Genomic DNA, 125,984 nt, shown 5'->3' with positions numbered 1-125,984 from the left:
CCACTAGTCCCTTCTTAGATTCTGTGAGTCTGCTGCTGTTTTGTTCTTTCAGTTTTTGCTCTGTTGTCATACTCCACAAATGAGGCACTTGTCTTTCTCCGCCTGGTTTATTTTACTGAGCATAATACTGTCTAGCTCCATCCATGTTGTTGCATATGGTATGATTTGTTTCTTTCTTATGGCTGAATAGTATTCCATTGTGCATACGTACCACTTCTTTATTCATTCATCTACTGATGGACACTTAGGTTGCTTTCAAATCTTGACTATTGTAAAAAGTGTTGCAATAAACATAGGGGTGCATATGTCTTTTTGAATCTGAGAGCTTGTATTCTTTGGGTAAATTCCAAGGAGTGGGATTCCTGGGTCAAATGGTATTTCTATTTTTAGTTTTTTGAGGAACCTCCATATTGCTTTCCACAACGGTTGAACTAATTTACATTCCCACCAGCAGTGTAGGAGGGTTCCCTTTTCTCCGCATCCTCACCAGCATTTGTTGTTCTTAGTCTTTTCGATGCTGGCCATCCTAACTGGTGTGAGGTGATACCTCATTGTGGTTTTAATTTGCATTTCCCTGATGATTAGTGATGTGGAGCATCTTTTCATGTGCCTGTTGGCCATCTGAATTTCTTCTTTGGAGAAGTGTCTGTTCATATCCTCTGCTCATTTTTTAATTGGGTTATTTGCTTTTTGGGTGTTGAGTCGTGTGAGTTCTTTATATATTTTGGATGTTAACCCCTTGTCAGATATGTCATTTACAAATATATTCTCCCATACTGTAGTATGCCGTTTTGTTTTGTTGATGGTGTCCTTTGCCGTACAAAAGGTTTTAGTTTGATGGACTTCCATGTGTTCATTTTTGCTTTTGTTTCCCTTGCTCAAGGAGATGCGTTCAGGAAGAAGTTGCTCGTGTTTATTATATTCAGGAGATTTTTGCCTATGTTATCATCTAAGAGTTTTATGGTTTCATGACTTACATTCAGGTCTTTGATCCATTTTGTGTTTACTTTTGTGTATGGGGTTAAACAATAATCCAGTTTCATTCTCTTGCATGTAGCTGCCCAGTTTTGCCAACACCAGTTGTTGAAGAGGCTGTCATTTCCCCATTGTATATCCATGACTCCTTTATCATATATTAATTGAACACATATGGTTGGGTTTATGTCTGGGCTCTCTAGTCTGTTCCATTGGTCTATTGTTCTGTTCTTGTGCCAGTACCAAATTGTTTTGATTACTGTGGCTTTGTAGTAGAGCTTGAAGTGGGGAGTGTAATCCCCCCTGCTTTATTCTTCCTTCTCAGGATTGCTTTGGCTATTCGGGGTCTTTTGTGGTTCCATATGAATTTTAGAATGATTTGCTCTAGTTCATTGAAGAATGCTGTTGGTATTCTAATAGGAATTGTATTGAATCTGTAGATTGCTTTCAGGCAGGATGGCCATTTTAACAATATTAATTCTTCCTATCCATGAGCATGGGATGTGTTTCCATTTACTGGTATCTTCTTTCTTTCACGAGTGTCTTATAGTTTTCAAAGTATAGGTCTTTCACTTCCTTCGTTAGGTTTATTCCTACCCATTTCTATTTTGACAAAGACATACGGTGTTACTTTCAGAGAGTATTTGTAATTTTTAGGTATGAGATATTCTTAAATCTTCAGTTACTTTATTATTTCAAAAAGACTTGCTGCAGACTCACAGACTCCAAGAAGGGACTAGCGGTTACCAAAGGGGAAGGGTGGGTGGGGAGGGAGGGAGAAGGGGATTGAGGGGTATTATGATTAGTACACATGATGTGGTAGGGGTCATGGGGAAGACAGTGTAGCACAGAGAAGACAAGTAGTGACTCTGTGGCATCCTACTACACTGATGGACAGTGACTTCAATGGGGTATGGGCGCAACTTGATAATATGGGTGAATGTAGTAACCACATTGTTTTTCATGTGAAACCTTCATATGAGTGTATATCAATGATACCTTAATAAAAAAAAGACTTCTTGCAGATTTTATAATTTAAATCAGAACTACTACCTGACATGACATGAAAAGGATAGAGTTGGCCAGGTATGTCCCACCCCAACTTAATCAAGGAAAATGAGGAAATTAACTTCATCTTAGTTACATAATTACAGCGGCACAGCTCTCCAGGTCTTGCCGCGATGGCATCTCCGAGGCCCTATTCCCTCCAGGTGGACGCTTTTGACTACAGGTCTGCGGGGGGAACATGAACGTAAGGGGAGCGAGGCCCCTCCCCGCCCCAGCCAGGGTGGGCCTTTGCTGGAGAACCCAAGTAGCCCCAGTTGTGTTCACTAACACCCTAACTCAGGCCCCGACCACCCATAAGCCCCGCCCCTTAACCCGCCCCGGCCAGATAGGCCAATCCTCAGCACCGCTGCCCTCCAGGGCCCTCCTTAGTCCCGCCCCCAGGGTGACGGCAACGGCCTTGCTAGAGGTCTGGCTCTTCTGCGGCCTACCCAGCAGCTGCAACGAAGGCTGCCGCGACTGCCCGGAACCCTACGGGCTGCCCGCTCACCGGCTGGCACGGGCGGGACGCCTGCCTGTCGCACTGGGTCACTCGGCCGTGCAGGTAGAGCGTATCGCTGGTCAAAAAGCCGAACAGGTTGAAGGCCAGAGTCACCGGCAGAGAAGCCCCGTTGGCCCGCAGATCCCCGAGCAGTCGGTCGCTGACTGGGCAGCTGTGGGGAGAGGCAGCGTCACCCACTGTTAGGAGCCCAGGTTTGCAGCCTGTGGTGTGGATGGACAAATATTGATTTCCCCTTTTTGCTTGTTCTGAATGTTGGGTCTCATACTGAGAACTTTACATGCCTTATTTCATTTCATCCTCACATCAGTCCTAGAAGGAAGATGTGATATAATGAATTATAAGAAATACGTATTTGGTCATCCATTTGACCAGATATGTATTTCCCAGGTATATCTGATTTTCATTCACAGTTCCTGAGAACACTGCAGTCTTAAAGGTGAAATGGGTGCTTTGTCATGTTAATGAGAGACTTTTAGACCCCCCACCCAAGGGCAGGGGCTGGAGGCTGAATCAGTCAGTGGCCAATAATTTAGTCAATCAAACTGTGCAATAAAGCACTCAGAAAAACTCCCGAGGAAGGGCTCTTTACTTTCTCTCTGCTCTGCTCAGTTGGATCCTGCTTCTCTGTTGGGGAGAGCTTCTATGCTCGGGGTACCAGAACGCCTTCATATGCCACCGAGTCAGGCCCCCAAGGCTCCACGAGGATAGAAGCTCGTTTATTTGGGACCTTGCCCTATGTCTCTCTTCATCTGGCTGTTAACTTGTATCCTTTAAGGTATCTTTTATTAAACTGGTAAATAGTTTTCCTGAGTTCTGTGAACAGCTCTAGCAAATTAATCAAGGGGGAGGTCGTGGGAACATCCAATCTGTAGCGGGTAGGTCAGAAGCACACGGAACTGCCTGGGGCTTGTGACCGGCGTCTGGGGTTGGGGGTGGAGGGCAGTCTTGTAGGTCGGAGCCCTTAACCTGGGAATCTGGTGCTGTCTCTGGGCAGACAGCATCAGAATTGAGTTGAGTTCTCCAACATCCTGCTGGCCTTGCTTGGTGTAAGTATGTGTAGGAAGACGCCCTCCCACATACTTACACACATTGGAATCAGGTCCGGAACCCGAATGAAGTTATACTACTATTACTGCTATGTGTAATATTGGTACTGTAATACATATATGTAGGGAAAAAGACACCATTGCATTTGGTGTTGGATGAGTGGGAATTACAGAAGACAACACTTTTGCCTCCCTCTCCTTTCTTTCCCTCCCTTTCTTTCTTTTTGCATTTTTTTTTCTCTCCCTCTGCCCTTTGCTTTCTCCTCCTCCTCTTCCTCCTCACTAGTATTACTTTGATGGTGTGATGGTAGTAATTTAGAGCAAGATGACCATTTGTTTTTCTTTAATTTTATCTTTTGGTCTTTCTAAGGCTCCTTTCAGTAAAGTTTGCTTCTTGAGTGGGCATAGTTTATCAGTGATCATTTATTAGCAATAACTGCTTCAGACTGAAGAAGGAAACCTGTTATTGGTGGTGGGCATTGTAGGGATTGGTGGCAAATTCCGAAAGTGAAAATTCTGAGGTAAGGGATTTGGAGATAGTGGTCTGCACTGTCCACTCTACTGTCATGGTGACTTTTTTTGAGTTGACAATAACCTAAATGTAACCCCTTCACTATACCTGGTAATATTTGGATAGGCCTGTGGTGTAGAGTCCATGGACAGAAAGAAATTCTTACTATACATAGGCTCTGTTCTAGGTGCTTGGGAGAATTAGGGAACATAAATGAAGAAAACAGACCCAAACCTCCTATTCTCTTATAGTTGAAGAGAGACAGATAATAAATAATAATCTTACTATGCTGATGGACAGTGACTATAATGGAGTATGTGGTAGGGACTTGAAAAAAAATTATAGCAAATGGTAAGCAGTGAAAGCAAATAAAAATCTTTCCTCTTTTAAAAATAAATAAATAAATAACATAATAAAAAAGGTAAATGATCTTGTGTAAAACCGCATATGGTTAGGAGGTGGTGAGTAGAAGGAAATGGGATCTAGACTGGGTGATTGGAGGGTAGTTGCAATTCCAAATAGCTTGGGCAGGGTAGGCTCCATTGAATGGTGATATTTTAGCAAAGACTTGAAGGAGGTGAGTTTTCCCTGTGGGTATCAGAGAGTTGAGGGTTCGAGTAAGGAAAACCAGCCAATGCAAAAGCCTAGGGACAACAAATTACTTTCCTGCTGAGTTAGCTCTCCAGATAGATGTTACCTCCCGTGGGCATTAGGGTGTCATTGATTTCTGTCTCATACTCCCCAAAGCCTATTTAGTCTTTTTACTCTTGGGCCTTTATTCCAGGGCTCAACTTTACCATCAATAAATCCATTCTAGTTTCCACCTCAACAGACCTTTTCTTTTTTAAAGAAGAGGAAACTGAGGCTCAGAGAGATTAAGTAGGCTGCCCAGGTTTCTTCAGGTAGCAGCCTGGCTGCTGTGCCCGCCCATACCCTTGAGCCCTAGGCTCTATAGCCTGACAAAGGAAGAATCATGCTAGGACAGATTTGGTGATATTGCAGAACCTGAACTCTGGAGCATTAATAGACACAGAGTGTGTTCTTGGTCAAGTCATGTAAACTCTCTGAACTCTCTCTAATCTCTTCATCTGTAAAGTGGGGAAAATAATACTTAATAGGGTTGTTTTCAGGACTAAATGAGGAATGGATGAATCACTGTGCTTTATGAAGACTTACTAATATTCATAAATGCAACCTAGAAGTCAGGAGACCCCGCTCCTTCTCTAGACTGCAAGCTGTTGGGGGTAAGGACTTGGCTTTACTTATCTCTGTATTCTCAGCACTTAGCAAGGTCTGCCACTTACCAACTGTGTGAACTGAGCCTCAGGTTCCCCATCTATAAAATGGGAATGAAGATATAACTATCTCACACAGTATGCTGTGAGGCTTAAATGAGTTAATACAGTAAAGTAACTTGACTTGACTTGAACAGTGCCTGGCATGGGGTAAATGCTATGCCAGTATTAGCTATTCAATAATATGCATGACAAATATATTACATAGTGTACAGTACTCTGAAATGTTAGTTTTGTTTTTGTTTTTTACTTTTATCATTATAGTTCCTCAGTAATTTTTTGAGGAAAGAATAAAAGGAATGAATACATTTATTGGCTATAATCTTAGATATGCCTTAACCTCCCTATGCCTTAATGTACTCATCTGCAAAATAGGAATGATAATAATAACTTATATTCATTCAATGAACATTCACCCAGCACTTACTTTCTCCCACTGTTTCTGTACCAAGGATACAAAGAAGAGTGACAGGATCTGTGCTCATGGGTACAAAAATACCCAGCACAAGCCACAGTCCAAGAGCTAGTCTGGCACTGGCAGGAGGTTACTGGGACCTGACAGACACTTACCTCTCCTTCACAAAGTGGTAGGTGGCCTTAACAGCACTGGTCCTGGAGATGTTGGTGGCCACCAGGGCAAATCTGTCTGGATCACTGCTTGTGGCTCTGAGGACTATGTAGAGAGGCTTGCCAAGGGGAACTAGTTTGTTCTCAAGTGGAGATGAGAGCTGAGAGTCTGTGAAGATGCCCAGAATGATGATGTTGTCTCCAGTGCCCGGAACATGGATAGTAGTAAATCTGGAGAGGGACACTCTTGGACCTCCTAAAAAATGAAGGGCCATCTCATAGATGGGGTCCCCAGACGCAAGACCCTTGAAGCCATCTAAGCCATCCTACCCCAAGGTAATTTACATAAACAACCCATAATGCATTACTTCACAGGAGCATCTTTTTCCTTCCACTAGTGTTTTGAGTGATGTAAACTCTCCGAACTCTCTCTAATCTCTTCATCTGTGAAGTAGGGAAAATAATACTTCATAGGGTTGTTTTCAGGACTACATGAAATCGACTAGTCTCAATCTAAGAGGTACCTATGACTGGTGGGCAGGCAAGGTGGGGCCAACATCCTGAGGGTGTTGACTCCTTTTGCCTAGATTAGAGGTAGCGATGGGCTGGGGAGCCTCAGTAGGGCTCATCCTGAGAGGCAGCTGACAGAAAAAAACTCACGGAAAGGAGACCACAGGGTAGGGGTGAGTTTGGCTGATGTTCGTCATCAGAGGATACGTGTAGCTTAAGCTGAGCATTGTGGAGTCAGTATTGATGAAGTCTAGGTGAACCTGCGGAAGCTGCACCTCCAGAGAATAAAGGGCATGGTTGTAGTTGGTCTAGGAAAAACAGAGAGGTGGCCATTACCCTCAGATCTCCAGGAGGAAGCACCTTCTTCTCTCGTCCTCACTCACTGCAAGCTGTTTAATTAAATAAAAGTAATGGTTAAAGTTTGCTGGGCATGTGCTGTATGCCAGGCTCTGGAGCCTGAACACAGCTTTCTGAGGAGGGTTCTGTTATTAGTCCCATTTTATAGAAGGGCAAACTGAGGCTTAGAAAGTTGAAAGACTTGCCAAAGCAAGCAAGAGAGCCAGAATTCAACATCTGTCTGATTCCAAAGCCCATGCTCTTAACCTCCGTGCCAGTGGTTCTCAAATTTCAGTAAGCATTTTAGAGTCCTTTGGAAAAAAAAAAAATAAATGTCACTGGGGGAACTTGTTAAAATTGCCAAGTTCTGGTCCCTGTCCCAAGATTTGGATATCTTTTTGGCATTTTTTACTTTCCATAGGATCTTTTAAAAGAATCGAAATGATTTGTTTGTTGCTATAAATAAAGCAGTTTATTAAAAAGAATACTGATGGAGAGTTCTAGGCACGTATCTGTGGACTCAGTTCCTGCATGTTGAAATTGCCAACTCTGTTCCATTACCTAAGAGACCCCATAAATCTCTGGGTGGCAGAACTAAAAATAATGGTAGACACTGGGAGGAACTAAATCACCCCGTCAGGACAAACTCTGGTTTTCAAACTGAACTTGGGGAGACCCAGAGCCTCCTTGAGGAGGCATGAAAGCCCACCTTGGTCGTGGGGAGGGGAAGCTGACCCAGCAGGGGACCCTTCTTCCCTCCCCATTCAGTCTGAGCTGGCCTTCTTTTACATATTTATTTTTATATTTGGCTTTTATGTAAGATCCCTTCCAAAGAAAGGTGGTGGCCGCATCATGAGCAGTTAGGAGCACAGACTAGCTCTGCTAATAATTAGCTGTGCAACTTGGGCAAATCCCTTAACTTCTCTGAGCCCTAGATTGCTCAAATGTAAAATGAGAACTTCATAGGATTATTGTGAAGATTTAATGAGATAGTGCATGTAAAAAAGATTTTGACCTCCAGCACATGGCACATTGTAAGAAATTAGTAAATAATGGTTGTGTTATTATTTTAAAGGGTTCAGTGGCTGGGAAGTTTGGAAACCAATATCCCCATCCATCAAACATGGCATCACTGGAGCATGCTGAGAACGCGCCTTCCTTTAGGACCCAGTGGCGAGTCTTCGAGAAGCAGCTGCTCAAGACCACCTTAATTTTCTGTGGCTGGCAGTGCAGGGCCATCAATACCCAGGACAGCTCTGCAGGACAAGAGCCAGGGCAGGGGTCTCCTGAGGCTCCTGGGATGATGCCACGGGAAGGGGGACTAGTTCTAATCTGGGTGGAGGAGACATTGTGGGGATATTAATCCAATCTGCAATGACTTCCTTAAATAACGACTCCCCTCACAGAAAGTGAGACTCCTATGCCATGATCGCACTAATGGACCCTGATCCCTGGCCTTCGCTGATCCACTCAGAATCTTTCCCAGGAACTGAGCCTAAAAGGAGGCGATCAGTATAAAGCTTGGGAGTTTCCAGGCAGCCATTCTCTGTCACGTGCACTGAGAGGCAGGAAAAGCCAGTGTGTGGAGAGAGGAGCAAAGCTGTGCAGATGCAGAATGAGAGAAGCAAGACTGAGGAGAGAGGGAGGCAACTTCCTGGTTCCTGCCACTTTCCCAGTTCCAAGGCCTAGTCCCTGGAGACCCTGGCTGGAGCCTACCCTTGGCCTCCATGAGACTCCATTGTAATAAATTCCCTTGTTTTCCATTAGCCAGTCCCATTGGTGTGTGTTACTTGTCTGGCAAGATTGTTTTTGTTTTTGGAGATATTAATTTGTATTGTTCTTTGATTTCCCTCTCATGCCAACAGGTAGCTTGGACCTTAGCAGTTTCTGAAGGGTCTAAATTGCTTGAAGTCAATGTAAAGAAGCTCTTGTAAAAGCCTAAATTCATGAAGAAATAGCACTGAGGGGAGGGAGGGAGCACCTTTGAGAGCCATGAGGGAGGGAGGGTCTTCAAGTCGTCTTCAGGACTGTTTAGTTTTAGGAGCCAACAAACTTGGTTTTATTTTGTTTCATGATCTCAGTTGTACTTTAAAAATTTATTTTGCTCAAGCCAACTAGAGTTTGTTTTCTGCTATGTACACCACAAGGTGTCCTGACATAGCAAACACCAGTGCTTTTTGGGAGATGAATGAGAAGCTAATACTTAACCCTTTTCTTCTTAATGCGACTGATCTTTTCACACTTGCTATTGAATTTGGGATGAACTGCTCAAAAGTTAGTTGTTAAAAATCAAAATGTAATACAAATACTACTGTAAAACATTTCTGGACTTGTTTTAGTTGTATTTAAAGGTTTTTTTCCTTTCCTTTTTAAGAGCTCACTGTGTGTATCTTGGCAGGCATGTTTAGTCAGAGGTATGGGTTATAATTTAAGAGCAGGTACTTTGTACCAGTGTGTGTTGTTGGGGGGGGCGGTTTAAGTCAGTCACATAACTTTTTGCTATCACAATCAAGAGTATATTGTGATACAGAATCCCAAATAACCATATTAATAATAGCTAATACTCAAACATAATGCTATGAAGTAAATGTGCTCTTCTCCCCAGCAGAAGAAATTGAGGCATAATTCAAACCCAGTCTATCTTGCACAGTCCATGTTCTTATTTATCTGAGAAAAAATTAACACAGAAAGAAAAGCTGTCTCTTTCTCAATGCATGCAAACACAATGATATATTTTACATTTTCTGTGGAGGGACACATGCAGCATTGTAGAATAATGCTTGGTGAGGCACATGCCCTGGCCTCACCTAGAGACTTTGCTGACATGGGGACAACTCTCTAATGAGCCAGCACCTACTCAGGGTTTGACTAAAACACTCCTGGGTTGGACTTGTCACCCCAGTCACTTCTACCTGCCCAGCCCTGCTCAACTGTCATCTGAATTCCCCTCCTCTGCAACAGCGAATATTCCCAGGTGCTGCATAAATGTCCCTCAGAATGAGGATTCTGGGGACAGATACTCTTGGGAAATACATGTCATAATCTGCTTTAAAAATCTTACTTGTAAGGGAGTTACAGTGGACAGTGGAATGTTAAGTGTTCTGTGAAGTACTACAGCCAAGAACAGTTCTGTTTAATCCAGTTTTTCCTACATCTTTTTGACAATAGAAAACACCCCCTGCCCCACCTTTTTTCAGTGTAATGTCTATTGAAATCCCATAGCACTGGTGTCCCACAAAATATATTTTAGAAAACACTGGCCCAGTCTTACTACACTGATGGATAGTGACCACAATGGGGTATGGGTGGGGACTTGATAATATGGGTGAATGTAGTAACCACATTGTTTTTCAAGTGAAACATTCATAAGAGTGTATATCAATAATACCTTAATTTTAAAAAAAAGAAAATACTGGCCCGTAAGTTAAGCACTGCCTAGTTTTGAATGTAATAGAAGCTTCATCCCAAAGCTAGATCATCCAGTAGACCACAGCAGGAATGCCAAAGAAATATTTCCTGAAGGAATTTGATTTTTAAAAAAGCAGAGTAGTTATTTTAGGAAAATCAGAATTTTGTTAAATTGAAATGTTTTGGGGGTTAGAATTATTTCGGCTGTGGAGGACCTATGTCTCAGGGACACCATCTGTTGGTTCCAGGACCCAGCTTCTGCTCTGTCACAGGGTGGGCCTGGGAGTTACTTGCACCGCCTGGGGGAGACCCTGTGAAACTGGCCTTTCTGTAATATCTGCCACAGTGGTCTTGGCCCAACAAGAGTTTTGCCTGTTTCCCTGCCTAGCCCTCCAGGGGCTGCTGGGGCTACAGCCTTTGTCTTTGGTGGTTCATCAGCTCCTCCCCGCAGGAAGATTCAATTTCAGGCCAGTAGTTGGACTCCTGGGAGCTGGAGGTTGGTGAGCCATCCATTCTACCTCTGCTATAGACTGAATTTTCATGTTCCGGCAACATCCAAATGCCCAATATGATTGTACTGGGGCATGTGGGAGGTGACTAGGTTATGAAGACGGAGCCCTCACGAATGGGATAGGATTCTACCATGTGAGGACATGGAGAGAAGATAGCTGTCTATGAACCAGGAGGTGGATCCTTACCTGACACCTAATCTGCCAGTGCCTTGATCTCAAACTTCCAGCCTCCAAAACTGTGAGAAAAAATTATGTTGTTTATAAGCCACCCAGTCTGTGGTAGTTTGTTATGGCAGCCTACACTGAGACAACTTCATATGCCCAGCCACCTGTACCCTCACTGCAAATCACCTCTACCTGGAAAAACTCTTTGGATGCCAAGGTCTGACTAAAACTCACTGGCCCGCCCATACCCTGGGACACACATTTGTCCGGGCCTTCACAGAGTTACAGTGTCCACTCTGGCCCTGACTTCTTCACTGTACTGACATAAACTCTCTCAGATTTACCTGAGTGGGCATAGTAGCTGTCACTGCACAGGCGAAGTACACTGCTGGTTGGGTACTCATCACAGCACAGCTTTCTGCTGCAAGACAACTGCTCCAGGTGTGGCTGGGGGAAGCTTCACTGGTCCTAGCCATGGTAGAGGACATTGTCATCCCTGAGGAGTTGGGGATAAAGGCTGTTGAATGAGTAGCCATTGTGTCTGGTGGCCGCCAGGCCTTTGCATTGCCAGTGCTGGGGGCTGAATCCACGGGACCGGAAGGTGTCTGTGTGGCAGTGCTGTGATCTGTTTCAGACAGCGTGCTTGTGGTGAATGTTGGGGTCAGGGGTGCAACTGTTGTGCCCTCTTCCTGAGCCCCAGACATGGTTGTTCCAGAAACACTTGTCCCCAGGGTTGGGGTTACAGCTGTCATGCCCCCTTCCTGAGCCCCAGACATGGTTGTCCCAGGGACAGTTGTCCCCAGGGTGGTCAGGGGTAGTGCAGAGGTGTGAATCACTGCACCGGTTGTCATGGGTAGAGATTCTTTCACATCAGTGATTTTGTTCAGAGTTGGTGGGAATCTCACTGTAGCTGACTTCGCAGAGAGTGATTGTCATGGACCCTCATGATCTAATGTCATTACTTGGTCTGTTTAATACTGCTGGAGCTGTGATCATGGTTGACTTATGAGAGCTGGTGGCCACTGATGATTCCAGTCCCTTGCCTGTGAAGCCTGCTAGTGGAGTTTCAGTTGGAGCTGTCTGGTTCGGTGTTAGAATCTCAGCTGAAGTGGCTGTCCTTGGGGAGACTGTGCTTTGGGATGTCCCTCCCTGGTCTTTCAGTGCAGAAGTCATTGTGGAATTGGACAGCGTTGGGCCTTTGGAGGTTGTGATGATAGTTGTATTTAACTTCTCCTCCTGAGTCTCATGTGTTGGGTCTGCCTGTTCTGTGTACTCCGCAGAGCTGCTGGCTTGAGGTGATGTTGGAGGGGTAATTGGCGTGGTGCGCTTCTGGGACTCAGATGTTGTGGTCTTCCTGGTTGTTAGTGAATTAGGTGGCACTGCAGAGCCCTGGTCTCTGTGTTTGTTGGACAGAGCTGAAGTTGTGGATGAACCCACTATTGTTCCCAAAGGCACAGAGTCTTTTGTGGAGGCTGTTGCATCTGACTCGACTCCTTGGGTTGTATTAATGTCTGTAACAAACAAACAAAAAGAAACCAATACACCTGTTTACCCCACCAATCCAGAGTTCTTCTCAGTTGTCCTCACTTACCAAGTATCCTTACTGGAAGATACAATAAAAACAAAATCAACACCAACTACGCAATCACTGGCTTGCATTCATTTATGTTCCACTGCTAATCTGTACTGATAGATTTCAGCTGATGCAATCCAGGGACTGTGAATTTAACTAGTGCTGGCAACTGTGCCTCATTTGGCTTAATGACTATTCTAGAGACAGAGTCAACAAAAGGGGGAAATCTGTTATTGCATTTGGTCTTTGGTTTCTTGATGCTGTTTTTAATGTGCATTGAATATGATTCCAGTATTTAGAGAGACACAATTTTTTGTACAACAGGACAATTGCAAGCCATGTGCTTCATTTAGTGCAATAGCAGTCAAGGGTGGCATTGACATAGTTCAGTTTTCACCTTGTCTGAGTAAGGTGCTGCTCCAGTGCGCAAGCATTGGTGCATTGGATCCTCACAACCAACCTGAGGTAAGGACTATTATGTCTACTTATCAGGTGAAGAAACTGAGGCTCAAACAGGTGAAGACCCCTGGGCACAGTCACACATCCGGTGGTGGCACTGCATTTGAAACCAGGTCATCAGACCCCAGGGCTCAATGTGTTCTCCACCACACTGCCCTACCTCACAAAAACATAGCTTCATTCTCATGGCTGAGCCAGCCAGTCTCTAGAGAGAAAGCCCCAATCAGCTATGTTGGGTCCCTTGGAAATCTTCCTCTTTCCCCTGGGCAATGGGCAGAAATAGGTCTATCACCTGACACCCTGCCATTATATGCTTGAGAGTTGTCAAAGGAGTAATTCAGAAAACTGGAGGCGACTCAGCCTAGGTGGCAGGTTTGTCCTTCCCACAATCTAGCTCTGAGGGAAGATGACCCTTTTCCCCATCCCTGCCATGATCAGGCTTCTACTCCTTCCACACCCCACTTTCTTCTAGCCTTATAAGGAACAAAGGGGTCACAATAGGGTAGAGGAGCTGGCCAGGATGTACGGAAAAAATAGGGGTATCTAGGCTCTAGATCTGTCTCTGTTACTGACTTGCTATGCCATCTTGGGAAAAACTCACCCCTCTTGGTGCCTCCAAGTCCCTCTTAGCACAGTGAGGAGCTTGGGCTGAGTATCACAGGAGTCCTCTAAGCTCTAGTGATCTATGGGTCTGCTTGCAACTCAAGTCCAGGCTGAAATGAACAAATGTCTCCCTATAGGGGTCCCAAGTTTGTACTTGCAGAGAGAAATGTTTCCATTTGATCTGATTTTGTGGGGTTTTTTCCCATGTGGTTAACCAGTTGTCCCTGTTCCCTTACGGAAAAATCCATCCTTTCCCTATTGGTTTGTCATGCTACTTGTCATTACGTAGCCAGACTGATTTCCATGCTCTCTTATTCCATTGGTCCACTTGTCTATTGCTGCACCAACTTACTGCTAATTTAATGTAAATCTCAGAATCTGGCAGAGTGAGTCTCCTGTCTTGCTGTTCAAAATCATCTTGGCTATTGGTGGTCTTCGTTTTTCCTCATATATATTAGAATTTTTTATCAAGTCTTACAAAAAAACCCTGCAGGGATTTTGATTGGAAGTGTGCCACAATGACAGATTTGGTAAGAATCGACATCTTTATGATATTTAGGTTTCCTGCCCACAGCAGCTCCTTTGAGAAGCAATGGAGTGTAGCCTGGGCTCTGAAGTCAGATCATAGCTCTGTGATGGGGGACCAATCACCTCATGTCTCTGAGCCTTAGTCTCCTTAACTGTAAAACAGGGATGATAATAGTACTTGTTTCACTGATGGCCATGAGAATTAAATGAGATAATGCATGTGAAGCACTTAACACACTGTTTAGCATATAGTAGGTGCTCAATAAGAAGAACCTGCTATTGGTAATGATTATATCCTTCTCTCACCAAAATTTGTGTCTGCTTCCTGGGTGCTTTGCTAAGGATGCTCCTGTCCCTGGTAAAAAGTCATGGATTCCTGGAATTGATGAGACATGCAATTCCCTGCCACCTCCCAGTATCTTCCCCCATATTATCCTTGTAGCTCAGGACCCAGGGCTGCACTCCTACCTCAGGCTCAGTGAGGCATTGGGGCAGTGGTTGCTCTTGCTGGAGTAGGGCAGGGAAGGGCAGCAGGGGTCCCAGCCCCTAGCCCTTCAGTCCTGGCCTGTCTTGGGAGGGAACTAGCCTGCTCAAACCCCTAGCTATTGGCCTTGCCCAGATGGGAAAGACAGACAGACAGAGAGGGATAGCTGAGAGGACAGACAAAACAGAGGGAGTGAACAGACAAAGACAGCATCCTGGAAGAGTACAGATGAGCAAAGCCAAAGCCAAAAGCCCCTTGGAGGTCACCCCATCATGTTCCTCCCTCCAAACTCACTGGTGCTCCACGCCTTTGAGCGGTGAGTGCAGTGATCAAGAGTGAGGTGGCGGATGGCTGTGCTCACCTTATAAAACTTTTCTGGGGACACTACCTGATCCTCTTCCACCTTCTTGCCCCTTCTGGCTAACCAGAAGGGGGGTTGTGGGAGCCCCCAGAGGAGGCTAGATGACAAGGGTGTGTGCACACACTCACCAGGCTCGTCGAGGGCTCCATCCCTAACAGATAGTAGCAGGAGCAACAAAAGCCACCTGACATCCATAGCTCTGCTGGTTGATGGTCTCGGGGGACACTAGGAAGGAGTCCTGACCTGAAGAAGGGAACAGACAACAGCTCCAAGACAGTGAGACCCTGCTGGCACTGGTGCCACCTCACCTGCCTGCTGACTACACCACCCTGTCCCCAGTAGTCTGACTCCTTCCCAGCAGGCTTCAGGGCTGGAACCAATGCTGATGGGGGGGGAATGGAGGGGGGAGTTTCCCATCAGCTGCAATCAGTGGGTCTCTGGTGACTCCCATTCCAATTGGTGAATGTCCCCAAGCCCCTTAATTGTCAGCCTTTGCTGAACAGCTGGGCAGAACTCTGGGCCTTGCAGCCTTTCTTTCATCCAACACTGAGTATCAGGTATACAGTTGATCTCACTGGCCCCCCAATTCCTGGGCTGAGAGCTGGCCATTTGATTTTAAAGCTGGAGCTCAATCAAATCCTCTTCCCATTGCACAGATGGGAAAAACAAGGCCCAGTGACTTGCCCAAGGACAAGAATCCAGTTTTCCTGTCCTCCCAGGCCGCTCTTCCTATTGGCCAAGATTGCCACAGCTTTCCCAGACTCTTTGCATGGCTCAGGAACTTGTGGTTCTCAATGATCTTTGGTGTGAAAGTCACAAAATGGCCTCACAGGTCCCAAGTTCCCCACCAGAACTCATTCCCTTGACCCATAAACTCCTCCTCTGTGGTCCAGCAAGCCTCAGTGCTCCTCTCCTCTGGAAGGCCTGCCAGGACCATGCTTTGCTCAGTCATTCTCCACTGCACCAGGATGGAGCTGTCTTTACCTTCACGACTTGGTCAGTGGTGACCCCATCAGGCTAGGGCTCCCCAGAATGAGGACTAATCTCCTCTACCTTCAGACAGAGGGTGAAGGTAGGGCTGTCCCCTACATCAGATAGGGACTCCCAACCATGAGGACCAGACTTTCCCCCACAAAATACAGGACCCCAAGGGCAGGGGTTACCTCTCTACTATAAAGTCAAAACTTTTCAGGGTTTGGGTTTTCTCTCCCATTAGACTGGAGACTCTAGTCCCATACATGCTTTGCAGGGACTAGATTTGTCTTGCCCCTCAGAAATGGGGCAAGGTTGCCTGAAGGGGTTGGAGATCCACCAGTTAGACACACTGATCCCAACACAAAACTTTATTGTCAACACACAGATGCCTGGCTCCATCAGCCTCGCCTTTCTCCTCTTGGTTCTTGGGCCTACTTAGACCCCATCTAGCTTTGGCCTAGAGCAGATGGCCTAAGGAATACCCATCCTTAGGACAAATCCTGGCTGCCTCGGCCAGCACCTCCTTCTGTGCTCATCTGTGCTGTAGGGCTCCCACTCTCACCCAGCACCCTTCTCCGTCCTGGCGCCTCTGGACTGGGGGCTAACCCCTTCCCAGTCCCAGGCACCTGCCCAGGCGTCAGGGAGGGGACGGGCTCAGGCCAGGCTATGCCGAGTCACCCTAGGGATGCAGGAAGCGGCAGCGGCTAGGCATGCGTACGTGCAGGCCCCTTGGCTCCTGTCCTGCCTTCTCAGCGGCTGTCCTTGCGCTTGCTAAGGAGTATGCTTACGTTGGATTCCTGAACCTGCAAACAAGAGTTTCCTTGTCAATCCCCCAGTCTCACATGGCAGATGTTCCCTTATTCCCCTCCTCCAGCTTCAACAGCTGCCCCATCCAGGCCTCCCAGGGAATCCCAGAGGATCCCAAGCTCAGGGAACATCCAGGCTGTGAACATTCACAAGGCTGCCGGTCATTCCAGTCTAGTCAGACGGTGTGGGAAGCAGAGAAAGAAACTAAATACATGGGTCTGTGCCGTTTTCTCCCTAGAGGCTTCTTCTCTCAGGAGGGGGCTGCTCTTATACACCCTAGACAGAACCTGTCCCAGTAGGCCTAGGTTCTGCCACTGTGCAGGAACTGAGCTGGCCCAAGCTGCACTAAGAAACGGTAGGTGGGAGGGCTATAGAGATGGAGCGGCTCGATGGGCGGAGCCTGACAGGAGGGGCGGGGCTTCTTGGAGAAGGAAAGGGTGGAACCAACAGGATTGGCAAGACTGCTGGGGAGCCTGACAGTCTAGGGGGCCCGAGCAGATCTTGGAACACACAGAAACCTTGACTAATGGATCAGAGGTGAGGCTGGGCTGGGCTGGAGGGGGTGGCAGGGTGAGCACTGATTGAGTAGGAGAGGGAAGCTGCACCTTTTCCCTGTTGACGAGCGCAGTGATCAAGTCTTGCTGGCAGGTCATGTCACACGGATATCTACGGAGGGCCCACTTGCCACCGACAGGCTTGGTGACAAGTGCCTGTGCATCAGCTCCTCCTCCTGCTCCTGGTTGAAGCGGATGGAGCGTACCTCCTTCACTATCCTGGGGATGGAGCAGTAAGAGCGTTCTGACGGCTGGGGTTTTAGGGGGAAGGAGGAAGCATTCCCATCTAAGCCCAAGCTCCCAGAACCCTCCGCCTTTAACTGGACAGACCCTGTGTGGTGGGAGGAACAGGGAGGTCCGGCTCCTGCAACTGCACCGATAGGCTGGCTGCTTAGGGAACCTGGGCAAGTCACTTAAACCTCTCTGGGCCCCAGGGTCCCCATAATAAAATGGTGAGGGCATTGGAGCCAGAAGGACCTGAGGCTCCCTCGACCCTGACTCAAGGGACTTAGGGGCACCCCCAGTACCCGCCCTACGTGTTGAGCTCGTCTCGGATCTCCTTGTACTGCATCAAGTTCTCCTGTATTGCCTCAAGCACCAAGCAAAAGTTGTCGCATGTTTTTTCCGAGAGGTTCGATGGAGGCTCCCAAACAAGTGGCTTCTCCGGGAGGCCAGATGTCTCCAGATGGGCGACTGCACAATGCACCAGTGGCAGCTGGTTGCTCCCCAGCAACTCCTCCTCGTAGTCCCCTGTCTGGGAAGGAGGTAATGGGGAGAAGACAGACAGCTCGGCTGGCACCCCTCCCCCAGCCGGGACTCCGGGATTCTTTTCATTTCAGCTCCAGTCATTCTTAGCCTCTCTTCCCTGCTGTAGGAGCTCAACTACCAATGCACAAGCCCTTCCCCTACCTCTCTGGAAATTCTCACCCCTTTTCAAAATGTAACTCCGCCCTCCCTCTTCCCAGTTTCACTTCTGATCAATCCTACCCAGCAAACTTCTAAGGCCTTATCTACTGTCCGGTCACAGCCAATGGCTCCCAACACTTGGGGAAGTACTCCACCCCACCCCCAACCTATTGGAAGTTTTACCCTTAAATGAATAATACTGTAGCTAACATTTATTGAGTCCTCAGTCTGTACCAAGCACTGTTCATTTACCTAATTCTCCTAACAGACCGATGAGGTAAGTACTATTATTATCCCATCTTACAGAAGAAGAAATTAAGGCTTAGATTGGTTACTGCCCCTGTGGCCACCCAGCTGCTCAGTTTTGAGTTGCCATAGAAAAAGACATCTAGGAAATCCACACCCCTCAGAAGCCACGATTGGTGAGTTGGCACTTATGGTGGGGGAGCTGCCTCCAGGTCTCAGGCGTGGCTTTCTCCAGCCCCTTGGGTGTGCAAGCACACCCTTACACATATGCTCAAGTTAGCACTCATATGCACAATCCCTTCCCCTCTCTGCTGCCCTTCCAGTCCCACTCACCTCACTGAAGGTTATCTGGTGCAGTTGCCTCTGCTCTCCAGACTTCATCATTTGCTCCAGATTGGTGGTCACCACGACGACCAACAGGTTGATGCCAATGAAGGCACCAATGGTGATGAAGATGGCAAAGTAGATCGCACCCCCGATCTCCATGACATACTCTCTCCTCTCCATCCTGGAGATGGCAGGCAGTGGCCCCGTCACCTCTCTGGCCCTTTGAGCCTCAGTTTCCTCATCTATGAAATGAGGAAATTATCTCTGGGGACTTATTTTATTATTAATTATTACTGGGACTTCTGCTGCCTCCCTGCTGTTATCCAGATCTAATGCTCACTCTTAATTGTCCCAGCAGCTGCTCTTCACTGAGCACCTCCTGTATGTCAGACAGGGGGCCAGCACTGCAAGCTGGGGATTTGCACATCAACATTATCAAGTTTTATCTATTGGCTACACTGTTTATTCATGCTTTTTAAAATTCTAAAACATAACTCAAGCACATTATAGAAAAATCAGAAGAAACATATACAGGAAAAAGTCCTCCTGGTAATACCTCGTGTGTAAATTTCTCATAAAATATTTCCCTAAATAGTAGTCCTCCCTCCCTCCCTCCCTTCCTCCCTCTTTCCCTGTGTGTGTGTGTGTGTGTGTGTATGTACACACATACTCTGTGCCAGGCTCTATGTTAAGATATTTATACAAATTTTCTCTATTGATCCTCACAGCAAACCAGACATAGTTAATACTGTATCGTAACCCCCAATTGACAGGTGAAGAAACTGAGGCTCAGAAAAGAGATGAAATAACTTGCCCAAGGTTGCATTGCTGGTATGGTGGAGCAGAGACTCAGAAGCCCAGTCCACTTTTATTGTGCACTATATGATTTTTCCACTACCTACATCATAATGGATAATGAACCTCTTTACTGTGCTTTTACTCTCACAAGGGGATAAAAAGAAATCAGAAGGACCCCCTCCCTGGAGTGGACTAGAGACAAATAGGGGTTAGATGTAATGGGAAAGAGGTAAAGAACAGAACCCAGCAGCTATCTATGCCAAAAACGACTGTGGGCAGCAGGCCTAAGAATGAATGACGTGAGAACCTAAGTTCCCAGGAGTCCAGGAAGTTTGCAGGGCTCTGTTGTGGGGTGGGGGGCTGCCCTGAAACCTTAGATGCAATCACAGACCTGCTCCCTTGCCCAAAGTTTCACTACCCAGCCTGCTCTGAGAGGAATGGGGAGCTCCGCATCCTTGGGTGTGCGGGGGGCAGATCCAGGTTGTCCCCATGGGCTGGGCCTGACAGACCCCACGGGGTTCATTTCCATGAACAGGCCTGTGGTAGGGCTTTGAATGGGTGGAGTTTCAAAGGGGCAAGTCTTCAAGTAGACCATAAACCCAGAGGCCCCAGACCCAGGGGTCTCCTTCTTCCCAATTTGAAGCCCAGGGCACCCTCTCCTGCTGGGCTATCCTCATCTCAAGCCCTGGAGCCCCATCCCATAGACAGATCCTCCCCCTCCCCAGTTTTACACGCCTGGGAGCCCCAGATCCTGCCTTGCCAGCTGGCAGCCCTCAGGCACTCACTGGAAGTCCCTGTAGATGTCCACCCAGCCATCCTGGGTGATGCAGATGAAGAGAGTGTACAGGGCAACCTGCATGTTCTGGAAATGCACAGGCACGAATGCACCAAAGAGAGTGACCCCAAACACGGAGAACACCTGCCAGAGAGACCAAAGAGCGTCATGGGCCTCACCCGAGAGCCCTGGAGACAGAGGCCATGCAAATGCCACACAGTGAATGCTGCCAAGGGGGTCACAGGGACTCTGGCCAGCCTGGAGGCCTCTCCTCTTCTCCAGACACCCTGGTACCCCCCGTGACCCAGAGGCTCTGTTCAGGAAAGGGGGTGGGGGTGGGGAGGGCACTGACCAGCATGAAGAAGAGGATGAGGACCATGATATTGGCCATGTCAGGCACCGACTGCAGGATGACACGGATGATCTGGGCCAGCGGCTCCACCGCCATGCACATATGCACCAGACGAAGCAGCCTGTGGTAGAGCCTCTCAGCGGTGCCCCTCTGCCCTTCCCAGACCCCTCCTCCTCACTGCCCCCCACCTGCCCAGAGCTGATCTTCACCTGGTAAGCTCACCAGGTGAGCTTACCAGAGAGGTCCCCCTCCTTTCCCCAGAGTTCCCAGCTCACCTGAGGGTATATGTGATTGAGACGGCACTGAGTTCATTAATGAAGAAGCCCAGAAGCAAGATAAAGACGATAATGAAGTTGAGGATATTCCAGCCGTCCTGGGGGGTGAGCCACCCCAGCGGGGTCTGTCAGACCCAGCCCATGGGACCACCCGGGTCTGCCCTCCCCACACCCAAGGATGTGGAGCTCCCCGTTCCTCTCACAGCAGGGCCAGTCGTCTGCCATTCACTCATCCTCCTGCCCCTAAACATGCCACAAACACACGTGCACTCACCACCTCATCCCTGGATCAACAGCCCAGAACAGTCTCAGAGACCCGCAGTGGAGACTCTCACATACATACAGCTAGTCCTGATGCTGAGTGACCCCCTGGCCAATGCCCTGCTGGAAATGGCCTTGCCCTACAGTTAGGTGACTGGAGAATGTCTGGATGTTCCAGCCTCTGGGTGACACACACCACAATCCACAGTACGATGCAACTAAATGTGAGTAACATTAAGGAATTCTGCTTCAGTAGCCAGTTCAGAGGCGAACTAGCTTTCACTGTACAGGAAAGAGAGACAGGAAATTTTTACAAGCCCTTCGTCCAATGAGGCACAAACTCATAGAAGCAGGGATGGAGGAAGGAAGCTCACATGTATGAAAAATTCAGGCACAACCACTACAGAGGGGAATTTGCTCTAACAAAGAATGGATCCATTTACTTTTTAACTAGTGATCCCACATCTAAAATCTGACCCATAAAAACTCTGTTTTGTACAAGTATGAAGTGACATTTGTATAAGGTTGAAAACAACCAAAGTGTCCAGCAATTGGGCACCAGTTAAATAAACTACAGCACATTCATTCAATGGAGTGTTGTGTAGCCATAAAAAGAAAAATGAGAAAAATCTCCACATACTGATACAGAAAGCTTGCCAAGATCCATTAAGGGACAAAAGCAAAGTGCAGAACAGTTTATGGTATGCTGCTGTTAGGAAAGGGAGGACTGAAAATATATAAGCTTATGATTGCAAAACAAGAGACTATAAATATAAAAAGATTACCTAGAGAGGGTGGGGGAAGGGGAAAGGGACGAAGGGAAAGGAGTGAGGGCAAGAATTCTGTGTTCCTTTGCATATAGTTTGACCAATATGTATCTGCATTAAATATCCAAAAAGAAAACTATTTTTAAAGGAAAAAAGGTTTTTTAATATTTTGGGCAGTCCAATCAACACAAGCCCTCCTGATGCCCCACATTCAGAGTGTCTGCACCTACACATACACAAGGATTCACAATTGTACTTGTCTACAGATCCATCTCTCTAGCCATCCAGTGTTAAGCTTCTGCCATATGCCAGACCCTGAACCACATCCAGAGGACATGGGATATCTGCCCTGCAGGGCTCACAGACTATTTTGAAGAAGGTAGATAGAAAGTAAATTTGAACTCCATGTGAGAGAGGTAAGTACATAGTACTGGGGAGACACAGGGCAACACCTCACGGTCTGAGAGAGGCAAGAAGACTTCCTGGAAGAGAAGATGAATCTTTTCTGGATGAATCTTATGCTGTAAGTAGGAGTAAAGCAAGTGAGTAAGCAGCAGGGAGCTTTCATAGACTAGGGGTCAGCGCGGACACAGGCATGGAGGGACAGGCAGCAGCACGTGTGTCTGTGTTGGGGAATGCAACCGCAAGCAGTCGGAGCAGCTGGGAAACCAAAGGTGAAGCCAGAGTGATGAGCTGAACGAGCAAGGGCCTTAAGTACAATGAGCTATTTAGACGGCTCTTATAAACGATAGGAAGCCACTGGAGTATTCTAAGGATACTCTGGCTTATGGCTTGGGAAGATCACTCTGATGTCAGGTGGGGGACAACAAGAAGCCACAGCAACATCCTGGTGAGAGGAGACAAGGCAAGAGCTAGAACGGGGGTAGCAGAGATGCAGAGGGTGCAAGAAATTTGAGAAATATTTAGGTGGTGAGCAAGTGCTTAACAGGTTGTGGGGGTGCAGAGGAGGAAGGTACCCCCTGAGGACAGGTGTAATGGAAAAGCTGGGGACAAAACTTTTGGGACCCTTATATGGCTATGTGATATTTTGAGATGTTCATTTACAAACTTTCCTCCCTTCCCTGCATTTTCCCTTTCCTTCTCCTAGCCTCCCCCTCCACTACACCCCTTCAACAGGGAGCAGGCTTTGTACCCCAGGACCCAGGGGTAGCGATGGGTTGAGGGGGAAGAGGCAGAAGCAACCTCTAACAAACCTGGCTTTTGGCACTGGGAGCCTGGCCTCAGATGAAGGTCGGGGTTGAGGACATCAGTTCTCAGCCAGGGATGATTTTGCCCTCCAGGGGACATTTGCCAATGTCTGGGGACATTCTTGGTGGGTCACAACTAAGAAGGCGCTGGTGGCATTTAGCAGGTAGAAGTGAGGAATGCTGCTGAATATTTTACAGAGCAAAGGCGGTGCCCACAGCAGAGGATCAGCCAGGCCAAAACATCCCAAGTGTCAAAGCTGAGAACCCTGGTTTAGGCGACAAGCAGAGTGGCTAGAAGGAACACGGGATTCTCAGGCTGGTTTTGATTCTCTTGTGCTAACAAAATGCCAAGGCTTAGCTTCAGAAGTAGAGGCCCTCCTAACTGAGGCTGAAAGGAACCTCAGGAAGATAGGAGGAGGAAATGTTCTCAGGGGACAGATGTCCGCCTGCACCCCAGGGCTACTTCCGGTAAAGAGGTGCCCTGGTGTGTTCGCAAAAAGCATGGTACCTCTTGACTGTGGAGACTGTAAAATAGAGACATACTATTCTACTTTCTGTTAATAAACATCCTCACAAGTGTTGTTTACACAAAGCAGTCTTTAAGACATCCAGACTCCAGGAAGGTTCTAGGTTCTACATTCTGTTTTCTATGAAGTGAAACCTCTAGCCCCTAGAGAGCTAATTCTAATTGGTTGTCCTGGTAATGGTATTTAAATGCTTCCTTTTAATGAAAGGGATAAATACTTGATAGGATTTTTTAAGCCTCTTCTCAAACATGCCAAAAGGCAAAATAAATCCCTTGACTCTAGAAGTCCTATTCAAACAAAGAGTTTGAGTCTTTGTCTCATTTAATGTAACTTTAAGACTTTTTCCTACCCAGACTACTCTATGATGCTCTCCCAATGGGGGTCAGCAAGCTACAGCCCAAGGGCCAAATCTGGCCAGCAGCCCTTTTTTTTTTTTTTTAATTAATTTATTTATTTATTTTGGTATGGTTAATGTACAGTCACTTGAAGAACACAATGGTCACTAGACCTCCCCCATTATCAAGTCCCCCCTACATACCCCATTACAGTCACTGTCCATGAGCATAGTAAGATGCTGTAGAATCATTAGTTGTCTTCTCTGTGTTGTACTGCCTTTCCCGTTTCCCCCCCACTATATTATGTGTGCTAATCATAATGCCCCTTTTCCCCCTTATCCCTCCCTTCTCACCCATCCTCCCCAGTTCCTTTCCCTTTGGTAACTGTTAGTCCATTCTTGGGTTCTGTGAGTCTGCTGCCGTTTTGTTCCTTCGTTTTTTCTGTTCTTATGCTGCACAGATGAGGGAAATCATTTGATACTTGTTTTTCTCCACCTGGTTTATTTCACTGAGCATAATACCCTCGAGCTCCATTTGACATTTTTATATAATACAGGATAGTTATTTGATAAAATGTCCTCAATTTGGGTTTTCTAATGTTTCCTCATGATTATGGTTTTTTGTTTTTTTTTTGGTTATGTATTTTTGACTGGATGCATAAATGATACAGTATCTTTCCTAAGGCATCAAATCTGGAGGTTCATGGTATTTGCCCCTTATTGGTGATACTAATTTTGATTACTTGTTTAGGCCATTTTTAAAAATTTCTTCAGTTGAATTACTCTTAAAATTAAATAATTTGGGGAAAGGATACTTTGAGATTTTGTGAAATAGCCTGTTTCTCATAAATTATCACCCTCTGGATTTATCATCAACTGATAATCCTTGCCTGAGTCAGTTTTAATCTTATGGTTGCAAAATGGTGATTTTTTCCTAATTATTTCTTATATTTATTTGTTGGCATTATATTGTAAGGAAGAGTCTTCCTTGAAGAATTTCTGATAAACAGATGGGTGTTAGGAACAGCATAGATCAAGACAGAAAATTGGAAAGCCCAGGGGGCCAGCAGCCCTTTTTTCATAAAAGCCTTAGGCTAAGAATGGTATTTATATTTTTTAAAGGTTAGGGGAAAAAATCAAAAGAAGATTTTGTGATACATGAAAATTATATGTAGTTCAAATTTCAGTGTACACGAATAAAGTACATTTGGAACCCAGCCATGCTCATTCACCTATGTACTGAATATGGCTGCTTTTGTGCTCCCATAGCAGAGGTGAGTGCAACACAGTCTGTATGGCCCACAAAGCTTAAAATATTTATCTGGCCCTTTACAGGTTTGTTAATCCCTGCTCTTGAATCCTGTAAATTTAGGTGGATACTCTCAGTGACATTTCTCAGATAAGGAAATCAAAATTTCCCAAGATCACAGACTGGGGAAGGCTGGAGCAGGGATTGGAACCCAGGGAGGCCGCCTTTCTAGTACAAGTTACTTCCTGCCACATCACAGACATCTCAGAGTAGTTAGTCTCTTTACATGCGCACACATACACACCCGTGCACATACACACACACCCCTCGGTTTTGGGGCCAGGAGTGCAGGGATAGGGACTGGGTGGGGTAGTCCCTAAGGAGTAGGGGTGATGGCAGGGAAGGCCCAGGATCTCACCTTCCAGAAAATCCAGAAGCCATTGAACCAGCCCAGGAGAACCTCACAGATAAGGATGGTCAGCACAATGTCATCTATAATAGAGAACAACTCATAGTGTTCCTACAGAGAAGACACAAAAAAGAGAGGGGCAGAGAGATCAGTGGAGAGAGGCCTGGGCAAGGCCAGGATGAGAGGGCATTTAAGAGCACACTTGCCATGTGCATGCCAGGCACATGTTAAGACCATATGCATATCATTTCATGTTACCATCACCATCATCCTAAGAAGTATGTTTTATTCCCATCTTAGAGGTGAGTAATCAAGAGAGGTGCACAAGGTCAGACAGTTAGCAATAAAGCTCGTTTGCTGACTAAAAACCTTTGCTCTTAACCTATAGAGGAGGGATTCTTGGGAGAGGGAGGTTGGGGGAAGCACAGTAGGCTCCAGGATTGGAAGGACAAGCCCTGGTCTGAGATGGAAGACACCTAGCCCCACCCTTCCTTCTCTGGTTGTTCCGAGCACCCTGCTGCCCCAGTTCCCAAATCCCCTGGCTGGGCCTGACCAAACTCCTGGGTATCCCCCACTCATGGGTCCAGGGCATGTCCCCTGGGTGGACGGTTTGATGGAGAGATGACTTCATGACTTTAAATTCTGTTTAAAATTCATCTTACTTTTATCTAATCACCCACGAAGCTGTGACCCTACTATAGTTTGTGACCCAATTAACAGCTCCCAGCCCCCTGACTCCACCCTGGCTGTTACTAGTCACGTGGTCTCCTCCCTTTCTTTACCTTCATGGCCGACAGACCCGAGTCTCAGGGCTCACTGACACACATGGAGGCTTCCTGCTACCCACACCTTGCCACCACCCCCACCCACTGGTCAATGCAAGTGGGGGCAAAGCTTCTTAAACCCAGATGGGAGGTGAAGGTTTACGGACTCCCTGCTGGTTCCAAATTCCCAAAGGGCATCAGGGGCCAGGGGTGTCTGCTTACAACAAGGGAGAACTTTCTTCCCCTCATCTGTCCCCTCAGCTCCAACCTGCTGGCCACTGGAAGCAATAGGCTCTCCTCATCATTTACTGAAAGAGCTTCCCAAACGGTCCTCCTGCCTTCACTAAGTCATGAGCATTGATGGCTAGGTCAGAGTTGCTTTCTCTATCCACAAGTCTTCTGTGACTCCCTATGGCCTGGAGGGTAAGGTTCAAAGCCAGTCTGGCATTCACAGCCTCTAGGATTTGCCCTTCATAGACATATATCCTCTCCCAGGGCTTTTAGCATTTACTGTGACCCATAGTTCAGATAAACATTTTACATTTTATGCCATAATGTTGTCTCTCTCTCTCTCTCTCTCTCTCTCACACACACACACACACACACACACACACACACACACACACAATTTCTGTTTCTTCTTTTTCATTCTATTTCATTCTATATCAAAATGCTGGTATCTGCACTCTGAACTGATTTCATGATCAATTGATGGGTTTTGGTCTGCCCTCCATTCTACTCATCCTGCAAATCTTGGCAGTCGGGTTTCTGTCTCCACCACATCAGAGGCAGCTCTTGTCAAGGTCACAAGAGCTAAATCCAAGGGATGCTTTGCAGCTCTTCTCTGGCCTCATCTCTTTGCCACATCTGGCCCTGGGCGTAGGTGCTCCCTTGATAGCACACTCCCAGCTTCCTCCCACTCCTCAGCCCACTCCTCAGTCTACTTCTGCACCTCCTCTGCCATTTCTCACCTTTTATGGAGGCTCTCCTCAGAGCTCAGAGCTCTGTCCTGACCTTTACTCTTCTCCCTCAACACTCTCCCCCAGGCAACTCATCTAATCCTTTAGCTTCAGCAACCATCCACCTACATGTTGGCATCTCTCACGTCGCCATCTTCATCCCTGTGCTCTCTGGAGCCTTTCAGCATTGACCTCTAACCCCTCAGTAGACACCTCTGTGTGGACGCTGTATGGGCATCTCAGAACAGTACCCAAACTCTACTCCAAACACTGCACAACTCAAACTGACCTCACATCCTCCCCCAAACTACTCATCCTCCTATATCCCCGTGTCCCACACAGCTACTCAAGGTAGAAATGTAACCTCTTGCTCTCCCTTTCTCTACATGCACGAGATGATGACGTGTGTTACATAAAATAGTATGTAGTAAGTGATCACTAAGCATTTGCTAGGAAGAAAATCAGTCAGGAAGGCCCATGGATTCAGCTGCTAGAGAGCTTCAGATGCATGTGAACTCTTTTCACTCACCACTATTGTCCTGGTCCAAGCCCATCATCTTTCACCTGAATATCTGCAACACGGTCCTGCCTGGTCCATCCTTTGCCATTCTCAGTACCCGTCCACAGCTCACACTGTGGCAGTCAGTGTAAGTTTTCTAAAACACACGTCTACTCATATCACTCCCATGCTTTAAACCCTTTGCTGGCTTCCCAATGGCAAAAGATAAAGGCCATCCTCTGTAACATAACTTAAACACTCTGCGTCATCTGGCCACTGATCACCTATCTGAACTCATCAGCCACCACACTGGACATTTTAAAAATATCGATTCTCCAAAGAATATTAAAGATGGCGGCGTGAGAGGAGAGACAGAGGCTTCCTCCTAAAACTGGATACAATTAGAAAATATAGTTGGCGCAACTAATCCTGAGAGAGCAACAGGAAAGAGGGCGGTGTCAGACCGCATACACCTGGAGAGAAGAGCGGACCTCACCGAACGGGGTAATGTACCAGAGCTGTGGCTCCGCGGGACCAGAGCCCCTCCCCCACCCCAGCTCACCGGTGGAAGGAAGACAAACGGAGCAGGGAGGGAGTGGAAGGCTTGGGACTGCTGAATACCTAGCTCTGGAGATCTGCTCTGGGAGCACAAACCTACATTTCACGGTGCTTTCATGAGACTCGCATGACTACCGGGTTGGAAAGTTAATACAGGCAGAGTTCCTGGGGAGACTGGGATTCCAGCCGCTTGTGGAAAGCAGGGATCCATATCCAGCTGCTCTGGGACAAAAACTTATACCTGTGTGCCCGGCCCACTGGCTCAGGCAGTGGAGACAGACACAGCAGCCAGGAGGCAGGGAACAGCTCTTTCCTCCCCCCAGGCACCAGTACCGCTCCCCTGCGACCCCCAACATTGCTTCAGGGACTGAGCAGCTCCAGAATAGAGCTTCTGGACACTAGAGGGCACCATATGCAAACATGAAACGCCAAAGGAACCTTGCCCAGAGTAAAACTATTAATACAACTCCCGAGAAAGATTTAAATGATATGGACCTCGTGACTCTTCCTGAAAGGGAGTTCAAAATAAAAATCATCAACATTCTAATGGAGGTAGGGAAAGACATCCAAGAACTCAGGAATGAATTCAGGTCGGAGATCCAGTCGTTGAAGAGCACGATGGAGGGTATTAAAAGCAGGTTGGATATGGTGGAGGAGACAATAAATGAAATAGAAACTAGAGAAGAAGAATACAAAGAAGCTGAGGCACAGAGAGAAAAAAGGATTTCTAAGAATGAAAGAATATTGAGAGAACTGTGTGACCAATCCAAGAGGAACAATATTCGCATTATAGGGATACCAGAAGAAGAAGAAGAGAGAGAAAGGGATAGAGAAAGGGATAGAAAGTGTCTTTGAGGAGGTAGTTGCTGAAAACTTCCCCAATCTGGGGAAGGAGATAGTCTGTCAGGCCATGGAGATCCACAGATCCCCCAACACAAGGGACCCAAGGAAGACAACAGCAAGACACATAGTAATTAAAATGGGAAAGATCAAGGATAAGGACAGACTGTTAAAAGCAGCCAGAGACAGAAATAAGATCACATACAAAGGAAAGCCCATCAGGCTAACAGACTTCTCAGCAGAAACCTTACAGGCCAGAAGGGAGTGGCATGATGTATTTAATGCCATGAAGCAGAAGGGCCTGGAACCAAGATTACTTTATCCAGCAAGATTATAATTTAAATTTGAAGGAGGGATTAAACAATTTCCAGATAAGCAAAAGCTGAGAGAATTTACCTCCCACAAACCATCTCTACAGTCTCTTTTGGAGGGACTGCTATAGATGGAAGTGTTCCTAAGGTTGAATAGCTGTCACCAGAGGTACTAAAACCACAGTAAAGAAAGTAGAACAGCTAATTATGAAGCAAATGCAAAATTAAATTAACTATCTTCAAAGTCATCAAGGGATAGACAAAAAGTACAGAATTTGATACCTAATATATAAAGAATGAAGGAGGAAGAAAAAGGAGGAGAAATAGAAAAGAACCTTTAGATTGTGTTTGTAACAGCATACTAAGTGAGTTAAGTTAGACTCTTAGAGAGTAAGGAAAGTAACCTGGAACCTTAGGTAACCAAGAATCTAAAGCCTGAAATGGCAATAAGTACATACCTATCAATAATCACCCTAAATGTAAATGGACTGAACGCACCAATCAAAAGACATGGATAAAAAAAGCAAGACCCATCTGTATGCTGCTTACAAGAGATTTACCTCAAACCCAAAGACATGCACAGACTAAAAGTCAAGCGATGGAAAAAGATATTTCATGCAAACAATAGGGAGAAAAAAGCAGGTGTTGCAGTACTAGCATCAGACAAAATAGACTTCAAAACAAAGAAAGTAACAAGAGATAAAGAAGGACATTACATAATAATAAACCAACTTTTCAGACCACAAAGGTATAAAACTAGAAATAAATTGCACAAAGAAAGCAAAAAGGCTCACAAACACATGGAGGCTTAACAACATGCTCCGAAATAGTCAATGGATTAACGACCAAATTAAAATGGAGATCCAGCATTATATGGAAATAAATGACAACAACAACACAAAGCTCCAACTTCTGTGGGATACAGCAAAAGCAGTCTTAAGAGGAAAGTATATAGCAATCCAGGCATATTTAAAGAAGGAAGAACAATCCCAAAGGAATAGTCTAACATCACAATTATCAAAATTGGAAAAAGAACAAATGAGGCCTAAAGTCAGCAGAAGGAGGGACATAATAAACATCAGAGAAGAACTAAACAAAATGGAGAAGAATAAAACAATGGAAAAAAATCAGTGAAACCAAGAGCTGGTTCTTTGAGAAAACAAACAAAATAGATAAGCCTCTAGCCAGACTTATTAAGAGGAAAAGAGAATCAACACACATCAACAGAATCAGAAACGAGAAAGGAAACATCACGATGGACCCAACAGAAATACAAAGAACTATTAGAGACTACTATGAAAACCTATATGCTAACAAGCTGGAAAACCTAGAAGAAATGGACAACTTCCTAGAAAAATACAACCTTCCAAGACTGACCAAGGAAGAAACCAAAATCCAAACAAACCAATTACCAGCAAAGAAACTGAAGCAGTAATCAAAAAACTACCCAAGAAAAAAAACCCCGGGCCAGATGGATTTACCTTGGAATTTTATCAGACATACAGAGAAGATATAATACCAATTCTCCTTAAAGTTTTCCAAAAAATAGAAGAGGAGGGAATACTCCCAAACTCATTCCATGAAGCCAACATCACCCTAATACCAAAACCAGGCAAAGACCCCACCAAAAAGAAAATTACAGACCAATATCCCTGATGAACGTAGATGTAAAAATACTCAACAAAATATTAGCAAACCGAATTCAAAAATACATCAAAAGGATCATACACCATGACCAAGTGGGATTCATCCCAGGGATGTAAGGATGTAAGGATGGTACAACATCTGAAAATCCATCAACATCATCCACCACATAAACAAAAAGGACAAAAACCACATGATCATCTCCATAGATGCTGAAAAAGCATTCGACAAAATTCAACATCCATTCATGATAAAAACTCTCAACAAAATGGGCATGGAGGGCAAGTACCTCAACATAATAAAGGCCATCATATATGATAAACCCACAGCTAACATCATACTGAACAGCGAGAGGCTGAAAGCTTTTCCTCTGAGATCGGGAACAAGACAGGGATGCCCACTCTCCCCACTGTTATTCATCGTAGTACTGGAGGTCCTAGCCATGGCAATTAGACAAAACAAAGAAATACAAGGAATCCAGATTGGTAAAGAAGAAGTTAAACTGTCACTATTTGCAGATGACATTATATTGTACATAAAAACCCTAAAGACTCCACTGCAAAACTACTAGAACTAATATTGGAATTCAGCAAAGTTGCAGGATACAAAATTAACACACAGAAATCTGTAGCTTTCCTGTACACTAACAATGAACTAATAGAAAGAGAAATCAGGAAAACAATTACATTCACAATAGCATCAAGAAGAATAAAATATCTAGGAATAAACCTAACCAAGGAAGTGAAAGACCTATTCCCCGAAAACTACAAGACACTCTTAAGAGAAATTAAAGAGGACACTAACAAATGGAAACTCATCCCATGCTCCTGGCTAGGAAGAATTAATATCGTCAAAATGGCCATCCTGCCCAAAGCAATATACAGATTTGATGCAATCCCTATCAAATTACCAACAGCATTCTTCAATGAACTGGAACAAATAGTTCAAAAATTCATATGGAACCATCAAAGACCCCGAATAGCCAAAGCAATCCTGAGAAGGAAGAATAAAGTGGGGGGGATCTCGCTCCCGAACTTCAAGCTCTACTACAAAGCCACAGTAATCAAGACAGTTTGGTACTGGCATAAGAACAGAGCCACAGACCAGTGGAACAGAATAGAGACTCCAGACATTAACCCAAACATATATGGCCAATTAATATACGATAAAGGAGCCATGGACATACAATGGGGAAATGACGGTCTCTTTAACAGATGGTGCTGGCAAAACTGGACAGCTACATGTAAGAGAATGAAACTGGATCACTGTCTAACCCCATACACAAAAGTAAACTCCAAATGGATCAAAGACCTGAATGTAAGTCATGAAACCATAAAACTCTTAGAAAAACAAAATAGGCAAAAATCTCATGGACATAAACATGAGTGACTTCTTCATGAACATATCTCCCCGGGTAAGGGAAACAAAAGCAAAAATGAACAAGTGGGACTATATCAAGCTGAAAAGCTTCTGTACAGCAAAGGACACCATCAATAGAACAAAAAGGTATCCTATACTATGGGAGAAGATATTCATAAATGACAGATCCGATAAAGGGTTGACATCCAAAATATATAAAGAGCTCACACACCTCAACAAACAAAAGCAAATAATCCAATTAAAAAATGGGCAGAGGAGCTGAACAGACAGTTCTCCAAAGAAGAAATTCAGATGGCCAACAGACACATGAAAAGATGCTCTACATCGCTTGTCATCAGAGAAATGCAAATTAAAACCACAATGAGATATCACCTCACACCAGTAAGGATGGCCACCATCCAAAAGACAAACAACAACAAATGTTGGCGAGGTTGCGGAGAAAGGGGAACCCTCCTACACTGCTGGTGGGAATGCAAAATAGTTCAACCATTGTGGAAAGCAGTATGGAGGTTCCTCAAAAAGCTCAAAATAGAAATACCATTTGACCCAGGAATTCCACTTCTAGGAATTTACCCTAAGAATGCAGCGCTCCAGTTTGAAAAAGAAAGATGCACCCCTATGTTTATCGCACCACTATGTACAATAGCCAAGATATGGAAGCAACCTAAGTGTCCATCAATAGATGAATGGATAAAGAAGATGTGGTACATATACACAATGGAATATTATTCAGCCATAAGAAGAAAACAAATCCTACCATTTGCAACAACATGGATGGAGCTAGAGGGTATTAATGCTCAGTGAAATAAGCCAGGTGGGGAAAGACAAGTACCAAATGATTTCACTCATATGTGGAGTATAAGAACAAAGAAAAACTGAAGGAACAAAACAGCAGCAGAATCACAGAACCCAAGAATGGACTAACAGTTACCAAAGGGAAAGGGACCGGGCAGGAGGGGTGGGAAGGGAGGGATAAGGGCAGGGAAAAAGAAAGAGGGCATTACGATTAGCATGTATAGTGCATGGGGGGCACGGGGAGGGCTGTGCAACACAGAGAAGATAAGTAGTGATTTTACAGCATCTTACTACACTGATGGACAGTGACTGTAATGGGGTTTGTTGGGGGGCCTTGGTGAAGGGGGGAGTCTAGTAACCATAATGTTCTTCATGTAATTGTAGATTAATGATAATAAAATGAATTTAAAAAATATCAATTCTAAATAGCACAATTCATGTGTGCAATATATTGCTTGTAAGAAATTAGAACAAGCATAAGACCAAAGTCATCCTAGACTTTAAGCTGGACACAGAGAACTCACGTACATGCTGTTTCTTCCACCCAAAACACTCTTCTTCAACTCTGTTTGCCTGGCCAACTCTTTCTCATTCTTTATGCTCAGCTTAAGTATCCCTTTCTCCAGGAAGCTTTCCTTGACCCCTCAGATTAGGTTTGATGTGAGCTCCTGCATACTCTGTGCCTCTCAAGCGTTTGTAATGCCATGCTTGTGTCTGTCCCAGGACTGAACGGGGTCGGTAGTGACCATACCTGGAACCCCGGCACAGTGTCCGGTACAGTGAGGTTCTCTCGTAGAGACTACTCCTCCCTGCAAGGCGCCTGTTTGCTTGCCCCTACTCACATTACTTTTCTCCTGCCTTTTCTCTATAAATCCAACGCATTCCTGAAAGCTGGGCCACCTCCACCATGAAGTCTTCCTTGATCTCTAGGCCCCTGGAAGGTCAGAGCTTGAATAATATCCTATCCAACCATCATGAACAGATGAAGAGCCCAGGGCCCTGAGAGCAAAATGCCCTGTCCAGGCCCCTGTTGGGCCAATGTGGGTAGAGGTTAGGCTGGAGTCCCACCTGGCCAAGGAAGGAGTTGGTGCGGAGAGTGATGGTAATGGTGTTGACTACCAGCAGCACGGCCAGCAGCAGCTGGAAGGCCGGGTGTCGCAGCAGGTTCTTGACATACATGTGAGTGATGAACTCCTGCATCTCCCAGGCATCCTGGGAGAGGGCAGGGGAACTTCCTTCAGGCCAGGTCATGGTAGGAGGCCCCTGCCCGGACACTTGCTCTCAGTGAATGGAGGCCCTTGGAGGGGCCTTTAGGGGGAAAAGTTGCCTGAGGGGAGATCATGGAAGGGAGGCAGAGGTCACTACATGAGTGGCCACCTACAGCGGGTCGCTGCTGTGGGATCTTATGGGGGTACGTGCCAGGAAGATTCTTCTGCGGTCGCTGCTTGTGAGAGACTGTCATTATATAGGGGTTTGCGGAGGGCACTGCCAGGTGGTTGCTAAGGTATCATGGGGAGGTCACTGCTGGGGAGGGCCTCTGGGGGACATTTAGAAGGCAGGAGGGGCAGAGTCACTATGAGGGCCTTTTGCTCCCGGTGCCCAGCTGCAGGAGGGTGACGTGTGGGCGAGGGCCCCTGCAGGGCCCAGCTGCAGGCTGCAGCCCCGTCTTGCCTCACCTTTCTACTGGTAATGTCTCTGCGATTGATGAGCACTTGCTCCTCTGGCCAGACGTGGGGCTCAGGAGAGGCGCTCTGTGAGGGTGACAAGAGGGCCCATCAGTGCAGCCACTGCCCGTCCAGACCCGGTACGGTCCTCCTGGGCCCCACCTCACCTCTGGATACCCAGCTTGGGCTGTGGAGCCAGGCTTGAGCCCCCAGCCAGGACACTCAACAGTTTGATGTTGATGTCGGTCCATTGCTGCCACCAGTCTTTTCCTTGTGGGTCCCAGTGGCTCAGCTTCCTCCCTCTCCTCAAAGAAACTCCCTTCCAAGTGGTCTGGCTCCACCTTGTGGTGACATCACAGAGAACTCTGTGACTTCCAGCTGCCTGCATTCCGCCAAAGAACCCGAATACCATGAGAAGCTCCTCCCACTGCCAGGGGCGCTAAGGGGCTGGGATCAGAAGTCAGACTGATTATTCAGGTCTCCTGTGTGGCCTGCGTGGACACACAGGGATGTGTCCCTGCTCTGGGTCCAGGAGCCGCACGTGAGACTGGTTAGGGGGAGAAAGGTGTTTTGCCACAGGGCCCTCCTAGTAGGCCTCAACCCACACCCCTTCCCAGCAGCTACCCCAACCCACCACCCCAGTCTCTGGGGCTGCCCACCCTGCCCTTCCCCATCAGTAGAATGAAAAGCTGGTCTCTGTTTCCCATTTTGTCCCCCTGGAGAGGAGGCAGAAGAGTCTCCTCTGGTCTCCGAAGGGCTGGGGAGGGCTGGGCGTGAGAAGCCCTCACTAGCGTGGCTCAGCAATCCGTCATCTTGGCAGGCACAGAGCTTCAGGGGCAGAGCACTGGCCAACAGGTGGCACACAGGGCTAGACAAGAGTATTCACTCTGTTTGACAGCTTTCCATCCTGGGGAATGGTACCTGCAATCAGGAATCTCTGGGAAACAGATTCCTCATTCTGATATGGAAGTTAAAGGCACATATAGATTCACTTTAAAGAAACTGACTTTATTTGGTTGAACAGTGTCTTTTGGGTAAAGTGAATGAACACCTGTATAGGCTGGTTTGGGGAAAAAGTGCCAAGGGACTGAGGGGGTCACGTTTGTGCCCCACAGGTCAGAGGACAGGGTGGGAGAGTTTCTTTCAGCCCAGCCTTCTGTTCCTTCATTGGCAAGGGAGGAGAGGGAGGGGAGGCACGGAACTCACTTCGCTTTACCCCACTGCAGGGGAGAGAGGAGCAGAAACGGTGGAGGCTCAGGCAGAAAGGGTCAGCTTGGGGTGAAACCGTGGACTAGCCCTGTTTCCAACTGTGAACAGAACCCAGGGATGCTGTGTCCTAGACATGTCAGAGGCTGGGGGTTGAGGCGGTCCTCAAGGCTGGAGGTCAGAAGCTAGGGTGCTGGGCAGGGTCAGAGGCCAGGAGGTTGGAGGTTGCTCTCTGGGGTTAGGGAGCAGAGATGGGAGTGCTCCTCAGGGTCAGAAGGCAGGGGCTGGGAAGACTGTTCTCTGGAATTAGAGGCTGTGACTTGGGAGGTGCTCTCGGCCCGTACCACCCCCCAGGCCCCCAGGCCCTCTGAATAGAGCTCCTGGTTCTGTTCCTTCCACCGTCGGAACTTCTCTCCGGTCAGCTCAGGGTCTCCTAGCACTTCCTCCAAGGCCTGCAGCTCCTGCAGTTTTGCCTGTGAGGGGAGTAGGGCCTAAGGGGCCATGATCACCCAGGGAGGGGGGCAGAGCCCGAGCCCAGAGCTAATTCTGGGGTCCAGGGCCTAGAACCCAGCACTTGCCAGGGAATCCAGAGCCTGGCTCTGGGAACCTAGAACTTGGCCCAGAGGCTAGAGCCAGGAGCCAGAGCTGAAAGCCCAGAGCCCAGCCTCTCAGCATGCCCAGTGCTGCCCGGCTGACCTTGAGTGTGCTCTGCAGTGCCCGCACACGGTGCACTCGCTCATTGAGCCGGGGGTCTTGGTTGCGGCGCATGAAAGAGCTCCGCCATTGTTCATGGGTGAGAGGCTGCAGCTGGCCCAGGAGGGACACACCACCCTGCTTCAGCCCCCGTACCATGCCTTCCAGGGCCCCTTCACTGTTGTCTGTGGGAGGGGAGAGCAGATGAGCACATGCCCATCCCAGCCCCCACCCGCCTCTCAGCTCCCACCCCCAGCACAACACCTGTTAGAGGGCCAAAGGAGGTCCGTGGGCTGCGCTGGGTGGGGGTGGTTACAGGTGATGTGTCTCCACGGCGTGGACTCCAAGCTCGGGCTGGGCTGGGCTGCAAGGAGAAGAGGGTATCAACCTGAGCTCCACACCCTGCTATTCTCCCCTCACCCATCCCTTACTCACCGAGGCTGAGCGAGAGCCAGCCTCATCATCCGGGTCTTCTGCTTCTGTCTCACTGTAGCAGTCTGGGGTGGACAGGAGCAGTTGGAGAACTCATTAAGCTTCATAGGGTCTTGAAAGGCGAGGGAGTGGGCTAGGGCATTTAAGTCTCCCAGTCCAGCAAAGGCAGAGGCTCAGGTGAGACCCACGCCTGTAAGACACCCACCTTCCTCTCGGGGAGGAGGGGCCCCACCTGGAGACTCGTACTTGGAAATGCAGGTAATGAGATGGCGCACCCACCTGTGGAGGGGCAGATGGGTCTCAGGGGGAGTTTCCATTTACTGTGTGCCAGGGGATTTTCATTTATGTGATCTAATTTAATCCTCAGAGCAACTCTGAGAGGTACAGAAACCATTATTAGCCCATTTTTATAGATGATGAAGCTGAGGCTTAGAGAAGTGAGTGCCTTGACCAACTCCCATCGGCAAAGCAGGGATTTGAATCCAGGCTCAGGAGCCGATGCTCCCAAGCACCATGCGGAATTTGGGGGTGGGGAGGGAAGTACTCACATGCTCAAATCCGCTAGGGTATCAGCAGCGAAGATGAAGGGTTTGTACACATCATGGGTGAGCTGGAACACACTGCCAGGGGGCACAGGGGCTTCGCTCAGCCTGGGTGTGCCCATCTGGAACCCACAAGGCTGGACTGGGAGTCCCAGCTACCTGCTGCCCCACCTGCCCCTCTGTCACGTAACCTCTCCCTTTCTCTCCCCACCCCACAGCCGATCACATTCCAGGACTTAACTATTTTTTCTTCTGATCCTGTCCACTTTCCAAACTGTAGCTGGAGACGTTGATGAGGCCCTCTGCCTTCTCATCCTGGGGGATCACAGCATGAGGGTCAGCGTGAAGTGCCAGCACCCTTGAGGCTGGCCAGGCAGGGGAGCGGAGAGGGCACTTCCTGGACTCTCCAACCACAAACCGCCCAGTGCCCAGACTCAGAGCAGGAATCTGGGGTGGGGGCAGGGGTGACTACGGGGTGCCTTTGAGCCAGGAAAGGGGAGCCAAAGATATCCAGATAATCGGCCACAAAAGAGGAGCCTGCGCACGCGTTGTTCCATCAGTAAACACAGACCAAGCTGCTTGGTACCCCTGAGCTCTGCAAATGCTGTTTTCCCTTCTTGGGTTTTGTTCTCACCTCCACCTGACTCACCCCCTGGACTGCTTTCTCCGGAAACCTTCTCGACTCCTTAAGCCACCCCTGCTGGCCCATTCCACCCATCCTCTGGCCTTTTCCCTCATCACAGCCTGTGTCCCCTGTACTGTGCTGAGTGTGTATTCATTTTGCCCTCTACCAGCCTGGAGTAGCCAGGACCAACTGAGTGCCCCAGTGCCTAGCCCAGGGTTGGGTACACCATAGGCACCTGAATGTATGTTGGGCGAAGAAGCAGTTTGAACAAATGGCCTGTCACTAGGATGGACAGAATAAAAGAAGGAAAGGTGGGTGGAATAAAGGTGATGCTCTCTACACTGCCTGTGACGCCTTTTCCAGACTGTGTTTACACACACTAGCTCATTTCTCTCTGAACAGTGTCCCCGTTTTACAGATGAGTTCACTGGGGCTCAGGAGGCTCTGGGGTCTGACTGTGACCACATATGGGTATGGATGGTGGGATCAGGACGAGAGCCATGGCTCTGACTCACTTGCTTCCCTGCATGTGTGTATGGCTCTCACCTGGGGCTGGTGGTACCAGTAGAGTGTGTGTCCCTTGAGCACAAACCAGCAGCGGCGCCAGCGCGGGCCCATGAAGCCACTGGCCACCTTGCGCAGCAGAAGCCAGCCGTCGCAGTCCGGCTGGCCCAGCTCCCGGCATGACACCCGCCGGCGGCTCAGTCGCGTCGCCACGCCTGTAGCACAGCACAGCCTAGTCGGCGAGGGGCTAGAAAGGCATCCTGTACCACCAGATGTGCTCCCTTGCCCTCCATGAAGGTCCCCAGCTAATATTTCTGAGCTCAGACTCTGTGCTTGTGAGGTGACAAGTGTCTTCCAAGGTAGGGATGACTCTTCCCATTTAGAGATGAGGAAATGGAAGACCTGGGGGCAGCTGTTTGCTCAGTCACAGAGCTGGTGAGAGGCCCAGCCCGGAGCACAGGTCTGTCTGACCCCAGAAACAGAGCTGTTTCCAGGAGAGGTGGTGTGTGAAGTATGTATGTGGGGCATGGTCTTGCCCAGTGCTGTAAAAGACCTCTAAGAGCTCCTCACATCAGGGGACCCCCACCCAGGCAGGCACACCTCCTACCTTTTGATTTCTTCCGACCAGGGACAGGACTCTGAAAGGACCATAAGCCGTTAGAGAAGAGTCCGGGTTCAGAGCCAAACATCCCTCCTTGCTGAGCCCCCGAGCCTACCTCGTCAGGGTGTTCTGGGGGCTTCTGGGTCTCTGCTGCCCCTGCTGGGAGTGTGTCTGGGGATGCAGGGAGGATGGGCAGATGGGCCTCAGGGTCAAGGGAGGTAGAACCTGTCAGGGAGGGAGGAGAAGAGGGTCCATGAGCCCAGCCCCAGGTCCGGTGGTAGGTGAGGGTGTTGAAGTCTGGGGGTCACAGCCAGGCACCCCCCATGCATTGCCAAGGGCACTTGCCACCCGGTGGGGGTTTGAAAATAGCTGTCCAGGCAGAACTGGGTCCAGGACTTGGGTCTGAAGTCAGGTTGAAAGCAAAGATATCTTCAGATGGCGACCTGGGGAGGGCAAGGGGTGATGAGATGGGCCCTTGGCTCCCCCACCGAGATGCACCCAGGCCAGAGCCTGTTACCTGGGAGACTGTGGGGTCAGCGATGGTGTCCTCAGGTGTGGGGAGCTCAGGGCCTGAGGCGGGGTCTGGGGAACAACCAGAAATGGGGTGATGGAGCTGACTACAGGGTCTGCATACAGACTGAGGGCTGTTGGGGGGGAAGGTACCTGTGGGGGGGTCTCTGGCACGGGCACCTTCTTTAGCACTAGGCTGACCCTGGCTGGCTCCCGCAGCAGCTCCCTCACCACGTTCTTATGGGGCCAGCCCACCTGGGGGACAGGGCGAGGGGCAGGGCAGGGCAGGGCCACCGGGCTGGATCGAACCGGGCAGGAGGCTCTGAAATAGCCCAGCAGCCCTTGCCCTTGCCCTTGGAGTCCTCTCCCAGCCTCCTGTTCTCCCTCACCTCCTTCTCCAGGAAGCCTCTGGGAGCCCCTTCACCCGGGCTCTGCTAGGGCCTGTGTGAGCTGTCTCATCTCATGAAGGCAGCTCCCACAACCCTGGCCTCCCCACCAGCCCAGGCGCCCTCCCCACCCACCAGCCCAGGTTCTGCTCAGTACCCCCTTCACCTGCCACCATGTCTCTCTCCTCCTCACTCACCACCACCTGCTCGTTGACCTGGACAATCTCATCTCCAGGCAGGATCTGCAGCCCAGAGTTGGTGGGGACCTGGAGTTGGGGGTGGGGCTCAGAGGGCGTGCTCTCTAGGGGCCTGGAGCTGGCTTGGCTGGCAAGGCAGAGGGCCTTGGAGGCGGGCAAGGGCGTGAGAAGAGTATGAGGCTCTCACCTGGGTGCCCACTTGAGTCACGAAGTGTAGGCAGTTGCTGGTGGTGTGGATTTCTAGGCCCTGTGAGGCGGAGGCTGTAGTCACTGGGGGTGTGGGGACAGCAGGGCCAGGGGAAAGGACCCCTTCTGGACAGCAGGATTCTTGGGTGGGCGAAAGTGGGGAAGGAGCTGGCCCCAGGTTGGCGCTGCCCAGCTTGCTGGTGACTTTGATCTTGCCACTCCTGTCCTGGCCTCTGCCTCCTCCTCTGATTAGGGCCAGAGGGAAGCTAAGGCTGCTGACTTCTGAGGTACGAAATTCTCTGAAAGTCCTCCTGAGGGGATAAGCAGGGCTTGGGGTGCAGGGGAGACAGGGGCAGGGCTGCGGGCTATGGTTTTCCCAACTGATCAAAGATGAAGGCAGAAAAGTTCATGTCCTCTCCCCAACCCCCTAACCCGCTGGGTCTGTGTCCCCAGGCTGAAATGTGTCACCTGAGACCACACCAGCTACAGACCCTCAGGACTGGAGAAGATGTTGAATGGTGGTGAGACCCCAGGAAAATCCTCCAGGCCTGTAACATCTATACAGAAATAGGCTTTCCAGCCTTAACAGTACAGGACTCTGTGGGCTCCCAGAATCATATTTCAGGGCCCAGACAAGGCTGCTTGGGGGTCAGAGGTGAGAGATGAGAGGTCAGGGCTCACCAATGGATCATCCAGCTGAACGCACTCTAGCACGGCCCTCTGCTCCAGCAGCTCATAGGGGCTGTAGCTCAGGATGTGGTGGCAGATCCCAGCTACGTGGCTGCACTAGGGAGACGAGAAGGACATCTAGCCTGAGCCCCATCCCACCCCCAGCCCCGCTCCCCACCCACACTCACAATCCTCAGGACTTTGCTCTCCTTCTCAGCCGCTGGAATGTCCTGGAAAGAGAGAGAGAACAGTGGCTCCCCTGAGTAGGGGGCACTGCTTTCTCCTGAGGGCAGGGTGGGATTCCCTGCCATCCTTCCCAGTGTCCTGCACCCTGGCTACTTTCCCAGAACTTTATAGCCTCAGAGTTTTGGCCCCAAGGTATCATCCCCCAGATGCCAGGCCCCCAGAAGTCACCACACATGCCCTCCCCTGCTCAACCCCCTCCTGATAATCAAACTTCCTGAGCTTCCCTGTCAGCCAGACCCCATGTCCCCATTGCCCCCTACCCAGTGGACAGGCCTTCTTTCTTCCTGCCTTCGCCTCCTCCCAGCCCCCACACCCGATCCTGTGCTGATTCACAGGTTATAAAAAGCTCTTAGCCTGACTTGGTCTCCACAGCCTGGGCCAAGCCTGGCCCTGGTTCTCTTACCTCCTGCAAGGCCTGGCCCAGCTCCCCACACAACTCCCCAATCTCCTGGCAGGCTGAGAAGTCATTTAAGTGGGAGAAGAGGTACCTGTCAGGGGAAGGATAGAGCAGTGGTTAAGAGGCTTAAGGTCAAGTCACAAAACCACTTGGAGCCAACTAGTCATCTAAGCTGTGGGGATACCTGCTCTGAGGGGTTTGCTTTAGGGTAAAGGAGATGATTGATACATCTAAAGAGCAGAGTCCAGGACTTATTTGTTAAGCACTAATACATGCCAGGCCCTATTCTAGGCACTAGGGAGACAGACATCCAGCACATAATTACATCCATGATGATTTAACTTCAGCTGCTTTGAAATGTAAGGAGCTCTGAGAGTGTATATCAGGGAAGGCTTCCCTGAGATGACATTTGAGCTGCAACCTGTGGAACAAGCAGCAGCCAGTGAAGGGGGTGGAGACTCTATGCAATGTCATTGTTACAACTGTTATGATTGCAAGCTGGAGGTGGGGTGGGAACTCAGGCATCCCAGGGCCCCTGCACAGACCAGCTAACCTCTTTGCCCTGCTCTGTCGCATCTGAACAAGAGCTAAGCTCCATTTTTCTCTCCCAGGCCCTGGAGAAGGACAAGGACAAGCAGGGTCCTGTCACCAGTCACCCCACCCTGGGCGCTGGGAGGAGCCCAAGGTACCTGTTGAGCCAGAAGAGGAGGGTATGGGCCGCATGCACCAGCTCCACAGCTTTGCTGAGGACATTGGCTGGGGGCTTGGCACTCCACAGGTGGTCCTGCACTAAACTCTGGAAGGCACGGGTCTTCTCCAGCAGCCTCTCTGTCAGGCTCCGTAGGTTCTGTGTCTGTAGCCCGGAGCTCTGTGCCAGAGAGGGGGCAGGTTACCTTCTGGCAGTGACCAACTCCTACCAGCAACCCCCAGGTGGGTGGTAGTGGCAGCCAGTGTGGCCACCATTTACTCACTAGGGCCCGGAGCTGTTCCACCCCTTGCAGGATGAGCTCCTGGTGGCCCAGAGGCCACACAGTCAGAGCCTCAAGGCTGTGGGGACAGAGCTGGAGCAGGTACTTGCCAGGTAGCTCCCAGCCCTCAAAGGGATAGTCCTGCAGGGAATCATCAAGGCCTGGAGGGAAAGGAGTGGTCAGCAAGGAGGGAGCCAGTGGGTGTCATGGCCTTTTAAGCTAGTTCTACACTCCTGCAAAGCCCTTGTCCCTCCAACCTATTCCTAATGACAATCCTGAGATCTAGACTGTATTCTGCCCATTTTACAGATAAGACTACTGAGTTGAGAAGTAGGATAGTAATAGGGCAGTGGTTGCCAAAGGGTGTTCCCCAGACCAGCAACAGTGGCAACCTCACTGGAGAACTTGTTAGAAATACAAATTCTCAGCCCCATGCCATTCCTACTGAATCAGAACTCAGGGGTAGAGTAGGGACCAGCAGTTTGCATTTTAACAAATCCTCCAGGTGTTCTAATGCTTGTTCAAGTCTGGGAACTACTGACATAGGGGATAAAAGCATGGGGCTTTGGAGTGAGGGAGACCTGAGTGCTAGCACTTGAGCAAGTAACTTAATTGCTCTGTGCCTCAGTTTCCTCACCTGTAACACGGGGATAATAAAAGTACCTACCATCTAATCATACATGTATTAAATGATGTGCTACATGTCAAGTATTTGGCCCACTCCCTGGTTCATGGAAGACAGTTAACAGATACCATATTATGATCACCAGACTCTATCATGATCTAGAAGGCCCTGTAAGATCAGGCTGCCGCCTGCCTCTTCAGTCTCATCTCTTGGAACAGCTCCTCAGACTTCAGAACCAGAGTACTAACTCCCTGCAGCTCCTGGATAAAGCTACCCTTTTGCCTCAGGGTCCTTGCATGTGCTATTCCCTCGGCTTGTACTGCTCTTCCAGCTCCTTCACTCCCCTTTTCATCTAACTCTCAGAGAAAGCCTTTCACAATTCCCCAGGCTGGGTCGGGGCCTCTCCAGCTCCCACTGCCCCGTGCCTTCACAAACCCCTTCACACGAGTATCAGCCTCTTTCACTTGATCATGAGCTCTTCAAGGACTAGGCCTTATGTACCTGTTCATCTCTAACTCCAGCCCATGCCTGGCCAATGTAGACAAGGAAGACCAAAAATAAGTAAAGTATCTACTGAATGCTTCCTATGTGCCAGGCAAAACTTTAAGAGCTCTATGCATATTGCCTTTGATCCTCACTGAATCTATGAGGTAAAGACTATTGTTAACTCCATTTTACTGATGAAAAAACCGATACAAATAGAGGTAAGTAGGCTTGCTCACTCTTTGAAGGAATTCCTTCCATTCCAAGGCAAGCTCCATCACTGGGGAATGTTTGTGTGACATTAAGAGCACTGGACTGGGAGTTCAGGAACTGGTTAGTCCACAGCTACAGACCCTTGAGCAACTCCTTTTCTATGTACAGGGAATGTGCTGTGCTGCCTGCCTCCAAATGGGCCCTGACATTGAGCTACGCATACTAGGCATTTGACATGATTGCCTTGTTTTATGTACTTGAGGAGATCAGAGTTGCCTTCCTCATTTTATGGACAGAGAAACAGACTATGTCACAGAGATGGTGAGTGGAGGGCTGGGCCTGGAACCCCGTCTGGGAGTCTGACTCCAGCCCTGAGTCGCTGCTCTTCAGGGGCTGTCGTGGTCACCCTGACCCTGGCAGCAGCACTCAGAAAGTCCCCCTCTACTCCAGCTCCCCTCTTTAGGAGGGCTGTCCCCACTCACTTTGCCCCTCCCAGCGGCACCCAGAAAGTCCTTACTTCTGAGTCTTTGGGCAGCCTTGGCGGCTGCCCACCCATCTAGGCTCACAGAGTCTGGACAGCACCTCCTCCCCTGGAGGACCCTAGGGTGGGACTGTGCCAACCCCTCGGTCTGGCTGGGGCTTCAGCTTCTCTCCCTGGGAGCCTCAAGGTAGGAAGAAGGGTAAAAGACAAGGAGGGCCGGCCCTATTCCAAAGCGTGGGCAAATAACTTCTGGCTCAGTGCATCAGTTTCCGCTTCTGAAAAATGGGTTTAATAACAGCCCCGGGGAAGAGGGAAGATGAAGGAGATAAAATGGGCGTGGGCCCCACTGGCCGCCCCCTCTTTGTTTTCATTACACAATCACCTCCTCCCCAGCCTGGCAGACTTTAGGGATGATGGGTCGACGGGAGACCCCTTCTGGGTCGTCCGCCCCCGGGGTCATCTCGGCTGTCCTGTCTCTATGAATGTACCAGGCAAACGCTCTAGCTTACTCGTTGGCTGACTAACCACTGTCAAACTCGGCAGGTCCCTTTTCCTTTTCCGCTCACCGTCCCAGTTCCCCTCAAGCCCGACTCTGCCTCGGCCCCACCCACCTCTCAGCCAAGCTGCCACCTTCTCGGGGGTCCAGGTCGCTACTGGCTCCATGGCCGCGGCCAGCCGGCTCGGATCCGCTCCGGTTCCGCCCCGCCCGCGCAGGAATTTCCGCTCCCAGACCCCAGGCCTGGGGAGGAGCCGGGCTGGGCCCTGGGCGGAGCCATCAGCATACCTGGCCCACGAGGCTGGCCAGGTGAGGCGCTACGACAGCCATTGGCCCGCCGTCTGCCCGCCTTCTGCCCCGCCCTGCAGGCGTCCCCGGACGGGCGGTGGCCTGACCCGGGGGCGGTGCCGCTGGTGTGTGACCCAGGCGACCTCAGAGCCGGCTAGGGATCCTGCCCCGAACCGGCCTCAGATCTTAGGGAGGGACTGTGACCTTTATGCTCCTCAAAAAGACGCCGAAGGGAGGGCAGTGAGCACAGCAACAAAGCAAAGAGGTTAGGGTGCCAGAGCCCTGGGTGCAAATCCCAACTCCGCAGCTTGTTTTCTGTGTGGCCAGGGGCTAACCCTCCCGGACGTGCCAGTTTCCCAGTCTGTAAAATGGGCTGCTGTGCGTTAACAGCTCTGAAAACTTTTGAACAGCGTTTTTTAGCCCTTCATTATTTCTTTTTGGACCATGGACCCTTTTGGCAGTCTGGTGAAACCTATGGGCCCTTTCTCAGAACTGTGCTTTTAAAAGCATAAAACAAAATGCTTAAGATTACAAGAATTACTACCCAGATATATTTATAAACACAAATTTATAATAGTGATGTGTTTATTAGCATTAAATAACAAGACTGGCAAGTTAAATTTTCCTTTTCTAACATCAGTGTGTGTCGCTTGAATAACATTAGACTGTAGTTATCATTATCATCATCCCAGGCTGGGGGACTCTCAGCACTTTGCAATCAGACAGAATCAGTTCTATTGACTGTGTGACTAAGCTCGTCCCCTACACCTCTCCAAACCTGTTTCTTCCTCTCTAAAAGAAGGACCCTAGACCTTAGTGCTAGGACTTCCTTTAAGTATTTTGAAACCTGTAACATGGAGTAGTTCTGAGTAATTGTTCTGTGGAGAGGGGCTTGGCAGGCCTTTCCAGAGTCTGCCCCTCTCACTGTGCCACCTAATTTGGAATACCTAACAGTGACCCCAAACCTGGCCTTCAAAGCTTGTCACAATCTTGCCTATAATTCAGAGACCCAAAGTCTGAATTTGGCCTATGGATGGCCCATGTAGTGTGCGTGCTTTAATTGTTACCATTAATAATTTTACATATAAATTGAGTTCTCTGGGACTCTGCCAGCTAGCTGACCCCCATCCAACCTTCACACCTGTCATCAAACAAGAGTGCAGGTTGCCAGCTGCTTCCTTCAATGAGTCTCCAGCTCACTAGGTCCATGCAGGCCTTGCTCCCTCATTTGTAAATGAGTAGGCTCCAAATTTGCAATATGGCCCTCACCTCTCTGCCTTTGTCCTTTGCCTCATGTCCTTACATCTGCACCATGTGTCCCTCCAATACTCCTCTTACAACAGTCTCCCTATGGCACTCTCGGAAAGCCACATAAAAAGACCATCTCCACATTGTGATTTCTTCAAACTCCTCCCTTGGGCTGGCCAAGATACAGAGGTGAGAAGCCAGGCAGCCCCTGCCCTCACAGTCCTGCACAGTCCAGACAAGAACTCACCACTTGTACTCATATACTCCCCTAGAAGGATTGGGGGCCTACCAAACACAATGGTGCCTTTATTCTATGCCCCCAACACCTGGCAGGGCTTGGCAGTTAGGAGCACAGTAAGTGGCAGCTTCTATTTTAAAGGTAGTTTCGTGAGTTTATAGAAGTTCTTTCCATATGTTTGCAGTAAAAATTTCAAAGGTAACAGAAGCTCATTAAGTGAAAGGAGGATGTGCCCTTTTCCTAGCATGTCCCTATTCCATTCCCCAGTGTGGGCTCTGTTGTATGAGAGTTCTTTCATTCTCTATATATGCAAATACTCTACACACTATTCTGCAGATGTGTTTTTTTAATGAGATAATCGAAACCAAATGAAATAATACATGTAAAGTGCTTAGATAACTCCTAGCATTGCCAGCTACTATTTGTTAGTACACAACATATGGCTTTCTTAATCAGTATCTGCAGATCTCCTTTTATTATTGTCCCCAGGATGAGGCTAGGGAAGTCCCTGCAGGAACTCCATAATGGGGAAAAGGGTGATATGCACTCTCCCCCAAGGTAGGGGTGGTTGGTCTAACAGAAGCCGAATGAAAAAGGTTTACCTATGTTTGGAGAGGAGAAATAAGGCACCCTCCCTCTCCTTTGCTGAGAGCTGATTAGTGACATCCAATCATCTGAGGTAGGGCAGGGCTGGGGAGGTGCTCTCACTACCTAGTCCAGGCCTGAGATTGCTGAGCACTGCTAGGCAAGGCCTCCTCTCCTGCCTACCCAGTGGATGGGGGAGGTGCTGCTCAGGCCTGATGCTGATCTTTCCTGACAGCTGCTCTAAGGTTGGCAGGGCGGGTAGGCAGGGGAAGGGAACAGATTTAAAGGTCCAGCTGCCTCAGCCCCTGCCAGATCCGGGAAGCAGACGCTGGTAAGCATCCTCTGGGGCATGGCTCTCATGTATTTGAGAGGTCAGGAACCTTTATGCCCTGGTTTCCACTTCTTGGTGCCATGAACACCACTGGTCCTCACTCCTGCTTCCACCCCACAGGCTGCCAGAACTAGCGGCATCCACCATGCGATTTCGACGACTGACCCCTGGCTATTTCCGGGTGCTACAGGTAAGTACTCCTAACAGATGGTTTCTGGCGCCAGCCCTGTCCTTCCCCTTCCATAGCTGAGTTGACACTCCCAAAAGCCAGACTGTCACATTTCCTGCTGCCTGAGCAGCCAGGGCCCAGATGGGCAGTGAAGTGAAAGGGAATTGGGGTGGAATCTCCCTGGGGCAGCAATGGCATCCGTATCTCCCTCACACAGCTGTACCTTAGCCCCTTTCCACCCCCTACCTTCTCAGAAGTCTCAACTGACCCCTCAGGCAGATCCTCTGTGAACCCCCAGATGCAGATATCTGGGGAACTGAAGGCAGAGCCCCAGAGTCCACTGACTGGGATTGTGGCTACACTGCTGGCTGTCCTCGGGCTGGGTGGCTCCTGCTATGCTGTCTGGAAGATGGTGGGGCAGCGGCAGCCACCACAGGCCCCATGACAAAGTGGACAAATTCTCATCTGGGCCCTGGGGGTATGTGACTCAGGGCTACAATCTTGAGAGCCCACTTCTTTTCTGGGGTGGGGTGGGGTGGGGGTGGTATCACTCCTTGCCCTGATTATAACCAGGATCCTACTATAAACCTCATCCTAATTACTGCTGCACCCCACCCGACAGGGGACCCCACCTTCCCACTGCACCTGGGATCCATGTAGGGTGCTCCAGCTCAGATGACAGGACTGCTGAGAGAAGGTAAGGATGCAGGTCCCAAAGCTGAACCAAGTGGGGAATAGACACCCTGGGCCCTGAACACGGGAGTGGCAGAGAAACCCCTACAGGGCAGGAGCCTAGGGAAGTGGCCTGGAGCTTAGAGAGTCAGAGGCAAGCCCTCTATCCAGTTCCTTTATTGGGGGGAGCACCCAGAAGAGGCCATCCACTCCCCAAACCCAGGGTCCAAGCAGGCTGCACAGTCTCTCCCAGCCTAGCCATTGCATCACTGTCCACAGGCAGCCCCACTGCCTTGCATCCTCAGGCCAGTCAGGTAGATGTGTCCATCTCAGGGACATCGGTGGATACTTCTGTGGGCAATGCCAGTCTCTGAGGAGGCACATAGGAGCCCATACCCGCTGCCCTCTCAGCCTCTTCCTGACTGTAGGGCTCCACGCTCAGCTGCTTTAGCCTGAGAGAAAGAAGAACAGGAGTTGGGAACTGACCAGATGCGATCACTGACTGCCTGGTACCCATCCATGGATCCTCTCCTTACTCCTTCATACCTTTTCTTGTGGTCTTTGGAGCGGAAGTGGGTCTTCAGGTTGGCAGAATCTATGAAATACCTCCTGTAGGGATGGGGGTAAGAGGAGAGTGAGGAGGTGATGCCTCTCAGGTATGCTTATCTCCGTGACCCTACCTCATTCCCTGACACCATGCTCCAGCTCCGAAGGGAATGGGAGGCCGTCAGACCCACGGGTCCTAAAAGAAGAGATCTGAGGCCCCGGGGCCTGGACCTCACAGCTTACCCATACCACGGACCCTTCTCCTCCCCAGGCCCGGCCCAGCCGGGACTCACGCGCAGGCCAGACAGCGATGCAGGCCGCCCCCTGGCAGGTCGGGATCGGGCTCAGAACCCAGGTCTGGCCGGGGACGTGCGGGAACCTGTAGCCTCAGCTCTCGGTGAATCTCATCCAGGTCCGGCCGCCGCCGTTTCGCCTTCATCTGGCGGGCCAGGGAGCGCGCTCTGTGTGCGCCCGTCCGACGGGAGCGACCCATGGCCGGTGACAGCGGGGCCAAGGGGACCACAGCCGTCAGAGCACGTGTGGAGGCGCTTCCGGGCTACTCAGTGACGTCACGCGACGCCCAGGGGCGGAACAGGCGCGTACAGACCCCTTGTGATGGCGTCATTTGAGCGGGCCGCTCCTTGAGCGCCCCCAGGCGGCCGTCGGCGTCAATGACGGAGCTCTGGGTGGGACCCAAGAGAACTCCTAACCTGAGGGAGGAGGCAGTCGCTGGGGGCAACAGGGTGGTTTGTGCCGGGCGGGGTGGGAGGTGAGGGGTGGATTCCGTGCTGTCCCGCAGCCCTGCGCACCCGGCCTGGCCTATCCTATCTCAGAGCCCTCCTCTGGCTCTATCACGCCTTCCCTGTTCCGAGATATTAGACTCTGCGGGGAAGTGCTTTAAGCACCCCTGGGAGGCCCTGAATATTGCCCGTGATGTAAATAAACATACGAGTGACTGCGAGTAAGTTTGGGATCCCGGCTCCCAGGGATTCCTGAGATACCTCCAGTCCCTGACAAAGCCCTCACCACTTTAAACGCTCCCCAGTTACTCCCTCAGATCTCCATCCTCCATCCACCCGCAGCCAAATCTGTGAAGGATTGGTGTTCCTCCCCAGCCATGTTAGAGTAGGCGGTTAGACATAAACAGGAGAAAGACGCCAGCCCATCACCAAGGAAGTGGCCTGGAAGACTGTCCTGACCAACCCCCAAGCCCTCCTTAGTTCTCAGTTCTGCAATCAGTTTATCAGAATATCCAGAACCACAGGGACTTTTCTGATTACTGAGTATTAAAATAACATCCACACCCAGTTAGCATTGCGGTTTTGCCCACCCCCGCCTCTGTGGGCTTCACTCAGGTACTTATGGATAAGGTGCCTGTGCACTAAGAAAAAGGTGTATAACCTACGAAAGGTATATAACAGGTCATTCAACCTGTCAAATAATGTAAGAAGCAGGGCAAGATTTCCCACCATCTTAGAGGAAAGAGACCAATCCTAACCCTGATTTCCAGGCAGCCCACTCTCCTCTGATCTCGAGACTGTACTTTCACTTTAACGCAATAAATTTGTTGCTGCTTTTTCTTGTGTTCTGGTTTCTTGACTGAATTCTCTCCTTTTGGGAGGATAAGAATTGGGGAAACAAAACATATTCAACCAGTTAACATCTTTCTGGTGCCATAATTACCAGAATTGCTACTCCTGGTAAGCCATGTGTGCCTCGCCTCCTTGACTGGAGGCACAACTTACCGATTCTCTGAGGGTCCTTTCCCTCCTTCTCTGTCTCTCATGGACCAAAAAACAGCTGCAATATGTGGGCATAGGTTGAGTGCTTAAATACAGTTAGGGTGTTGACCACAAGAAGACTCCTATGACAGGATAAGTCAGTCTGAGACCAGGGAAGATTGCATCAGGCACCCTGCCGACTCAAGACAACGTCGTCGTGGAATAGGAGGCACACTGTAAAACAAACAAACAAACCCATGTCCAACCCTCAGGCGACTCCCTGATTAGTGTTTAATATGTCCATGCAGGACTGTTTATGTCAGTCCATCGCTCGTTCTACCCTTCCGCTGCACTGAGGCACTGTGCCTGGTCCCTCCTCACTCTCTGTGCACCCCTGGACTTCCTATTCCCTCTGACTCCAGTGTCTCCTCTAGCGCATGGTGCAAGGCCACCAAATGCTGTACCTGCACCGCTTCCCACATCTCCCCGAAAACGGATCTTACCAGCCTCCAGCCACTGCCCCCGCCCTTACCCACCATTTGTTTTCTGATCCACCTCCAGTAGAAACACTGGCCAGAACCTTGGTTCTGCCAGCTTCTTCCTATACAAACAGCTCTTTAGCCTCACCTCACTCCAAAAGGAACTATTCCTCTGGCTACCGTGCGGGATGGCCTGCCTCATTCGTGCCTCCAAGCTCTTTTCCCTTCTGTAGATTAGACCTTTCACTGCAATGGGTTCAAGGGAAATACTTCCTCTTGCTCTTGAGGCCACTCCTCCCAACCAAGACAGCCCAACAGTTTCTCCTCTATATAAACAGAGCCTGTAGGCTACCTTGCTGGGTCCCAAGGCTGTTGCCTTTGTGAAGATCTAGAGGCCTGGGGTTTCATACACTGTGTATTTCAATACACACCTCTCCAACCTACCCTGGGAGATGTAGCCTGCCTAATGGGACACCGACTCTATCCTGAGGCCAGCTGGAAAGAGGAGGGAGAAAGGAAATCAGGTACAACTTTTTCTGCACTCTGCAGATCACCTACATTGGCTCCACTGATTTAGGAAGAACCTGACATAACTAAAAACTACAGGGGAAGCCCCACCTACCCTCTATCTTTTAGTGACCATCCAAACGATAGGTTTCTTACCGTTGCATAGGTCATGGGAATGGGAGAGAGGGAACAAGCACTAACTTCACGGGTACTCATGGGACCCTTACACAGGGGTCAATGGTGGAAAAGGATGACAGGCCCATAGAAACAAGAGATGATAGAGGCCCCATGATTTGGATTGGGGCCAAGGGGTACACAGTAAAGCTAGCTAAGTCTGAAAACCCTTCCGGGGGCCACCACAGGGATGCCCTGCCTGGCCCAACAGGATTTCAGGACATTCTCCTTTGTTCTCTCCACAGATGAGCAATCAAATCTCCATCCCTCCAGACTCACCTCTTGGGTGCATCCTTAAAAACTGGGATAAGTTTGACTTTTCAGTCCTTAAAAAAGAAGCAGTTTATTCTTGTATCCCAATAGAAGACTTCTGATATCTCTTCAAAAAACAAGATAAATAAATATGCCAATGTTGGTGCCAAATTTATGCATGTTACCTAGCTTCACTTCTACTAGCCATATTCCACCTCTTATCCCCTGAGGGTGGAATCAGGCATACCTTGGCTCAGGCCACTGTCTGTCTCCTCACATTGCTCCACACCACACTCAGGCTCATTCCAAAGCCACAGACTCACCAGTGAAAGAGCAGCTACCCTCAGCCTAAAACCCTGTTGGCTTTGCTTCCCCCCACGGGGTTGGGGCTATGTGCAGCCCACCCCAGCTTGGCTAAGGGCCACAGAGCCTTGTTGATCCAGATAGCAGAGTCACCTTCACCCTTCCGGGTTGTTGTGGGGTGGCCATTCGGGAAAGCCTAAAAAGGAATATACCACAAGCCTTCAACACCCATCTGCTCACCCAAAATGGGAAAATTCCAATGCCCCCGGGAAAAATGTTCTCTTCTCCTCCTAACCCTCTCTCAGAAAAATATCCCATCAGCATTCACTCAGACGCTTCAGGTAGACCAACCCTAGGCGATTTAACATCCACCCAATGCAACCTCACTTTCCACCTACGCACTCCTACAACCCCCAACACCTCTGCAGGCATCACCCTTATCGATGGAAGAAGTGAATCAGTGTCTAATTTCATCCTCTCCTGAAGTCCTCATAAGACCACCCTCTTCAACTCTTCTCTAAAGGGAAATTTGATCCAATTCTGCTCTGGACATCCCAGGGTCACACACTCTGCTACTTTCTTCCTAAACCCATCAACAAACTGCTACAAATGCTCTCTTCCCACTGGGTTGAGTAACCACACTCCACTCTGGGACTCAACCTGAAGCAACCCTTCCTGGAAAAGCTCCACAGTGACAGCTCTCATGGACAGTCTAACATACCACTAATCACACGATCGGTGGGAGCACTCCTCAGTGCTCACCCCCTCCACACTTACGGCTCTAAGAAAAAGAGAACTGGTAGAGCTGACCAACCCCGAAGCCCTCCTTAGTTCCCAATTCTGCAGTCAGAAACTGACTAGCTTATCAGGATATCCAGAACCACAGGGACTTCTCTGATTACAGGGCAAGCGCACAAGTCTCAAGGCCTTGTCCCCAAAGTAACCCTACCTCATTAAAATAACATCTAAATCTAGTTAGCGTTCTGATTTTGGCCCCGCCATGAGGTTCGCTTAGGTACTTATGGGTAAGGGGTCTGTGCACAAAGAAAATATTATATAACCTGGAGCTGTCAATCAAAGAGTCAGGGCAAGACTTACTAGAAAGAAAAGCCAACCCTAACCCTAATGGTTTCCAGACAACCTGATCTTCTCCTGTCTCCAAGAGTGTACCTTGACTTTAACCCAATAAATTCATTGCTGCTTTTTTACTCTGGTCTCTTGACTGAATTCAAAACATTCAACAGGTAACAACAGTGCTCAGGCATCCTGTCAGATGGCCAGCTCCTCTCACAAGAAGAGGAAGTGCTCATAGAAGAACTGCCCATTTTTGCCCCCTTCTCCTGAGCCCTGGATTCCCAGGTGTGGGCTGGCAGCAAAGGCAGAGATACAGCCTAGGTATAGTGTGCTCGGTCGATGTGGGGAGAGCGCCAGAGAGCCTTTCCCCATTCATCGGAGGCTGTGCCTTCCAGACTGCCCAGAAGAGCTCAGCAATAATTCAGGGACTCCAGCTCCTTGGAACCTATCACCAGGAAACAGGGAGACAGGCACGTGCATCCCTGGGGAAAGGAATCAGTTTCCAGCCCAGACAGAGAAGTGAAATGTAAGCCCAGGGCACCAAGTGGGGGCTTTGGAACCTTCCCACTCCAGTTCACAGAGGCTGAGTGGGGACACAGGGTAGCGCCCTGCTGAGGGCACAGCTGGTATGGCTGTGGTCAAGGGGCAACAGCGTGGGTCCTGGGCCCAAGGACTTTGTAAATAGACTTTGTGAATGGAAGAGGATTTTTCTGGAAGCATTCCAAGAGATCAAATTCAAGTACTCCTAGGCCCAGGAAGGAGGTCTCCGTGGAAAGTGATGTCTTCATTATTCTTGACCAATATGGGTCAAGACAAGGGGGACACAGAAGCTGGCTCTATCTTGCCCCCACCCCAGATTCCTTTGTCTCAGGTTTACCTGCTGGGCACTGTGCCAGCTAGGGAGGCTGGTGCATCTTTAATGAAGTCACCTGATCCCTGGGTCAGGCTCTTAGCCTCACCAAGTTTCTGGAGACAGACCCACTGGGTGCCCACGGAGTCACCACCTTTCTGTGCCTGGTGTCAGGCCCATTCCCCTTGCAACTATGAACCAGGCCTTCTGGAAAACCTATAAGTCCAAAGTGCTACAGACTCTGAGTGGGGAATCTGAGGAGGGACTGGCAGAGGAGGTGGGTAAAATCCATGCATGCTGGGTAGGGCACGGGTGGAGGGGCAGCAGGAGTGAAAGGTACAATGTAGGGTAAGGAAGGAACAGGCTTTGAGAGAGAAAGGCACATTTGTGCAGAAGCAATTAGTACATTCAGGGATGACAGATGGCATGGTACAATGTCAGAAAGCCACGATACTCAAGAAAACTGAGGAATAAGAGAAGACTTGGGGGCCATTGGAGGAGGGGGTCAGTGTCTCTTTTAAGGGCTGCCAGATGGGATAAATCCTTCTAGGAGTAGTGAACAGTAGCCACATGGGGTACACTCAGCTTGCCACAACTTTCTAATGGCCAGAGCTGAGCAGAAGTGCAATGGCTTGCCTTAAGAGGAAGTGATCCCCCTGGTCCTAGAGTAGGGGAAGTGGCACTTGCACCCAGAGGGTCACTATAGCAGCATCAGGTCAGATCCATACTTGGACCATGTTTGTCCGGACATTAAAAAAATCAAAAGGCTCTGAAATTGGGAACAGTCTTACATCAAGAGGCTGTGATAAGGAGCAGTCATGCAAATATATGTGACAGGAGCAGGAACTAGTTCTGTGGGGCATACATGTGAGTGTGTATGTGTGTGTGTGAGCAACTGTATGTCTAGAGAGATTAGTGTCCAAATTGGGCTTGTGTAGAAATATCTGTGGGTCAGTATTAGTATTGCTGCCTGTGTGGAATCCAGGGAAGGCATATGTGTAGGTGTAAACTGGGTATAAGTATTTTCAGGTATGTACATTTTGGGCAGATGCCTCTGCCTGCGTGCCTCGTGAAGACATTTGTGTTGTTTGCATGGTGCATGCGTGTGTATACATCTGTGTCTTGGTGTCTGTGGATGGGTGGAGAGGTTCAGTGTGCTGTGGGTGGGCCTCTGTGCGTCTGTCTGCAGTTGTGTAAGTGTACAGGTGTATGTGTATGTATCCTTGTATAGGTGCCTCACATCATGTACATTTATGAACAGGTGAAGAGCGTAGCCATGTGGAGGCATGTTCATGTACAGGTGTATGTCTACATCAGCATATATGCCCTTGTGTGCCTGTTTTTGGGTGTGTATGGATGTGTTTGGGGGCAGGCAGGCATGTGTGCTCAAGGGGACCATAGGGACTACCATACAGGTACTGTATGTGACTGGCAGCTTTGTGCAGTCATCTACCTGTATGCATTTATGGAAGGTGTGAGGGAACTAGGCATGTGTTTAGTTCTGTGGGGGTTGTGGTCCCCAGAGTTTGTGAAGCGGGCTAGCTGTGGGGGAGGGAGGTCTGGTTCCTCTGGGGCCTCTCTCATCCTGGGAGGGGGTCTTGTGTCCCAGAGGGGGAACCCAGTGTTGGTGGAGTCTGAGACGGCAGAACCTACCGAAGAGGCTTTCAATGCCATGTCACAGCTGGTGCGCCGGGTGAGTTCTCCATTCTTCATCCCAGCCCTGGGGAGCCTGGCAGAGGCTGCAGTGAGGTCCTGGGAGGTGGTGCTGGGGCCTCTCCCTGATTCTAGCTCCTCCCTCCCAGGTTCAGGGGGTCGGGGTGAAAGGTTGGCTGACAATGTCATCTCTGTTTAACAAAGAAGATGAGGACAAGCTGCTGCCACCGGAGCCCTGTGCTGACCAGTATGTGTGTCTGTGTGTTGCGGGGGGGGTGATGTTCTGGGATGGGCCTGGGGTCTCCCTTCTCCCATGTCCTTTCTTTCTGGCCTGTCTTACCACAGAGGGCTGGGGAGAGCCAGCCACCGGCTGTTTCTGTTTCTCTCAGCAGGAGAGAGGGTAAATCAGCATATCTGGGAGATTAAGTTAGATCTCTGAAGGACTCACCAGATGCTGGGATTGAGGCCATAGAAGGCATATTTTGAATTCTCTCTCCCCATCCCACAAAGGAGGGGTCATCTACCTGGAATCAGGAGAGGCAAGAAGAACCTTTAGGTATCTAGGTGGCCCAGATCAGTGGTTCCCAAATATTAGTGTAAACCCTCATCATGCAGGGAGCTTGTGAGAAACACAAATTCCCAGAACATCCTTCAATGATTTTGATTGAGCAGGTATGGGCTGAGGCCTGGGGTGGATATTTTCAGCAAGTCCCCTGAGGACGGGAGCACACAATTTTAGGAAGCAATGTCTTGGAAAGTCTTTGATGCTGGGTGGTTTGGGGGAGGAACCTAGGGCCTCCTCTTCCTCCTGCCTCTATTCTGGCACACAGCCCATCTCCGCCCTTTCCTCCTGCCCAGTCACACACCCCTTTTGACACTCCCCAAGGACCCCCTGACCTAGCTATCTGCTTGCCCCAGTGTTCGCATTCTCTCTCCCCACGATCATCCCCTCACACCTGAGGCGCCTCTCCAGCCTCAGCACCGCTCCTTAATGGCCCTTCCCCTGGTATCCCGATCCCGGCCCCCTCTTCCCGGACCTCTTACCCTGACCCGCCCAGGCTACCCTGTCTCCAGTACTAGTCCCTGGACCCCGCCTGCTCTCGTTCGTCCTCTCCCGGGGCCTCTCCGCCTGCGCCTGACCGGCTCCTCTCCCGCAGCCCGCTGGCGGCGCGGTCCGCCTTGCAGGCGGAGGCCCCGGCGGAGGCAGAGCGGCGCGGGTCGGGATTCTGGGACGCGTTCGCCAGCAGGTGGCAGCAGCAGGCGGCGGCGGCGTCCGTGCTGCGCGGCGCCGAACCAAGCCCTGGGCCGGATCCCGAAGTCGCAGACGAAGCTGCCGAGTGCCCAGATCCGGGGGAGGCCGATGCTGTGCCCGGCTTCAAGTGGGGTTTCCTCACCCACAAACTAGCCGAGATGAGGATGAAGGCTGCGCCCAAGGGCGATTAGCCGGGCCGCCCAACGGGGTGTCCGCCCGTCCCCTCCCCCTATAAAAACCCTAGGCCGACAGTCCGTCTGATCGTGTGCTTTCAGGTGGGCAACCTCAGGGCGGGGTCCACTTGGAGAGGTCCTCACCTTTCCCCACAAACACAGGGAGAAAAAGACCAGAGGCAGCCTGGGTATCGGGATAGATTGTGTTCGATTTAGGGTACAACTCTCCAGGAATCTGGGGAACCCCAGAGGACAGGCCCCATTGCCCTATCCAGCCCCTAATTAGACAAACACTGCCTGTGGCTCTGCTTTGTGCACCGCCCCTGTACTAGGGGAAGGTCAGACTAGCAAGGGAACTCAAACTGCAGGCGGGTCCCACATAAGGCGACAAGTCGAGGCACAAAAATAAGGCTGTATTTGGGAGCTCGAAATTGATGAGGCTGACTGGAGACTTCAGGAATTCCTGAGGGGGAATGAATATACGTAATCTTAGAAGGATGAGTGGAGAGAAAGGGGGGGGTAATCCAGGCAAAGGGAGAGGACAGTGACAAGTCTTAAGAGGTGTGAACATGTGAGGAAAACAGGTGACCTTGTGTGTCTTTGAGGGAAAGGAAGATAGTGGCAGGATGTGAGGCTGCAGGTGGCAAAATCCTGGTTTGAAGGGTTCCTTCCCTTATTGTCCTCAATTCTGAATCCTCCACATCCACTCTTTCATAACCAAACTCGGACAGCAAAGCTCCAGGAAAGGGGGCCTTTTCCGGATAGGTGAGGTGGACCCCAGATTTCTGGAGCACATCCCCTCCCCAGAATGGCCATAACAGTGTTAATACTAATTCCGTAGTGGTCATAACAGCTACTACTTAATGAGTACTTCCTATAAACCGCCCATTTTGTTATGCGCTTTATGACCATATCGAAAATACTTTTATGAACAAGGGATGCAGCTGCGCTCCTGGGAGGTTAGAGTTTGTCCAGGGTCACAGAGTTACCCTGGAACCCACACTCCGAAACCTATGCGCTAAACGCAAACTCGCTTCGCTCCCTTCCCCATCGGTCTGCTCTCTAATCCAACCTCATGACTCCTTTTTATTATTCAGCAGATTCTCTTTTCTCCCACCTGTCTTCACTCCCCAGACCTGGTCTCCACAGGGGCGCAGAGGCCGCCCCCTCCCTTTCCACTGTCTGTGCTGGGAAAGACCGAGATAATTTTGTCCCACCTTTCCAAGGTTCACGTGGGGAAACAGATCCAAAAGGAAGGGCTTCCTCACACACCCGGCGCTCAGAGACAGGGCGCCCCTGCCCGTGCTCAGGCCCAGCCCCGCGCTCGCTTCTTGGCCCTGTCAGGACCCCTGATTCTCTGGGAGCCGGCTCCCGGGCCGCCGCAGTCACACCTCGGACTCGCGCGGCGAGCCGCGGGCGCGCTGGCAGCCGTACAACCACTGGATGACGCGCGCGTTGCGCTCTACCACGGACACCGGGGGGCGCCCGTCCCGTGCAGAGCCCGCGGCTGCAGAGCCGCCGCCGCCCGCACCGTCCGCGCGATCCGCGCCGCCGTCGCTGGGCGTCCAGTCACTAGCGTCCTCGGAGCCAGGAGGTGGCGACGTCCCGGGCTGGGGGCTGGCGTCGGCGCCCCAGCTCTGCGGGGAGAAGCGCTCGGCGCCCAGCACCTCTACTAGTGCTCGCTCCAGGCCGCAATAGTTGAAAAAGCGCTCCTTCTCCGACAGGGGCAGCGAGCACGTGGGACACAGCGCCCGCTTTCCCACCGCTTCCGGGGCATCTTGGGGTGCAGCCCAACCCCCAGGAGTCGCGGGTCGCTCCGTTGGGCCAGGGCTGCTCGAGGTGGCGTCTCGGGGGGCGCCCAGGAAGAGGCGCCGCACCAGTCCCTGGCCCTTGGCGTTCTCTTTGTTCACCAGAACCTTGCAGTCCCGCTTCTGGCGGTAGAATATGAGGGAGTCAGGCCTTGGTAGCCGCCTGCCACTGCCCCGACGGGTGGGTCTGGGTGTCCTGGGTGATGCGGGGGCCCCCAGCTCGTTGCAGGTGTGCGGGGTGAGTGGCCCAGGACCCCCGCGGAGAGCTGGCTCCTGGCGTCGCGCTATCACCTGGTGAGTCTTGACATATTTGGCTTTGTCGGCCTCCAGCCGCTCCACTGCGCTGGGGGTCCGTCCTCTGGACGGGGTGGAGGGAGAGGCCAGAAGCATCTTAGGAGAGCTGGGTAGGACAATACCCCATATGCCACTGAAGGTAGGCAGCTAGTTGAGGAGCCAAGAGCAATTGGTTGGGGCTCCCTGGGACCTGCCAGGAGAGAGGAATGGTCAGGGAGAGAGTAGATGCCCCAGCGCCTCCCCTGCAGGCATTCCTGGGAATAGGTTCAGCAGATGCCCCTCCCCCACCGGTCAGCAGGTGCCATGTCCAGGGGGCAGAAGCTCAGGCTATCCTTTCCCCCATCCCTCAAAGACACTGGGGAGAGGGGTCTCCCTGGCTACCCAAAAATATTTGCCCCTTTGAGGATGCCCCAGTCTGGCCACAGGGCCATGCCAAGCAGGCATCAGCAAGCAGGACACTTGGGAAAGGAAATAGGGCTGGGTCCCAGCTCAATTCCCGAAAGTGGCCTTAACCGGAAAAAATACCTCTTCCCAACCCAGCAACTTTGACTCCAAGACAAGGAGGCTTCCCAGCCACAGGCAGCTCCAGCAGGACCCACCCTTCCCTCCCCCAAGCACCAAGGTCAAGGATGGAACCACAGGGTAGGAGCCACCAGTAATTGCAGCCGGCTGCCCTGCCCAGGCCCAGGGGGATCACTGGGGAAGGAGAGGGAGGTAGTCAGCAGGTCCCGTCAGCCAGTTACCTGCCACTGACTCTGTGCCCCCACCGAGGGGATTCCAGAATGCCCACTGAAAGTTTTCCTCTGTAAACATAGACAAAGCTTGTCTACCTCCGTGCTTCCATTTCATAGAAAAGGAGACTGGCCCAGAAAGGAGGGAGCTTGCTCAGGACTTAATGGAAGTTAGAGCCTGGGACTGGAACCCGGGTCTCTTGCCCTGCTATCCAGAACTAGTTCAGACTGCATCTCTCACTTGCCTGTCTGAACTTCCCTCAATTACTGCTATAAAAATCAAGCAATTTCCGTTAGAGATAGGCCCCTTGCCTCACTGAAAAGTTCCTTCCACTAATTCTTCCCAATAACCTGCACACCCCCAGGGAAAATCTGCCCTCAGGGTCTCTGCCCCCTTCTCATCCTGAAACCCCTGTGACCCTTCCCTATCTCTCTTCTGCTGGGGAAGAGGGCCAAGAGGGGCTGTAAATCAAGAGCTGACAGTTCTGTTAGCAGTAACAGAATGGGCCACCCACAGCTCAGCATACCCCACCCCACCCCTGTCCCCTACTCCCCCCATCCACCATTCAGCTTAGAGGGACACAGCCATTCTGGGGGCTGAGGGGACCTTGGGTCTGGAGGCAACAAAAGAACAGAACTTGCCAGGGATTGTGGGATGGGAGCCTCAGTGAAGGGCCTTGGGGCAGGGACCCTGCCAACCCCACCCACCCAGTGCAACCTGTTCAGCTTTCTGCACACAGACACTTAACATACACACCACACATGTACAGAACACACTTGTACACTCATATCCATCTAGTATCTCGTACATCAGCCTGTAGGTAGTTGGCTGGGCAGCAAGGAGAGCCTGGCAGTGCCCTCCTTTCTGGCTTCCAAGGACTATACGAGGCAATGGGTCAGATTCCAAGGTCCCAGGAGGACGCTGTGCTTGCTTGACCTCATAGGAACCCTCCTCTCCCCTCCTTTTCCCAGGCCTGAGCGGCGAGGCTATAAAAAGTCCCTAAACACAGGGACCAAAATAGTCTGCCGTCCACTGCCTCTTCCCGGCCTGTTGGGCTGGCCTTGATGCCCGGCCACAGATGTTCCATGCTAGAAACCCGGCAGACGTCCTTTGCTCTCTATGCCTTCGCCCAGCTTCTCCCAGCCCCAGGGTTAGTGGTCTGAGCTCTGCCCGAGGCTTCAGCTCTGGACACGGACTGGGCGACTGTGCTCCCTCGTTCGGTATCAGCCTCCCTGCCCTTGGGTCCCTGGGTGCCCTCCCTCCCTTGCCCTGGGCTCAGGATGCACTCACCTCTGTGTAGGAAGGACGAATGCAGGGGTCCCTGGGCAGGGCCACACCAAGGGCAGGAGGGACAACAGGGACTGGAAGTAACTTTGGTGGCGGCCAAACCTCATTCTCCACAGGAAAAGCCGAGACAGCCTCCACCCCCCAGGTTAACCCTCGCCTTCCTGACCCAGAGCCTGGCCTCCGGTTAACTCCTTCCTGGTCACAGTCTTAGTACTGGAGAGGACCTTTGACCAGATCCAGCTCCTTTATTTTACAAAGGGTCACACAGGCCCTGACAGGTTAAATGATTTGCACAGAGACACAGTGAGCTTGGGCACAGCCAGGACCCCAAGCGAGGTCTCCTGATTGCCAGGCTTCCTTGAGAGACAGGCTGTTCCTGTGGGGTCGGCCCCTCTGCTGGGCCTTGGCAGATCTGCTTGGTTAGAATGGGCAGGCAGAGCAGGGTTCTAGTTGACGGTACTTCTGCCCCTCTGTAGCAGGTTTAGACCTGTCCTGATCTGGGTACATGGATGGTGTCAAGCCTCCTCTCCCTAAGGGTGAGGCCAGGAATCTGCAGCCTAAGGGTGGGGACATGGTGCTGCAGATGTACAGTTTGAGCCTGTCCCAGCAAGTCTTGGCATGAAGGTCACCTGGGAGCCCATTGGAGGTTCCTCTGCTCAAGGTCCTCTGATGGCTGGTAAAAGGGCAATACAGGGATGATCGTGGGGGCTAAGCCTGGGTCCCTTGGCCTCCTTCCTCCTCTGCTCCCACTGGAGACTTGAGAGCTGGCGCAGTTTCTTATCTGACACTTCATGTCTCGAGAAGGAGTCCTGTCCCCACAATGCTGGTGCTGGGGGAGCTCCTCACCCAGAACTCAAAAACAAAGCCCCTGCCAAGGGGTCCCACCCCCTCTAACTGGCCACTTTCCACAAATCCCTTCCCCTCCTTCTAGCACTTTTTAATGTTTGCAAAGCACATTCACACCTGTGCTCTCTGACCTCCTTTGTCCCTCCCAAGGACCCTAGACAGGGGGCCCATTAGGGTGACCACCCAATTTGGTAGGTAAGGAAAGAGGATGGGATTTTGCCAAAGCCCAACACCAAATCCACTCTTCCCAGCGCATCCTCCTCCTTTCAAGTAAGGTGATCTGTCTGACAACTGAGAGGACCAAATTTGCTGGTTAAGAGATTTTTATTACCTAAAGGGAGGTGTTTTTGTTTTGTCCATGAGAATTCCATATTGTATTGCTACAGCACTTTACAAAATGTTTTCATGTTCATTATTACAATTCATCCCCAGGACAATCTTTGGGGAGTAGATTTTATTATTTCCCCCATTTGAGAGCTGAGGAGACAGACTACGAGGGATGAAATGACTGATCCAAGTTCACACCATTAGAGACAGTAGCTAACTTTTGCTGAGAGAGTAATACATCTAGGCTCTGTTCTGAGTGCTTCACACAATAATTAACACATGTAATCCTCAAAACAAGCCAGTGATATAGATACTTTCATTCAATTTCAGGTTCAGGGGTCCAGGCCGATAGCCCTGAGATCTGGTCACAAAGGGGTTAAATATGGAGGCTGGGCAGAGCCCAGCTGGGATGCTGTCAATGGCAGGAAACCTGGCCTGTGAAGGAGCGGGAGGATGGGGCTGTTGTGTCTGACTCCAGATACCACCCCCAACCCTTTGGTCTTAAAAGAGCATCTGGGTTGGACGGAAGGGCAGGCAGAGGCCCTTCTCAGTGCTTTTCTGGGGACCCAGGAGAGAGGCTGGGCTACAGAAAAGGGAATCAGAGTGGAACACAGGTGCTGCCCTGGGGCAGCCGGTGGTCTGATGAGGGTGACCCAGCCTCCCCGCAGGAGTGCTCAGTAGGTGGGGGAGACAGCCCCAGTCCCAGGAGTTCCCAGTTGGAGGCAGGGCAGACAGAGCTCTGCCCTCAGGAGATTGAGGTGGGAGATGGTCAAGGAGTGTAGTGTGTTCTCAGGAGCTCCCAAGCTGAGCAGGTGATAGTTCCTGTCCCATGATGCCAGTGGACCCAGACCCTTTACCGTACTGGCAGAGCAGGGTCACGGAGGAGAGGTCGAACTGGATTAGCTTTCTGGGTGAGAAAGCCCTGAAAGAGTCAGCAGGAGGGGGTAGATAATGAGGAGGAGCTACAGCTGCTGGCCTGCCTGGCTCTTGGTCACACTTGTCTCCAACCAGATCATTTATCTTTCTGGTCATGGGACCCCAGGGAGATCCTTAAAGTGACTCCTTCCAGCTCCAGAGCCAGCACCTCAGACCAGTGGGGAGATCAAATCTGAGACATGTTATTTTCCTGTTTCCGAGCTCATTCCCGGATCACTTTGAGGATGATCGTAATGGGCCTGAGTCTCAATTGGCTCCTTCTAGGAGTGGGTGGAGGGAGGGTGAGAGAGCAGCTCTGGTCAGTGCTGGGAATAATGAGGCAGGTCAGGGAGGCCCTTCAGATCCAGCCTCAGACCCCGGACCACATTGTCAGAGACGAGAAACATGCCACCTCCCATACCAGCTAGCCACAGTCCTCTTGCCACAGCCATCCAATACCTCAGCCCTGCCTTGGATTCTAATCCTGGTTTCACCACTCACTGGCTGTGGGACCTCTGGCAAGAACTTACCCTGAGTTTCCTTCTGTGTAAAATGGGAATGATAAGACCCAGTTCTTGTGTGGCACAAGGAAGCGCTGACTGAGAAAGCACCTGGCACCTCAAGGTGCTTGTAAACGTTAGATGAATCTGCTCTTTAGCCCTTGTGCTCCACCAACACATTCCTGCCACCTTTGGCCTCAGTCATTTTTTTTCTGATCCCACAATTTCCCTCTCAGCTGCCATGGACAAATCATTTTGAACACTGCTGTGTGCTGTGGGGTCAGCAGACGGGTCAGACATGGTTTTTGCTCTCGGGGAGCTAGGCCTGCTTGTTTTGGGTGTCGGGTGGGTGGCATGCAGAGGCGTGAAGGACTGAGCACAAGTGACAGCAGTGCTGCTGTGACGGAGATGAACAGAGCGGGGACATGGGGGTGGGGGCTTTATCAAAGAGGAGGTCTGTCTGGGCCAAAGGGATTTCTGACAGGGGTGGATGGGAGGCTGGAGTGAAGGGGAGGAGGGACGGTAAGAGCAGTAGACCACGAGGGCAGCAGGAGCCAGGGTCTCAGAGAGGGCAAGAGGCTGGGGGCCTGAGGGGGTGACTCAGGAGGGCTTAGAAGACTGCAGAGAAGGGGGGCCCTGAGGAAAGGCAGGCTCAGAAAGGGGCTCCGGGAGGCCCAGGGGAGATGGGGGCCCAGTGAGGGGCTGGGGGTGGGCGCCAGGACGAGAGTTCCGAGCGGGAGGGCCGCGCGGCGGCGGAAACGCCCAGCGGCCCCCGGGAGGCGCCCCTCCTCGTCTCGTATGCGCCCGCAGGGGTGAGAGCTGCCGTCCTCCCGTTCACGGCTTTCCGTTTCGGAAAGAATCTCAGGCGCAACAATAGCCTGGCTCCCTCTCCCTCGGAGGGGTGCGGCCTCTGGCGGAGCCCGGCGCCGCCGCCGCTGCCCGGTGCGCCCGGGCGGCAGGGCGGCGATCGGATCAGAGGAGGGCAGGGGTCGTGGCGGGAAGGTGCCATGCAACGCGCGCGCCTACGTGTTGCTAATGAACGACGGGAATGGGACGGGATTTCTGCTCTCACAGAGCTTACCGCCTGGCTGGAACGACCAAACCAACTGCAGTCACCGCGTGTGTGCTGTGTGCTGGGCGCCCGGCTAGGTGCTGGGCACTCAGCGCCTCCCCGACTTCCCGCACAGCCCCGCGGGAAGGCGGTGAGGAGCCAGGCGCAGAGGCGCGGTAACTCACCCGCGGTCCCCCCGCCTGCAGGTGGAAGAGCTGGTCGGAGCCGCAGAGCCGCCCTGCCGGCCCGCTTCTGCTGCAGGCGGCGTGCATCTGCCCTCGCTGCCCGTTGCTTGCCTGGCTGTCGGCGCGGAGGAACTTCAAGTCTTTCGGCCTGAAGCAAGGACTGGATGGGGGCAGCCCCAACTGCAGTCCTCGCTCCCATCATGTCACCACATCTTCGTCAACATCTCCAGCATCTCCCCCCTCCACCGTTGTCTTCATCAAGGCGCCTCCAGGCTGAGGTCAAGGCACAAAAAACATCCAACGTAGGTGGATTAAGTAAATTAGGGGAACACGGGGAGAAGAAACAGGTTTCTCACGGAACTCAGGGGCAAGAAATCTGTCTTACCTTGATAATTATACCTTCCTAACTACAGGTTGAAGAGTATGGCTTGATTTTTTACATAGAGAATGTCATCAAAATATCCAAGATGACTGAATTAATTATTGTGGAGCCTGTGTGGGTGTTTTGTTAAAGGGCTAGCCAGCCATGTTGGATGAATAAGGAAATAAAGATGTGACTAATTCATGATTTATTACATTTTTATTCCATAAAATGTATTTTTCTTGCCTTGATTTCAGCAAAATTACCAATTATGTTGCTATAATGAAAAGTTTCACATAATATGTAGTCTACTGACAGTAATGCATAAGCAGACCTGTCCAGTATGTTGTGTTTTTTTTTTACTTTCGTTTTTTAAAATTTCAATTTGGTGAAACTTTACTCTGCTGAGGTAGTAGCAAACAGAACTGAAAATAAAATTCTTATATCAATATTTAAATTTAGAGATTATGAATGTTGCATAGCATTTTCAAACATTTGAATGGGGTGTACATGAGAAATCCTTAATGCAGAATATATGTAATGGCATCATACAAATCTCGCTTATCTCACAATTCTCACCATCTCATAGAACAATGTCTAACATATAACAGTTAAGAATTGGCACCATGCTACTTGCATATTATGCCTAGACTCCATTTACACATGTAAGAGCAAAATCCATTGTTTAACTTTCAGAATGTTCCTCAGCCATCACACGCCACTAATGCAAGTGCTATGCTACAACTGGGAACACAAAGTGAAGCAAGAAAATGGATGCCCAGCATTTGCTGGGAAACAATACTTCCCTGTGCATTCATGCTCTCTGAGAGGAAGGATTTGACAAGTTAATTAATTTGTCCTTTCTCTTACCTAAGTGCGTTCCTCACTCTGTGTTCTCCATACTCCCACCAGTGGCTGTCTGCAGTGTCAGCAGACAGCTCAAACTTCCGTGGCATTTGGATGCAGCATTTTGTTACAAGCACACAGGGCCAGGGACGTGGAGAGGCATTTGTCTCTCTGGAGCTGGCATGAGAGCAGATGTTGGGGACTACAGATTATACTATTCAGCCCTGAGCACTGGGTCCTGAGTGACAAATGCCCATATGGTCTCTAATAAATGCCTTTTGGGGTGCTGTTGATATCAGGGGCCTTTTAAGGGCAGGGATCCCTCTCTCCAGTTCTAAGGGGCACTGAGCCATGACCAGGGAAGTGTTGTTTCACACCGAGTATCCCTGACTATAGGAACCTACTCTTTTATATTTGAGGAGGGAAATTCCCAGGGAAATGGAGATCGAGGGCTGAGCAGACCCGAAAGATGGGTGTTAGCACCATCGTCTCTCAAACCACTGTAGCATTGTAGCTAATACCATAGTGTTACTCTTGGATTATAACTGCCGCCTTCTCCCGGTCGTTGTCAGAGCCACCATTCCAGCACTGTGAATACTGGTGGCTTTTGCCACTCAGCGATCACTCATCTTTCTTCTATCAATCTTACCCTCACCTTGGCCACCTTTTTCATCCTTGTGCTCTCCAAAACAGGGTAACGACCTAGGCCTGAGTAAAAAAGCCTATCACATTTCTCTGGCTCCAGGGCTTCATTTAAAGATGGACATGTCAAAATATTGTAACAACTTGGTATGGTGATAGCTGGTACCTAGAATTATCATGTATATAAATGTTGAATCACTGTGTTGTACACCTGAAACTAATGTAATACTGTGTGTCAACTACCCTTCAATAAAAAATAATTATCGAGGAAAAAAAATAAAATAAAATAAAATAAAGATGGACATGTAACTCAGTTATAGCCAATGAGACTTTTGCTGGGACTGTTGAGACAGCTTCTCTCTCTTCCCTGCTGTGCAGGAACCTGGGAAGACAGAGCCCCAAGAGTCCAGTTTCCTGAAGACTGAGTCAGCAGAGAGGAAGCGGCAGTGAGAGTCAGAGACCCCGAGGAGAGCCTGTGTGTCTGCTCATGTCTACAGCAGACCTGCACATGGTCTTTACAGTCGGCAAGCCAATGTATTTCCTGTTGGCTTAACCCTGTTCAGTTGATTTTTCAGTCACCAACAATCAAAATAAATAGGAAGGAGACACATCATTTTCTCCAAAGCTATGGTCACAGTCATCACAGGGCCTGTAGCACTGAACATTGAAGCTGCCGTTTGCTCACCATCCTGACCCGCCTCCACACTCATTTCTCAAAAATGCTGACCAAAGATCCTCAGGTTTGTTGCAAAGCTGGCCTGGAAGAGCAGGAGAAATTCCCATAAGAAGTCAGGGGACCAAAGGTCTGGTTCCTGACTTTGACATGAACTCACCTTGGTCAGGAGCAAGTCACTTTCTCTCTTGAGCCTTAGAGTCTGATCTGAGGATTAGATCAGTGGTTCCCCAATGCTATTCTCTGGTGGATTCCAGTTGGCTATATAAAATTTCCCCGGGGAGCTTCTTAGCAAGACAGATGCCAGGCCTCTGGCCTCAGAAAATCTAGTTTAGTAGATCTGGGTGGAGTCAAGGAGGAAAAAAGATAACTCAGAGGCAGACTGATTTTATTGACTGGAGTGCCCTTACTAGAGATTATACACTTAATGTGTTATCCAGTGCAGCTGAAAGTACCTTGAACAGTTTGCTTGGTTGGTGGGTCAAAACTAAATGAGCTCTATTCAGTGAGGTTGAGATGCCAGCATTTTCCTGGTTATTGCATCTAACATTTAAGAAGACAGGAATATTGGAGATTTATCGCATGCTCCCTAATTCCACCAAGTACTTTCTGTAAGAGGGCTCAGAGGGTTGTTTCTTACCAAGGTGTTGAGAAAAGCATTAGTGGTAGCAATTTCAATATCCTTGAAAAATGTTATGGTGGGGCCTTTGTAGGTTAGGTAATATTGGAAGGTGAGCTCCCTGATTTCACTGAGGATGATGGGGCTTTAGAGGGGCAGAGGCCAAGTTGCAGGGCTGAAGTGGGGCCCTCACAGTAACGTGGAGAGGTGATCATTATAGTGCTTTGACTTGCAGGGACCTTTGAACAGAGTGTCCCCAGGAATGGAATAGATGAGCCGCTTATTAAATGTTATTGAATTATATGACAGAAAAGCCTCCATGTCTTTTGTCCAGAAGTCTAACTTGAATTGTCAAAAGTCTATCTCAGCCTTTTGGCTCATTTTCAGACCTAAGCTAGTTCACAGACCTGAAGTCCTGATTGAATAGGAGGCCAGGTCCCTTAAGGAAGGACCTTGTAGCACTGCCACAGGATTGTACAAGAAATCTTCCCCCACGGAGTGGGGAAGCGAAACTCCAGCCTTTTAGGAATTACTAGACATTGGTTTTGAACTGATGCTAATATCTAGAAACCCAAGATTCAACATGTCCAAAACAAAATTACTGATCTATCTCCTGTCTCCTCACATCTCTTCCAAGGTCTCACCTCAGTTGATCGTTCTCCATCTCAGCATCCTTCCAAAACCTTGAAGTAATCTTGGACATGTCTCTTTCTTTCACATTCCACATTGAATCCCTCAGCAACACCTGTTGGCTCTATTTTCATAATACATCCAGATGTAGGTCACTCTGTCCCACTCCACTGCTACACACTTGTCCAAACCGTCATCTCTTGCCTGGATTACTGCAAAAGCCTCTAAGTCTCCCTTCTCCTAACCTCACCCCTAATAGTTTATCTCAACCCACCAGCAACATCAATCCTTTAAAAACAGAAGTCAGTCACTGGAGAAAGACAAATACCATATGATTTCACTTATATGTGAGGTCTAAAATCAAAACAAAACAAAATGAACCAAACAACAGTAGACTCATAGACACTGAGACGTGACTGGTGGTTACCATGGGTGAGGGTGGGTGAAAGAGATTATGGGGATAAAGAGACACAAAATCTCAGTGATAATATAAATTAGTCATGGGGATGAAAATACAGCCTAGAGAATACAGTCAATAGTTCTGTAGCATTTTTCTATGTTGACAGTAAATACACTAGTTGGGGTGAGGATTTAATAATGTATATAACTGTTGAATCACTATGTTGTATACTTGAAGCTAGTGTAATATTGTATATCAGCTATACTTCAATACTAATACTAAAAAAGAAGTCAATCACGTCCACTTCTCTGCTCAAATCCCTGAAAAAGGCTCCCCATTTCACTCCAAGAAAGCCAAAGTCCTCAGTGGCTTGCAAGACTATGCACAGGCCCTGTTAGCTCTCAGGCCTTACTCAGACTCTCCCCCCTCTTTGACCTGGGTACTTCTGGCCTCCTTGCCAGTTCCTACAACACACTGACCCTGTCTACCACAGGGCCTTTGCCTCTCTGCCTGGAATGCATTTCCTTTAGCTCCCCACTGTGCGAACTCCTTCACTGCCTGTAAGACTTTGTTTAAATCCCACCCCAGTGAGACCTACCCCGACCACTTCAGTTCATAATTTCAGCCCCTTTCTGCAGGATTCCCAGTCCTCTTCACCCCACTCTACTTAATATTTGCAGCTTTTTAATTTTTTCAAAACTTACTACATTCTAACGTACTAAATAATTTATTAATCCTCATAAATATCTCCCCTGCTAGAATGTAAGTCCGATGAAGGCAGGGATCTTTGTTTTGATCTCTGATGTGTCCCAAGCACCTGGATCAGTGCCCTGTAGTTAGTGGGTACTCAATACCCTTGTTTCATGAATGGAGTTTGAAGAAACACTGGAGAGACTGTGGAGGGGGCTAGAGAGGCTCTCTTGAGAGGCTGGGTCTTGGGACCAGAGTGATACAAACTTCGGGTCCCAGAAGGCCTTCCAAAACCATACAATTTCCTTTTCTGGTTTCATGTTTCCGGTGAAACATGAGGGAACGTCTGCTGCAGGGTTCTAGGAAAGGTTTCCTTGTTCTCAAGGAGACAGGAAGAAATGGCCCTTTTCCTCCTCTAGATGACCTTCGATGCGATTCTCAGAACTATTCTGGTCATCTTGGGTCTGTGAGAAGAGCAAATTTTAATGGAAAAAGGTGGCAAGGGGGTGAGGCTGTGTGGATAATCTGGGTCCTTCACTTCTGATGCATCCTCAGGGAAGGGCTTACTGCCCCCATCTGGAGGCAGTGTGGTCAGCCGGCTGCCAGTGGCCGTCACCTTCTTCAGGGTCGCCTCAGCTGCTAAAAGCCCCTTTACCCGAGCTCTTGTCCTTCTTGGGGTGGCCCACATCTGGTAATTGAGGCAGGCTAGGATATAAAGGCCTGGCCGATTGGCCCAAAGTGGGACACTCTTGGGCAATACTGGCTCCAAATGACTGGCTGACTCTATGACCTTTATGTGGCACTGTGTTCCCAAAGGCAAGATTATAGGAGAACAGGAGAAAAGGGTGGAGGCGGGAGGGACCCCACTTACTATTACTCTAATAACCCACTGGAGACCCTGTGCTCCCCAGCCCTGCCCTCTGGGCTCTGCATGGCTAGAGGCCCTGGTGCTCAAAGGGGGCACACTTTTGCCCAAAAGAGTTGTACTGAATTAGAAGCTTCGTCTGCCTCCTGGGTGCTCCGAGCTCCTTGTATCCAGGGATGGGCAGTCAAGCAGAAAAGGGTCACGGTCCTGGCAGGGCTGTTTGATCCTGATTGTAAGTAGGAGTGTGGATGCTGTTGCCCAGCGGGGATGGGGACAAATGTGGTTCCTGTGTGATCTACTTGGGTGCTTCTTGGTACACTCTGGCCCAGTTGTAACTGTAAATGCGACTGGTCTGAGAAGGGCCTGGCAACCAGGGGCAGGCTCCTTGAAGACGAGGGTCTGGATCATGCCACCGTGTGAGCCACCAAGGCCAGCAGAGGTGGCCGCTGAGGGGGAGGGGCGTCTGAAATGGATGGATGGGGAGGGAGATGATGGGAATCTACTGCAGCCCCAGGCCCATCTGCAGTGGTGGGGCTGTCGTTCGTCCCAAGAACAGTCTTTTGTCCAGCCTCCCTCAGGAAGAGGGCAGTGGGCTCCTGAAGGAACTGCTCCTTGGATGTAGCTGGGGAAGCAGACTGGAGCAGCAGCAAGGTGTTTGTGGGAGACACCAACTTTCAAGAAAGGCCTGCAGCTGTCTCCCCCTTCAGGGTCAGCCTCAGTGGCTGAGACCCCCTTCACCCAAGGTCGCGCCCTTCCAGGGCAGCCTGTATCTGGTGACTGAAAATGGTGGGGTATAAAGGTCTGGCCATTCTAGCCTGAAGCAAGACACCGACTGCCAAGCCTCACTGCCCTGTGAGGGTTGTAGAGCGAGGCTGTGCCAGGCCTGCCGTGTAGCTCGGCTTCTTCCTCTGCCTGGGCTTGGTTCCTGCCCCTTCCTTCACAGGGGTTGTTACCTAATAAACACCTTGGACCCCAAGCTCTGTTTCAGCATCTGCTTTCAGGGAACTGAGCAATATAATACCCTCGGGACAGACCCGGTCAATTCCACCTCTTTCCCATTTCCCTTGGAGATCCCAGGCAGAGGTCCCAAGGCCGCCTGAAGGGCTTTCGAGCAGCTCCCCCAGCACATCTCTTTCTATTCTATTTGACTTCAGGCTCCCTTTCCCACCTTCTCCTTCCAACATTTGTTCTGCAAACAATATTAAGCACCCATGAGTTCCAGAGCCCTGATAATCTTGAAATGCCTTTGGGAGACAGTGAGAATAAAACTTTCTGCCAGAACGGGCCTGGACCCTGAGTTATCTGCTCCACTTGGCCTCCTGATGTTCCAACCATACTTAGAAAGGCCGTCCTTGCCAGCCCCAGGGATCAAAAAGAGAACAGTCACCAGGAGGTGGGAGCCTAGGCCCAGCGTTGTTTCCTGACGCACTGTGGGATCCATGGTCAAACTCTTCCTCCTTAGAGACTGCCCCAACAGGCCCCTGAGATTGGTGAGCTCGGTACTGTGAGGTGCAGGTCACAATGGTAATTTTGCTTTCAAATTATCCTACCCTACCCTACAATGTCTACAGGAAGCAAGTCCTGGAATTGAGGGGGTATAGCCACTCAGAATGGTTTACTGGGAGGGGTTTCCCCTAGGTACACCCGGGAAGCCCCAGCCTGATTGTATTCCAGGCTCATCCACCAGAGGGCAGGCTTCGCCATCCAAGAAGCCTTTCTGCTCCGCCTTCACCCAACGGCTGTTTTCCCAGCTTCAATACCCCACGGGTCCTCACCACCTTCCTGCCGCATCACTGTGCACTCCCTGGACGCCTGGGTGCTGCTCTTCCACCTGGTGGCCTCCCCGATGCTCAGTTACCTTGACGCTTGGTGCTTTGTAACACAAGTTAATCGGTAAGAGCAGTAATTCTTTCATTTATAGTCTTCCTTGTAGTTTATCATATGCGTTATTCTCATTTGGTTTGCAAAACAACTTGGACAAATAGTTTATTATTATGGTCACTCTTTAGAAGAGGTAACAGCCTCACAGAGGTGAAGTGGCTGCATTTGGTAAGGTCACAGGTTAAGTAATGGCAGGCTGCTCTCACTGACACCTATTGTGGCCAAAGATGATATTAAGGGGTAATTTATTTAATTCTTCAGAAATCAAGACACAGAAATATTGACAGTAGGGATAGACAAATAGATGACCGGAACATACGGAGCTTATTAGTTGTGTGGTTCAGCCTCCCATGTCCTTACTGAATTTTTGTTTATTTGATTTATCAATTACTAAGAGAGGCATGTTAAAATATCCCACTATGGGATAATGGTTTTGTCCATTTCTCTGTTGCATTTTGAGGCCCATTATTAAGTGCATGCCGATTTAGAAATGTTCTCTTTCTCTCTCTGATGAATTGAACTTTATCATTATATAGTGACCCTCTATTATCTCTAGTGAGGCTTTTTGCCTTAATATTGTTATTTCATCTTTTTTTCCTCTAGTATTTCTTTTTCTAAACTTTGTCAATGTGTTTGATGTTTTAGATCTGTCTTTTGTAAACAGAATGTTGCTGGATTTTGTTCTTTCATTTGGTCTGACCTCCTTTATCTTTGAACCGGAGAATTGAGCTCATTCATTGAGATTAATATATTTTTGCTTTTTCTCTCATTTGTAATGTGCATTATATTTGTTATACTTTCCCTCCCCTCCCTTTTTTTAAAAAACATTTTTGGGATTGATCCCCAAACTTCACCTCTGCTCATTTGGCAGTCATAGGCTGTGTCTCTCACCAGTTAGCCCAGCAATTCTAACCTAATGATTAGTCTGTCTACTGAGTTTTCAACTCCAATGAACATATTTTTTCACTTTCAGAAATTGTGTTTGGTTCTTTTTCAAATTTACTAGTTCCCACGTAGTATCAAGCTTCTCTTTTACTTCTTTAAACATATTAAACAAGGTTATTTTATGTTGTGTGTCTGGTGATTCCAGTATCTTTGAAGGTCTGTTTCTGCTGTCTCTAATTTCTACTTGTTCTCACTCACGGTATCTTGCTACCATTTGTGTTTTGTTATTTTTACCATGAGCTGTTCATATTGCCTAGAAATTTGTAGGAAGTATTTGAGGCCTGAGTTCCTTCAGAGACAATTTGCATTTATTTCTGTCAATAATGTGTTGGTACTATTAACCTGTACCACTTTCAATCAAGTTCTTTTCTTGAGGATTTTACGATTATATAAGCCATGTGATTTGACATCAGATTTCCTGAGAGCTAATTTGTAAGTTATGAATTCTTAAAGGAGATTTTGTTTTCCTCTTTTCCCAGGGCCAGAATTGATACAGGGATGTTTCATTTCTCCTCCCATCTGAGTACCAGCCAGCATTTATTTCCTATTGGCCCTTGTGCTGTAGTGATAACCCTTTGGGATGTCTATTAGCGTTCCCATCTTGGAAAGGCCCTGGGACTCATCTGTGTCCCATATATCCTACGCAGACATGAAAGGAGCCAGCAAGAGAAGGACCAGAGCCCATGGCCAGGGGACAACCAACCACCTCCAGCCACCTTGGGCTCATCTGTGGCTTAGCTTTCCAGTCCCTTTGGTGTCTATCCTTTTCCTTTCAATAGCCGCCCCATCTACCCTGCCCCCAGAGTTGTCCTGCAATGGTTCCTCATGTGACTAGAATAGTGGTTTGTAGTCTTTTGGACTTTTGCTAAATGTTATGAACTGTCTCCATGGAAAAATGCATGTACACATAAAATTTTGCTTATGATTCTAGCAGGTCCACTGTCAATCCTGGATGCCTTTGTTGCCCTGCCCTAGAGTAAGATACCTAATAATTATTTAATGCATTACGCCTTCTTTCTGTTTCTCAGAGACACAGCTAAGTTCTAACATGAGGTAGAAGTCTGCAGGTGAAGTAGGCCTTGAGTGTGGGGTGGGGTTCTGAAATGGGGCCTGTGCTCCTGGGTGTTTGGAGATAAGCAAATCTGAAAGCTACCGCACATTATGCATCACATTTTCTACCCATCTCACACTGTGACCAATTCTGTTTTTCAACTGCACTATTTTACCTTGTTTTCATGTACGAATTACTAATACAAGAAATATTAATGTGAGGGCCCTACCTACTGAAATTCTCATTGAACTAATATGTGATGGATCCCAGACAGCAGTTTAAATTAAAATTTTAACTAACATTAAATTAAAATTTAAATGGCTTTACTGAAGTATAATTGATATAAAATAAAATACACAGATTTAAGTACATCATTTGGTGAATTCTGATGCATGTATGAAACCCATGAATATGCGCGTCATCTCCCAAAGTCTCCTCAAGCTCGTTGTTCATGGGTCCTCCTACCGCCTTCCCAACTCCATCCCAGGTGGCCTCTGGTCTGCTTTCTCTCATATTTATTCTAGATTTTATTAACATAAAATGTAACCATACTGTTTGTACTTTTTTTTGGCTTGTTTTAAATATTTATTTTGGGGAGGGGATGCCCCACTTCTACTCAAGAGAAACGTTTTTACAGTCCAGAGGTCTTTTATGTTTTTACACCTCTCATGCCCGAACTCACAGGGAATGGGTTCCAGCAGCACAGGCTCCTTTCTACTGGTTCTTGCAAAGTGTGCTTCTCTGGGTGGAGCAGGCTGGCTGGCGCTTCAGCCGTGCCTGAGTTCCTTTCTCTTTGGCTTTTTTCTTTTTCTGATCGTTTTCTTTCACATGCTTCAGGAAGCTATCTGGGTCCTTAGAATGCATCATATATTCAATAGGTACATTAATTCTCTTGGCAAGAATCTTGCCCTTAACTTGTTTGTTTACAACAAGCCAGCAGCATGCTGGGTAACCTTGCAGACTCTTCTGGCTTCCTCTGGTAACACTTGTAGAGCATTCCATTTTGCCCAAAGTGCCCAGTATCACCTTGTAGATTCGTAGGTATGTGGCTGAAGGAACAACTCCATGTTTTCTAAAAGGCCTACAGAACATATAATAGGTGTCTCTCCTCCTTCCCTTTGTGTTGGCAATTTTGGTGAATTACTAAAAGAAGGTGGTTCTGGCTGAAAGGCCAGTATGTGCTTTCTGAGGAAGGGGCTGGCTTGTTTTGCATTATCATTGAAGATGCATTTATTGATAATTTGTACTTTTTAAATTGCTGAACACTGATAAGGGAGTTTAAGCCAACTACCGCACAGTCTGTGGGAATTTTCATCAAATTTGGAGAAATATTTTGACCATTATTTCTTCAGATATTTTCTTTGTCCCCAAAACTCTCCTCCTCTTCTGGGACTCCATTTGTACTTATATAGGCCACTTGATGTTTCACAGCTCTCTAACGTAGTGTTCATTCTTTCTAGTCTTTTTTCCCCTTTTTGCTTCATTTTGTTTAGCTTCAAGGTCTCTATCTTTTCTTCTGTAATGTCTAATTTCTGTGTATTATTTTTTATCTCTGTAATTATATTTTTCACCTCTCAAAGTTCACTTTGAAACATGTATTTATATTCTACATCTTCTCTCTTTACCATGTTCATGCTTTCCTCCACCTTCAAATATACATATGAAGTATATTTAACATCTTTGTATACTATTCTATCATTTGTGTTATTTCTGAGGTCTGTTTTTATTGGTTTTTCTCTTCATCATGGGTTGTATTTTCCTGCTTCTTTATATGCCTAATACTTATAAATTGGATGGCAGACACTGTGAATTTTACATTATTGAGGACTGGAATTTTTTGTTTTTTGAGTTTTGTTCTGGCACGTTATATTACTTAGAAAAAAATTTATCCTTTCAAGACTTACTTTTACACTTTGTTAGGCAGGTCTAAAATAGCCTTTGGTTTGGACCAAGTTGGCCTCGCTACTAATGTATGCATTTCTGTGAACGTTGGGTTACTTCTTTCCATTTTGACTAGTGGGAATATCAGGTATTCCTGGTGTGAGCTCTGAGGACTGTTCTGCCCAGTCATTTCAGAGGGTCTTTCCTGCTCTCAGGTAGTTCTGCACTGATCACAAGCATGTACCGATCAATGCTCAGCCTGTATCGTGAAGAAAACTCTCTGAAAATGTCTGGAGCTCTTTTTTTGGTTTAGTTGCCACTCTTTCTGATATTCTGAATTCTAACTGGCTTGGCCTCTTGAACTCTGAATTCTGTCTTCTCAATGCAGGCAAGTTGCTGGACGCAGTTTAGATATCCCTTCTTGTGTGGCAGCCTAAAGATTCTCTCCAGGAAGTAATCAAACGAGGCTTACCTCATTTGATTTCCTTCTCCCAGGGATCACTGTCCTGCACTGCTAGTTGTACAATGCCTGGCATTTCAATTGTTTAAGGCAGGAAGAGAAGTCTAGGCTCTGTTACTTCATAATGGCCAGAGCAGAATTCGTCAGTTCTGTTTCACTAATTTACCTCCCCAAGTGAAAATCCTAATGTGCAGCCAGAGTTGCCAACCACTGCGGTCTAATTCTATGCTTGTCATCAGAGTTTTAGCCGTTGTTGCCATGCTCTTCTCACTGCTACTGTCACCTCTCGAATCACCTGGTTAGCTAACACTCTCCCTGCCTTCTACCCAAAGTTAGGAGAAATGGCATGTTATTCTAGTATCTGGCACTTATTGGTACTCTCCAAATTTCCAGGCATGGCAGTCTGTGTCAGAGAGACAGCAGGCATTCTGAATTACTGTCACACTGTTAGCAAATAGAAAGAGGAAAAACTGAGCCAAGGGGTTGTTAGTTAAGAAGTAGACCTGTGCAGGGCAAAGAGCCAGGCAGGACATTATAGTAATGGAATATATTTTTCAAATAATTGTGGAAAAATATAAGCTAAATTAAATAGAAAAACTATTATCTATCAGGGATATAAATTAGCAATAAAAGCAGCTCAGAGTCATTCCCTTTGAGTCCTCCAAAGGGAGTGGGAAGCAATCATTTGTTGAGCGTGCCATGCATTTCTACATACATCATCTCACTTCATCTTCACAGTGCTCCAAGTCAGGTATCATTTCTATTTTATACACATGACAAACTGGATTTGAGAGGTTAGGGCACTCATGAAAGTCACACAGGAAGGTGAAGTGTCTGATTTCAAAGTATTTGTCCTTTTCTTCTGCCTCTGACAAAGCTGGCATGGTAGTGTCCAGCCCCAAAGCACGTTTTTTAAACATACAATTTTTACTGAAACATGAATACCTAGAGAAAAGAATAAAAATTGTAAGTGCAGCTTGATGAATTTTTACGAAGTAAACACACCTGTCTAACCAGCACCCAGGTCAAGAAACAAAAAGGTATAAGTACTTGAGAAGTCTCCTCATGTACAGCCCACTTTGGACTTAGGAGCTTTAGTACAGACGTACTCAAAGGAGCCCTCAGGGTCTTTTAGCTTGGGGTCCATGGGGACTTCCATAAATTCCCTGAAATTATAGGCAAACATTTTCCTGAGGAGAGGATGCCTTCATCAGATTCTTTCAAAGAGGAGAATAATCAAAGCTATAACTGAAGATTGGTTCACTGGGAATCCATTCATTCAACATACTGTTAAAATCAGAACACAGTAACAATGGCTACCATTTGAGAACTTAAAATGTGCCAGGCAGTATGCCAGGCACTTTATTATCTCGAACCCTTAAAACAAAGCTGAAATGTAACTGTCATCATCTCCATTTTATAGAAAGGGGAACTGAGGCTCAGAATTGTCCACCCAATGCCCCATATTATGTAGGTATTTGCAAAAACTAGTATTCAGTGAGATCTGCTACACTAAAGCCTGTGCTCCTCCCACTAAGCCAGGATGCCTTAGGTAATATTAAGTTGCCTAACTTCTGCTCAGAACAAGCTAAGCTTGAAATACTAGCGCTGAACAGGAAATGAAAGAGTGAAGTCAAAAGCCCAGATGTCTTTTTTTTTCTTTTTAATATTTCTCTTCTAACCAATGAAAAATCATTGCAAAAGGGAAAGTATTGCCTTTGAAAGACGCACTTTGCCCTCAGGAGGTGTGGCTAGTAAGTTTTCTCAAGTAGGAGTTATTATCTAACCACAAACCAACTGTCTGTCATTACACTGCACTTTAAAGAACATCTATGATTGGTCGACTAAAAGAGCAACATTTGAATTTAAAGAAAAGGTCAAAACAACCAAGGATCACCCCTTCAGTGAGAAAGATAAAGCTTTGTTGCTAGACAAAAGTCCAACTGGAGTCAAAGATTAGGTGCTGAAATCCTGTGGGGTAAAACCCTCAACCTCACTAACTGGAGTTACTAATTTCCCCATCAAGAAATCAGCCCTATTTTAAGTAAAATCCACCGAAAAGATATGTAAAAACCATGTGAAGGCACTTTGTAAACTGCAAAGCATTTCAAAAGGCTGGTAAAAACAAATATTTACAGTGTAATAAAAATCTCTAAAGAAGCAAAAGTTGCTACCCCAGGAGCTGTCAGAAGCAGCCACAGTTCCTGATGCTTGCTTTCCTATTTGTTGCTCGATCACATACAGAGTTAATGTTTTGTCTCCCATTTCCCCCATTGCTGTTCCATTGGACCACTAAGTGCACAGTATCCTTAGTACTGTTTATTCTGGGGAAGGCATACATGATAAAACATAAAAAAAAAAAAGTGGCCCAGATGACTTAATGGAAGGGAAACCATGGTCAAGTTATAGATTGAAAAAGCACATGGCTTTAATATGTTTGCTGTACTTCATTTTGAGTCTGGGATGCATCCTCAGCATAACAAGATAGAAGGATGAATTTTTAAAAAGTCACTTATTTTGGGCAATACAAGTTCTCCTGACAAATATGGCAAGATAGTAAGCATTAAATTTTTAGAGAATTTGAAATGCTGAAACTCCTATGATTCAATCATCTTTTCCTCAGTAAAAGCTTCTATCACAGAAAATTTCATTTGATAAGGCTGAAAATGACATTGTTTCAAATTTTATACCCTCTATTTTATGTTCATGAAGCAAAGCATGACAGAACTACTCAGACCCACCAAAGCAACAATGTAGAATTTTGTTGTTGTTGAAACTCACTTTATTAAAAAAAAAAAGCAGTCATGAACAATAAATTACAATAATTTCCCTTCTATAAATTCTTCATAAAATATATTTAATAATTTTAAAAGAAAATTTCAAAAGTTGCTTTCATTTTTGAAGTGCTGATGACTTATTTTTTGACCATTTTGTCATGCTGGTGAATTATTTTGTAGCTGCTACAATTGTTTGATTGATAAACATTTTACAATTAAAACAACAACAGAGGAAAAAACAGACCAGCATAAAGAACTATTCAGTGTGCTATTTATCAACACTTAACACTTACTTTATCATAATGACAAAGTATCCCTTAGCACCAAAAATCTACACGAACCCCATCTTTCTAAGTGACAACTAGTGCAAAATAACATTCTAGGAACTAACTGTACAACCCCATATTTTAACTGGCCACAGCTGCCTATAAGCTTATTTGAAATATTTGGTCTTTTTAAAATTAAGACAAATTTCATAAAACACTATAAATCATGACAAGAGACTCTACGAATAATAATTGTTTATTGAGTACCTATTATGGGCAAGGCACTGTGCACAAATTCTTGCTTTCGTTTTTCCTCTAGCAAATACCCAGGAATTTCCAAGTATCACTAATCATCTTTTATTTCTTACTCCAGCTGGAAAAGACCTGTGGCTTTAAGCCACTGTTAAACTGTCATTTATCAACTGAATTTTAGTGCTGAGCACACAGTAGGTACTTAATACCTCCTGACTGAAAGAACAAATAAACACAAAGAATTTACTATTTATTTTGCTTGGTATCATAAGGGTATTTTAGAATACAAGGACTTGATAAAATTCCAAAAGAAATTTCCTGATCACTTCACACTCTTACTGCCAGTGAAAGAATTCTGCTTCACAGGTTAAAATCTTTAAAAATAGTGATAATCATTAATTATTTTAAGTGAGGCAGGATGAAAAACTGTGTGCTTAGGAAGCCATAGCTACAAGCACAGATATTTATTTGAAGAGCAAATGACACATGGGCATACCATCTCCTGAATCATCATGAATCTCTGCTGAAGTGCCATGTTACTGATGGGACATTAAAATGATATTTTTTACTTCCAGTAATTCAAATCCCTTGGCCAGATCTGTGTTATACTAATTTGGTGATCCAGAGGGTCAATTATCAAGAGGTTCCAGTGTATTTCCATCTCTGATTTCCAAAAGAATTTTTACATTATTAGCTTGAAAATGTCAAAAGTACACAATTTTATTTTAAAAGGTTTACTTCAGTAAAACCTTTGAGTTTAAATTTTAAACTTCCAGACCAAGTAATACAGTTCAGAAATTTTGCATATTCTAATTTTTTGTGCTTTTTCACCTTCTATAGTCCCCTGAACACATTTTAAATAAGGAAAAAATTATGACAGCAATATTCCAAAAGCTGTGGAAGTTCAAAGAGTTCAAAAGACTATGTAAACTATTAATGATTTAAATACTTTTTTTTACTTTTAACCAAAGATTCTAGTGCTTTATAAAGATTAACCTAGATACAATGGTTTTAAAGTCTATTGAATCTTAAAGGCTGTTTTAGGAAAACTTGGTTTCCTTAGATTTTAACTACCTGCATTTATAGAAAAACAAATTTGAGACAACCAGATAGGGTTAAAATCAAACTCACTTCAAAAGAATAACGGTCTATCAGTTTTTGACACAGACCCTACCAAGTGATTGTATAAAATCAGTGACATTTCTACTTAAAGATTTAGTTGATGCCACAGTACTTTATCCATTTATCACTGTATAGGTATCATCTCCCACTTTAGAAAAAGGTAATCAACATTTAATACAAGCATATCACTACCATTACTGTGTCAAATTAGATAAAACAGCATTAGTGCCAAAACAAAAGGAATCCAGTGATTAAACAAGAGACCGTTACAGGGCAGGCAATGTGAGGGTAGAGCTCATTTGGTTTCTTCGACTTTATGCTAAGGCTTAGACAAAGTCTTCAAATAAAAAACTAACATATCAAGTACCATAGTTCATATATAGCAAAGTTTCTAGAAACAGAAGAATTCTGTGTTTAGCTTTATATCAGATTACAGATGCTCAAGTGCAGACATGTCCCAATGCAGTGGTTTAATTGGTTAATTTTATGCCTGGTTACCTAAAGAAGGTATGACTGAATCATCACTGTCCTTGCCAACCTGCAACCATGATTGCATGTCTAACTCCACCCCTGGCAGCTATCAGGCACTGGGGGGCTCAAACATACTTCAGCAGCTTTGGATCATTTCATTTCATTCCTGTTTAATCATATAATTTTAGACCCTCCAAAATGATGGCTTGAAAAAAGGTTGTACACTACTACAAAAATAAAAAAAATGTAGGAAGGAGGGAGAGGGTAAGAAGATGAAGGAAGGTTCTTATATTTTTCATCACTGATTTCACCAGCAAATCTCAAAAACCCAAACCTACATCAAATAATTTAAACAGAAGTGGCGTTTTCTTCATATGGAATGCAAAATGCACACATTCACATACTTACATATACATAAATATATACATATATGTTTCCTTTACAAAGCTCCAAGGTTGCATTACCAGCATGCAAACCTCTTCTTCCAAGGAAATTCCTAATACTGACAAGGAATGTCTAAAATACTTGGAGACATATTTCCAGAAAATTGGATGCTCTTTTCTTCTTGGCTCTTGGAGGATTTTCCTGCCAAACTTCTACCAATGACCATTTAAAAAAATTTACACCCACATTGGTAATACACATTTAAAACATACTGACAAAATGGCCCGCCTGGACTTAAGAAAAACAAGGAAAAAAAACACCCCACAATAAAATCTAAACCCTTAGAAGGCGGAGTTTAGCTTTTTATATTCTTTTTCAGCCACATTATGTTGCATCACTGCTAAAACAAGCAGCATTATCATCCAAGATATTTGCAAATAATATATGTGTCACGTTTCCCAGCTGCTATCTTTAAATGCAATTTGTACTAATCTGAGTTCTAGTTCAAAAGCATCTGGACGATCCTGAGGGTTTGCAGCCAGCATTTCCTTAATCAGTTGTTTCATTCGCCCATTCATAGACTTTTTCTTCACAGGAATGAGAAGTTCCATTTTGGGATTTTCCAGAAGCGCCTCCCCAACAGGCACAATCTCAGTTCCTTGTTTGACATAACTCCCCAAGAGTTCCTTCTTTGTCTCTGTGTCTATGAATGTGATTCTTTCCAACATTGCCCAGATGATAATCCCCAGAGCAAAGATGTCAGCTTTTGCTGTATAATGTCCCTCCCACACTTCAGGAGCCATGTAGAAATCTGTTCCACATGCTGTGGAAAGGAAACACTTATTTACACTGACAGGTTCTTCTGGGTTCTGCCCAGAGGCTGAACAAACTTTACTGAGACCAAAATCTGCCACTTTGAGTGTGGGTTCCAAGTCACTGGTATCCATCCTACTTTGAGAAATCAGGATGTTATCAGGCTTAAGATCTCGGTGGATGATCTGGTTTTTATGCAAGAAAGCCAGGGCACTGCTCAGCTGGAGCATGAAGCTGGTGTTAGTTTTACGATTAGGTTTCCTGGACAACAGATATTCATTCATATCTCCTCCATCACAAAAATCCATCACAAACCACAAGTAATAGGCGCTTCTGGGATCAAAGGCAATTTCTCCTTTTAATGAAGTCTCTACAAGCTGTAAGAAGGGAAAAAAAATCCAGATTACAATCACTGGCATAATTTATATAATTTAGTTATTAAAAAGAGTAACTGGATAAGTTAGTGGTAACTGGTTAAGTTAGTCTCCAATTTTAAATGGAAATTCTATGAATATTTTATTGTTCAGTGCTTTCATATATGCATTTTGTTTTAAACTTCAGTACTTAGTACTTCAAACTGTCACTTTGTCGCTAATGAATACACACCAAATCTCCAAAGCAAGAGGTAAAAACTTGTTTCAAAGCAGCTTTGTTTTGCAAAGTGTCCAACTGGCTATACATTTTCTGCATATGTCAATGAAGTTAAACTCTACCCACCTAGCTAACAGCTTCATGAAAGATCAGTTTAAGCAGCTAGACCTGGGAGATTGCCAGCTGGGATATAAACATCAATTAGTAAATTTTATTCAAAATGAAACTTTCTGCTCATTGCACATATACTATCAACATAATCTATGAAATTGAGAGAAAAATGGTCAAGGAACAACTAGTTGTTACAGAAATGAAGTTCTCCTGTGGTCACTGATAAAGGCTGATACATAAACTTATACAGGCAGAATGCAAATATGTAGGCAATCTCTATCACTGGATGACTTCTAAAAACCAAGGTATAAAAGTCTTATTTGAATTTGATATAAAAATTCAAATCTGAGTTTATTTCTTTGATATAAGATGAAAACCTAGAATCACTGTTTTGTTACCATTATCTAATTTCAACTCTTCTATTACCTGAAATTCAAGAATATTAATTACTTCATTGAACATGAACTACCATTCTAAAATATAGACATGTAAGTGCTTTGAAAGCATTTGTCCTGGGGAGTCCTTTTCAGACACATGGATTGAACTAAAATTCAGTAGGAAAGCTGAAGAGTTGTGAAATAGTGGACTGCTAATTTTACACTTAAATCGACTGGTACTTCTTGCCATTTTGGTAAGCAAAGAACACCTCTCCATGTCATCTCACCCCATGGCAAACAGCAGTAATTGCAATGGTCTGCAGATGTCTCTTTTGCATGCATCTTTCTTATTGCATGTGTTTTCTAGTGAGACAGAAAATGAAAGATAGAAAGGTACAGATCACACTATTATTTAGCAGGTGCACTGTTGCCAAATATGCTGAGATTAAAGACAAGCACCATCACTCTTACTTCATTTCCTCTCTTCTTCTGTCTTCACTCTCAAAAGCAAACTTCCTAAGTAGCTTTGAGCAACACGGAGTCTCCCAGCATCCAAAGAATGGTTTAGAGTAAGGCCAGATAGTAAATATTTTAGGCTTGACAAGCCACATAAGGTCTCAGTTCCATATTCTTCTTACCTTTTCTTTCTCTTTTTTTAAAAAACAATTTTTTAAAAATATAAAAACTTTTTTTGGCATCCAGGCCACAGAAAAACAAGCTGAGGGATATGAGGGCCCCTGGCTGAGAGCTACACAACTACAGAGCCCAATGTGCTTACTGTCACGTGTGAGCCATTGGTTCTCCTGCTTTAAGTGCTTCAATAGCTTCCCCATTATCTTAGGATACAGTCTAAGTTATAACATGGGTATGGGATCCTGTGTGCCCTGACCCCTACTGATCTTTCTAGCACCACCTAAAACAGTTCTCCCCACACACTATAATCTTACTGTCTTCTTTTAATTCTTAGAAAACCTCATGCTTTTGGCTTCAAGACATTTATATGTACAGTTCTTTCTGCCTGGGAAGTTTTCTCACTCACCTGGTTAACTCCTCTTTACAAGTTTCAGTTGAAACAGTCCCTAATTCCTGAACCAGGATTATGTCAGGTTTCCTATTATATGCTTTTCACTCACGGCACTTATCCCAAGTATACAGACTGGCCACTAAATTGCCATGCATGAGATTGTGTCCTTTGTTAATTGTTTTACATTTTCTTCTAGGTGAGTTGTTTAGTTATCAGGAGCTGACTTAATCATTCTAACTGAGAACAAGGAAGGTATCTAAAAAAACATGGAGGAAAAAAATTTGTGTAGAGAATGGAGAAGACCATGCAAAGGGGCTCTGTGGTCACACTAAAGATTTATTTAGTTGTCTTTACTAGATGTAAATTTAGAGAAGGTACTTGCTAAATGTGGTCATGAATGTCTGCTTAACTAAATAAATCCACAGAAAAGACAATTTTAATAGAGCTACACATAACTGAGTACTTCCTATGTGCCAAGTATTGTATCTGCATCATCTCTAATTTTGACAACTCACATGGAAGGCAAAAAATTATTTCTATTTTACATAGGAATTTACATAGAAAAGATACAGATTCTGGAAAAAGTTGGATTATTTAACTAGTCACACATACAGCTAGCAAAAGTGCCACAAGTCAAATGCAGGTCTATCGGGCTTTAAAAGATAAAAGAGATTACTAAACAAAAAAGGTGATTCACACACCGAATCAACTCTGGAAATACTTTACATCTTAAAGCCTCGGTCAAGACCAGCTAATGCTTAGTTACTATAAAAGGTTGCTCAAACAGGACTCAAGGACACCACCAGCACTAAATCATATTTCAAATTTCTGCATTTGTAGTCCTTAAGAGATTATGCATCTTAGTCTCCAAAATTCAATGCAAAGTTCAACAAGGTTCTACCCACTTTTAAGAGGAAATGTAGTAAGAACAGTTTCTACTATTTTCTATTAGTGTAATTTACATAATAAGCATTTTTAGAAAAGTAACAATAAATCTAGTAAAGGCTAGACAGTTGTGTTTATAGTCACTGTTTAAAAAAAAGAAAACTTCAGGGCATAGCATGCTGAACTACAATATAAACATATATTGGTGTTAGTTCACCACACAATAAAACTTCCAAGTTTCTGATTATACAGATTAATGTTTTCTTTGTTGTTCCTATCTGAAAACTTTTGTTGTTTTAAAAACAGACTTTTGTACCCTGACGGTAAATTCTGAATTTAGACCCATTCATAGAAAGTTGTTTCCTTTTCCAAGAATGATTGGACTTAAGAAATTTTGCTATGGCCTTTAACCACCTATTTCTTAAGTATCTTTTTTCTTCAGCAAGTATAGAGCTACTGGAGATTTTGATTTCTAGGCAGAAGTTGACTGAAAAAAAAAAAAAGCTTTTGTTTCCCTTTGTCAATGTTTTCCTGAGGTCTACAAAAGAGTAATTTGGAGGTTAAGAGAGCACAAATTGTAGCTGTCAGATAATCTATTGTTCAGCTCCCAATTCTGCTACTTGCTAGCATGTAACTTCAGATAAATACATTATCTATTCTAAGCCTCAGTTTCTTCATTTGTAATGATAATACTTTCCTCATAGGATTGTTCTGAGCAAGTGCCTTTACAACTCTTAGCACAGAGCATGGAACTGAGTAGGAGCCCAAACATTAGCTATTAGCACTGTTAATAACATTCAAGTGCTAAGCCACTTACTTCATGAGAACTAACTGGAATTGCTTGGTTAAGAAACCACGTATCACTCCCAAACAGCAGAAGCTTATATTCAAACCAGTGATTTGTTAGAGATGCCTAATTACCTATTGGTACTGCTATTGGTTGTGGAGTTTTTCCTTTTCTTGTCTTCAGTTCCAAAAACATTGATTTCAAATAAGTGAACTAACAGACTTTGTCTCATTCACTTCTCTAGCTCCCATGTTGCCCTATTCCTATGCAGACTGGCACATATCACAGCTTAACAGGTGGCTTATGTTATTTTTAGGTATTTGCATAACAGGTTTAAATAAAACCTTGTTTTACAGCAAACACCTACTCAATTCTTGGTAGACCCCATCTACTCCTATACAAACACCCACATTTAAAAGTAGAAGTTCATCTGACTCTTTAATTTCTCTTGCTGACCAATGAATGCTATGTTAAAATCATTTCTATTTCCCATTCAACCACACATACCTGTAGATAAAGGGAAGAATTAGAGCCGTGGGACATCTTTTGCACCATCCCATCTTTTTGTAGGATGCATTCCTCCAAGTGAATCACATTTGGATGTTGGCTCTTGATACTGCTTAGTGCCCAGAACTCACGCAGGGCTAGTTCGACATTTTCAGGTGCATGGCATCGAATTTTCTTCACTGCCACCCGTGCAGAAGTCTTTCTGATGACTGCTTCATACACAACACCGTAACTACCTCGGCCTACCTCCCGTATTAGATCGTACTTCGGCTGGCTACTCACCATCTTCAAGGTCAAAGTTTCTGGAAAAATCAACAAAGTGCTCTGTTGAAATTAACTACGCTTACTGGTTTGTATTTCTTCTTTGTATGATATAGTTACTATCTGTCTCACTGTTTGCAGTGCTTGAAAGATATTTGCTATACCTTGGGCAAATCCAAATATTTAAATAATAATAGTAAAGCAGCTAACAGTTACCTAGTACTTACCATGTATCAGGGACTGCTCTAAGCACTTTACAATATTAAATTCACTTAATCCTCATAACAGTGTTATTAGTTAGGTACTATCATTTTACAGATGAGGAAACTAAAGCATGGAGAGTTTAGGCAACATACCCAAGGTCAAAGAGCTGGTAACTGGTGGACCTGGATTTGAAACCAGGACATCTGGCTCTGACATCCCTAATTTTTTTTTTCTTTACTTACCAGACGACATCCCTAATTTTAATCACTACACTATACTGCCTCTTACATGAACCACTTCAAAACATCACTGTTAAAAGTGAACCCCAAAATTCAGCATTCTTATTTAGATCATGAAAAAACAAACAAAACTCCAGCTTCTTCTTAAAATTGACACACAAATAAAAAAAAGGTAATAAAAACAGCAAATACAGAAAACCCTCACAGTCAGAAATACAAACACCTGGTTTATACTTTAGGACTGAAAGTGAACCAGGTCATGTATAAACTGAAAATGTGTAGTCATTTTTATTATTTAAAAGTAAACGGTCAAAGTGTGTATGCTCCCATTTAAATTTTCTATTTTAGTTTACTAATTTTAATTTAATGTTTTGTCCTTATTTCTTGCTAAATAAATGAAAATAAAGTTTGTAGGGAAAAATGTTCCTTTAAAACTAAAGTAAGCTAAAAAAATAAATAAAAATAAAGTAAGCTACTTAGAATATGGCTACCTTTCTGCGGTTGTTGAACAACAGCTTTAGATCTATGTCATTTTTGCCAACAAAAACTGTCCTCCATGTGACAGGGCTCTCTGACAGTTCTTTGGAACTCAACTTGATAAATTACCTATAGGCAGGAGCACAGGCCCTACATAGAAATGCTCATGTGTCGAATCAAGAAAATCTAAAGTGTGCCTCTTCAATCTCCAAAGAATGTCGACATTCTATCGAGCTTCAGGAACAAATTCTCATTTGTAGATTGCCACCATGAGCAAGAAAAGTAAACTAAGATTGTACAATTTTTATATTGTACGGTTTAGGGGGACAACAAAAGCCACTGACCCTTGAGCCTGAAAAATTGAGAACAGCTACTTCAGGTCCATAGGCTAGATTTAAAAGAAAATGAAACCTTCTGAGATTGCTTCTTAGTCCCACTTCCTCTAATTGGACACCCACCCTTCCAAGTCCTACTGTGTTTCCCAGTGTCTGATTTCCTGCCACAGAATCAGCCACAACTACACAGTAGACATTCTTGCCTGCTCTCTGCGGACCGCCAATCACTACCCATCTCAAAGTGACCTGTGTTTTTTCAAGCCGTCCCATATCCCCATACGAAAGAGCACCTGAATAAGGGGGAGGGAGTGTACTTTATGAAATCCTTGAGACCCTGGGTCAAAACACGACACTGTGACGCGTCCTGTGTGCCAAGTGACTTACGACGGCATTTCCCGGGCCCTCAAGCCTGCAGTGCTAATTCAGTGGTTCGATGCGGGCCGGCAGGCCATACACCTGCTGATGCCCGCGAAGGGCCCGTCCCGGGCAGAGGTGTTGCCCGACGCGGCAGCTCAGGGCCCCGCTCATTGGCCAAGTATCCGGCCCTCCCCCTCCCCGGCCGCGTCCCGATGAAACCCGGAGCGGACCCCCCCGAGGCCCTTCACCCCGGGGAGTCAGTCCTGCAGCTGCCCCAACAACTACGGGCTGGCGGCCGAGGCCCGGGGCCTGGGGAGGAGGCCGTGGGCATATGAGGAGGCCGCGGCAGGGGCCGGTGGCCTGAGGAATGCGGGCCCGAGGCCTGGGGAGCGCGGGGCCTTCCTTAGGATGACTCCGCTGACAGGTCTTTGACAGACCTCCTGGGAAGTGAGGCACACGCAGGGCTCCTCGGCTCTGCAGCAGGGACTCTGCCAAGCCTTAGCACCAGATTTTACCTCAGGGTAGCCACCGCCGCCGCTTCTCCCTCTCACGGGCTCTGCAGGCCGCCATTATCACGCAGCTCGCGCCTCGGCCGCGGCGGCCGCCAGTCAGAGGCTGGCGCGCGCCCCCGTGGTGCGCGCTGACACACCCCCTGACGCCTCGCGGTCCCGCCCCTCTCCGACTTTCCGTAGCGCAAGCCTGGACGCCGTGCGCCTTCCCTATTGGGCGCGCTCCCGGCGCTCCGCCGGCCTCCTCCCTTGCCCGCGGCTTTCAGGAGCCAGGAGTTGCAGAAGGTGTGCGCGCTCCCGAACGCATCTTTCTAGCCCCTCCCCGCAGGGGGTAGCCGGACCGCGGAGTCGGGAGACCACTCCACGCCCGGGGCTCGGTTGGCCTCCAGCCGCAGGAGGCGCGCGCGGCCTGCGGTTCCCGGGATGGTCTGCAGCAGCAAGTCCGGGCCTGGGGGAGCGCGCGCCCGGCGGTCTCCCTTCCACCTCCCCGCCCCCCTCCGACCTACAGAGCCGCGGGCAGGTGTGCTGGGGCCGCTGGGGTGGAACGCCTGGTGCATCTTCTTCGGCTTGGGTTTAGGGTGCTTGCGGGACGCGGTGCTCTCTCGGCGCTCCGCGGGGAGGTGCGGCCTGGGCTGGGAGGCCCGGCGTCCACCCTGCCGGGAGGGAGGCTACACCTTTTGTCAGAGTCACTGAGCCATGTTTGCGGGCGGTGCAGTTGCCGAGGCGGCGGCGGCGCGGGACTGGGTGCGATCATCTGGGAAGACGCCGTCCCCTGCCCCGCCGGCGCGGTGGTATCTCCCTTAAAGAAGCCGGCGCCTCATTGTTCCCGGGCAGCGGCCGCCGGGAGTCGGCGGCGCCCGCGGGGCGCTGGGAGGAAGGGGCGGAGGCGCCGGCACCCAGCCACTACCGCCCGCGCACAGCCGGCCGGGCGGCCGCGCTCACTGGCTCCTCGTGGGGAGTCGGGATCCGGTCGGCGCGCATCAGAGGGGCGGCGGTCGGAGCGAGCCGGGGCCGGGATTGACAGCGAAGACAGCTGTTCCCTCGCGGCCCGACTGTCAGCGGTCTTTGGGCCACCCGTCAGCGGTTTGTCAGATCCCGGCACGCATTTTCCTGACAGCCAGCCCCGGACTGCCAGTTACTCAGAGACCCGCACCAGTCGGTCATTAAGTTACACAGATCAGGAAGCACCAGCCAGAACCGACCATTCCTTCTTCACCTATTTATTCTGCATGTATTATTTGTCAGTAAAGTGGTTGTTCCTCCTCCCAGTGCTGTATGAGACACCATTTCAAAGAATCCCTGTCCCTGCCGTGAAAGATCAACCAATGACCCATTTTATTTTCTGCCCTCCATTTATGGACCTTCTCCAGAGAGTCCAGCACTGGGTTAGGTCTTTAAAGTATTGCTCTTAATCCTAACCAAACCCCACACGGACAGGCTTTATTATCAACCCTGTTTTTACAGGTGAGGAAACAGAGCTCTTCCTTATTTGACCGAAAAAATGTCTGGCTTTCTTTTTGGGGGGTGCCTGCCTTGGATTCCCACTCCCTTGGTGTAAAACTTCCATCCCCAAACAAAAACAAAAAACCTGCTCTGTAACTTCAGATTTTTGTCCATAGTGCCTTGTTCCAGTCTTCATCTGTCTGCCGGAAATAACGCCAGTCAAAGCTTGGTTTCTGCCCTTAAAGGTAGGGGGAAAATACCAAAGGCTTTGTGCAGACCTGTGTGGGTAATTGATCAGAGTTAGCAGAAGGGATATCTTTTGGTTAGAGAAGTCTTTTCCCTTTGTTTGTCTCAGTCATTAAATATAGGAATCCCTCCTCTCAAGCTGGCTGAAGAACTGAGACTTGAAATACACCCCATAACCTCCAAGGATAGGCTGACTACAGTTTGTGAGGTGGATTCAGACCTTGTGGAACCTGAAGCTTAAATAATTTGGGGTGTCCTCTTTAGCAAAATATTACAAAATGGTTGGGGTTTTGGAAGGAGCTCTGTGAGGGACACTGAATCTTAAGCTTCACAGCTTCAAAATCAATCTCCCCCTGAATATTACCTTACAGCATTATTTGTTTGCCCATAGGCCTTCTATGGACTGGGAGTTCCTGGGGACAGGCCCCTTGTCTGTGATTCATCTCTGCAGCCTCCTCTGTCTGATGAGGTACCAAAATACACCTGAGGATAGTACTGTCATGCATTGCTGGAAGGCAAAATGATGGAAGTCTAATTAAGAAAATCAGGCAATATATAACCACATTACATATGCTCTTTCACCAAGTAAAGGTCAAATCCTAAACTTCTAGGTATCTATCCTAGTGATATATTGGCAAAAATATGAAATAACTGTATTCACAAAGCTATTCACTATGGTATTATTTTTATAGAAAGTACTGGAAGCTGTGTATATGTCAAAGAACTAGAAGAATAAATAATACTATGTACATAGGGTAGAATGCTGTGCAGCTATAAAAAGATAATATGCTGGATCTATACAGTTGGAACTCAACCAAGAATTAGGAGAAGTGCAAGTTGCAGCGCTCCAAAATATTGCGACTATAGACTATCTACTGTTAAAAGAACATATGGAATGTGAACAATTCCCAGGAATGCGTTGTTTCAATTTGTCTGATTTTTCTCAAAATATTCAAATTCAGTTAGACAATATCCATCATATCATTGATAATTTTTCACAAATGCCTAGGGTGCCTAACTGGTTTTCTTGGTTTCACTGGAGATGACTGGTAATTGTAGGTCTGCTTTGGTTATGTAGCTGTATTCCTATTATGTTAATGTGTGCATGCAATTTAATTAGTAATTTAAAACATATACACGCTTATATTACTCTACAAGAAGATATGTCAAAGAAATAATCAATCTTCCCATGTTTTCTTCCGTCTGCTACTTCTATAGCTTTTCTTCGTCCTTCCTAATTACAACCCTTTAGTAGAATTAGTGCCTCATATCGAAAATTACCGAGTATCATAATTCTTCCAAGTGGTAAAGATACCTCAAGACAAATGCTGGGCATAGAAGCCACAGGGCATAAATCTGCAAAGAAGTAAAAAGCTAACCTTTTCAAAGAATATTGCTTCTCTCTCACTTACCAACTTTACATTTCCCTGTGTGGCCCCGGAAGATGACTGGTTAGCCAGCGACGGGTAAGATTCCTCAAGGGAGGAGCAACCTAAGACAGGCACAGTCGCAGGGGGGCCATCAGGTGAGAAATTGGGGATCAACAGAGGAGGCTTAGAACCTCACCCCCCCTGTTTTGGGAGAAATCTTCTACATCTGTGGATGTTTTGTTGCCCTTGTCTAGCTTGGATTAATACTTAGTCTATAGGCACAGACCTGATCATCTACATTTGCCCTCTTACAGCACTAAACTATGTTTTCTACCTTTATCTTGCGTCTACCTACCACTTCAGCATTTTATTTAAAAAAAAATAATAATAATAATAAGGCAGAAATGTGGGATTCACATATAAATCAAGTATAAAAATCAAACGAATAATCATAATTGACCTGATTGTTTATAGTTCATGATGCGTGATCAAAACCGAAAATTTCTGTGATGACTGCCCTTGCACTGTTCACCATGTAAGAACTTATTCACTATGTAAAAACTTGTTCACCATGTAAAAACTTGTTCATTATGCTTCAGAAGATTGGAGACTGTTGAGAATTAGGCATGGGGTTGATTAATGATTGTGCATTGAGTCCCCTATACAGAATTTTATTGTTGTTAACAACCATATGATCAATAAATATGAGAGATGCCCTCTCAAAAAAAAAAAAAGATAGTATGGAAGATTTCTTATATATACTAATGAATATACTCATATGAAATGATGGCCATATATATTATTAAGTGAAATAAGCAAGGTGCACAATAGTGTTTATAGTATGCTATCTTCTATGTAAGTATAAGGGGAAATACAAATATACATTACTTTTTATAATTAGAAGTAAAAACTGGGAGAATAAGCTCCAATCTTCTATAAGTGGTCTCATATATGGGATGGAGTGGTAGGAATGGCAATGAGACTTCTTTGAACTTACCTTATTATACAGTTATTATTTTGGAACTTGTGAATGTTTTGCATATTTATAAAACAAAGTTAAATAAAAAGAATAAAGCGCTCCATCAAAACTTAAAACAAATGGAAACCAATGAGCCGTCTGTATATCAGATTGGTGGCATAACTACACAGAGAAAATCATTGCAAGCGGCTTTATAAATATTTTGACTGTACCTCCTTAATGGGACATAGTCTAAAGACAACTAGAACTGCATAGAAATATTAAATTGCATTCATTAATCTTATTGTTAGTAATATTGATATTGTGCTTTTGAAACTGATATATATATTTAAGAATAAAGCAAAAAAGTAATTACGTAAATAGCATTAGGAATCCAGATTTTCAATGTAGAGAAAATGAGTTACACATTTTGAAGAAGCAGGACAATCTTAGATAATGAGTTAGATAGCAGAATGAATGAAGTACATATTTTTCTCTTTAAAAATGTATTTTCTAGCTTTGCTGAAAAGGCCTTAGAAGCAATGATCAACCCAGTAGTAATGAACACCCCTGGTGCACAGACTTGGTTTCTAAATACCATTTTCCAGTTTTAAAAAATGAAAAATTAAAGAAATCGAGGCTCCTTTGTAGACAGACGGTTGATTTCGGATCTGGAGCAGGTAAGATGGGATGGATCCTATTATACCCCTGGAAGTCAGGAAGCTATCAAAGACTATTGTGGTCATGTAAAATGACTAAGGAACCAACACAAAGAGGCCCCACTGGCCAAAGATGGAACACTTTGAGCATTAAAAGAAAAATAATGGCTTCAGTAGATTTGTATATATTGTAAAATACATACAAATCCAATAACTAATGATACTTAAGGAAAATAACACATTTGTTACCAATGGAGTTTTACAGGGAATCAACTAATTTGCTCTGAGATTGATAAGTAAAAGGAAATAAACATTTCTGGGCTTTCCTTGAGTTATATTGCAGGCAATCAAATAGTAGATAAGAAAAAGTTATATTTTAATAGATAAGTTCCAACTAATAAATGCAGAAGAAATGATAGGATTAGAAAAGCACAATTTTGCAAACCCTAATGAAAGAATGAGTCTAGGCAATGATCGTGAAATGGTGCTAAACAATTGGATGAAAAATTGTTGTAGAACATTGTGATAAAGAGCTTAGGCTGAGCTATTGAACCCACTGACCATTCTTAAAATCACTAAGAGGTGTTTTTAAGAAATCATGAGATATTCTTGCCTGAGAAAAGAATCTAAGCCTAGCCAATTCAAGATCTAATTACCCGTTTACCAGAAATATGAAGGATAGACAAACATCACAATCAGCCACATTATACAGGACAAATGACCTGATTTCTGCAACAAATTTATGGTATGAAAATGCAAGAGGAAGGTAGAATGCTAAAGCATAAAACTCAAGATGCGTGCCAAATGCAAAAACCTTATTTGGATCCTGATTCAAGTGAGCCAACTGTTAAAAGACGTCAAGGAGATTTGAATATGAACTCATAAGGTTAAATTAAGAAATTATTGTTCTTTCTTGTTTGGTGTGATGATGACATAGTGCCTATGGAAATAAAAGCCTTTTTCGATTAGAACTGAACACTAATGTATTACGGATAAAATTAAATGAGGTGTAGGACGTGCTTTAAAATACTACTCCCCAAGGAGCCGCAACAAAGAGGGAAGGAGACTGCCAAATGTTTATAGGTGTTGATACCTGGTGCTGAGTACATGAGGTGCATTGTACTATTCTACCTTTGTGTATGTTTGAAATTTTCCATAATAAAAAGTTTAACAACCATTCTCAAAAAATGAAATAAGTGTCTTGGCTAGGTGGGAACTTGAGTGTGGCAATCCTGCCCCCTCGTGGTCGTTTCTGTTGGTGCCACGGCTGTGCCCTCAAGGTGGGTCTGCATTCCTAGGTGTATCTAGAGTAACGTTATTTATAAATCTCACAAGAATCCTACCAAGTGGATAGTATTAGTATAACATTTTACAGCTGAGGATACAGACTTAGAAGAACTCAGTAACTTAAGTTCCTGATAAGTCACTGGTGGAGCCAAACTCCCAAGCTGCATAAATGGCTGTTTCTGGACCTTATTTTTCCTACCTGAACAAAGGGGCACATGGGAAGAGGCAAGTAGAGATGCCCTTAGTTAGAATGGGTCCACAGTAAGCAGGTCATCAGGGAGCAATTTCACCTATAAACTACAGATAAATATAAATAGATAATATAAAGGTAAATAAATGATAGGTAATATCCATATTGCCTACTGTGCCTGGCACTGTGCAAAGTACAGTTTGTACATTATCTCATTTACTCTGCATAGTTATCCTGTGAACTACATGTTATTACTAGTCCCCTTTTACAACTGAGGAAATGGAGCTTCTCTGAGGTGAGAGGACTTGTCCAGGTCACACAGGTAGAAAATACCTGAATTGGGACTTGAACCCAGGTCTGAATACAATGTCTATGTGTTCTTAAATCAATTTTTGTGAGATAGACTTTATATATCTTAAGTGTATAATGCTTGTGTTTTTAACCTCTTATGAACGTTGCATACTCTTTCACTTTAGCATGAATGCAAATACTAAATTTTTCCTGGATAGTCTATTAATTTTTTTCTAAGTAGGAATGGGGGCCATGAAAGAGAAGAAAATGGTTCAGAGAGGGAAGGTGGGAAGGTAAGGTGAAAGCTCACAGTTCTGCCTGGAGTTCACTGTCCCTCTGATGATTTTCTTTTCTTGTAGGAAGATGTGACTATGCTTTTATCTCCTTTTCTTTTAGAAGAATCACCATCATGCCTTTTCAGCCAGTTATATATAGAGTTAAGTCAGTGGTCCTCAAATGGGGTGATTTACCTTTCAGGGGACATTTTGGTGATGTCTGGGGACATTTTTGGTTATCACAGCTGGGAGGGTAGGGCTACCAGCATCATAGGTACAGACCAGGGATGCTACTAACCATGCTACAGAGCACAGGTCAGTCCCCACAACAAAAAATTATCCTGCTCAAAATGTCAGTAGTGTGGAAATCAAGAAACCTGATCAAGTAATGGGTGACTTGTTGTACAAATGCAGCTTAAGACCAGTCTCTTAGTCTCCTTCCCACCAGATTTCTGGCCCTGAATGTCTCTCCTGTAGAAATTCTGGAGGCATACTTTGTCAGAGACATAGTATCCTCTGAAGCCATCTCCCCCTGGACCAGCCGCAGGTGTTAATCAAAGTGCTACCAAGTTGTTAAGGACCAGGCCTGCCAGTGGCTGGGGGAGCAGCTCCTGCCTTGCCATAGCAAGGAGACTCCCCGTCAATGTTCCCTGCCCCCTACCAAGCTGAGGGAGCCCCAGCCCTATCTCTACAGGAGAAGGCTGGTGGAGAAACTCCTTTAAGATGAGTACTGGGTGAGAAACATCACACATCACACATGCTGTGTGACCATGAGCAAGTCTCCCTGCTCTGGGCCTCAGTTTCCCCATCTGCATAATCAGGGGTCTGACCAACTCATCTCTAAGAATCCTTCCAGCTCCGACACTCTGTTCTTCAATCCTACACCTCCATTATGCTCACACCAGGAAGATGGAAATATTTATTTCTGAGTCAGCCCCCAGACAAATGATTCAGGAGCCCAAGAAGGTCACGTGTTAGGTACAATTTTAGCTGTTTTGTCTTTGGGTGGCTCCTAGTTGTCTCCTCAGTGAGGATTGAGAACAGCTGGAGCAGCTGGTCATTGAGACCAAGTTCCACACCCCCTGCCCTTGGTGACAGGAACAGGAGTGCCCCCATCTGATAGCTATGGTGAGTGAGGAGTTGAGGGCTGCAAGACAAGGTCCCAAGAGCATCCCAAACAGGATTCCCTCAGCTCCTCAGCAGGTGCTGAGATGTTGGAGCTTGGGCGGCCTTTGACCCTTCCGGATGCTGCATGTTACAAGGGCAGAAACCCAACTCAAACAGATTTAAAGGAAATGGTTGGCACACGTGCCAGAGAAGAATGGAGATGGGAATATTCGCTTCAGGAAGGGTTTGATTCAGCAGCTCACATATCGCTAAAAACTCAGATTCCTTTGTTCTGCCTTCCACTTGCTGACTTCATGTCAAGCCGGTCTTCTGTGGGCCCAGGTGCTCAGCCGTGCTAGGGATTCAGCCTCAGAAGTGTGTGTCCCTCAGGACAGGGAAGGTCCGCTACTCCATTCCTCAAACAACAGTCCTGGAATTAAGTCTTTTGGACCTGATTGGCTCACCTAGGGTTGTAAGCCCTTCCTTGGTGAAGCTGTATGTCCTGGAGGGTGGGTCTTACTGATGGGTTTAAATCCAGAGGCTGAGGGGCAGCTAGCAAACTTCACTACACATACCCTGTCCTGAGGAGTCATCTAGCGCCTGGCATATGGTGAGTGCTTTATTCATCAAGTCAAAACCTATTTAAGGAGTACCCACTATGTGCAAGAAATTATGCTAAATGGTGGTGAAAAGGCAGAGAAAAGAAGATGGAAGTCCTCACCCTCATGGTCCTCACTGTCCTGTAAGGGGAGATGCACACTTAAACAGGAAAAGAAAGTTCAGTGTGATTAGTGCCAGAAGGGCTTACGTGAACCCGGTGTTCTTAAGTGAAGGGGAGTGGGGGTCTGGGAAAGCTTTTGACAGGAGGTGGTATTTCAGTTGAGACTTGAGGGTCACAGTGAGATACTTGGATACTTCATCAAATTGACATTTGATTATTTGGTCAATGGCTATTTAGAGCAGAGGCTGAGTGCTGTTTGGGGGAAGGGCAGAGAAGGAGGCTCCAGGTAACGGCACTTAGCTTCTCAATGGTCCTGAGCATTTGGACCCTGGACAAACCTGAAGACCCCATATAGCAAAACAGAGAAGCCTGCTACTCAGTGAGGCACTGAAAGTTAACAGGCTTGCCCCCTGACCTCTTACCCCCAAAGCCTTACCCACATTTTCCTTCCAACAGCATACAGAACTCTCCCTGAGAGGAGGATATAATAGTCTCCAACATGTATGGGCACCAAAGAGTGAGGCACTGTGCCAGGCACCGGGGATGTGGTCATGGACAGAACATGCCCAGGGCCTGCTCTTCCAGAGCTCACCTTCTTCCACAAGTGATCATGGGAAGAGACACATAAACACAGCTCTGGAAAGTGCTGTGAAGAAGCTCCAGGGGCAATGAGGCTTGTTAGTAGGCAGGGAGTGGAGGTAAGATGGATCATATGGGTCATGGAAGGCCTCTCTGAGCATGTGACATTTATGCTAAGAAATGACCAATGAGTAGTAATTAGCTAAGTGAGCAGTGGAGGGAAGAGCAGGTAGGCAAAAGGAACATGCATACCAGCCACTCTGCCCAGGACTGAGTTGGAAGTTTAAAGCAGGAGCTGGGGGAAGCAATGGAGGGAAGAAGGTACCAGGAAACTCCATTGTAGCTATAGATGTAAGCCTTGTCCCCAGCCCAACTTTATCAGTAATAAAGCCCTTATCTTTATCTATCTATCTGATTCCCATTCTTTTTTCCTAATAGGTCCAGATTCCAGGGGGAAGTTTGATGATCAGCGTTAAATCACCAACACAAGGCAAGGGCCAGGTCCTGGAGGTCCATGTAGACCATATAATGAATTCTGAGATGAAGTAATTGAAGGTTTTTTTAAATTGCAATAAAATATACTTGACATAAACTAATCGTTGTTAAAGGTACAGTTCAGTGGCATTAAGTATATCATACTGTTGTGCAACCATCACCACCATCCATCTCCAGAACTTTTTAATCTTCCCAAACTGAAACTCTATACCCATTAAACAATAATTCTCCATTTCCTCTTCCTGCTATTGTACTTTCTCTCTATGGATTTGACTGTTTTAGGTAACTCATATAAATGTTATATGACATATAAAAATATTTGTCCTTTTGTTTGTGGTTTCTTAGCATAATGTCTTCAGTTCTTCAATTCATGTGGCATGTGTAAGAATGTCTTCACTTTTAAGACTGAATAATCTTCTATTAGGTATACACCACATTTTGTTTATCCATTCATCCTTCCATCACCAGAGGATTTTAAGGAGAGATTTTAAACATGACCAGCTTTCCAGTTTAAAAGATCTCTTAACTGCCTGGCTGAGAATGATCAAGGGTGGGTGAGAGGATGTGGGGAGGTCAGTTGCAAAGGTCTAGGTGAGAGATGGTGGTGGTGTGGACTAGGCTGTGATCAGGGAGAAGGGGAGTAGATTTCAGAGCAGGTAGGAGATGACACAGGATCTGGGGTTTGGAGGTTTGGGGTGGGAAGCAAGAATCATCAAAGAATTGATGATCTGAACTCAGTCTTCCTTAAGGAACCAGCTCTGAGGGAGTTAGTTGAGCTGAAAATAATGTGTCCCTTCTTCACATCTCAGTGCCTCCTCCTCACCAGCTCCGTTTTCTGGGGAACCCAGACTAAGCCACCAAGAAACTCATAATTTGGCTTTCCCTGTGGCCTTCTAATAGAGAGAGGACACACCTGTCTTCTGGCATGTACTTCCTTATTTCTTTGAATGTTAATCTTTGTAAATTCCTAGATTGATATCTGCTTTAATGATTGAATCAGAGTCTGTTGATTGGTTATTGTTAATCCACTGATGAAAGGTGAGTCCTCTCCTAGTGTTCTGTGAGAAATCAGAGTTCTGACTCTGTAAAGCTAAGTCTCATACTCAGGACCAAGAGAGATCCTGTCTGGTGAGTCATTCCCATGCTAGTCAGACTTGTGGAGACACCCTTCTGTGCCACTGTATTATGTGCTGAGGATTCTAGCTAAGTTCTAGGTGATTCTAGCTTAGAAGGAAGGTGACTGAGCTGGGCTATAGTATGCTCTGTGCCTGTTGCTTGCTCCTTGCACTGCTTGTGGGGCTGTATGACATTTTAGGAAAGCAATCTCTCAATATTTACTGAATACCCTTAAAAAATCAATTCCACTCTGAGAGTCTAGAGTAAAGAGATAGTTTTAAAGTGTGGCATGTGCTATAGCACTATTTTTTTTTGTATCATTAATATACAATTATATGAACAACATTATGGTTACTAGACTCCCCCCATTATCAAGTGTGCACCACATACCCCATTCCAGTCACTGTCCATCAGTGGCTATAGCATTATTTATAACAGAAACTAAAAGCAAAATGTGTGTCCAGCAGTATATCCATAGGATGGAATATTCTGCAGCCATTAAAAAATAGGCATTCTTAAAAAAGCAGATTCTGTTCTTAAACAGGTGAAACTAATCTATGTGGAGAGGGATGGTTATTGACTGGAAAAGTAAAGGACTCTTCTGTATCTTGATTTGGGTGACAGTCATATGTGTAAAATTCATAGAACTCCACGCTTTGTGTTTTTTACTGTACATAAATTAGACCTCAATGTAAAAGAATGAGTTCTGAAGGTGAGGCGGAGCAGGGGGCAAGGGACAAGAATCATGATTAATTTTTCCTGCCTGTGATAAAAATGCCGAGATATAAATAGTATAGTAAGAACAAGAGGGACTCCATCTTAAGGCTAAGATTCCATTTTAAAAACCAGGGAGTTAGGAGGTAAGATTCCTAACATTTTACGGTAATCAGCCAATAACTAATCCTATCTTAAGGCGGGGCAAGCAGTCCTGAATGGTATGTTTCCACTGCATGAGGGTAACCACTCTCTTGAAGAACAGGATCAAGAAATTCCTTGTGTTAAGTTTGTCTTATAGAATATCTAGAGGACACACTACAGATGATGACATAATGTCTCTCACCAGAGACAGACATCATGAGACCACATGTTGACTCTATGCCCACACTGCACCCCTCCCACAACCTTTGCCCCATTCTTGAAAGCCTTAAAAGACAGAATCCTAAGCCTTTAAGCACACCTCTCTAAGGCTGCCTGCACTCACCTTTCTTTGAGTGTGTACTTTGCCTTAAATAAAGACCTCTCACTGCTCAACTTACTGCATTTTGTCTCTGTGCTCTTCCAAACCTCTTGGGAGGTTAATAAGAGATGCTTTTCCCAGTGGTAAGCATCTTTGTTACTTTGCCATTTCATTCAATTTTCAAGACTTAAGCACAAGTCTTCACTCTCTTGTTCTACTTCAGACAAGTAGGGAAGGTCTACTGAGATCTCTGATTTGGGCTTGCCAGTTCCCATTGCCTGGGTGACCTACACAGGACTGCAGCTGTACGAACATTCCCTTTAGTAGCTTGCCCAAATATCTCTTTGCCTTTGGGAAATTCTTAGAACATAATCTCACTCCATCCAATGCTCTGTGGCTCCCCAAATCCTGGGGCAGTAGGGGCTTAGTTCCCACACTGTGCAGATTCAAGCAGACACTGGATGCCAGGTGACCCTGGCTTCAGGAGTTGGCAAGAGATCTGCCCTATGCCAAGTAGGAGTTTAATGAACTTCCCTTTGCTCCTCCATTTTTCCTTGCTCTCTGCTGCCTGTATGGTTGCTGCCATTCACTGCTATTGCCATTCACTGCTACCATTCATTGCTACTCTCACTTTAATGAACTCCTTACCTACACTTGTCGGACCTGTTCCAGAATTCTTTCTCCATCAGAGTCAAGAACCCTTTGAGGTTTCACCTAATGCACAGGGACAGACCTCCCCAGATGCAGCTGACTGATAACAAAGGCAATGGAGCAATGCCCACTAGGATAGAGCTCCAGAAGAGAAGGGGTTTGTCGGGGCTGCAGGCTTGCTGTATGCCCAGAGCCTAGTACAGTGTTTAGCACATAACAGACCCTCAATAAAACCTGTTGAATGATTATAGAAAATGCTTAGGATAAAACATTAAATGAAAAGTCCCAAAGTCACCCAACTTTAAGTACATTGTGATTCCAGTGCTGTAAAATGATGGACAGGAAAAAAATTGGAAGAAAATGGAGTGAAACCATGCCAGCAGTTGTGTTGAATGGTGGGGTTATAGATGATTTTTTTATAAGTGCAATCACTTTTTATTAAAATTTACAGGAGATGATTTTTTTAAAGTTTCCTTGATGAATGTCTTTTCCTTTCTATTCTGTCAATGATGCTATTTTGTAACATTTGAAAATAGCAGCTAACACTGAGCTAGTGCTTATTCTGTGCCAGGTTTTATATACTTACAGAAATATACACTTTACATTTATTAACTCAATTAATTTGTACAACAACCCTTTGCAGTAGGTATTTATCCCTATTCAACAGGTGGGGGAAACTGAGACACAGAGAGGTTAAAGAACCTTACCAAAGCTACACAGCCCTAAGCGGCAGACCTGGAAGGGGGCCAAGCATCAATCTGGCTCCAGTAGGTAAGCAACTGCTATGCCACTGCCCCACTGAAGCTAATGTCAAAAGCCTAGATTTGAGGCCATTGTGACTCGGAGCCCCTGGGCAAGTGGACACTGCTCTCCTCTCCCTGTGACTGACCCTGTCTCTGGGAGGCTCCAAATACTCAAGCACCTCAAAGGGGTGAAGAGTTGAGCAGAAGGGTCAAGGCCTGCTCCCAGCAGGGCTGTTTTCCCTGGGGCAGGAACAGGCAGGCCTGTCACCTGATTCCCTGCCCCAGAAGCCTGGAGGGCCCCTCTCCCAGGCTGGCCCAGTCCCTGCCCCCTGGGGCTGTCACAAGGTCTGGGCCAATGGGCCTGGTCCTGCTTCCACCAGAAAGCCTGGCTTCCTGGAAGTTTGTGCCCCTCCCCCCACCCCACCCCAGTCAACTCTGTTCCTGGAAGTTAAAGGAACTGGGCCACAGTGTTTACTGTGCAGAGCAGGGTGCCTGTCTTTGGCTCTCACCACCCACAAGAGGACTCGGTGCTGCTGGCAGATGGAATTTGAATTCCTGCCCAGACGCTCACCTGCTGTGTGGCTGGGGCAAGTTACTTGACCTCTCATGAGCCTCAGTTTTCCCAGATATACAGTGGAGATACTAAAAGTACCTGAAGGGATTGAATGCAGCAATGTGGCTGATGCATTTGGCACCATGACACCCTATGACACTCAAAACAGGGTAGCTGTTATTATTATTATCCTGACACCTTCATCCTCTTCAGAGCCATTGAAGGCTTGGAGAGATGGGCTGAAAAGGCACTCAGATGTCTTGGCGGCCAGGAGGGCATGTCTTTCTAATCAGCACAAATGTCAGAGTCCAGTTATTAATACCCAGACGCCCCACCAGCTCTTGCACTTGGCATTCCAAAGAGGAGGTGGAGAGGTGGGGAGGGTGGGTCTGGGGAACAGGTGGCTGGGGCCCCAGAAGGAACCCTCCCCCTCTGCAGGAGCAGCCCTGTCCAGCCCTCCAGGCAGCACTTGACCCCTTCTCAGCCAGACACCCTCCACCTGCAGTCTAGGGTCTGGGAAGGTGTGAAATTCCTGCATGAGGTGGAGCTCCAGCTCCCAGTCCCCTAAGGGCACTGTGCTGTCCTTCCAGGGATCCAATGCCCAAGTGAGCAGGGCCCCCAAGTTGGGCCCCAGAAGAGATGAGTCCGCTCCTGAGATCATGGGTAGAAGGGACTGAGACAGCCCCCACCCCCAGTTGCCCTAGTGGGTTAGCTCTCAGCCTCTGGGCTCAGACGGACTGGGGCGACTGGGGAAATCTGTGTCCCCCAGCCTTAGTTTCCTCAGCTACTAACTGAGAGTAGTAATAATTTTTAACCCTTTGATGTAATGTAAAGCTTTCATCTGCCTGTTGAACTAGTTCCTATAAAGCACGGGGTTTAGCACACAGTAGGTGTCCAGTGCCTTCAGTCCACACGTGACTTCCTCCTCATTCCTTCGTGTGTTGTGTGATGGCAGATCTCAAGGAACAAAGATCTTCCAGGAATTTCCTATTCCCCCCGAGCTTACAACTATAACCAACAACGCTTGTTTTCTTATATTGATTTTTTTTAAAATTAATAACCTTTATTTTTTAAAGCATTTTCAGGTTCACAGCAAAATTGAGCAGAAAGTGCAGATAAGTCCCCATATACTTTCCCCCAGCACCCACCGACACACACACAGCCTCCCCTATGGTCAATACCATGCACCAGAGTGGTACATTTGTTATAATCAATGAACCCCCGGCTGTTGACACATCATTGTCGACCAAAGTGAGTAGGGTACATTAGAGCTCATTCTTGGTGTGTATGGGTTTTGATAAATGTATAATGACATGTATCTACCATCATAGTATCATACAGAATATATTATACTAAAAATTTTCTGTGCTTCATCTATTAATAGGTCCTTCTCCTCAAACCCCAGGCAACCACTGAAACTTTCATTGGCTCCATACTTTTGCCTTTTTCTGAATGTCATATGGTTGAAATTATACAGTATACAGTCACTGCAGACTGACTTTTCACTTAGTAATATGCCTTTAAATTTCCTCCATGTTTTTATGTGGCTTGATAGCTTTTTAAAAATTGCAATAAAGTTGATGGACAATATTACATTGGTTTTCGATGTACAACATAGTGACTTGATAATTGTGGATCCTTGCCACAATAGGCATATTTACCCCATTATCATACCAAGATATTACAGTATTGTTTAAATTCTCTATGTTGTGCTTCCATTCCTATGTCTAACTTCTTCTACAATTTGCAGTTTCTATCTCTTTATCCCCTTCACCTATTTCACCCATTCCCCCACCCCTTCCGTATGGTAACCAGCAGTCTGTTGTCTATATTTGTGGGGTTTTTTTAGTACTGAATAATATTCCGTTGTCTGGATCTACCACAGTTTATTTCTCCATCACCTACTGAAGGACATCCTGGTTGCTTCTAAGTTTTGCCAGCTGTGAATAAAGCTGCTATAAACATTCACATGCAGGTTTTTGTGTGGACATGTTTTCAACTCTTGAGTAAATACCAAAGAGCACAATTGCTGTATGGTAAGAGTATGTTTAGTTTTGTAAGAAACTGCCAAACTGTCTTCCAAAGTGGCTGTACCATTTTGTACTTCCATCAGCAATAAATGAGAGTTTCAGTTGCTTCACATCCTTGTCAGCATTTGCTGTTGTCAGAGTTTCAGATTTGGGCCATTCCAGGTGTGTAGTGGTATCTCATTGTTTCATTTTGCAATTCATTTGCATAATGACATTTGATGTTGAGCATCTTTTCTTATGCTTATTTGCCAACTGTATATCTTCTTCAGTGAACTGTTCAGATCGCTTGCCCATGTTTTAATTGGGTTGTTCCCTTTCTTCTGTTGAGTTTTAAGAGTTCTTTTGTGTATGTAGGATAACTGGTCTTAATTAAATATGTCTTTTGCAAAGATTTTCTCCCAGGCTGTGGCTTGTCTCATTCTCCTGGTCGATTTTATTAATGATTCAATGTTTTTGTTTCCTGTATTCTTATATGTGTATGTCACATGAATAGTAGAAAGGCTTAATTTTGCCAGTGCCTTCCTTTAAGAGAGACCCCACTTTGGTACATGTGGCAATGTGCCAGGCAATGTGGCATCCTGCATGTTTAGTACTGTGGCCCAGAGAGGAAGTGTGATTTGTTCAAGATTGCACAGGATGTTCACTAAGATGATATGGCCATCTCACATGTATAGCTTCACAGTAACCAGAGAATTGTCTGATTTGGTCTGTATGAGATGCCTGGAATGCTTCTTTTTTCTTGACTTCTAAAAAATTGAAGAAATAATAATAATAATAAAAACCACCCACAATCACACCACCTCAATAAATTATCTGTTTCACTTTTCTGAGAATTTTGTCTGTCTAGCAAAGGTTGGGACAATGTGCACAGGTACTATGATAGTTATCATCTCAGTGTATTTTGTACTTTTTATTTAACTTTTTTCCAGGTCTTAGTCTTCAAAATGATATTTAGAATGGCTACATAATATTCTGTTTGTTCCTTAAACACGCCAAGCTCATTGCTGCTCTGTCTGGAATGGTCTTCTTCCAGGTCGCCATGCAGCTGGTTCCTCCGCGTCATTCAGGTCACCTCCTCAGGGGGCCTTCCTTGAATGTCTTATCTAAGCAGCCCCCTTGATTACTGGTCTCTCTCTAAGCCATTGTCCTGTTTTATTTTCTTGATAGCACTTATTACTATCAGAAATTATCCTTATTTATTTTTGTGTTTGTCTTCCCACGCAGAATATAAGCTCCATGAGGATAGGGGACTTTACTATCTTGCTTGCTTTGTATCTCCAGAGCCTGCAACAGGGCCTGGCACATAGTAGGTGCTCAATAAATATTTATTTAATTGACTTAAGAATGCAGAAGACCATAGTTTTCCAAGCTTGTCATTGACTACCCAATTTTTCTTTACTTATTAGTTGATCAACCTATCAAGGGGTTTGGGAGGAGGGTCTTAGCAAAAGACTCAGGTTCCTCTTTTACCTCTGTTGCTTACTAACTTTGTGACATTGGCCAATATATTCAAGTTTTCTGAATCTAGGTTTCCTTATTTGAAATGAGGGTAAAATTAGTGCTTACGTCATAGGGTTACTGTGAGGATTGAATAAAAATAATGGACATAAAATGCTCGGCACATGCCCATGAAATACAAAACAAGTGTAGCATGAGCCATCTGTTACCAGTGGTCTAAGTATTTTCCAGGTGGCAGTTCATGTAATCCTCAAGACCACCGTATTTGCTGGTTATACAACCATATGCTTATTTTGTGAAAAATTATCATATTGCACATTATCACATTGCAAACTTACTTGTATGCTTTTCTCTTTTTGGATTATAGTCAATAAAAAAATTACTTAATGACAACAACAGAAGCCCTATGAAATAGGAACCTTTAACGTCCCCATTATACAGATGAAGAAACTGAGGCCTAAATAGGTTAAGTCAAAGGGGTGAGGCTGAGGCTCTAGAGCCTCTGCTCTTAACCATAGTTCTTAATGCCCTGCTCACTGCCTGGCCTGTTCAAACACTCATTACACAGTAGCTTTTATTATTAGTAACATTTAACACTTTTGTTGTTTAGATTTTTTCCTCTATTTTAAATAAGGCTTCAAAGTATATCTTTGGGTATTTAAGGCTTTTCTGTGCTTTAGAATTATTTCCCTTAGATAAAAATCCCGAAGATAGAATTAACTGGGGAAATGGGTCCCAGAGAGCTGAAGTGACTTGCTCAGGTATTGGTGCTTGAGTAGGGCCATCATGTACAGTTGTATAGGTTGTTCACTTCACAATGACACTTGATCTAGGGGTAAGTGAGCTTCCCAGAGGAGATCTAGTAGGAGCTAAGCCTTAGGTAGGGTTTGAATGGGCAAAGGAGGTAGGGCATTCCAAGTGGAGGCACATAGGAGGGGAGAATGAGGAGGATAAATAGGGAAATAGTGGGAAACCTGTCTCAAAGGAGCAGAGAACCAGAAAAGGGGGATATTAGGCGACAGATGGGCTGGATCATTTATTCATTCCACATATATTTGCTAGACTCCTATTAAAGTCCATCCAATCCCTGCACTCAGGGAATACTTTATTGGGTGGGGGTGGGGACAGACAATTGACAAAGAAATTGAGTAAAATAATTATAGATTGTGGTAAATATTAGGGAAGAACTGGTGCTGAGTCTAGGAGTAATGGTGTGGGATCTATTTGAGTGGTTAAGAAAGGCCTCTTTGGAGAGGTAATATCTCAGTTGAGAATGGGAGGAGTCTTCTAGGCAGAGCACACAACCTGTGCAAAGGTCCTGAGGTGGTTGCTACAGAGAGGACATTCAAAACCTGGCAGAAGTGGATCTGGAGGGGTTGTGAGTTCAGAAGTCATTCCAGATAGTCTTGAATAAAGGACTCTTCCCTCCATCCCAGTCTGATCCTCTGAGTTCAGTTCCACCTGTCAGCTGGTTGACCCCGTAGATCAGTCACCTCAAAAGCATGTACTTCCTCAACCAACTCCCTATCTCCAATTGTCTTTCTAGTTATCTACACTCTCCCAGACTGTTGCCAAGATCCTTGATTCTTCCTTTCATCCCTTTTTCAGCCACATTCCTAGCCCAGGGAGGCAGCCAGGTACTGTGGTGCAGGGGGCCACACACAGCAAGCACTTTGGAGGCACACAGACCTGGGTTAAAATCCCAGCTCTGCCATTCATTAACTTCCCTGGACCTTGGTTTAGGGGAGTCATAAGTTTCTGGTAGTTGGGGAATCACAAGACATAGTGATGTACGTGAAGTGGTTGGCACACAGTAGGTATCTGGTAAGTGGCAGTGCCTTGCCCTCTCCCTACTAATCTTGGGAACTGTCTTGTTTTCTTCATACCCTGGCTCTTCATATTTGGGAAGCAAAGAGATGGAAAATGTCTGGGGTAACCACTTACTCCCTAAATATCTCTCTGGGGAAATCAAATCTGCAAGTATCCCTTTTCCAAAGTATTTTAAATGGATAGCTTAATTTGTAATTATAATACCTGCTATTAACTGAAGCTTTGCTACATGCTGGTTACTGTGCTAAGTGCCATATATACACTCTCTTCTTATCCTCATGACAGTCCTATGAAAGAATTTCCATTGTTATTCCCGTTGTATAGTTTGGGAAACTGAGATTCAGAAAAGTGAAGTGACTGGCTTAAAGCCACATGACTAGTTAAGGGATGAAATTGGGATGTGAGCCCATGTTTTACTGGCACCAAACAAAGCAAAAACAAAAACAAAAACAAACCCCAAAACCTGTGTGCCCAAACACTAGGCCATCTTGCCTCACAGCCTATCTGGCAAAAGCAGGGAGAGCCGACGTCTCACTTCCTGGAAGACAGGAGGCCCAGAGAGGTGGAAGACTTTTCTCAGAGCCTCATAACGGATTGGACACTAAGCCAGACCATGGTGGGCCTGGCCCTGGACCCCACACTTGCCCCAGCAGAGCAGATAAGACAGTCTGAGACCTCAGGGTGGCCCAGACCTTCCTTCCTGAGCTGGAATGCCTGCCGAGAGCAACAGGGCCATAAACACAAGCAGCTCTTTCAACAGGACGCTGAGCCTGACTCATGGGGTATTTATAGAAGGGCCCCTCTTCTCCTCAGCTTTGCCAGGATATATCAGGTTCACTTGGGGCTCAGAGGGTGACAACCTGTTTATATCCAAGGTGCCCAAGCTGACTGTTGGGACATCCTCCCAGGACGAGGTTTGGAGACCTGCCCATGTTAGACCTGACCTGACCCCCCGACACCGGACCGGGGCAACCCTCCCTACCCAAGTTCCACCTTCTCCCAGATAGCCCCTGCACCGTTCCCACCACAACCACACACACACCCAGTGAGCTCACTGTCTCAGGTTAAAATGGGACAGAAATGCTGCTTCTCTCAGGAAAACCTCATGGATTGATCTGGAAAGGTTAAAAACTTTCCCTAGGCCACTACTCAAGAAGTAAAATGCTTTCATTAGTTAGATAATTGAATAAATCATAATAACACTGACTGAGGAGCTTTTCTGTACCAGATACCATGCCGAGGGTATTAACATTACCTTTTTTAACCTGCGAAGTAATTTTATAAGTCAGGTATTATTTTAATGTCATTTTTATAGATGAAGAAACTGAGGCTCAGAGAGGTAAAGGTACCTTGACCAAGACCCACAGCCAGTAAGTAGCAGAGCCAGACTCAAAGTCTATGTCTTCCTTGCTTCCAGAGTCGAGGCTATAGGTGACCTTGGGCAAGTTACTTGCCCTCTGAGCCTCTTTTTCTTTATCTGTAACATGGAGACACTAATACCTTCCTCTCACAGTTGTAAGAACTGAATAAAGCTAGTGCATAGTAGGCTCTCAACCATCGACTTCTGCCCCCAACCCCTTCCACATACTCCCCAACCATCAACAATCATTAAATTGGCTTGTTCTAAGCTGCTTTTTACAATCAGCCAGGTCACATCTGGTTCAAACTTCTGGGGCTTGAATCCAGGACCCAGCTGTCCCAGCCACCACTACCCCACTGCCCCACCTTTTCTTTCTTCCAATGGCCAGGCTTCAGGTCCTAAGTGACTCAAAACCCAGGGGCTATGGTGGAAGTGGGGGGAGGGAGCAGGGGAAGTGAAGGGGTGGTGGGAGAGTTGGGGGGTCAGAGCGGGGTGCCTGTGTGCAGAGGCACAGTGGACTGACAGAGCTGTCACTCCTGGGATCTATTTTGGGTGGTGACAGCTTCCAGGCTGCCTGCAGCTGGAGCCCAAGGTGTCTGCTGAGTTAACAGAGTGGCCCCCTGGGGCCAGATTAAATGGTTGAGCCCTGACCCCTGATAGGTGGTGTGGCTGCAGGCACTGGGCACAACAAACTTCTGTGGTTCCTGGTAGATTGGGGGCTCCCAAGACTCTGAGCCCTGGGAAGACCTGTGGGCTGGGTTTCTGAGTCTTTGCTGAGGGCAGCCTGCTACTCCGCTGAATTCATGCCCTCACTCCCCAGCCCAGTGCAGAGCCGTAATTTGAGGCTCAGACAGATTTGGGTTCAAGGCCTGGCTCTTCTACTTACTACCTGTGTGACTTTGGGCAAGCTATTTCATTCACCTTGGCTTCCTGATCTAGAAATGGAGAGAATCATATCTACCTCATAAGCTTGTGATGATTCAGTGGGGTCCCTGGGTAAGGCTGTGTTCCCCTCCTTTCTCCACAGCCCAACGTCTGAGGCCCTTGAGGGCAGGGCTAGTTCTGATTTCCTCCTGCCCAGCAGTGGCCTTTACATGCACTCCCCAAGGCCTTGACCTGGCTGTTCCAGGGGTCCTGGGGCTGCTCACCTCTCACAGAGCTTCCATAAACCCTGATCCTAAATCCCCTCTGGCCTGCTGGCTGGGGCACAGCTGTGGCAGAAGTGAGGGCACAGCTCTCTCGGCTGTGGTTCAGATTTCCGGCTGGGCCTCATCAGGGGGCCTCAGTAAAAAGCCTCAGCTTCTTGAGTTCTAATCCATAGGAACAGTGACTTTTTAACAATGGGGATTTCTTTCCAGCTGTTTTCTATGCCAAAAACTTATTTACATATAATATATATAATTTTTAATAGAAAAACATATAAATGGTGTGTATTTTTCTGTTTGTGCTCAACAATATACTGCTGACATCTTTTCATTTTGGTATTCCATATGGAAAGCACAATGTAATTTTTTAAATTGGAGGAATATGTAAATATATATATGTTTATTATATATATAAAAAATGGACAGGCAGTTGGAAAGCTGATTGGGGTATGCTTCTGTTTTGCTTCTGGTACATTTTCTTAAAAAGTATAATATACATTCAGAAAAGTGAACGATTCCTAAGTGTATAGTTCAAGGCATTTTCACAAAATGAGTTTGCCTGCATAACCTGTACCCAGATCAAGAACCAGATCATTACTAGCACCCCCGGGGCGCAGCGCCTGCTCCCTTCCAGCCCCACAGATGAAGGTAACACTGTCCTGACATCTAACAGCTTGATAGTTTGGCCTTTTTTGAACTTTATAAAGGCAGCATCATACAATGTGTACTCTTGCTCAACATTCTTAAAGATTCATCTATGTAGCCGCACGTGGCAACATTTGTTCATTCTTACTGCACAACAATTTTATTTGTTGGTTCCATTGATGGGCATCAGGGTTGTTTCCAAGGTTTTGCTACTACAAATATTAGTGCAAAAGAAAAAAAACCCTTGTATGTACATAGATCTATATATCTAAATATCTACCTATCTCTATCTAGCTAACCAACTACTACATCTTTCGGTCATCATCTTTCTAGTTTTTTAACAAGATAGTCTCCTCAGAATACAACTGCTGAGTCACATGTAGAAATACATTTGATTTTGTCAAATTGCCACCCCTCCCTCAAAGCCAAGAGTCCTGGCAGTGTCCATTGCTTTACACCTTCACCAACCTTGGATATTGTTAATCTGTAATATTTTTGTCAATCTGATAGAGGAAAAATCAGATTCTATTGTGGTTTTAATGAGATTTTTTTAAATTAGTGAGAACCAGCTTCAGTTTTGTTTGTCTTTTAGTTGGGAGACTGGGCACTGACATTCATTCTTTTGTGAATTGCCTGCTTGCATCCTTTGCTTCTTTTTAAAACTTTAATGCATTATGGGTATGGACACTTGGTCTTCACATGTGTTTTTACTGTCTTCTCGCAACAGGTCACTGGTCTTTTAGCTTTGTTTATGGAGCAACTGCCAGTTTAAATATAGTTTGTTTTCCTCCTGCCTACTGTTTATGACCTGGATCATCCCGAGTGTGTGTGTGTATGTGTGTGTGTGAAACCCCAGGTTCAAGCTGGTGGTGGGTTGGGGAGCAGCAGGCCAGAATATTCAGGTCGGCACTGAGCCCCGGTGTTGACTCCGCCATAAGCCCTCCCCCAGTCTCTTTTCCAAGTCTTCCCAGTGCCACCCGGCCCCACTATCAGTGAAGGGAGCCTCTCCACGTAGCCCAGGGACCAGGCAGGGATCAGTGCACATCAGGGCTGGTGTTAATTGTGCAGGGGAGGGAGGAAAGTAGTTTAAGAGGAAGGGCTAAGCAGTCCAACTCTCTGAGTTCAAATCCTGTTTTAGTCAGCTCAGGCAGCCATATCAAAATGCCACAGCCTGGGAGGCTTAAACAACAGAAATGTATTTCTCTCAGTTCTAGAGGATGGGAAGACTGAGCTCAAGGTGTCGGCAAGGTAGGTTTCATTCTGAGGCCTCTTCTCTGGGCTTGTAGATGGCTGCTGTCTTGCTGTGTGCTCACATGGCTTTTCCTCAGCATGTGCGCAGGAAGAGAGGGAGAGGGCAGGTTCTCTGTGTCTTTAGGGGTGCTAGTTCATCAGACGAGGCCCTAACTCGTACCTCATCTAATCCTACTCACCTCCCAAAGTCCCCATCTCCAAGCACTGTTGCATTGACGGTTAGAGCTTCAACATACGAGTTTTGGGGAGACAAAAACATTAAGTCCATAGCAATGCCCAGACCATTTCCTACAAGTCTAACCTTAGGCAAGTTACCTAATCTCTCTGTGACTCCATTTTCTTCTCTGTAAAAGGGGGATAATAATGGTATCAACCTCATAAATTAATAAATTAATTAATAGCTATAAAACAGAGCACACTGTTATAGCCAGTCTCCAAGATAGCCCTCAATAATTCCAGTCCCCTGGTGTTCATGCCCTGTGTGGTCCCCACCCACAGCATATCAGGATTGGTCCATGTGACCAACAGAATACAGTGGAAATGATGGTGTGTGATGTCTGACGCTAGGTTATCAAAGACATGCCCTTCTGTCTTGCTCCTTGGATTACTGTTTCTGGAGGATGCTACCACCATGCTATGAGGGCACTCGAGCAGCCCTGTGGAGAAGACATGTTGCTGAGGATACCCAGGCCTCCCACCAACTTGCCAGCTATGGAAGGGAGCCATCTTGGAAGTGGATCCTCCAGCTCCAGTCAAGCCTTAATATAAACTGAACTGCAGCCCCAGCCAACACCTTCCCTACAACCTCCTCAGAGACAGTGAGCTGGAGCCACCCTACTCTGCAATTCCTGACCCTCAGAAACTGTGTGAGATAATAAATGTTTATTATTGTCATAAGCTACTAAGTTTTTGGAAAAATCTGTTATGTAGCAATAGACAATACACAGATTGTGGGGTCGTCTAAGTAATTGTTCAGCAAATGACGGCCAGTATTATTCCCTTGACTGTGAAAATATTAACAACAATGTTTGTTGAGTGTCTGTCATATGCCAAATTTTTGTGTTGTGCCTGAGCAAATGGACAGACTCCATTTTCAGTAAGGGATGGAGTGTTGGGGCAGATACCCAGAACCCTAGACTCTCAGGGCTAGAAAGACCCAGAGATATCATTACTCTACCCAACTGAAATTTTACAGATGAGGAAACTGAAACACAGAGGTGAAGGAACCTGCCCACGGTGACAGAGCTGATTCGTAGAGAAGCCCAAACTTGAACTCAGATCCACTGGGGCCCAGGCGGGCTCCTTGTTGCTCTGCACTCTCAGGGCCTTATGGTAAGGATTTATTGTATCTCACCGTTTATAAAGTATTTTCAGTACTTTATTTCAGGATCATCTGATAGAGCCGGAACAGGAGGACTGCTTTCTTTGAATAAGCCCACCCTCCATCTCAGAAAGACCTAGGTTTAATCTTACTGAGGCTACAAGCATTCTCTGGAGGACGCTTCAGCAAGCCACAAGCCCACCTTTTCCCTGACCCCTCCCCTCAAAAAGCCTGCCAAAAAACCTGCCGTAAAAAGCCTCTTAGCTTGTAAGAGGCGCCTTCTTTGTTCTGCCAGCCAGAACAGAGGGCTCCCTCAGGGTTAGTGATAAACCTGCTTGGACTGTGGAGTTCACATTCCTTCTTTTCCTTTCATCGTCTATGTAGACCCCCCCTCCGAACCCTATTGGCTCTCCGTGTGCCCCAGGGCAATCCCTTTCTCCCCAGAGCCCCTGTAGCTGCCCACAATGGTTGTCTGGACCTGGAGACAAAGGGAAGAGACCTGTGGGGCTCCCAGTCCTGGGTGGTGAGATTGCAGGACACTTTCCTCCTCTTCCACGGCGCAGGGGCCAGGCTCAGTGGGCTTGGCCCTGGCACCTGGGGCCTTCCATCATGTCCCAGACCCCATGCACCTGCCTCTGCCAGCTGCCCTGGCTTTAGCCCCCAGATCAAGTGACCTTATCTGTTTTATCCTGTGATTCGGGATGACTCTTCAGTGAGGAGGACATTGAATCATGGACAAGGATTTCAACCTGCAAGGCAAAAGCACCCTCCACCCCCTTCCTGACAGCGCTCCAGGCACCACAGAAACTCGGGGGAAATCCAGAGGAAGAGGCAGGGCAGACCCCACCCTCATGGGGGCTGGGGGAAGAACAGCACCGCGTGGAAAGGATTTGCTCCCTGATGCAGCAAGAAAACATTTGAGCAAACCCGAGCTATGTGGAAATGAAAAGGGAGAAAGAGAAACCAGCATCACCACTCCCAGGCTGGTGTCAGCTACCCCAGGAAGAGCTCTGAGAACCACTGGGAGATGCAAGGACCCTCAGGGGTCAGATCGTCTCTTACGTTGCTCCATTTGGCAAATGAAGAAACTGAAGGGGGGTGTGGCTGTCTGGGTATCACACTGCTTGTCTGGCAAGATCTGAAGATTGAGCCCAGGTGTCTGGGCCCCAAGCCAGGGTTCTCTTCTCCAACTAAGAAGCCTCAAAATCTCAGATTTCTAAGAAGTCCCCTCTCTAGGGACAATAAAAAAAAGCATAGACTTTAGGGTTAAACTGCTCTGCCTACACTAGCCATGGGGCTTGGGGCAACTCCATATATCAATATGTGCCTCCACTTATTTCCTCATCTGTAAAATGGGAATAAGTATGACCTACTCATGGTTGTGTGAGGACTGAATGAAATAGTGCCATGGAGCTCTTAGTAGATGCCCAGCATTTGCAAGCATTAAATCAATAAATGCAGCATTATAATTCTTAATACCTTCCAGCTCTCCCTTTTCCTTGCCAGGTCCAGACCATTCTCCCTGCTGTTTTGCCTGACTCCTACCCAGCTGGGACCCCTTGGGCTCTAAAGCTCCTCCCACTAGAAATACAGATTTGAGAAAATCTGTCTCTTAGCTGGGTGATGTTCACAAGTCACTTAACCTCTCTGAACTTCAGTTCCTGATATATCAAAATGAGAATCATAGAACCCAGAACTATTCTCTGACAAATCAGTGCCAAGAAGAATGGGAGGGAAGGCAAATGCTATAGATTATACGAGACTGATGAGACAAAAACAATGAAGGGCTGTGTGCAAGACCTTATTTGGGTCTGATTTGGACAAACTAACTGCAAAAAGACATTTGTAAAAAGACAATCAGCAACCTCTGAAAATGGTTTGGAAACTAGATAATATTAAGAAATTCTTGTTATTTTTTATTAGATATAATAATGGCATGATGATTATGGAAAAAAAAATCTTATCAGGTAGAAATGCTTACTGAAGTATTTATGGGTGAAATGACTTGATGTCTAAGATGGGCTTTTAAATATTCCAGAAAAACTAAGTGTGTATGGGGCTTGGGGGAGAGGAGAGTATAGATGAAATAAGATTGGGGAAATGTTGATAAGAGTTGAAGCTGGATTTAGTTACATGAGTTCATTTTACCATCCTCTCTACTTTTGTATGTTTGATATTTTCATTATAAACAGTTAACATAAATAAACAAAGGGATGTGCAGAGAGGGAAGCAATAAAATGCAGTAGTTAAAAGCTCTGGGATAAAGTACACCACTGATATTCTGGGTTTGTCTCTTCATCTGTAAGTCCAGAGCTTTACGTCTGTTCCAAAAACTGATAACGACACTGGTTTATAGCTTCCTGGTTCTGAACCAGGCTCTGCCACTCACTGACTGGGGGACTTCAGCCAAACGACTTCACCTCTCTGAGCCTCTTAGCCCAGCTGCAAAACGGGAAACCATGACCCATGCCTCACTGAGTTATTTTGAGAACTGAATGGGAGGATGGTTGGAAAGGGCTTACTTAATACAATGCTTGGCATGCAATAAGCACTCAATAAGTGCTTCAGTACGAGGAGCATCACCTTGGATGTGAACCCCAGCTTGGCTCTGCCACTGTGGCTGTGTGACTTTGGCCAAGACAATTAACTGAATCTCATTTCCTCCTGGGAAAAATGAAGATCATAATGCCTCCCTTGCAGGACTGTTGTGAGGATTAAATGACAAGACATGTTTTGATGCCCTGCATGGCCCATGCAGGAATTTCCCTTCCTCACCCCTTGACTTTCAGCAGTGCTAACCTTGCCAAGGCCCAGGCTGGAGTTGATCCCACTGTCCATTTGCTTGGCCTTTGCACCTGGACTGCCAAATGCAGCTGCAGAAAGTCAACAGAACCATGTGAATGGCTTTCCGCAAATGGTAAATCGGTGCTGCAAAACATCAGGGAGGCTCTTCTGCTCCCAGGTATCCGTTCCACCCTTCCCTAGGGCACTTCCTCCCATGTTTCACACTGGGCCCACCTTATCCCACCACCCACTCATGCTGCTCTTTTCCCTGCCTTAGCCTCAGAAGTTGACCTCAACTCTTGACCGAGGTCATCAGTATGAGCACCCTTCTCTCCACCACCCACCACCTCTGATTCCTACCTCCATCTTTTGCTCTCTCCTATCCTCCCTACTCAAAAGCCGAAATGTCCCTCTCCTTCCCAAGGCTTTGGAATTTAATGCATCAATCCCCTGCCCCCAGTATTCCAGTACTTTCTCTCCACTGGCTACATTGTCTCAGCCAAAACAACCTTGCTCAAGTAGCCTAAACTCCTCCAAGTCTGACAGTGATCCTACTGCTCCCTCATTTCACTCACTCCTTCCCTTGTCCACTCATTTAAGAAATGTTTGTTGAGTGCCTATTATGTGCCAGCTGTGGGGATACAGAGATGAATAGAGACAGTGTTTGCCCTCAAAGTCCACAAAGCCCAGAGGGAGAATCAGACTCACAAACAGGTGACAAATGAGATACAGAGATGCTGAGTGACTGTGTGTGCAGTGGGGGGAAGGGGAGCCCAAGGACGGCTCTCAGCTTCCCACGCCTTGCACACAGGTGGGTGGTAGTGCTGTTCACGGAGACACCAATGGAAGGAGGAGTGAGGAGTGTGGAAAATGGTGTGTTCTGTTCGGGGTACGACATCCCAGTAGAGATCTCCAACAAATCATCACCTTAAGGGAGAGAGAGATCTGAAGTGGGGTTAGAGATGAGAGGACCCTTGGTATATGGGAGTTGGAATCGTGACTGTATATAGAGTGCTCTCAGCTGCAAGTAACAGAAGAGTTACACTGTAATGACACTTGTTATCTCACATCTTAAATAGTCAAGAGGTGAGCAGTTCTAGGGGTGTGCTGAACTGGTGGCACAATGATGGCATCAAGGTCCCAGGTGCTTTCTATAGTTCCCCTTGGTCATCTCCGGGAGTGGATTTCTTCCTCAGAATTGTCCAGTGCTGGCGGCACAATTGCTGCCCCACTCTCTCATAGCCCCATTCGAAGGCAGGAATGAAGCTTTCTTCTTGCACCTCCCTTTGCATCAGGGAGGAAATGTTTTACCTTTAGCCACCTCCACCATCCTTTGGGGCTCCGTGGTTATAAGTGCATCACTTAGGCAAAGGAGAATGGGATTGCCGGGTTGGGTGACAGACTTGTCTCCCGCGGTGGTGGAGAGGCCTTTCCTAGAGAACTTGCTGATTGATGCCTGAACAAAACTGAGGCCCTGTGAGCAAGGAAGAAGGGATGGCCTCTTTTCAACCTCATCCTCCTCTAGCCATGGCTGGCCCGGCTGTGTTGACCTACAGTTCTGTGGAGACCTGAGCAGCTTGGGCTTCTGAGTGAAGCATATATCTGGATTCATGTCCTGGAGACACTTCTTGTAAGCTGTGTGACCACATGCAAATTATTTTACTGTCTGTGTCCAAGTTTCCTCATCTGTGGAATGGGGCTATAATCATACTTATGTTGTTGGCTGTTGAGATGATGAAATGCAATAGCCTGTGAAGTGCTTATGTTTAGCACAGTGCCTGGCACATAGTAAGTACTCAGCTAAAACTAGCCATTAACATTTGAGGGCAAGACCCTCTCCTTAAATCCCCCAGTCCCCTGTCCTCTTGCTCTCCTCCTCTTTATGGGCCTGGTCCCTGTCTTCTTCCTCTCCCTCCCATTTCCTCCTCTTCCCAAGGTTTGGCCCCCTGCCCTCACCCACTCACTAGGTCTTGTCTCACGGCTCCAACCATCAACTCTTCTCCAGGCTGAGGGGGTCATGCCGACTGCCCCACCCCTTTGTCACGAGGCCTTGGGCATTCCCGTATGTTCTTAGTGCTTAGACTCACCCTGAGGCCTCATGCCACTGCTCCCACTTTCACCCCAGCCCCTTATACCGGGTGGCCCCAATAACCCTTTGCATGAGATTCTACTTTAAGAATAGCCATTCGAACTGCGCTAATGACTTCTACCTGACAACACGGAAGATGTGCTGAAGGACATGGAGAAAAACTGAAATTTGTTCGGAGAGCAGAGTGGGGTATCTGGCTCACTTCTGAGTGTCTAGGTAAGGTTTCATGGCACTACATAGTAGCTATTTCTGTCTCCCTCCCTAGGCTGTGAGCATCTTGGGTCAGGGAAAAGGATTACTCATTTATCTGTCACCTTGGTGCCTGATGTATAGTTAGTACTCAGAAAAATATCCAATGAGTGAATGAGATTTCTGGCTCTGCCACTTACTTTCTAAGTGACTTTGAATAAGGTCTGTTCCTTCTCTAGACCTTGGTGTCAAAATCTATAAAATGAGGGGACTGGACTCTGTTTCAAGGGAGCCCTTTCAGCATTCCAGTGGAATTAATGGCCAAGGGATGGAGGGATGGGCTAGCTAGGGTGGGGGGGTCTCAAGGTCGCCAGCAGCATGCTGAGCTCAGGGATAGGCTCAGAGAGAGGGGCTGCCCTGACCCCCCATCTTAGGGGCTGCCCAGGACTCCTGAGGTAGGTCATGCAAGGGGCACTGGCTATTAACCTTGCAAATCCCGATGGCTTATTTGCTGGGTCCTGTCCCTGGCCTCCCAGCCTGGTGTGGGAGGAGGCTAATTTCTGGAGAAAACTCTGGGTACCCGGTCCTCCCCCCAGCTGACAAGCGAACAGGCTGTTCTTGTTTACGACCCCCTTCCCAGGGGAACAGTGATTGCTCATCTCTACATGTGATTTGAGAGGGCCGGTCTCTCAGGCCTGGAGGAAACACAAGTCCTGCCAGTCGCTTGGCAGCGGAATGCTCAGCTGGTCCCCTCCTGGGGCTCATGTGACCAGGGTCCAGCTATAAATATCAGAGGGGCCTCAGACCAAGACAGGATCCGGGCGCCAGGAGAAGAAGGCAAAGAGGCTCCGGGCGGCTATTTTGCGACAAAGGCGAGACCCCAGATCTGCTTGGAGGCTGGTAGGTGAAGGAAACAGACAGGTGGACCCCACACCTCTCAACAATATGGACTATAAGTCAAGCTTGATCCAGGACGGGAATCCCATGGAGAACCTGGAGAAGCAGCTCATCTGTCCTATCTGCCTGGAGATGTTTTCCAAGCCGGTGGTCATCTTGCCCTGTCAGCACAACCTCTGCCGGAAGTGTGCCAACGACATCTTCCAGGTCAGTCCTGGAGCCCCAGGCGGCTATTCAGTTTTCCTGTGATGAAAGCCCTTCTCTTAGCTCAGGACCCTTCTAAACTAGGGTGGGAATATTCCCTTCCGAATTGAGCCCCCGCAGAGGCCTCTGGACGGGGCTGAGGGGGCGAGGAGGGCGCTCTGCTGCCCCATTCCTTCTCCATGACACATTTTCCTCTCCCCACCCTTGCCCTGAGCACAGCAGTTGACTCTCCAATCAAGCGTCAAATGCCTCAAGCGATAAGTGGGAGAGGCAGGCAGAGAGGAGAGAGAAACCAGACCGCTGGGGCTGGAGCCAGCTCCTGGTGGCAGGGGGCCCAGAGCTTTATGAGGATGGTGACTGGGAGGCAATGGTGATAGTGGCATCTTCCATTTAGGGCAGGAGGGGCTCCATCCGCATAGGAAAAGAATCTGAGTGGATGTCCTGGCTGGGAGACAGGACCCAAGATTTCTCATAGGCATGTTATGAAATGTTCTCTCATTATTTTATCTTTAAAGTAGCAGCCCTAGGAGCTGGCTCTAATTACAATGGCCATTTCATGAATGGGCAGACTGAGGCTTGGAGGGATAAAGTTGCATGCCCAGGTATTCAGAGAATAACTGTGACTTGAACCTAGATCTGGTGACTCCCAAACTTGTTGATTGCTTAGCTGCTTCTCAGGTACTCCCCATGTAAGTGGCCTGGCTCCCATCTCGGGATGGGGAGGTCCATTTGGTTTGGGTAATCAGAGGGGAGGCAATCGGAGATTAGAAAGGGGAGGGGCTGAGCCCAGGCCTCACCTCTGCCCTCACCACCTGCAGGCTGCAAATCCCTTCTGGACCAACCGCGTTGGCTCAGTGTCCATGTCTGGAGGCCGTTTCCGCTGTCCCTCCTGCCGCCATGAGGTGATCATGGATCGTCACGGAGTGTACGGCCTGCAGAGGAACCTGCTGGTGGAGAACATAATTGACATCTACAAGCAGGAGTGCTCCAGGTCAGTTTGCTCGGCTGCTGGGTGCCCAGCCTCCCTCCCAGCCGTTCTTTGCCCAGCTCTCCGGGCTCCTTCCTCCTCCATCTGCTTGGGATCCGGCCCCCTTCCTGGAAGAGCTACACAAGCCAGTGCAGAGAGCCATCTGCCTCTTCCTCAGGCAGGAAGAGAGACTCATCACCGTCCACCAGCCCCGGCTCATGTCACTCAGTGGATGGAAGGGGCCCAGACCTTAGCCTGCCCTCCTGGGAGATACCGAGACAGAGACCAGAGGAAAGACAAGCTATGACAGGGAGAGCGAGCCACTGGGGCCAGCAAAGTGGGCCTAATGTGCAGAGAAAGTGCCCAGTGAGCATGGGCCAGTTTCCCTATGGTGATAGCAACAGTGATTGTCCTTGGGAGGGGTGGCGGAGCAGCGCTGGCCACTGGCCATGCTTCTCCTCTTGCTGATTCACAACACTCCTGTGGATCAGGCATGACTTTATCATCCCCATTTCACAGATGAGGAAAATGAGGTCCAGTGAGGTGAAGTCACTTCCCCAAGGTTTCCCAGGGGAACTGGCCTGGCTGGGAATGGGCCCAATCAATGTAGCTTCAAGTCTCTGATTATTAAATAGCAGCTTAGTCTGAGGCCAAATGTGTGAAAAGCAGAGGTTGTTCACTGGTGGGCCTTAAGCTGGAGAGAGACACAGCTACCATTCTGACAAGACTTCCAGACTGCTGACCCCACAGCCCTTGTGATCCCAAGGCGTCACCAAGTGCTTGCCTGCGGGCAGTGTCCTACTCCAGGAGAGGTGACAGACCAGTCCTAGTGAGAAGACGCCTTGACTTGGGGAACTGTGTTTGCTGGTCTGACTGGCATGAGTGTATAGTAGGATCTTGGGTCAGGCTTTGGGTCTTCATTTCCCCTGTCAGTAGAAGGGGAAGGTAAGATTTGTTACTGTGATTATCAAATAGGATTTTGAGGGGAAATGTTAAAAATATCAAATATTTATTGAGCACCTACTGGGTGCAGGTACTATACTAAGTATTTCCTGTGTATGATCCCTATTTAATTCTCATAGTAATCCTATAAGGCATTCTCACTCTTATTTTATAATGAGGAAATGGAGGCTCAAAGAGGGTCAGAGGTTTGTCTGAGGCCACTTGGCTAGCAAGTGGTGAAGCTGAGAGGGAGCCTGCCTGACTGATTCCATGATGAGCATTCCTAACTGCTCCTGCTTCTCCTGCTGCTAGAGTTTAACACTCCAAAATGCAAATATATGTTGATCATTATAATAATAAGAAAATCAATATTGCATCAAAACATTAGCCCACCCACTGTTGACCTATGAAGAGCATGTTGTGTTGGAACCCTTTCTGCATTGTTGAATGACAGTGATAGCTGGTGTTTATTGAGGGCCTGCTCTGTGCTGGGCCTTACACATCCATTATAGACAACTCCTGTCGTGATCCCAGTAGCTCTGGAATGAAACTAAGGCTCAGAGAGGTGAAATCAGTTGTTTAAGGTCACAAAGCAAGTGAGTGGCAGAACAGTCTGGATTTGAATCCAGATACTGACACCTGGGCTTGGGAGGATGGGCATCCTTACAACTACTGCCCAGAGCTCCCTTCCCAGGGCACAGAGACAGGTGGCAAAGGGGCCGTCCTAGGGCTAAAAGATACAAAAAGAGATCTGAAAAATGGCTTATTTAAGAACTTGAGGGGACAACAATGCCTGGGGTATAATCAGTCATACAAGGCTGTTTGGAGGTGAGGCCACTGGTGGGGGGACAGTCACCACTTGACATTTATGCTGCTGTGTTAAAGGCTGGGAAATCAGAGGTGGTGTAGACATGGTGTCGGCTCTAAATGAGTTATAGTCTAGCCGGAGAGGTAAAACTTCAACCCCCAAAATTGAATCTTGGGTAGGCAGTGACTGATGCCCTGAGAGAAGCACAAGGAACATGTCAGGGGCCCTAGCAGAGAGAGACAAAGGGAGAAAGGCATTCTAAGAATTTGTGTTTGGGAAGAAAGAGAAGTAAGAGACTCCGGGCCCTGCAAAAATCTCTGGACTAGAAGCCAAGGACACTAGGCTGTTGGCCAGGCCTGGGTTCTGCTCATATGACTTGGGGCGCACATACTGCTTCCTTCTCTGAGCCTCGGGGCACCCTCCCAGCACGCTTACTATGTATTATTTCTGACTATATTTAATTACCTCTTCTTCTGCGCCAGGCACTGTATACTTAGATTCAGGGGTGAAGAGAATTTCACCTGCTTTGCTGGAGGTTGCAGTCTGGTGGATTAAATATAGAATTCAGTGCGGCCATGAGTATAAATTGCTCCACTCAGAGCCCAGCCTGCAGTAACCAAGAGCTGGTGACTATAATTAGCGCACATGAACTCTAGCCTCCACTGCCTTGACTTGCTGGATGACCTTGGACAAGTCAATTTATCTTCTGGAGCCTGGTTTCCTCTTCTCGAAGATGTCTTCAAGTCTAACTCTGGGATTCTACAACCTTTCCTCATCCTTCCCTGACAGGGCCTAAGGCCAAACCCTCACTGGAATTTGAATCCTAGGATATGGGAACAGCCTTGGTATTATTGGGTTATCCTGGGTCCCCAGAGGATGAAAAGAAAAGGACTGGGGACAGCCAACCACTGAGAGCTCAGGTCATAGGTCTGGGGTGGCCTCCTGGAGCTGGGAGAGGAGACAGGGACTTGGGACTCCCACCCTGTGACTTGAGATCTTCTCCTCTTTAGTCGGCCCCTACAGAAGGATAGCCACCCCATGTGCAAGGAGCATGAAGATGAGAAAATCAACATCTACTGCCTCACGTGTGAGGTGCCCACGTGTTCCATGTGCAAGGTGTTTGGAACCCACAAGGCCTGCGAGGTGGCCCCACTGCAGAGCGTCTTCCAGGGACAAAAGGTACTCGCCCGAGCCACTTCCACCCCATGGCCGGGGGCTGCTGGGCATGGTGATTCAGGACGAGGATCTGATCCGAGGCGATCTGCTGAGCCGGCCCTTCAGGAACAGTCCCTCTGGAGGGACGTCCCAGGCCGCAGGGACAGCAGCCCTTGCCTTCCTGGGGAGGTGGCTGAGCTCATGGGTTATCCTTAGGCCGCTTCAAAGCACCTGGGTGTGGCCAGCAGGGCCCTCTCAGGCCATGACTTCTCATCCCAGTGTCCTTTGGCCCCAGATGCCCCTTCCTGTGCCTGTCAACTCTCCCAGTCTTAAATTCCCCTGCAGCAGGAG

At 47.1% G+C, this 125,984-nt stretch overlaps 9 protein-coding genes and 1 long non-coding RNA gene across 21 annotated transcripts in view; 5 read left to right on the top strand and 5 right to left on the bottom strand.

Annotated features, from left to right (window-relative positions):
- Positions 1-7,940: 7,940 nt before the first annotated feature.
- CATSPER4 (cation channel sperm associated 4) lies at positions 7,941-35,959 on the bottom strand. Its single transcript, XM_036914836.2, is given in 14 exon segments — positions 7,941-8,063; positions 11,237-12,403; positions 15,029-16,678; positions 17,288-17,338; positions 17,341-17,455; positions 17,773-17,990; positions 18,722-18,896; positions 20,299-20,432; positions 20,641-20,761; positions 20,916-21,013; positions 25,680-25,781; positions 34,489-34,632; positions 35,097-35,171; positions 35,252-35,959. Coding segments are annotated over 12 exon segments (1,371 nt in total). The 5' UTR covers positions 35,336-35,959; the 3' UTR covers positions 7,941-8,063; positions 11,237-12,403; positions 15,029-16,624.
- A 112-nt stretch (positions 35,960-36,071) lies between these two features.
- On the bottom strand, positions 36,072-95,382 carry CNKSR1 (connector enhancer of kinase suppressor of Ras 1). Of its 8 annotated transcripts, XM_036914830.2 has the most exons (22): positions 95,379-95,382; positions 45,660-45,727; positions 43,250-43,407; positions 42,968-43,146; positions 42,285-42,369; positions 41,824-41,865; positions 41,648-41,752; positions 40,968-41,027; positions 40,781-40,849; positions 40,351-40,452; positions 40,205-40,269; positions 40,033-40,130; positions 39,803-39,912; positions 39,694-39,724; positions 39,129-39,301; positions 38,199-38,272; positions 37,964-38,035; positions 37,695-37,789; positions 37,419-37,480; positions 37,248-37,347; positions 36,987-37,168; positions 36,072-36,763 (listed from the first exon to the last, which is right to left on the bottom strand). In XM_036914830.2, exons 2-22 carry the CDS (start codon positions 45,709-45,711, stop codon positions 36,494-36,496), a joined length of 2,184 nt encoding a protein of 727 aa, XP_036770725.2. In that variant the 5' UTR covers positions 45,712-45,727; positions 95,379-95,382; the 3' UTR covers positions 36,072-36,493. The 8 variants fall into 8 exon arrangements, with proteins under 8 accessions (XP_036770725.2, XP_057355853.1, XP_036770727.2 ...); XM_057499870.1 differs by lacking the exon at positions 43,250-43,407 and having other exon boundaries at positions 45,679-45,727; XM_036914832.2 differs by lacking the exons at positions 37,695-37,789; positions 95,379-95,382 and adding an exon at positions 37,621-37,694 and having other exon boundaries at positions 45,660-45,806.
- Positions 46,416-49,103, top strand: ZNF593OS (ZNF593 opposite strand). Of its 2 annotated transcripts, XM_057499872.1 has the most exons (4): positions 46,416-48,234; positions 48,355-48,424; positions 48,702-48,881; positions 49,026-49,103. In XM_057499872.1, the coding sequence occupies exons 1-3, from the start codon at positions 48,119-48,121 to the stop codon at positions 48,846-48,848; spliced, it is 333 nt and encodes a 110-aa protein (XP_057355855.1). In that variant the 5' UTR covers positions 46,416-48,118; the 3' UTR covers positions 48,849-48,881; positions 49,026-49,103. The 2 variants fall into 2 exon arrangements, with proteins under 2 accessions (XP_057355855.1, XP_057355854.1); XM_057499871.1 differs by having other exon boundaries at positions 48,702-49,103.
- On the bottom strand, positions 49,237-50,197 carry ZNF593 (zinc finger protein 593). The gene is made up of 3 exons (XM_036914828.2): positions 49,915-50,197; positions 49,622-49,684; positions 49,237-49,527 (listed from the first exon to the last, which is right to left on the bottom strand). The coding sequence occupies exons 1-3, from the start codon at positions 50,112-50,114 to the stop codon at positions 49,386-49,388; spliced, it is 405 nt and encodes a 134-aa protein (XP_036770723.2). The 5' UTR covers positions 50,115-50,197; the 3' UTR covers positions 49,237-49,385.
- Positions 55,131-58,135, top strand: C4H1orf232 (chromosome 4 C1orf232 homolog). The gene is made up of 4 exons (XM_036914271.2): positions 55,131-55,258; positions 56,591-56,674; positions 56,784-56,881; positions 57,792-58,135. Exons 1-4 carry the CDS (start codon positions 55,175-55,177, stop codon positions 58,075-58,077), a joined length of 552 nt encoding a protein of 183 aa, XP_036770166.2. The 5' UTR covers positions 55,131-55,174; the 3' UTR covers positions 58,078-58,135.
- FAM110D (family with sequence similarity 110 member D) lies at positions 58,251-66,201 on the bottom strand. 2 transcript variants are annotated; one of them, XM_036914827.2, is made up of 2 exons: positions 66,005-66,201; positions 58,251-60,351 (listed from the first exon to the last, which is right to left on the bottom strand). In XM_036914827.2, exon 2 carries the CDS (start codon positions 60,255-60,257, stop codon positions 59,445-59,447), a length of 813 nt encoding a protein of 270 aa, XP_036770722.2. In that variant the 5' UTR covers positions 60,258-60,351; positions 66,005-66,201; the 3' UTR covers positions 58,251-59,444. The 2 variants fall into 2 exon arrangements, with proteins under 2 accessions (XP_036770722.2, XP_036770721.2); XM_036914826.2 differs by lacking the exon at positions 66,005-66,201 and adding an exon at positions 62,184-62,567.
- PDIK1L (PDLIM1 interacting kinase 1 like) lies at positions 80,738-91,343 on the bottom strand. 2 transcript variants are annotated; one of them, XM_036914824.2, is made up of 3 exons: positions 91,204-91,343; positions 88,316-88,617; positions 80,738-84,410 (listed from the first exon to the last, which is right to left on the bottom strand). In XM_036914824.2, exons 2-3 carry the CDS (start codon positions 88,598-88,600, stop codon positions 83,670-83,672), a joined length of 1,026 nt encoding a protein of 341 aa, XP_036770719.1. In that variant the 5' UTR covers positions 88,601-88,617; positions 91,204-91,343; the 3' UTR covers positions 80,738-83,669. The 2 variants fall into 2 exon arrangements, with proteins under 2 accessions (XP_036770719.1, XP_036770718.1); XM_036914823.2 differs by lacking the exon at positions 91,204-91,343 and adding an exon at positions 90,704-90,877.
- Positions 89,766-100,626, top strand: LOC118926887 (uncharacterized). Its single transcript, XM_057501971.1, has 5 exons — positions 89,766-89,778; positions 90,208-90,366; positions 90,751-91,217; positions 92,317-92,385; positions 100,262-100,626. Exons 1-5 carry the CDS (start codon positions 89,766-89,768, stop codon positions 100,370-100,372), a joined length of 819 nt encoding a protein of 272 aa, XP_057357954.1. The 3' UTR covers positions 100,373-100,626.
- Positions 100,627-113,903: 13,277 nt separating this feature from the next.
- On the top strand, positions 113,904-115,174 carry LOC130683650 (uncharacterized). The gene is made up of 2 exons (XR_008997537.1): positions 113,904-114,274; positions 114,845-115,174. It is a non-coding gene; the product is annotated as an uncharacterized LOC130683650 (long non-coding RNA).
- A 6,297-nt stretch (positions 115,175-121,471) lies between these two features.
- TRIM63 (tripartite motif containing 63) overlaps positions 121,472-125,984 on the top strand; it is an 11,535-nt gene continuing 7,022 nt past the window's right edge. The window contains exons 1-3 of one of the 2 annotated variants that reach the window (XM_036914822.2): positions 121,472-121,764; positions 122,580-122,752; positions 125,489-125,657. In XM_036914822.2, the coding sequence (XP_036770717.2) occupies positions 121,606-121,764; positions 122,580-122,752; positions 125,489-125,657 (501 nt within the window). In that variant the 5' untranslated portion in view covers positions 121,472-121,605. The remainder of the gene's footprint in view (positions 121,765-122,579; positions 122,753-125,488; positions 125,658-125,984) is intronic. The other variant, XM_057499867.1, reaches the window with a different exon arrangement.

This window comes from Manis pentadactyla, chromosome 4 (genome assembly GCF_030020395.1).
Source record: "Manis pentadactyla isolate mManPen7 chromosome 4, mManPen7.hap1, whole genome shotgun sequence".
NCBI classification, from domain to species: Eukaryota; Metazoa; Chordata; class Mammalia; order Pholidota; family Manidae; genus Manis; species Manis pentadactyla.
Note: the sequence above shows the minus strand (reverse complement) of the source record. Positions and strands in the feature narration are given on the sequence as shown.

Coding starts and splice junctions, on each gene's coding strand:
- ZNF593 (XM_036914828.2), bottom strand. CDS start 50,114: ATGGGTCGCTCCCGTCGGACGGGCGCACACAGAGCGCGCTCCCTGGCC. Junction 49,685..49,914: donor CATCGCTGTCTGGCCTGCGC/GTGAGTCCCGGC, acceptor CCATCCCTACAG/GAGGTATTTCATAGATTCTG. Junction 49,528..49,621: donor TCCAAAGACCACAAGAAAAG/GTATGAAGGAGT, acceptor TCTTTCTCTCAG/GCTAAAGCAGCTGAGCGTGG.
- CNKSR1 (XM_036914830.2), bottom strand. CDS start 45,711: ATGGAGCCAGTAGCGACCTGGACCCCCGAGAAGGTGGCAGCTTGGCTG. Junction 43,408..45,659: donor GGTGGCAGCTTGGCTGAGAG/GTGGGTGGGGCC, acceptor CTTTCCCTCCAG/GCCTTGATGATTCCCTGCAG. Junction 40,850..40,967: donor TGACTCAAGTGGGCACCCAG/GTGAGAGCCTCA, acceptor CCCCAACTCCAG/GTCCCCACCAACTCTGGGCT.
- FAM110D (XM_036914827.2), bottom strand. CDS start 60,257: ATGCTTCTGGCCTCTCCCTCCACCCCGTCCAGAGGACGGACCCCCAGC.
- LOC118926887 (XM_057501971.1), top strand. Junction 91,218..92,316: donor ACCTACAGAGCCGCGGGCAG/GTGTGCTGGGGC, acceptor TTTTGTCCATAG/TGCCTTGTTCCAGTCTTCAT. Junction 92,386..100,261: donor CTTGGTTTCTGCCCTTAAAG/GTAGGGGGAAAA, acceptor TTTTCCTAATAG/GTCCAGATTCCAGGGGGAAG.
- PDIK1L (XM_036914824.2), bottom strand. CDS start 88,600: ATGGTGAGTAGCCAGCCGAAGTACGATCTAATACGGGAGGTAGGCCGA. Junction 84,411..88,315: donor ATTCTTCCCTTTATCTACAG/GTATGTGTGGTT, acceptor CCCTTCTTACAG/CTTGTAGAGACTTCATTAAA.
- ZNF593OS (XM_057499872.1), top strand. CDS start 48,119: ATGCTGATCTTTCCTGACAGCTGCTCTAAGGTTGGCAGGGCGGGTAGG. Junction 48,235..48,354: donor GATCCGGGAAGCAGACGCTG/GTAAGCATCCTC, acceptor TCCACCCCACAG/GCTGCCAGAACTAGCGGCAT. Junction 48,425..48,701: donor GCTATTTCCGGGTGCTACAG/GTAAGTACTCCT, acceptor GTGAACCCCCAG/ATGCAGATATCTGGGGAACT.
- C4H1orf232 (XM_036914271.2), top strand. CDS start 55,175: ATGAACCAGGCCTTCTGGAAAACCTATAAGTCCAAAGTGCTACAGACT. Junction 55,259..56,590: donor AGGAGGGACTGGCAGAGGAG/GTGGGTAAAATC, acceptor CTTGTGTCCCAG/AGGGGGAACCCAGTGTTGGT. Junction 56,882..57,791: donor CCGGAGCCCTGTGCTGACCA/GTATGTGTGTCT, acceptor CCTCTCCCGCAG/CCCGCTGGCGGCGCGGTCCG.